This window comes from Pelophylax lessonae, assembly GCF_965119305.1.
Source record: "Pelophylax lessonae genome assembly, chromosome: 4".
Taxonomy (NCBI): Eukaryota; Metazoa; Chordata; class Amphibia; order Anura; family Ranidae; genus Pelophylax; species Pelophylax lessonae.
The window spans coordinates 614,678,650-614,822,828 of record NC_138771.1 but is presented as its reverse complement, the minus strand read 5'-3'; the positions used below and the strand labels follow the sequence as shown (position 1 = coordinate 614,822,828).

The window sequence follows — 144,179 nt, the reverse complement described above, 5'->3', positions numbered from 1 at the left end:
GAATTGTATGATTTTTTTTTTTTTTTTTGGATGAACTAGATGGACTTGTATCTTTTTTTAACCTGGCTAACTATGTAACTATGTAACTATGTGAACTGATATCTCAGTGTTGTATTGAGAAAAGCTACAGGATCTGCATCACATGGAAGAGCATTTGAATGCATCTTTAAAACTTAATTATTACAGTATTTCACAAAAGTGGATACACCCCTCACATTTTTGTAAATATTTTATTATACCCTTTCGTGTGACAACACTGAAGAAATGACACTTTGCTACAATGTAAAGTAGTGAGTGTACAGCTTGTATAACAGTGTAAATTTGCTGTCCCCTCAAAAAAACTCAACACACAGCTATTAATGTCTAAACCGCTGGCAACAAAAGTGAGTACACCCCTAAGCGAAAATGTCCAAATTAGGCCCAAAGTGTCAATATTTTGTGTGGCCACCATTATTTTCCAGCACTGCCTTAACCCTCTTGGGCATGGAGTTCACCAGAGTTTCACAAAATGCCACTGGATTCCTCTTCCACTCCTCCATCATGACATTGCAGAGCTGGTGGATGTTAGAGACCTTGCGCTCCTCCACCTTCCGTTTCAGGATGCCCCACAGATGCTCAATAGGGTTTAGGTCCGGAGACATTCTTGGCCAGTCCATCACCTTTACCCATAGCTTCTTTAGTACGGCAGTGGTCATCTCGAGGTTTGTTTGGGGTCGTTATCATGTTGGAATACTGCCCTGCGACCCAGTCTCCAAAGGGAGGGGATCATGCTCTGCTTCAGTATGTCACAGTACATGTTGGAATTCATGGTTCCCTCAATGAACTGTAGCTCCCCAGTGCCCACAGCACTCAACAACCCCAGACCATGACACTACCGCCACCATGCTTGACTGTAGGCAAGACACACTTGTCTTTGTATTCCTCATTTGGTTGCCGCCACACATGCTTGACACCATTTGAACCAAATAAGTTTATCTTGGTCTCGTCAGATCACAGGACATGGTTCCAGTAATCCAAGTCCTTAGGCTGCTTGTCTGTTTGTGTTTGTGGGCTTTCTTGTGCATCATCTTTAGAAGAGGCTTCCTTCTGGGATGACAGCCATGCAGACCAATTTGATGCAGTGTGCGGCGTATGGTCTGAGCACTGACAAGCTGACCCCTCCCACCCCTTCAACCTCTGCAGCAATGCTGGCAGCACTCATACATCTATTTCCTAAAGACAACCTCTGGATATGAGGCTGAGCACATGCACTCAACTTCTTTGGTCGACCATGGCGAGGCCTACTCTGAGTGGAACCTCTCCTGTTAAACTGCTGTATAGTCTTGGCCACCATGCTACAGCTCAGTTTTAGGGTCTTGGCAATCTTCTTATAGCCTAGGCCATTTTTATGTAGAGCAACAATTCTTTTTTTCAAATCCTCAGAGAGTTCTTTGCCATGAGGTGCCATGTTGAACTTCCAGTGACCAGTATGAGAGAGAGCAATAACACCAAATTTAACACACCTGCTCCCCATTCACATCTGAAACCTTGCAACACTAACAAGTCACATGACAGCGGGGAGGGAAAATGGCTAACTGGGCCCAATTTGGACATTTTCACTTGGGGTGTACTCACTTTGTTGCCAGTGGTTTAGACATTAATGGCTGTGTGTTGAGTTATTTTGAGGGGACAGTAAATTGACACTGTTATACAAGCTGTACACTCACTACTTTACATTGTAGCAAAGTGTCATTTCTTTAGTGTTGCAGGTGTGGGGTAGTGCTGCGCTACCTCTTGCGTGATAAATGGCGTATTTACGATTATTACCTTTGGAATATGTGTATTTATGTACTTTTTCTCTAGCTAAGATTATTTTTTTTTCTTTTTTTTTTTTGTGTAAATATTTTTTCATTGAAAATTAAATGCATACAATGCAAATGAACAACCGTACAAATACAATGATATATTGACATGGTACAGGCTTAACGAAATACAACATTACAAGCCGAACAATGCCTGGCCCATGGGTGGGGGGGGGGGGGTAGGAAAGGTACAGGGTAGGTGGGGCAGGATGGGGTAAGGATGCAATAAAAATATCAGTGACAACAGTACACTTTACGAAACATCATTAGAGCTTGTCTATTTTGTTGCCCAGAAATTCCATTGAGAATTGAAAGACTGCAATTTCAATTGGTTGACGGCGATAGCCTTTTCAAATTGATAATTTGTTTTTAGCAAAGACACCACATCTGACAAGTTCGGGGCGTCGGGTGTTCTCCATTCACGTAGAACAACCGTCCTGGCCGCAAGGAGTACATGCGTTACCCAAGGTCTAAACATGATGGGGATTTTATCTATACCCAGGTTTAGTAAAGCCAAAGCTGGAGACGGTGAAGTCAGACAGCCGGTGTGAGATGATACGTAAGAGAACACCTGGTTCCAAAAGCTGCGTAGTGAGGGGCATGACCATAGTATGTGGAGCAGAGTACCCACTTGGGAGCACTCCCTCCAGCACAGTTGTGAGTATTTCGGTGAGAAGCCCACCAATCGTAAGGGGGTGTAGTACCACCGATTCGTTATCTTGAGAGCCATTTCCCAGTGGTTGGCGCAATGGGAGTATTTGTGAATCGCTTGGAGTGCTGCCCTCCACTCAGTAAGAGAGAAGGTCGTAGTCAAGTCCTTGTCCCATCTGAACATGTGTGCAGTCTTGTGAAATGTTACATTGTCCAGTAATATATTATAGTAGGTTGACAGTTTAGGGGTATGTCCCGAAGTGTCTGTGAGTGCATCCCATATTTTCCCGTCCACTATTATTTTGCATAAGGGGTTAGACAGGAGGAAGTGCGTTACCCTAAGCACTTGGTAAAAGGAGTGATGTGGGAGAGCATACTTGCGAATGAGGTCGGGAGTCGAGAGCAACGAACCATTGTCATAGAAGGAATTAAGAGAGCCAAGGCCCCAGCTAGTCAGTAAGCGTATGGGGAGGTCAGGTATGTGTGAATGGAGAATAGAGGTAGGTAACTGGATTTCGGATAGTATGTCTCTTTCATTGAGTGAAACCGGAGAGCGACGCCACACCCTCAGCGAGGCTTTCATGGTAGGAGGTAGTGAGTGAAGGTCCCAAGCCTTCCATTTATCACTCAGAAGCAGCGCTTTAAGGTCCGAAATGGGTGCAATGTCCCTCTCCAGGTCCACCCAGATCGGGTGCTCAGTGGGGTTTAGCCAATGTCGTAGCTGAGTCAAAACAGTGGCCCAATAGTACGTCGGTATGTCCGGTATTGATGCCCCCCCAAACTGCTTCGCTAAGATTATTTTTTGAGAATTTGTAAGTATCAGCACGGTCACTTTACACACGTATTTACCAGCACTAATATGTATATTATTTAATCTGTACTTTGTACCAGCGTTTTATCCGTTAGCACTTTGGGCAATCATAGCACTAAATACTTTGTGACCAACCAGTTTTTGCACTACCCATAGCACTTTATCTTTGCACTGCCATATTTATTGATTATTTATCGACATCTCAGTTATATACCTTGTTTATCTGCATATGTATTTATGAGAAGGTCTGTATTTCATTTGTCTACATTGTCTTTCTGATCTATAGAGATATTTATCTTTGGTCACTTTTGATTTGATATACCACTTATCACGCAAGAGGTAGCGCAGCACAACCCCACACCTTCAATCTGCTTTTAGTTTAAGGATAATAAAATATCAGTGCTAGCTGCAACCTCCCTCTCTCTATTCCGCCATCCCCAGCATCCCTTTTTCCATATTAGCGCGAGATCCTTCTTTGTTTACAATTTCCTCAGTGTTGTCACATGAAAAGATATAATAAAATATTTACAAAAATGTGAGGGGTGTACGAACTGTTGTGAGATACTGTATATACAAAGGGGTAACAAAACTAGATTCAATAAGATATGGAAAGCATGGATTAAAACCTCAGGACTGGTACCCAAAGTTGAGAATATATAGAAAGTTTGTGCCTGTATTATTGTGAAAGTGAAATTTAGAAGTATGTATTTATGGGAATGATTTTGCTGTTTTGTATGGAAATTTTGTTAATGGTAAAAATAAAAATAAAAATGAACCTAGGCTAAAAGGCTGATATTCGCTGCTGGGAATGAAATAAAACATTTTACAGATGTAACCAGAACAGGAAGTGAGGGAAAATCTTCCAGTGGGGACACCTGTTTTATTGACAAGGTAAGATTAGGACAGGAAATAAGGAGAAGTTCTCCCCATGGGGACAGCAAAAAGAAAAAGGGTTTTAAACTTTTCCAGCACTATTCCTTCCAAAAAAGATTTGGTTTTGGAGATTATTTAACATGAGTGTATTTTTGTTGTATGTGTGTGAGTTTTTGAGTATTTTTTAGGCATTCGACTACAGGTTTTAGCTAGTCATCTTAGTAGGTACATGATAATGTCCTCACTCTATGTACACTCACTGGCCACTTTATTAGGTACACCTTGCTAGTACCGGGTTAGACCCACTTTTGCCTTCAGAACTGCCTTCATTCTTCATGGTATAGATTTAACAAGGTGTTGGAAACTTTCCTCAGAGATTTTGGTCCATAGTGACATGATAGCATCACGCAGTTGCTACAGATTTGTTGACTGTACATCCATGATGCGAATCCCCTGTTTCACTCCATCCCAAAGATGCTCTATTGGATTTAGATCTTGTGACTGTGGAAACCATTGGAGTACAGTGACCTCACTGGTTCAAGAAACCAGTGGTGAGATGATTTGAGCTTTCTGACATGGTGCATTATCCTGCTGGAAGGAGCCATCAGAAGATGGGTACACTGTAGTCAAAGGGATGGACATGGTCAGTAACAATACTCAGATAGTGGCATTTAAACGGTACCCAATTGGTACTAAGGGACCCAAAGTGTGCCAAGAAAATCCCCAACACCATTACACCACCACCACCATCAGCCTAAACCAGGCATGTCCAACCTGCAGCCCGGGGGCCACATGCGGCCCAGAACCGCAGGCAATGCGGCCCACTGCCCCCTGACAATTTTTTTATTTTTTTTTGCTGGGGAGGAAAGAAGTTGAGTCACGGGCATGGCCCCAGAGGCTTCCAACTAACTGTAGGCAGAGGCTGCCAATTAGGATCATCCACTAATTGTGTTAAATTAGTGCTGGGGGGGGGGCGTAGCAGCACAGGAAGGGCGCGGTGCCGTTATTTTACTTATATACCTTAACTAAAGTATATATTTTATATGCGGCCTGAGAAAATTTCTCTACACTCAATGTGGCCCAGAGAAGCCAAAAGGTTGGACACCCATGGCCTAAACCATTGATACAAGGCAGGATGGATCCATGCTTTCATGTTGTTTACACCAAACCCTGACCCTACCATCTGAATGTGGCCGCTGAAATTAAGACTCATAAGACCAGGCATTTTTTTTTCCAAACTTCTATTGTCCAATTTTGGTGAGCCTGTGCGAACTGTAGCCTCAGTTTCCTTTTCTTAGCTGTTCAATGTGTTGTGTGTTCAGAGATGGTATTCTGCATACCTTGGTTGTAACGAGTGGTTATTTTAGTTACTGTTGCCTTTCTATCATCCCAAACCAGTCTGCCCCTTCTCCTCTGACCTCTAACATCAACAAGGCATTTTCCTTCACACAACTGCCGCTCACTGGATATTTTCTTTTTTTCTGTACATTCTCTAAACCATAGAGATGATTGTGCGTGAAAATCCCAGTAGATCAGCAGTTTTTTAAATACTCAGACCAGCCCATGTGGCACCAACAACCATGCCACATTCAAAGTCACTTAAATCCCTTTTCTTCCTCATTCTGATGCTCGGTTTGAACTTCAGCAAGTCATCTTCACCACGTCTAGATGCCTAAATGTATTGAGTTGCTACCATGTAATTGGCCGATTAGCAATTTGTGTTACCAAGAATTTGAACAGGTGTATCTAATAAAGTGGCCATTGTGTATTTCCTCACTCTATACTGTATCTGTTAATGGCATCACATCAGGCACAGTAAGGAAATGCATTGTATCTTACCCACTATTGCACGACGAACACGTCTCTCTGTTCCCTTGCACAAGTACTCTAAAGAAATAAAGTATAAATGTTTATGGAGAGTTCCTAATAATTAAAAAATGCCTTTGTAATTTCTTTTTTAGCAATAGCATACATTTTAAATATAATTAGTTAGCTACTTACAAACATAAATTAGTCAATGCAGGGCAAGAGGAGGTGAAAGGAGAAAAGAAGTGTTTTATATTCAGTAACTAGCTTGCTAGGGTTAAGGCAGCTCCTCTTGCCTGGTGTTCTCGGTTGCTAGGACGCAGACGGCTCATGTTGCCTAGCATCCTAGGCTGCTGGCACAAAGGCGGCTCATGTTTCCTGATGGCCTAGTTTGCTAGGGCATGGTTGGCTTCTGGCATTTATCATCTTAGTTTTTTGGGACACAGGAGGCTCATGCCTAGTCGTAAAAATAGGCAACTACATGAAACTAAATGGCTACTTTTGCCTGGCTAGCTGTCATAAAAATGTTATTAGAAAATCACCTGATCTTTGCACAGTCCCCTTTCCAAAGTTTGATTGTAGAGCCAACCCGGCATCATAAAACACTTGTAAGCCATCAGCACCTGCCCCTGCTGTGCAGCCTGAATCTGACTTTCCTACAATGTCCCAAACCTGAAAAAGAAGTAAAAGCAACAAAAGTAAAGGAGTTGTTTTGTATTTATGAGAGAGAGATATAAATCCGCGCTTTAGGATAAATAATTCAGTCTATAAGTGGAAAAATTGGCTACTGCCTACCTCTAAACTGTTCACAGGAGTGTTCAGTAAAGGATGAAAAAAGTTGAGGAGGTAAATGGCGCTGCCAAAGATATGTATAAGGAAAGAGGAAAACCTTGTAGGTGTATATATCTATATATAGGTCAGAAATGGAAGAACCTAATGTAGGTAAGATAAATATAATATGTTGACTTTAAAACACAATATTATATGAAATGCAAAACTGTGCATATATGAACAAGAAAAAATTTATATAAATATAGATATATGCAAATGAGTGACTGTTGGGGATAAAGGGAAAGAAACCCTTTTAGGAATAAAGTGCAAGAATAAAGTGACTGAGTGTCTCAGTGAAGTATAAATAAACGAAAATCAGTGCAAATTAGCCATAAGGTGCAAATATAAAGTGCTAACGTGCCTATATATATATATATATATATATATATATATATATATATATATATATATATATATATATATATTATATATATATATATATATATATATATATATATATATATATATATATCAAAGAACCACTAGAAGGTGGATGTGGGTCACCAAGGGATTGGTATCCACACTGAGGTGACAAATAATTAAATGATAGAGTGATAATCAATAATGAGATGTAATGCGATTCCGAATCGCAAAATTGCAGAAAGTGAAGAAGAGAACAATGGGAAAAAAGTGAGGTATACAATTTCAAAAAATAAATGAGTCCAAATCACACAACAAAAAATTGTTCCAGTGCAGGGTGGTGTGTGATTATAATTCGAATGTAATAGTCCCAAATCGCATGAAGAAAAAAAGTGCTTCAGTGCAGATATTTGATAGTGCAACTTCACAGCAGGGGTGACTCATATATCTCCAGGGCTTCTTTAAGTGTGGCCGGTGTGGTGGTTCAGGGTGCTCCCCACTCTCCCAGGACCGCACTTACCAGATGTGGGAACCCCTACAGGGGTAATACGTCTGTATTACAAATGGAGTATGGCTCCAATATCCCTCAATGGTCCTCAGGCAGTTCGTGTGTTTTTTTTTGTCTTTTGCCATTGTTTTTTTCTCACCTTCTTCTGTGACATCCAAAACTTTGCATTCTGTTTATATACAGACTTCTCCACAATCTGTAGGTTCACTCGAGCCCTGTAGTTTGCTGTCATTTTCACCCTTGCGAAACTTCCAGGATTCAGTTCCTTACCACTTCTTGTATTATCGTCTGTGATCTCCAGCTGCAGTTAACAAATCAGAGGATGTTTGAATATTTACAGCCCTCCAAGACATCAACTTCAAACATCTAGACACACTTATGGGAAATGTCTTATTTTATAAAAGATAAAGTGCAAGTGTTTTTACTTTCGGGTCAATTTTATTTATTTTTTAAGATAATGGAGTCTATTTATCAGTGTTATCACTTAAGATTCATATAACTTTCACCAAAGATTTGCCCATTTTTGTAATGAAATTGTATGGAGAAAATGGATGAATCTTGGGTGAAAGTTGTGTAAATCATATGGCACTTTTCCACTGCAAGTTCCGGCTAGTACCGGCTCGGCTCTACTCGGCCCTGCTTGGCCCGGTTTGCTTTTCCACTGCTGGTACCGCATGGTATAGTGTCGGAACGGTTCGGTACGGTACGGTATAGGTTTGCTTTTCCACTAAAGTAGTACTAAAGTTAAGTGGGTGGGATAACAACGGGGTGGGTGGGATTCTCTGACCAATCAGTGGCTAGTAGTGACTTGCATGCAAAGGATTGTGGTATATGGTACCAGTTTGGTACCTGTTGGAACCACAATCGAGTAGGTGTAGTGTATTAACACAGACAAGCTGTACAGGTTGCTTCTTTATTCACTGCACATCAGCATGCAACTAACTTCAGCCACACCCAGCTCCCAGACATATACATAATTGTAACATTTTGCAGACAGCAACTTAACCCGTTGCTTACCATACTACATTCCCTCCTCTCTTTGAATAAAACATAAAATGCACAACGTATTAATAAGATTAACAAAATGCATGGATGAACAACTAAAAATTTAACCTATAAACTCCTGACTATACACATAGTCCTTAAGGTAGGCCGGTGGATTTGTTGCTCGTTTTTCTCTTGGCCATTCCGATGTGGATGGTTGTGGATTGAAGTCTGGATCACTGGCAGTATCATCACTACCCTTTGCCTGTTCGCCATCTTCCGATACTTGACCTTCTGACTCAATAAATTTCTTCACAAATGAGGAATTACGCACTTTTGTGTGTCCATCTAAATCCTCTAAAACCACTTGAGTACCTCTTTTCTCCTTTACAACATAAGGCTCAGGTTCAAAGGACGGAGCCAGTTTGTTAAACCGATCACTTTGAAGCAACACCTTATCACCCTGTTGAAGACCACTAGGTTGACAATGGCGGCGGTGGTTTGCATACTGTTCAGCCCGGATCTTCCTTTCCTCATCAATATGCCGAAAAGGTTTCTGACTTGTAGGAGGACCCCCAATGTCTGGCAATTTTGTCCTGAATTTGCGACCACAAAGAAGTTCCGCAGGACTAATGCCAGTGACAGTATGCGGAGTTGTGCGATAAGCCAAAATAAAACGCCACAGTTCCTTTTTCCAGTCTCTTCTCTCTAAATGAGCAATCCGCAAAGCTTTCAGCAAGGTTCGATTCTGGCGTTCCACTTCCCCGTTAGCCTGTGGCCAGTATGGAGTTGTACGATGATGTTCAATAGCATTTGATTTCAGATAATCCTGAAATTCCTGAGAAGTAAATTGGGCACCATTATCACTCACAATCCGTTTAGGCAACCCATGAGATGCAAAAATGCTCTCCAACCCCTCAATTACAGTTGATGATGTAGCTTTAGTGAGAACTACCACCTCTTGCCACCTTGAATAATAGTCCACAACAACTAAAAGATGGTGTCCAGATGGAATGTCGCACAGATCAATGGCTAAATCTTCCCATGGTCCCTCAGGTAGAACAGTGTGAGTTACTGGTTCTGGTTTAGGTTTGCTGCCCACCAACTGACATGCTCGACATGAAGAAACCAAACGTTCCACATCCTTGTCAATTCCTGGCCACCAGACTTTCTCACGTAATCTTTGTTTGGTGCGTACAATGCCTTGATGGCCCTCATGGGCTAAATGTAATGTACGTTTCCGTAAATCTTTAGGCATCACAATACGATTGCCACGTAGAACTAGTTGTCCTGCAATACTCAGCTCTTGTTTGATTCTGTGATAGTTTGGGTCACAATCCACCCAAACCCCTTGTCTTACACATTTTCTCAACCGAGCAATTTCCGGATCCACAGATGACAATTCTTCAACCTCCCGCGGTGTCAATGCCTGAGGCATGGCGTTAAGTAGCCACAAAACGAATGTACTCTTCTGCCAGGTTATGAACAGGTGCAGAAGACTGAGGCAATCTGGAAAGTGCATCTGCCGCATTAGTCGGTCCAGGTCTGTACCGCACTGTAAAGCGATATGGTAACAATCTGAGAACCCATCTCTCAATTCTGGCGGATGGTTTTGAGCGTGGCGAATATATCACTTCCAGAGGCTTGTGGTCTGTGATGATTTCAAAATCAAGGCCGTAGAGATAGGTGTGAAACCTTTCACATCCCCAAACAACAGCCAAAGCTTCTTTCTCGGTCTGAGAATAACGTCTCTCTACATCAGTGAGGGATCTGCTTGCATACTGAATAGGCCTGTAATCGCCTGTGCATTGTCTCTGAACCAAGATGGCGCCTAACCCCACAGGGCTAGCATCGACAATAACTTGGGTGTGTGCAGTAGGATTGAAATAAGCCAAAGTTGTGGCGCAAGTCAGCCGTCTCTTAAGTTCATCAAATGCACCTTGTTCCAAAAAGCCCCACTTCCACGGGACTGCTTTGTGAGTCAACACTCTCAAAGGTTCACTGACAGTCGCCATATCTGGAATAAACTTGGCACAGTAATTCACTAGCCCAAGAAAACTGCGTACTTCTGCAGGGTTTTCAGGATTTCTGGCATCAGACACAGCTTTAATTTTACAGTCCTCCGGACCAATGCCCCTGTCAGACAGCACATGGCCCATAAAAGTCATTTTATTCATTTGAAATGTGCATTTCTTCTCATTTAATGTTAACCCTTTCTCCTTCAAGCGATTTAGCACTGCACGGAGACGTTCGTCGTGCTCCTGTGTGTTTGTTCCCCACACAATTATATCATCAGAAATGTTATGCGTGCCTTCACAACCATGTAGCACTTGCTGAATCACATGTTGATAGGCCTCCGGTGCGGACGATACGCCAAACATCAACCTCTTGTATCTAAAAAGACCTTTATGGCTTGCAAATGTAGTGATGACTCTAGATGCTGGGGTCAATTCAATCTGATGATAACCCCATTTCAAATCCAGTTTACTGAAGACACTTGCCCCATTCATTGCATGCAGAACATCTTCAATAGTGGGAATTGGATGTCTCTCTCTCTGCACAGCTTGGTTAGCACATCTCATGTCCACACAAATCCGAATATCTGTGCCCTTTAGTACAACAACTAACGGCGATACCCACGGAGTGGGCCCTTCCACAGGTTCAATAATGTCAAGGTCTAGCAGCTCTGCCAGTTTGTGCTCAACAGGTGATCTCAGGCTATAAGGAAGTCTGCGTACTGGCTGTGCAATAGGCTTTACATGTGGATCAATGTGAAGCCCCAACTGAAAATCCTTTAATTTTCCAAACCCAGAGAAGCAATCTTTAAATTCCTCTTTCAATGCAGAAATAGCAGGAGACACCATATTCACTCTTGCACTGCCTACATCACGGCCAATCTGTAACACCCCTAGTGCCATTGCGGTTTGACGACCAAGCAGAGGTGACCCTGTGCCATCTACAACATAGAATTCGGTCTGCAATGGAGGACCAGTCTCATGTGTTTGAACAGAGGTATAAAATTTGCCTTTAAGTTGCAGTGGTGTACTGGAGCCATAAGTATAAATCTGTTTAGTGGTGTTACACAATTTAAGGTGATTTTCTCTGCCATTAAGACTGTGCCAAGAAGCCAAGTCCATAACATTGCATGTAGCTCCAGAGTCAATCAACACTGACACATCTGTATTTCCGATCTTAATGGTTAATGTCCCAGCTTGCAGAGAACACAGGGAGAATATAAATTCACAGTCAGGAGCACTCTCTTTATCCTCAGCTATAACATTTACTTGTGCAGATTGTCCTTTGGTTTTGTTATCTCTGGTTGTACTTCTACACACAGCTGCAAAATGACCTGTCTTTCCACAAGCATAGCACATTTTATTATGTACCACAGTGCAGTCCTGACTTGTGTGTCCCGCCCTGCCACATTTATTGCAGGTGATATGTAAAGTCCTCTTTGGAAAACTCTCTTTCCTACTCCAGATATTCCTATTATTATAGGTAGGTTTGGAGACTGTATTGACAGATGCAGTGTTCTTGGTTTCAATATGCAGAGCCTGGAGCTCAGACAGTTCAATGGCTCTTGCAATCTCCTGCAGACTAGTAAGTGTGAGACTAGGTTCTCTCAATAATCTCCTCCTGAGGTGCACAGATGTGCATTTCTCTATGACCTGATCTCTGATTATCTCCTCAGTTACAGTCCCAAAATCACAAGACTTTGCCAGATATTTCAGCCTAGTCACATAACTGTCTGTGGTTTCTCCCAGTTCTTGCACAGCCTGTCTAAACTTATATCTTTCATAGGGAATATTTTTCTTTGGCTCAAAGTACTCACTCAGTCTATTCATGGCTGTCTCATAGTCTGAATCTTCCCCTGTTGCTCCCAGGGTTTCAAAAATGTCCTGAACTTGAGGTCCAGCTAGATGCAGCAGCATGACTCTCTTCTGAGCAGGTGCAGTCACTCCTGTGGCTATAACATAGAGCTGAAATCCCTTCTTCCACTTGTCCCAGCGCTGTGAGAGACTAGTGTGGTCTCCAGACACATCAAACATTCCGATAGCCGGTAAATCCAGAAAGCTAGCCATCCTCGTCGCCAAAATGTAGTGTATTAACACAGACAAGCTGTACAGGTTGCTTCTTTATTCACTGCACATCAGCATGCAACTAACTTCAGCCACACCCAGCTCCCAGACATATACATAATTGTAACATTTTGCAGACAGCAACTTAACCCGTTGCTTACCATACTACAGTAGGTACTGTTTTTTCAGAGCCGTACCGTACCGTACCGTTCGGTTCCATGCAGTGGAAAAGCGCCATTACTCTATGGGGTGGATTTACTAAAACTGTACAGTGCAAAATCTGGTGCAGCTGTCCATTGTAGCCAATCAGCTTCTAACTTACGCTTGCTCAATTAACCGCTTGCCGACTGCCCACAGTAATATTACTGAGGCAGTGCGTCTCCCCTGGGTCCAGTCACGTAGTACTACGTGACTGGAGGGGAAGAGGTTTCCGGGGCGCGCAAGCAGGAGGCGGGCCGCGGGAGGAGAGGCGGCATTTGCCGCCTTCCTCCTGCGATCATCCGGTAAATGGAGAGAAGACCCACCCCTGCTTATGTAAACAAAGCAGGCGGATCTTCTGTGAGACAGTAAGGGACAGATCTGAAGTTTCAGCTAAGCTATCGGTCTGTGCCTGTCACAGAATCCCCCCACACACACAGTTAGTAAGCATACAGGCATACATTAACCCCTTTGATCACCCCCAGGGTTAACCCCTTCACTGCCAATGGCATTATTATAGTAACAGTGCATATTTTTAGCACTGATTACTGTAGTAATGTCACTGGTCCCCAAAAGTATCAAAAATGTAAGTTAGGGTTCCGATCTGTCCGCCGCAATGTTGCAGTCCCACTCAAAATCGCAGATCGCCGCCACTACTAGTAAAAAAAAAAAAAAAAAACAATAAAAATGACATAAATCTTTCCCATAGTTAGTAGACGCGATAACTTTTGTGCAAACCAATCAAAATACCCTAATTGAGATTTTTTTTTTTTACCAAAAAATGTAGCAGAAAACAAATTGGCCTAAAATGTTAAAAAATTTTGATTTTTAATTTTTTTTTCTGGGAATGTGCTATAGCAGAATGTGAAAAATATTGTTTTTTTTTTTTTTTCACAAGTGTCGCTTTTTTTTTATAGCGAAAAAAAAAAAAATCGCACAGGTGATCAAATAGCACCAAAAGAAAGCTCTATTTGTGGGAAAAAAAGAATATAAATTTTGTTTGGGTACAGCGTCGCACGATCGCACAATTGTCCATTAAATTAACACAGTACTGAATCGCAAAATAGGGCAAATCATTTCCGGGGCTAAAGTGGTTAAGCTTTGACAAAAAAACTGGAAGCTGATTGGTTAATATGCACAGCTGCACCCAGTTTTGCAGTCTCCAGTTTTAGTAAATCAATCCCTATGCACTTTTAAACTGAAGTTTTATATTTATATAATATTATAATTTATTACTTTTCTCAGATGCAGCTGCTTAATAAGGGATGATAGCATTTGCTATTTTTTTTTTTTTTTTTTTTTTAACAGGATTTAAGGAAAAACTTGAAAATATGGAAAATGAGCCTAAAAGTCCACTTGCTGGCTGAATGTGAGAATACATGCCACATTTTTAGATCTTAATATCACAGACACCCTATATAGAAAGTACATGTCATTCAAGTTCACATGAGAATTGCCACCATGATATTTAGAAAAAAGGATTATATCATATTTTTTTGTGGTTCAGAATATTAAATGAACTAAAACTTAATTCAAATGTAGTTAAAAAACTATACGTTTACATCCTCGGTTAGCTCAACCCTCACGGTTACAAAGACAAATAGGAATGAGTTTCCAAGTGCTATCCATAGTAATTATAAAAAATAAAATTTCAAAGCTTTATTGAATCTAGAATTTATTAAACTGTATCCAAAAAAAAATTTTTATATCTAAAGCCAGGGCTTTTTTTTTTTTTTTAGGTAGAACTCGCCAGTACTGCTTTCCGGCACCTCCACCAGAAGACACAGTGAGCACATTTGCCAGCAGTTAATTTTAGTAAAAACTGCAAGTGAAAATCATCAGTAGAAATAAAAAGGTATAGGCAGCGGAAGTACAGTATATGTAACAATCTACTTTTAGGCTTTGTTCACAACAGGGTGCAGAGACGTGAGTTTTTCTGCACGCGTTCTGCAAGGGCACAAAGAAAACAATTGTTCTCTATGTGCCCTGTTCACACCACAACACTGGTATCACATGTAGATTTTTTTTTCTGCACAAGAATCTGCGAAGTGTATAAAACTCACTGAAATGCGCATGAAAACTGGCGTAAACTTGTTTCTGCAACTGAAATCTGTGTGTTTTTTTCCATCAGTTTTTCCCCAATGTGAATGAGGCCTTACTGTAAACATGAGCTTGGTCTGGGCCTCATACCATCAACACAACCGTAGCACACCAAAAATGGCTTCTATTTTTGTGTGGAGGTCTCTTGTTGCTGGGTAGGTCTATTGTTGCTAGTGGGGCTCTTATGTTGCAGGGGGGCCAATTGTTGCAGGGAGGGATCTACTGTTGAGGGAGAGGTCTATTGTTGCTGACTGCTGGAAGACCTTTTGCTGCTACTGTGGGTCTATTGTTGCTGGGGGGAGGTCTATTGTTGTGTGGGGGATCTTTTATCACTGGGGTGAGATCTATCATTGCTGGGGGGAGTCGACTGTTGCTGGGGTGGGGTCTATTGTTGCTTACTGCAGGGGATCTATTTTACTAACTTATGTTGTTGACAAATTTCGTGCAAATCACTTGGTAGCACAAAATTATACTTGGTTCTGTATTCTATAAAAGGGGTGGTACTGGGAGGTGGGTAAGTGAGACCCCTGTAGCCCCTGCATCTCCTTTAGATGCAGTGCTGCAGGCATGGTACAGGAGGTTCTCCAGGAGAATCTCCTGTGCCTTGCCCACAGCACTGCATCTCCTATACTATGCCCGCAGCACTGCCTCTCCTGTACCATGCCCACAGCTCTGCATGTACCATGCCCAAAGCCCTGCATCAAGTCCACAGCCCTGCATCTCCTACACCATGCCCACAGCCCCTGCATCTCCTGCACTATGCCCGTGGCCCCTGCATCTCCTGCACCATGCCCGTGGCCCCTGCATCTCCTGCACCATGCCCGTGGCCCCTGCATCTCCTGCACCATGCGGTAGCAAAATTACAGTTATGAAGTAGCAATGAAAATAATTATATAGTTGGGGGACAAAACAACATGAGGAACAATATTAAAGGGTCGTGGCATTAGGAAGGTTGAGAACCACTGGTTTAACGCATCTGTGTCCCATTGCAGGTATTTCCTTTTACTTCCTGTCCCATAGTCAAACAGGAAGTGAGAGGAAATCCCTGAAAATTAAGGGAATTCCTTGGGGACCCCCAGGCCACCAGAACTAGTGTCCCTATTGGAAGATTTCCTCCCTATTACGTTTCTGGGGACAACCCAAAATTTGAGATTTTCTTTTACTTTCACTTTCACTGATAATGGTAAAGAGGACAAAACAAAGAGTATCGCTCACAACTGTCTCTGTCTCTCTTTCCTCCTCATTTGTCCTGATCTATATAGATGTATATAAAATGCAGTATTTATCTTTCAAAAAGTGTTTCCCTGTGCTAAACCTTTCATCCAATTTCTAAATTTTTGCATTTGTAAATTTCAAAAGCCAAAATAAAGGAATAGTTGTAGTTTAAAAAAAAAAGAACTTGTCCGTTTAAAGAGGTTGTACACCGAGAAATTTTTTTTTTCTCTTCTTTAAATCCTGAAAGAGAAACCCATAATGAGCTAGTATGCATCGCATACTAGCTCATTATGAAATACTTACCTTAGAACGAGCCCCCGCCGTGCCGTCCGCTTACCTGTATGACGGGCGACATGTATAGTCGCCCGTCTTCCGGGATCGCGGCATCCGGCCATCTGATTGGCCGGAGCCGCGGTGACGTCACTCCCGCGCACGCGCGCGGGAGCCGACGGTCACGGCACGGGGCTCTGAAGGAACGGCACGATCTGCCGTTCCTTCAGAGCGCATGCGCCAGTGACGTCACTGGCTGCATTAAAGGTAAATATCTCCTAAACGGTGCGTGTTTAGGAGATATTTACAGTACCTATAGGTAAGCCTTAATATAGGCTTACCTATAGGTACAACTTCCTGAGGAGGGTTTACTTCCTCTTTAACTAATCATTTTTAGTATAATTCTCCTTAAGGGGGCGTGCCAGAGGGTGTGTTCTATGCCTAAATAATTTTGGTAATAACTGTCCCTCGTTCCCATCTCAAAAAGTTGGGAGGTATGAAAGAGGGTGAATCACCATAATGGGGACGCAGACAGCAATAAAAACTGACAGGTGTTCTAATCCCTCTCCACACTATTCAAAACTAAAAAAAAGTTTTGCCTTTAGTTATACTTTAATATTATAGATATATCTTAACCATCTGCCATTTAATTTTTAATTGTTCCATGATACAGGGTGTCTTTTATAAGTTGAGATGTAAAGGAACATACAGACATAGAATGATAATCATCACCTTTGCTAAACACTACAGAAAAAAAAAACATTTCCAGGATGGATAGTTCATCACCATTCCTCCCAAGTGTTTGGGTTGTCTGGACATTACCATGCACACTCGTATAATTACTTGTGTTTATGTTACTGAGGTTCTATGAGTAAGACCCAGTTAACATTTGTGCGATCACAGAGATCGCATGTAATTCGGAGCGCACTGCTCCTAAATTACATGCGATCTCATGTGCGGTGCAAATTTCAGCCATACAGTTTGTATGGCTGAATTCACACCGCAATAGCACTAAAACACGCACATGATCCTTTTTTTAATCCGCAGCAGAATCAAATCGCATTGTGGTTCACACTAGTGCGATACGATTCTGTGCAAACTTGCAGATCGCACTGCGATATGCGATCTAAACTGGGGGTGTCGTTAACTTTTAATTGACCCTGCGTATTGCATATGGCAGTGTGAACTGCCAGAGGTGCAGATGCGATGCGGGAACACGCTGTATATTAGCAGCATTCCCGCATCACACAAATGTGAACCGGCACTAAGTGTACAGCAATTGGATCTTCCATCCACTGCCTTATGGCTATAGTTAATTTAGGTCCAGTTAGTACTAATCATAATATATTCCTTTATCACATTTTTTAAATGTACAGTATCTCACAAAAGTGAGTACACCCCTCACATTTTTATAAATATTTTATTATATCTTTTCTTGTGACAACACTGAAGAAATGACACTTTGCTACAATGTAAAGTAGTGAGTGTACAGCTTGTATAACAGCGTACATTTGCTGTCCCCTCAAAATAACTCAACACACAGCCATTAGGCTCCATTCACACCTGGGCGTTTTCAGCTCCAAAAACGCTCAAAAGAAACGTTTCCAAAACGCCCAACAAGTAAAACCACATTCATTTAAATGGCCCCTGTTCACATCTGAGCATTTTAACGCCTGAAGCAAAACGCCCAAAGCTCAAAAAAGTACATGAGCTTCTTTTTGGGCAGATTACAGGCGTTTTTTGTGCAGGCGTAGTCAATCTAAAAACGCCTGCACAAAAAACGCCTGTAAAACGTCTGCAAAAACGCCCATAAAAATGCCTGAAAAAACGCCTGAAACAAAAACGCCCAGGTGTGAATGGAGCCTTAATGTCTGAACCACTGGCAACAAAAGTGAGTACACCCCTAAGTGAAAATGTCCAAATTGGGCCCAGATAGCCATTTTCCCTCACCGGTGTCATGTGACTCGTTAGTGTTACAAGGTCTCAGGTGTGAATGGGGAGCAGGTGTGTGAGATTGGGTTTTATTGCTCTCAGTCTCTCATACTGGTCACTGGAAGTTCAACACGGCACCTCATGGCAAAGAATTCTCTGAGGATCTGAAAAAGACAATTGTTGCTCTACATAAACATGGCCTAGGCTATAAGAAGATTGTCAAGACTCTGAAACTGAGCTGCAGCATGGTGGCCAAGATCATACAAAGGTTTAACAGGACAGGTTCCACTCAGAACAGGCCTCGCCATGGTCAACCAAAGAAGTTGATTGATTTGCTCAGCGTCATATCCAGAGGTTGTCTTTGAGAAATGAACGTATGAGTGCTGCCACCATTGTCAGTGCTCAGATCATACGCCGCATAGTGCATCAAAATGGTCTGCATGGCTATCATCTCAGAAGGAAGCCTCTTCTAAAGATGATGCACAAGAAAGCCCACAAACAGTTTGCTGAAGACAAGAAGACTAAGGACATACTGGATTACTGGAACCATGTCCTGGGATCTGATGAGACCAAGATAAACACATTTGGTTCAGATGGTGTCAAGCGTGTGTGGCGGCAACCAGGTAAGGAGTACAAAGACAAGTGTGTCTTGACTAAAGTCAAGTATGGTGGTGGGAGTGTCATGGTCTGGGGCTGTTGAGTGCTGCCGGCACAGGGCAGTATTCCAACATGATAACGACCCCAAACACACCTCCAAGACGACTACTGCCTTGCTAAAGAAGCTGAGGGTAAAGGTGATGGACTGGCCAAGCATGTTTCCAGACCTAAATCCTATTGAACATCTGTGGGGCATCCTCAAACAAGAAGTTGGAGGAGCGCAAGGTCTCGAACATCCACCAGCTCTGTGATGTCATCATGGAGGAGTGGAAAAGGACTCCAGTGACAACCTGTGAAGCTCTGGTGAACTCCATGCCCAAGAGGGTTAAGGCAGTGCTAGAAAATAATGGTGGCCAAAGAAAATATTGACACCTTGGGCCCAAGTTGGAAATTTCCAGTTAGGGGTGTACTCATTTTTGTTGCCAGCGGTTTAGACAATAATGGCGGTGTGTTGAGTTATTTTGAGGAAGCAACAAACTTCTACTGTTATGCAAGCTGTACACTCACTACTTTACATTTTAGCAAAGTGTTATTTCTTCAATTTTGTCACATGAAAAGATATAATAAAATATTTACAAAAATGTGAGGGGTGTACTCACTTTTGTGATATACTGTATTTGTCCCACATCTTACCTTACAGGAATCCTCTACATTTATCCAAATGGAGTCAGATACAATTTCATGGCTTGAGCCGGTTTTTACTACATAGTAGGCCACAAAGCGAAAGGATGGAAGCAGCTCCCACGTTACTGGCAGAACCAAAGTCACCAGGGTCTGACTTTCCTTCCTCTCCTGTCTGCCAACTTTAAGTATCTGTCCTCTGCTTAGAACCTGAGGAAATCAAAGTTGAAGGATACAAAGTCAGGGTGGAATCTAAGTTGTATGTATACGTATAGTAAAATAAATTGTTTTGGCAATACATTCTCTTTAATTTTGAAAAAAGGCCAACAGTGGCTAAAAAAACTAAAAAGATAAGCTAAATAATAGAATGTATTTAAGGACTAGGTTCAAAAAAATTATGTGAAACATCAGCTTTTCTCAATCAGGGTTTCTCCAGGGGGTGCTGGGGGTCTCTTGAGCTGTGGTGGATTGACTTCTTGCATGTTGGTGCCTTCAGAGTCCCAGAGCCAGTGTTAGTAGTCTCTAAGGCTAACCGTAGATGGAGAAAATTTGTTTCCAGCAACAACAGACAGTATTGACAGGGGAATCCTTCCCGAGGAGCCATTGTGTTCTCCCTGTGGGTGTGCGGGGGAAGCCATCACCCCAGGTATTGCAATAATCGCATGTAAAATCCGTCAGGTTGGTTGTACCAAAGTTGATCGATGGATCAACTTGGGTACATTCAGCCTGCCCATACTGTACATGGTTTAAATCCTGGCCAGTTCCTGCCGAATTGTCCGAGATTCAAACCTATCTTTACCCGCCATCTATGGCCAGCTTTAGAGTGGCATTCTTTCCAATGACCACCAATTTAAAGTGGTAGAAAACTCTAGAGGATAAGTCAATGTGAGTCAGTGTGTCGTATAAAGTCGTCATATTTCTTCTTAGATTTTTATGTCATTTTTATATTATGTTGGTATTAGATTAATTATGTGTAATGATTTTTGGATAATGTTAGAGAAAGTAGTGTAATATTTGCATGCTGGTGGTTTGATTTTTTATTACTTTTTTCAGTCTGTGTTATTAATTCTATGTAGTATTTTATTAGGATGGTATGGTTGAATAAAAGACAGTATTAATTTAGTTTTGTGTAGTATTATTTGATGTTATTGATAATTTTATAGATGTTTTAGTTTTATTATGATTTTTGTATTGTCTTTTGTGAATGTAATTGTATTTTTGTAATTTCCCTTTGGGAATAAAAAAGTATTATGAATCTGAATCTGGTTTTGGTACAGTACATTAGTATACTGCAGAGGTTTTTATGCTTCCTTGCTTTTACTGCAAAGTGGCCTTCAAAAGACAAAGCATGCTATTTTTCAAGTGCCTGGTTAACCCCCCTCACGCTAACCATACACGATTTTCAACCCCACTGGACTGGCCTTTTTTTCGTGGGGTCGCATATTTGTGTATCTCCCAGCACAGAGACCGGGGGCTCACCAAGGGCCCCGGGCCCCATTCTAATGATCGGGACCCGGAACAGCCAATTCCATAATCAGTCTGTGAAGCCCGCCCCGTGTTTTCTGTTTTGTGAATGGATGAGAGAGATGCATTGTATCATATCAGAGATAGAAAAAAATTATAATAAATTTAAAAATAAATAAATATATATTTTTTTAAAATACCTAGATCAAGGTTTGATCTAGGTCAGTGCCAGGGTTAGTGTTTGGGTCAAGACCAGGGTTGTTATTTTTTGGACAGTACTTTTTTTTAAATTAGTATAAGTGTCAGTTAGTGTCAGTGTATTTTAGGTAGGATTAAAAAAAAGTAAAAATGTGCACTATTGTTTCTGAACTGTACAACGGGTACAAGCAACAACTAACATACACATATGTGGTATCGCTGCGATTGTCAAGAGCAGAAAAATTATATTTTGGGCTGTTCTTTTGTAATAGGTTATGGCAGTAACAAGAAATATACAGTTACATTTAAAAAAATATATATTTTTTTACTATTTTGGGCCAGTTTTCCTTTGATAATGAAAAAAAAATAAATAAAATCAGGAGATATCAATTACTATTTACCAGCAACTGAAAGCCCAATTTATCCTGAAAAAAAAAACAAGGTATAATCCACCTGGATACACAAAGTAGTTTTGATGATATGTACAGTTTTACTAATACATGGCAAAATTGCAAAATTGGGCTTAGGCATTTAGATTTGTTTTACCCTTAGGCGTAAAGGGGTTAAGATAATCTTTTGTACAATATAATAACAGTGGAGTTAATAATTATTGTTACCAGGTAGGTAAAGTGGTTGATCTGACTCTGAACTGTGGGGTTGCTGTTCCGCATAATAAAATTAATAAAGACATTCTTTCCAGCTCTCGGCAGCTCCGTCCCCGCGACGCTGAGGTGAAGGTAATTGCCAGAATCCGGTTTGTACGCCGTGGCTGTCATGCTGGCAGTGGCTTGATGTTCAGTCTTGAATGCCGGAACATCTGTTTTAGCCTAAAAACCAACAGATGTTGCACAATGAAGTAGCTGTGAGGGGAAGAGTGAAGAGCAATACAATAGAGTTGACCATTTTTATTGGTTGAGCCAGATGGACTTGTATCTTTTTTCAACCTGACTAACTATTGCCTCGTTTCCACGGAGCGGAACGGTTCGGGTTGCTACAGTTTGGAAGGGTTATAATGGTCCGGCTTATTCAGGTGAGCGTTTCCACTGCAAGTCTGGACTATTATTTGGACTGAGCTTTTCGTTTGACGTGAGCATTGACGTTTTCCTGTCCGCCAATCAGTGGAATGTATCGTGTGACGTCAGTAGCTCCACCCTAACCGTACCGTACCATTTCCTATGGCCCTACATCTGAAGGAGGACCAGGAATGGTGCGGTTTGGTTCGGTTGTATGGGCCACTTTTATAATGGAAACACTCAAAATTGCGTACCGTACCGAACCGACCCGAACCGATCCGCTCAGTGGAAACGAGGAAAATGTAACTATGACAGCTCTAAGTCTGCTGGGGATGCTGATATCACACCAAAGATGGCGGCACCTACCAGCAGAGCTATTGGATGTCTAAACAAGGGAGGATTTTACAGGTGAATGACATGCAAAAAATGCATCAATAGTTTTTGTTAAAATGATTGATCTGGTAAAAGGGTCTCTTTAAAGTGTTACTAAACCAACAACAGTAAAATCAGTCTGTATATGCAGTAAAGCATGCTTGTTATACTCACTGTGGAACCTAAGTGGTTATTCCTCTGCATTGTGTAAAAAGGCTGATTGATCCTCTCTTCTCTCATCCTCCCCTTCTTTCATAGTACCCAATCCATCTCCTGATAGAATAGAGCCTTTGGAGTCCCTCTGCACATGCTCAGTTTGGTGTGTATTGCTAAAGAGTTTTTTTTTTCTTGGCACTGTCCAGACAGAGGGTCTGGGGTACTGCAGCCTCATAGGACAGTCAGAGTATAATGAAAACTCCTCCTACAAGCTTTAACCAGACACTGATAGAAGTCACAAGACTGCTATATACTGTTGGGAAAATATATTTATCCGTTTCTATCTACTAACATTATTGCATTTCTATGTTCTGTGTACTGTGGGAGACCAGATATAGTGAATGCAGGGTCCTGGATTTAGTAACACTGTAATGTAGACAATATTGATCACCTATTACAAATATTGCCATGAGCACGTCAAGATGATTCTTTTTTTTGCTTACCATTATTTGAAGAGAGTTTATATTAGCTTCTGTATTCAGCGTCAGTTTGACAGTCCCTTTGTCTTGTGTTATTCCTCCTAATGGTCCAGGTTGGACCACCACAGGGACACCAGGAGCTGGTGAGCCATCAGGGTTTGTGACCAGAATCTACAACAGAAGAGAAGGAATTATTCATTTTTAGTTCAATCTGACAGCATTAAATAAAGGCATAATGCTGACCAGTTCAGTTTTGTAGGTTTTTTTATTCTTTATATAAAGGATAAGATTAAAGTGAATCTAAAATCAAAACGTTTTTTTTATTTGAATAGAGTAAGGAATGATTAGAACCACTATACTTTGCCTTCCTTTTTTTAATTTTGTTTTTTATTTTCTGTCCGTCCCATTGGTTCCTGTAAATAAATACAGCTGGAATTTAGAGTGTAGAGGACTGCAGGATACTGTATATTGCAGTGCACTTTGATCAGAGGTCTCCAGTCCAAACATTTTTAATTCCAGGACCACACTGTACTGTATATTTTACAAATAATCATGGGCTGAACAAATTCAGTTTTATAAATTAATTAAGTTAAATGAATGAATATATTTTACTTGGAGCTTTTTCTGTAATCAGCGCAACAGGATTCGAAACAAAAGAGAAAGAACTTTGGAAAAACAAAGCAAAGAAATTCTAAATAAATGTGGGCCAATAATTGAGTCTGCACCTTTCTCATCAGAATTCCCTTTACATCAGGGTCTCCATCAAAGTCCCCCTTACATCAGATTCCCTGTCAGAGTCTCCATTACATCAGTGTCCCCATCAACATTCTCCTTACAACAGTTTTCCCACCATAGCCCCCCTTTAATTTGTGTCCCTACAGATTCCCTCCTTACATCAGTCTCCTCAACAGAGCCCCGCTTACCTCAGTAGTGTCCCTAACAGAGTTCCCTAACATCAGTGCCCTCATCAGTGTCCCTTTTTACATTAGTGTCCTCATCAGAGTCACCCCTTATCTCAGTAGTGTCCCTATCAGAGTTCCCTAACATCAGTGCCCCCATCAGTGTCCCCTCTTTTTTTTTTTTTAATTTATATCTTTATTGGTGATTTTTTATATATACATACATTTCGAACAAACATTGTCATGTTCTGACCAAACCCCACCCCCCTTACCTCCCCCTCCCTCCTCCCCCATATTAAACCAAGAACAAACAAAAAAAAAAAAAAGATTTTATACTTTTATGCGCACATTCCCAACATTTCTACATATGAAGATGTATCTCATGCTATATTACCGTATGCCAGGAGGGGTGTGGGGACCGTCCCCCCGCAGCCTGGACCAGGAACCACCCCGGGTGACCCTCTCTTAAACTCCCTTCAAGAAGAATTGGCTTCCAAGTATTGCACCCAGGGTCTCCATCTCAACTTAACTTGATCCTCTGAATTTCCCAAAATAGCAGACAGTTCTTCCATCTTAAAAATCTCGTTGACCTTCCCACATCACAACTCGTAAGTTGGAATCACTGTCTGTTTCCAGAATATAGGTATGCATGCCCTTGCTGCATTCAAAAGACGCAGAGTCAGGGACTTCCTGTAGCTCCGCACTGAGCTTCCTGTTAAATGCAGCAAGCACAACGGAGGGTCCTCTAGAATATCCACGTTGGTTATATGTTTTATAGCCACTGCTATCTTATTCCAAAATGGCCGCACTCTTTTACATCCCCAAAAAACATGCACCATATTTCCATCCTCCAATCCACACCGCCAGCATTTTCCTGAAACCACCTCTTTTATTCTGTGTAGTAGTGATGGAACTCTATACCATCTGGTTAGAATTTTATACCCTGTTTCTTGGATCTTACTATCTAGTGACGATTGATGAACTAATCTCAGGATCTTATTTATCTGCTCTTTTGACCACACCAGTGTCCCCTCTTATATCAGTGTCCTCATCAGATTTAGCCCTTACCTCTGTAGTGTCCCTATCAGAGTTCTCGAACATCAGTGCCTCCATCAGTGTCCCCTATTACATCAGTGTCCTCATCAGAATCGCCCCTTACCTCAGTAGTGTCCCTATCAGAGTTCCTCTTACATCAGTGTTCCCATCAGAGTCCTTATTACATTAGTGTCCCCAATAAATCCCCCGCCCCCATCCCCTTACATCTATGTTCCCATCAGAATCCACCTTACTACTGTAATTTGACTTACAGAGTGTGGCTATTGCTGTGCAGCAGGGGGGTAGCTGGGGGGGGGGAGGGGGAGCATGTCTGGAAAGAGGGCATGCCAGGTCTAAATGCCAGTATGCTGGAAGACCTAACAACCAATGACACAGAGCAGATTCGGGTAGGAACTACCTGTGAGAGGCTGCAGATGTGGGGGAAGGGGGAATGAAGAAGTGGACACCATCTTATCTAAATGCTGTATACTGAGTCTGAGAAACATTGTGGGCCTAATATTATCTCCTAGAAGGCCAGATATGGTCTGCAGGCCATAGTTTGGAGACCGCTGACCTAGAGATCCCCCCTCTCCATCTGCTGTAGAAGCCAAAGTTTTCACTAGATGTCCCTGCTTGAAGCTGACTAGCAATAGCAGTAAGCATCATTTAGGTCAGGGATCCTCAAACTACGGCCCTCCAGCTGTTGCGGAACTACACATCCCATGAGGCATTGTAAGACTCTGACATTCACAGACATGACTAGGCATGATGGCAATTGTAGTTTCTGAGCAACTGGAGCGCCATAGTTTGAAGACCCCTGATTTAGGTGATGTTTATAGTAATGTCCTTGAAGTTGGCATCCTACCTTGGGTTGTGTGGCAACTGTGCCCTGCTAGTTAATAGGTTCTATAGGCCTGCGGTATATAAGGAGTTCGTCAGTCAATCAGGGAGTCAGGGAAAATAATTCTCTTGTGAAGCCAAGCCATCAAGAATCAGGATGTAATCAGAAACCATCTTACATGGGCTTCCACTTAGCGGGAAGCATGAGGACTCCTTCTATCGCGGGGATAAGACTGATTGCATTCTTCCTTTGGAGGAACGCATATTCCATAACCCACTGCTAGAGCGCAGGTCTAACTTTTCTCTATACCTCTCTTTATGGGTTATTGAGAATTGGTTAATGAGAAGGCAGAAAACATTTAAACCTAAAGCTTGCCTACAAATAGAATTTCATCTGAACATTCATACAGAAAGTCTGAAAAATCATTCATCAGAGCTTTTGATCTTGTCATCACTGAGTTAACTCATTTAATTTGAAGCACTTAAAATTTTGTCCAGATCTTCAACTTGAATGGGATCCCAGATTTATTTTTTTTGTGCCTAGAATATGCACAATACAAAATCTATGATTACCAAAATAAAACAATCAGTTAGAACTTTGTTCAAGTAAAACTTTCCATCCTGCTCCTCAAGTTTTCTTTGACCCCACTAGCCACTTGAAATTCATACGAATGGTTCAAAAATGAAAAATGTTGCCAGAAATTCTACTAGTGTATGGCTAGCTTAGCAGAAGTTTTAACCCTACACTGATCTATCTTAAACAATGAAAAAAATAATAATTCTGGTCCTTCATGGGCAACTGTTGAAAGTAGACCCCTATCATGTATTATCTTCGTATAGAGAGATACATACCATAAAGTCATAGGGCAGTCCAGGCTTGAAGTATTCAGGGGTTTTGGTAAAGATGATATTATATAGCTTATTAACTATGGGAATATTTTCCAATTCTGCCTTTACTATACTGGATCCTAAGGTGAGAGACAACATGCAAGAAACAGAATAACATATCAGCAAGTAGTAAGATTCTTAATTTTATAGACTCTGTCTAATATAACCTTATTTTCTCTCTTTTCATATTAGATTGTTAAAATTGGTAATACAACTTAATCAGAAAGTATAGTGCACAGAACATTTTTTTGGATATTATTGCAGTGGCTACCTTTAAATTAGAACTCCATTTTTGAAATCTAAAAATTAAGAGGCTTGGTATTATTAAAGTATAAAATCAGCTGCAATACTCCCTTTCAATTCAGAACTTTTCCCCATGCCCCCATGTGTTCTGGGTCAAATGACGGCCAGCATCATTCAACCCACTTGGACCCCGAGCTTCCATGGGTCCGCCCTCTGAGACTGTCAGACCTTGCAGAAAAGGTTGATAGACTCATAGGGGTCTATTTCTAAAATATTTTCTACACGTTACAGGACATGGTTAAGAAATGTAAAAAGACCTGGGAATCATGGGCTACCTTGGTTCTTTTGTACATTAATGTTTTCTCTAAATGTGAAAAATGTAGTATCTCCTTGGGTCTCGGTCCGGACCTGCTCTTCCTTCTCTTCCTTTTCTCTTCTTCTTGCTCCTCTGACTTTCCTAGTACGTTATGGTTGTGAGCATTAACATGGTTATTGCCAGATGGGTGGTCTCCTATGTTTGTACATTTATCTCTTCCGGGTATTGGGAGGAGGGTTATCTGGTGCTTTAGTGGTGGAATAAATATCCCAGAACAAACATTTAATGTGTTTATTATTTCGGTGCTACGTAATCTGGGAGTTTCCCTCCCCTTCCTCCCATTCGTTTTGCATATTTGTTTTTAATGACTAATGTACTTTTCTACTACTCTTGGTTTCTTGTTTGCATTAAAACCAATAAAAATTTTGAAAGTAAAATATTTTCTGCAGGAATGTCAGAAGCATTAATGCAAGTAGAACAAGATGCCCCATATTGTTTATAAGAGATTAATACCTGTATTATCAGCGACAACTAGTTGCCAAAATGCGGTACTGTTTTCTGAAATACCACAACGAGAAATTTATACTGCATTTTGACCACTAGATGGAGATGACGATACAGGCATTAATCTCTCAGAAAAAATATGGGATATTTTGTTCACCTTGCACAAAGGTTTCAAACATTTGTACAACAAATGCTTTATAAATAGACTCCATAGCCTTACATTGTAAGATTGAGAAGTAAAGCACAACTATGCAGCACTGCTATGTAGCACTGTAAACAATTACAATTTTAGGTAAATAAATTAAAATAAATAAAAATGTCTCCATGTACAGATATAAATATTATAATATATATATATATATATATATATATATATATATATATATATATATATATATATATATATATATAATATTATAAAAATATAATAATATATAAAAAATATATAAAATATATATATATATAGAATGTTTTTCAAACATTACTACATATTAATATACATAAAGCTGATCTCTTTGTAGGTTTTCTAAAAAGGTTGAAAGATTTCTCTTGATAGATAGGACACATGCAACTTTAGAGAAGAGCCACAGGGAATCAGTTTATCAACAAGTCAGATAACAGGATAACAGGTTCTCTTATAGCTGTCAAATCTCCAGCCTCACCTGAGTCAGTGATAACAGTGACAGTCACATACAGGGTCCACTCCATCATTTCCTGTTCATTTCTGAACACTTTCTGCAGATCTTTTCTTTCCAAAATAGCTTTACCTTCACCACTATAGATCTGATGACCAAAAGTATGAAAGAAGTTGAAGCCAAACTCCAGGCAAATATACAGTATAAAAAGCATTAATGATATAATTACCTATTATTACAAAACATAAACAGTTTATCATTATGTAGCAAGTTTTCCAGGCATTGAGCCTGATATGGGTCTGCCATTGTTACCGATGACACTCCCAGCACATTTGAGCTGTAACTCCAGGTGTGAGAACTGAGACAATGACCATTCCAGCATCTTTGCTTTGTTTTGTTTTTTTTTTGTATTTAGAGGATGGGAAAAGGGAATGAGTGGGATATTCCTCTGGCTCAACTAGGTACAATTTTGGGACTTTTCTAGAAAAGTGCCTGTTAGCGCTGTCTTGACGCCAGCCGACGCTAGCCAATGATTCCTGAAGCTTTGAATGTACTGTAATGCTGAAAAACTGTGCTGGAACCTAGACTTTAATTCAGAAGACACAGGACTGTAGAATACTTAACTTCTGACACTGCTTTGCTCAAAAGTCACTGAACAGTTCCCTCCAGCCTTACGCTAGCTTGAGGTAGCTCTTTGTAAATTCCTGTGCTGCTGCAACTCTCAACCTATACACTCCACTCTCTACACTGACTCTTCAGGGTCCTCTTACCAGGCACCCCCTTTACAACTAGCTGAGTCTTGGATCCCAGAACCTTCTCCGAAGTGGTCCCCTCTGACACTAAGTAGACCCCCAGGGGCAATCCACAGTACTCACGACCTTTGTAGGCTTTCCTGGGACTGGACCCCTCTTTCTCTCCGCTGGTTCTCGGCACACCGAATCCCCCTCAGCTCAACTCAGCACCCTCTGGATTCTCAGGCAGCACCCAGAGACATCCGCTTCCTCTGACAGGAGGAGAGACAGCCGTACTCTCCCTCCTAGGACTCTGCTTCCCACCAAAGACACTGAGCCATGCGGCCCCCTCAAGCTTATACCCACTCCCAGAATCCTCTGCGGCAGAATCTGCCTTCTGGGGTAGATACAAGCCTGAATGCATCTCTGATTGGGTTTCCTCCACTGCCCAATGAGAAGCTTCTCACAGGGCCAGTGGGGAGACTCCCCTCTCAGTAGACACACTTGGGAGTCATGACACCCTACCTGACAAAAATAAATCACGGCTCTGCTGTTAGGCAGATAAAGCCCACTATATTTTACCTAGCACCTACCTTTAGGGTGCTACAATTAAATGCAACTAGTGTACGCAGCTGAATCTGACTTGCGAGCAGCCTCTTGTAATCCTCACACAGAGTACAGAAACACTCAGACTAGGAGAAGGAGGGGAAGCAATAGGAGCCAACCAGGTGCTCTGAAAGTATAGCAGAGTACCAATTTGTTCACCATGCTCAGATGCCAGTGAAGACCCCTTTAACTCTTTTTGCCACAACTTAATGAGAGGCCACGTTTGATCAAGCAGAGGTAGCTGGGTAAGTTATCTGCAGCCAAGTGAAAGGCCCTCCACTGTTAAAACTGGTTTTGGGCAGTTGGGCCAGATCCCAATCATAAGCATCTTTGAGGGGAGCCCTTCCCACAGGCTCGGACAAATGGCTGTCATAGGTGGGAAATCAACAGACCCTCCTGCAACTGAACAGATGTCTCCGTGTGAGGGGGCCATCAGAAAACTGACAGAAAGGATAGTCAGAGTTATTTGCATTGAAGCACACACATAAATACTGCTCTGAAGGGTGATGAGTGGATGCCTGCTCACGGTGAAAGTGAATGCTACCTCTTAGAGTGCCAAAGTTGCTATCCCCATGCTGGAGCTGTCTAGTTGGGCCATCTCCAATGAGACTGAACCAACCATAAATGGTGTAAGATGGTAAAATAGAATGCTCTGCCAGGAGTCAAACAGTGGCACAGCAAAGTGGAATGAAAAAAATGTGAATAAAGAAGCTGAAGAGATAAAAACCCAAGACTTGACTGGAGGAAGGCCCAAGAGTAGGCCTCAAGTCAACCTCATCCATGTAGTGGAAGAGTATAACTTGGCAGAAACACAGAAATAGGATTTAGCGGTTGGCCCCCTAATAGAGGTGGTACAGTTAAAATAGTAGCCAAGTCCTAAAGGAAGATTGAAGCTACTACCAGAAACCAACAAAACTGCTGAATGAGCAGTCACAAAAGCAGGAGAGACTCTCATCTCAGCTGCATGCAAAACGCAATGGTGCCCAAGGCAGATGCCTCTTCTGCCTCTGTGTTGGCCTAGCCTTTTCTGCTGATGTCTCATAGACATTAAATTCAAGGGGAACTACTACATAGACTTACCAGAAAATAAAAGTTAACACTCTTACCTTAGTTCTTCTCAATGAATCTGGCAAATGTTTCCTTTCATTGTCCCTCTTCACTCCAAAAAGTACAAATGCATCACCACTTACTTGAATGCCATGTGTATAACTAAGAAAACAAAGAGAAAAATAATGTTCTACAGTTCATAAATGCTTTTTAACAAAATTGATAGAAATTACATAAATGTACTTACATTGCTTGAATTTTGATAGTATAATCTTGATCCTGGATATAGTAAAATGGTTCACGTGGCTCAATAGTGATTTCAATATCTGGCTGAACTATGCATAAAACGTACAACATGTAAAGTATATACACTAAACAATACTGTTCATAAAATATCTACAAAAAGGCATGATATTTTGTTTGGCAAACAGTCGCTCTAGTGATGGCCTAATTGATCATTTGCCTAAAAAGTAAACCATTCAAAGTAAGAAAAATATGGGGACAAGGATTTCTGACCTCCTTCTAAAAATGTTAGTTGACTGGGTGTCACATGGATTCCCTGCCTTCTGTACTTTGAGGTGCTGATCTGGAACAAGTACGTAGTTTAGGAAGCAAATCCAATAGGTCAAGCTGGCAAGCAGCATTTTCAGAAGGAGATGGCAGCAGACCATGTTGTTATTCTTTCATCATTTAGGAAGATTCCCTCCTGACAAATTATCAGTGTGAGCCTCCTAAATTGGTTGCCAGCAGCAGCAGGAGATAGAATACCCCCCTTACATTGATGATCAGTGGGAAAAACAAACAATGATCTCCTACATTGGCGATAATGGGAAAAATATAAATTACAATGGTGGTCAAAGGAAAGAAGAATGATCCTTTACACTGCAGTTAGTGGAAAGAATACCCCTTACATTTATGGTCAGTGGGTTGAAGGCTGGTTTAAAGGCTGCCATTGGTGGCAGTGGGAATAAATTCATGTTGCATTGATGGCCAGCAGGAAGGAAAATAAATATGTCATTGATGGACGGTGGAAAGAATAATGGCCTCTTACATTTGTGGTCAGTTAAAATGTTTCTAACGTTGATGATCAATAAGAAAAATACTGCTCCTTACATTGGTGTCAGTGGGAATAAGAATCCTCCTTATATTATTAGTTGAGGGGAAGAAGGACCCTTACATTGGTGGTCAGGAGAAGGAAGAATTCCCATAGCATTGGTAGCCATCATAAGAAACCATTCCCTCTACACTTATGGTCAGAAAAAAAAAAGAAAAAAAGAATGCTCTTATACTGGCGTTAGTGAGAAGAAGAATGTCCTCTTACATTGGTGGTCAGAGGTAATTAGAATGCTCCTTACATTGGTGTCAGTGGAAAGAAGAGTGTCCTAAATATTTGGTGGTCAGTGGGAAAATTAAGGCACATTATAGTTACATTAGTGTCAGTGTAAGAAAGAATATCCCTTACATTGGTGGTCAGTTGAAAGAAAAACGATCTCTTACTTTGATGTTAGTGGCAGAATATTCCTTACATTGGTGGCCAGTGAGAAGAGGAACAAACCCTTATTATGGTTTTAGTGGAAAGAGTATCCATTGGTGGTCATTAGGTAAAAGACTACCCATCACATTGATGTTGGTTGGGCATAGAATGCTCTTATATTGGTGTAATATGAAGAAAAAATGCATCTCATATTGGGGGTAAGCAGGAAAAAGCCCCCTTACATTGATGGTCAGTGAGAAGAACATTATATTGGTGCTAGTGTGAAAAAGAAAGTTCATTTAATGGGTAATCAGTGGGAACAAGAATGACCATTACATTTGTCGCTGGGAGAAGAATGTGCACTACATTGGTGAAAGTAGAAAGAACAATGTCCATTATATTGATGGTTAGTGGATACAATAATAGTTCCTTGCTTTTGTGGTCAGTTAAAAGAAGAATACTCCTTACATTGATGGTCAGTAAGTAGGAGACTGACCCTTACTTTGGTATCAGTGGGGATAAGAATGCTCCATATATTGGTATACTGTATATGGGAGAAAATGGTCTCTTACATTGGTGGTCAGCAGAAGGAAAAATTCCTATACCACTGGGGATCAAGGGGAGTGAGAATGCTCCCTTACAATGGTGGCCAGCAGAAGGAACAATGTCCCCTTTACACTGGTGGCCAGCAGAAGGAACAATGCCCTCTACATTGATGACAGGTAAGAAGAATGGTCATTACATTAGTCAGTCAGAGGGAAGAATAATGCTCCTTTCATTGGTGTCAGCGGAAAGGAGAATGCCGCATTGCGTTGTTGGTGGGTGAGAAGAAGATTGCCCCTTACATTGGTGGTCAGTAGTAAGAATATCTCCTTACACTGGTTTTAGTAATTGTCTTATTGCATAAACCAAATTATAGTTTGACATATATAATTTGTGTTATCTATTTTGTGCATATTTTCTTAGACCCAGTTATCAATGTTTCTCTCTACTTTTTACTTACCATAGTCCTTCACCTCAAAGTGCGCAGTATATTGTTGATCATAACCCTTATAGGATGCTGAAATGGTCCAAACCCCTGAACTGCAAGGTAAAATGTATAACAGTTTTATGGTTGTGGCCAAACGCACGAACATAGGGTATTTATTGGGCTTTCTGTATTTGTCAGTTCTCCACAATAAAAATCAGGGATGATACAGGCAATCCATTACACATGCACATTTTTAAATACTATAAACTTAATATACTAAACAATAATGATCTTTATTGGTAATAACAAGCAATTTTTTCAGCAGTTATCACAGAAAATAACAGTCACATGGCTAAATACAGTCATACAGGTTGAAATTATAACATAGCGAATTGAGCCTAATGTCAACTAACATTTCTCCTGATGATTTATAAACTGATCTGACTTTTTAAGAAATATATATTGTTTTTCTTCATATTTCCCTCCCTTTTATTATAGGCATAGCAAAAAAAATGTGTTCTCTTTCTCTCTCTTTCGCTCTCTCTTTGTATATACAGTATATACAGTGCCTTGGAAAAGTATTCGGCCCCCTTGAACTTTTCGACCTTTTGCCATATTTCAGGCTTCAAACATAAAGATATAAAACTGTAATTTTTTGTGAAGAATCAACAACAAGTGGGACACAATCATGAAGGGGAACAAAATTTATTGGATATTTCAAACTTTTGTAACAAATTAAAAACTGAAAAATTGGGCGTGCAAAATTATTCAGCCTCTTTACTTTCAGTGCAGCAAACTCTCTCCAGAAGTTCAGTGAGGATCTCTGAATGATCCAATGTTGACCTAAATGACTAATGATGATAAATAGAATCCACCTGTGTGTAATCAAGTCTCCGTATAAATGCACCTGCATTGTGATAGTCTCAGAGGTCAGTTTAAAGCGCAGAGAGCATCATGAAGAGCAAGGAACACACCAGGCAGGTCCGAGATACTGTTGTGGAGAAGTTTAAAGCCGGATTTGGATACAAAAGATTTCCCAAGCTTTAAACATCCCAAGGAGCACTGTGCATGTGATAATATTGAAATGGAAGGAGTATCAGACCACTGAAAATCTACGTCCCTCTAAACTTTCAGCTCATACAAGGAGAAGACTGATCAGAGATGCAAAGTCCAAACCGGGTAGACCGCTCCAGGTGAGGCTAGGATCAGGTGCCGGTCGGATCCGCAATCCAGGATAGCTTCAGACAAAAAGGAATGACCGCACTTCTGATGAATTTTCAAGGAAAGGAGTGTCTTTATTCCACATCAATCAAATGGCAGGTACAGGTACACACTGTGAATGCAGGACAATCGGTGGACGCGTTTCACGACTGGATATGTCGCTTATTCATGAATGAATAATTTTAGTTTAAAACTGTCATTTAGCATTTATTAGTGTGAGGAAAGGGATATCTAGTGTAGTTAGGGTGCTATTTTCCACTTTAGTTAGATGCAAAAATTTAGTTTCTGCAGGGAAAGTGTTAAGTGCCAGGGTGACCGTAGTGTAGTGTAGGGTGAACTGACACTGACTGCTATGGCAAGGTGACCAAATCCTTCCATATCAGGGTGACCGCTATAGAGAAAAGATAGTTTCTCTTAAGTCACATTCGGTGCACTAATATGGCTTCTCCCCGGTCAGCCTGCTTTTTGGCTGCAGGCGTTTATAGGGATTTTTTGAGGACAAGTTTGGAGTCAGGCATGACATCTAAACTTGTGTATTGGGGTATATATACACACACATGTCTGTATATATACACCTGCACATATATAGGTGTGAAAGGAGCAGAAAACACTACTTGCGCTGATGAAATAATTAACACCAATATAGTTACGCTCCTATCACACCTATATATGTGTATGTGTAAAATACATATAAGTGTGTGTGTATATATATACCCCTATACAGAAGTCCAGATGTTTTGCCTGCCTCCAAAAACATTCCCCAAAAAAAACGCCAGCGGCAAAAAAAACAAAACGCCCAGGTGTGTTTTTGCAGCTGGCGTTTTTTGGCATTTTTTGGGGTCTTTGGAGGCAGGCAAAACATCTGAACTTCTGTATAGGGGTATATATACACACACACTTTTATGTATTTTACACTTACACATATATAGGTGTGATAGGAGCGGAGCCATATTGGTGTTAATTATTTCATTAGCGCAAGTATAGTGTTCTGCTACTTTCCCACCTATATATGTGTAGGTGTGTATATATACCCCTATACAGAAGTTCAGATGTCATGCCTGCCTCCAAAGAACCCCAAAAAAATGCCCAAAAAAAACCCTGCAATAACAGGCGCAGGCGTTTTTTTGGGCATTTTTTTGGAGGCAGGCAAAACATCAGAACTTCTGTGTAGGGGTAAATATACACACATACTTATATGTATATATACCCATACACATATATAGGTGTGAAAGGAACAGAACACTATACTTGCGCTAATTAAATAAATAACACCAATATGGCTCCGCTCCTATCACACCTATATATGTGTAAGTGTAAAATACATATAAGTGTGTGTGTATTTATATACCCCTATACAGAAGTTCAGATGTTTTGCCTGCCTCCAAAGAACCCAAAAAAATGCCCAAAAAAACGCTAGCTCCAAAAGAAAAACGCCCAGGTGTGTTGTTGCAGGCATTTTTTTGGGTTTTTTTGGAGGCAGGCAAAACATCTGAACTTGTGTATAGTGGTATATATACACACATACTTGCATTTTACACTTACACATATATATAGGTGTTATAGGAGCGGAGCCATATTAGTGTTAATTATTTCATTAGCGCAAGCATATATTTCTGCTACTATCACACCTATATATGTCTAGGTGTATATATACATATAAGTATGTGTGTATATATACCCCTATACACAAGTTCAGATGTTTTGCCTGCCTCAAAAGACCCCAAAAAATGATCAAAAAAACGCCTGCTACTAAACCGGCAAGGTGTGAAAATAGCAAAGCCATATCCCTGTTCTATAAGTGACATAATACAAATGATCTTTTTTCTATGGTTCTGGACATGCTACAGAGCTGAAACTTCACCAGGTACCCCTTTTAGACCCCCCAGATACTAAATCCAAAGAATTTTTTTATTTTTTATTTTTTTTTTTTTCAATAATTGTCTCTCTATCAAAAATGACAATTTTGGGGGCGTGGCCGCAGCGAGACTGCATGGACGTCTGAGTGTGTAGCTCCGCCGGACCAGGGAGAATATCGGCATCCATCGGCGCCCTAAGGCTTCGTTTCTCAGCCAGATAGTCTCCGATCGACCACTACACACCCCAGCCTTCCTGCCTGATGGCCAGAAAGAAGAAGGAGACTGGCCACCCTAGGCAGCTCCAGCACTTTTTCATGCCCCAGGACAGGCCGCGCGGCCAAGATGGCGGCGGTGGCGGATCTCCGGCCTCGACTAGCGGGACGTCCCATTCCTCGCTCAGTCCTCCGCAGATCTCAGCACTGAAGGCGGACCAACCTCGATCACCGGCAGCATCTACCCCGATGTCCAGGAGCCCGGTCAAGAGCAAGCCCAGACTGTCGGAGGGGGCGCCGGCGGAGGTAAGCCAGGGGGATCTGTCCTCCATGGACTCCACCAGGGAGCTTCCCCCTAACTTCGACTCCTTTCCTGCTAGTGACAGACCGGTTTCTGAGACTAAGCTTAAGGACATGATGGCATCCCTGCGGGCATCTATGCACGCAGACGTCATGGAATGTGTCAGCGCATTCAAAGTGGAGGCCAGAGCCCTAGGGGGTCGCATGGACAGAGTTGAAGCTAAGATGGGGGAATTTGCAGCATCCCACAACGAGCTCATAGATGCCCATTACTCACATGAGGATGAGATCGAAAATCTCCAGGCTAAAATAGCGGATATGGAGGACCGCTCCAGGCGGAACAATGTTAAAATCAGGGGGGTCCCGGAGTCTGTGCTCCCCGGTGACCTGGATAGTTACGCACGTGCCTTTATCCTGGCGGTCCTCCCGCACACTCCTATATCTGAGTTGGTTATTGATAGGATCCACCGCCTGCCTAAGCCATCCTTTCTCCCTGCTGAGATTCCCCGGGATGTCATTATGCGGGTGCATTTCTACCATGTGAAAGACAATCTTATGTCAGTGTTCCGGAGGAAGACCCCCATCCCGGAGACATACTCCAGGATCCAATTGTTTGCGGACCTATCACAATATACATTGCAAAAGAGGAGAGCCCTGCACCCGCTGACAAAAATCCTCAGAAATCATTCCATAGTCTACAGGTGGGGGTTCCCTGTTAAACTTACAGTAACCTACAACAACAAAACCCACTATGTCTCCTCCATGCAGGAGGGCCTGGATTTGCTCCGGACATGGGGTATCCTCCCTGATCAGGACCCCGCCCCGCAGGATCCTCTGATCGCATATCTCCGCTGTCTGAGGAATGGCACACGGTCACACAAGGCAAAAAAGGGAAGAAAAAAGCCAAGGGACAGCCCACCCAGGCTGCTTCACATAATTCCTCTCCCTGAGTCTGGCCACGGAGCTCGCATACTTTTCTCCCCCCATGATTTTGTGCAGTATACCTGCTCACGAGACTTGTTCCAGTTTCTCACCCGTTAACAGAGCTACTCCAATGAGCTCTTTCGTTTTACTATTCTTTGTTTTCACCTTGTTATTTTGTTTTTCTGGTCAGCTGAAATATGCCTGGTTCTGCATACATCAACATACCCTACCTGCAGCCGGAGCCCGCAACCTTGCATGGGAGTCCCTGTCATCGCTCTTTGGATGTAGTCACCCAGGTAACGTTCTCTATTCTACTTTCCCACCATGACTGTAATTGTTACATCCCTGAACGTACATGGCCTGAATCACCCCGCCAAGCGGGCGTCAATGTGGCGTGAGGCCTTAACCCTCAAAAGTGATGTCCTCTGTATACAGGAAACCCACTTTCATCGTTCCGCAACCCCTGCACTGTCTCACAAGAGTTTCCCGCACATATTCAAGGCCTCAGCTGATTGCAAACGCAAAGGAGTCCTCATAGCCGTCAAAGACACAGTGGCCTTTTCACTGCGTACAGAAGTTCCTGACCCCAACGGTCGCTACCTTTTGCTGCAATGTGATATCAATAATGCCCCCTTTACAATTTTGTCAGCCTATGCCCCCAACTCACACCAGCTGCGGTTCTGGAGGAAAATGTTCCGCTTGCTGGACAAACATAGATATGGATCCGCGGTTGTGTGTGGGGACTTCAATATGACGGCTGACCCGTCCTTGGACATCTCCTCCTCGCCTAAACGTCGCCCTCCTGCCCTTCAATCCATGTTGCACGAGGTGGAGATGTTTGATGTCTGGAGATGTCATCACCCGGGGGAACGTGACTACTCTTTCCATTCTTCAAGATACAATATGTACTCCCGTATTGACATGATCCTGGTTGACAAACATTTGCTACAAATGACTGGGAAGTCTTCCATCCATGACATTGCCTGGTCGGACCATGCCCCTGTGTCCATAACGATACAGGAGGCTCGTTCTCCGGGTATGGCCTACATTTGGAGAGCAAATACTCAGGTCCTGGACACTCCTCAATATGCCTCCCACCTGGAGAGGCACCTTGTGGAATATTTCTCACATAATGCGGGTTCAGTTTCGGACCCAACGGTAGTATGGTGTGCCCATAAGGCCTTTATCCGTGGAATTTTTATTAAATTGTGTGCACGGCTTAAGAGGCAGAGGACGCGGCAGCTGGACCATATCTTGGCTGAGATTCGCAGATTGGAACCTATAAACAAGATCACCCCAAACCCTACTTTGTCCCTTCAATTGACCAAACTCCAATCTGACCTGCGCAGTATGTTGATAGCGCAACAGGACAAATATTTTAGGGCCCTCAAACTCTCCCACTATTCAGCGGGTAATAAGGCCGGGAAGCTACTGGCCTCTAGGCTTAAGGCTAGGCGGGTCAAGGATAGGATAGCCTATCTACTAGATCCTGAGACCAAGGCTAAAATTCTAAACCCTCAAGATATAGCAAACACGTTTGCTAGCTATTACGAATCCTTGTACAATTTGAAAGATGACGCGTCCACCCCCCAACCGACGGAACAGCTTATCTCCGACTTCTTAGCCTCTATTGACCTACCTGCGCTTTCCCTTTCCCAACTGCAAGTTTTGAACGCCCCGATAACACAGGCTGAAGTAGAACGAGCTATACAAACACTCCCTTCTGGTAAATCCCCTGGACCAGATGGTCTACCAAATCTGTACTATAAGAGATTCGCACAAATACTCAGCCCCCATCTAGCCTCGATGTATGCGGCTGCAGTGTCCTCTGCCTCTCTACCTAGGGAAATTCTTCAAGCACATGTAGTAACGCTACCCAAACCAGGGAAAGAGCCGGTATCCCCTCCCAACTTTAGACCGATATCCTTGTTAAATACTGATGCAAAGTTGTATGCCAAGGTCTTGGCTCTCAGACTTCATCCCATATTGCCTGATCTTATTGTTCTGGACCAATCCGGCTTTGTACGTGGTCGCCAGACTTCTGACGCGACTAGAAGGGTTATAGGGCTTATAGACAGGGCGGGATCTGGTCGGGTGCCTTCTCTGCTGCTCTCGTTGGATGCGGAGAAGGCATTCGACCGGGTTCACTGGACCTACATGACGGCAGTGCTACAGCGGTTTGGCTTTCATGGTCCCATTTTGAACGCAATTCTAGCGTTGTACTCTAACCCATCAGCGAAGGTTTACACCTCTAACATGTTGTCGACAGCATTTGACATAACTAACGGAACGAGGCAGGGCTGTCCACTATCCCCATCTATCTTTAATTTGCTTATTGAGCCACTGGCAGTGGCAGTTAGATCTTCCCCCCACATAAAAGGCCTTGTGACCGCCTCGGGCTCCCATGTAATTAATCTTTTTGCAGATGACGTAATCATCTTCATGACGGACCCAGAGAAGTCACTGGCCGCCACACACTCACTACTGCAGAGATTCAGTCTGATTTCTTATTACAAGGTGAACTTTACGAAGTCCCTGATCCTACCTTTGGGCCTTCCCCAGTCGCTTTGTCGTAAACTGCAACAGAAATACCCCTACACCTGGAAAAGGGACTATATACCCTATCTGGGTATCCTATTGACCCCTAAAGTGGATCAGTTGGCTATAACAAACTACCCCCCTTTGATTACCAAGATCTCGCAGGAATGCCAACGGATAGCAAAAACCGAGCTCACATGGTCTGGACGCCTTGCCTCGTTCAAAATGGTTCTCCTGCCCCAAATTCTCTACATCTTTCGGTCCTTGGTAGTCCCAGTTTCTCGTGGTATTCTAGACTCCTTGCAAAGGGCACTAAGGGGGTTGGTTTGGAAGGGGAAGAGACCTAGGAGCGCACACTCGTTCCTTATCAAGCACTGGTCGGCGGGGGGGATGGGTATGACCGACATCAGGGATTATCTCCTTGCCTCTCATTTGACCCAAATGCGCCATTGGGTGGATCCTGGATCCCATACAATTTGGAGCGCCATGGAGGCGGATGTCTGTCCTTCCCATCCTCTGCGGACGATGCTCCTGGCAGATGTATGGAACCCCATGCCACTGGAGGGACTGCCTATTTCGGTCAGGGCCTCGTTGTTGGCATGGAGAGCGTTCGTAAAGCAGGACATTCCGGCCCCCCTGAAGGCGCGGGTCCCCGTGCCGCTGGGGGTACTGGAAATGGCCATACCCCACTCGTCCTTTGGGGCATGGAGAAACAAGGGTATTAACAATGTTGACCATATCCTGTTAGGCGACAATCTCAAATCCTTTGAGGAACTGCAGAGGGAGTATAAACTCCCGGCCTCTGAACACTATAGACACATACAAGTGGCACATCTTTTCCGATCATTAACGTCCCCGCATATCCACTTGCCTTCGAGAGGTTGGTTGTTCATGTTGGGCAATCTACGCTCGGTCAAGGGCACATCCCTATTCTACAACCTGTTTCAAGCCAAAATGGATTTTAGCGCGTCCGCTCCTTTCACGAAATGGGAAGCGGATCTAGGGGAATTGTTTACAACTGCCCAGTGGAAAATAGCCTTCCGCTCCATCAAACAGTCCTCCTCCTGCACCAACCACTGGGAATTGTCCCAGAAGATCAATTTGCGTTGGTACCTTACTCCCTATAGACTGTCTAAATTTATTCCCGATCATTCGCCATTATGCTGGAGGGGATGTGGCGAGGTGGCCCACCTCCTACACGTCTTCTGGTCTTGCCGACACCTTACTAATATATGGAATGCACTCTTCTCTATGATATCGGATATCTCTGGGCTCCCTACCCCGCCCTCTCCAGCATTGGCGATCTTGAATATGGGGGTCGAGAGGTTCCCCTCCGATAGCAGCACCATAGTTACCCACATTCTATTGGCTGCTCGGAGCCTGGTGGCTCAGAAGTGGAAATCTAATATTGTGCCCCAAGTCTCAGACGTTATCGCTAGAGTCAAAACTACCTGTGAATATGAACGCCTAATTGCCCATAAGGCCGGTCGCGGTGCCAGATTCGATAAGGAGTGGTCTAAATGGTCCTCCTGGCTCAAGGGTAAAATCTAATAATGAGTAACCCCAATATTGAATACTTTGAAATTGATGTGTTGATAATTCGGCTGACCAGCTGTTGTTATGTTGTTAAGTTGTTAGTTGTTATACCTTCTATTCCAATTTCCATTACTTCTTCATTTTGGCAATACTGGAGATGGCTATTGACATGATTCCCGTCCCCTCCTAAATGTACACTATGCCCTATCTCCCCCCCCTTCATACTACCCCTACTCAGGGATTCCTTCCTTCCCCTCTTCCCTCCCCCTAACTCCCCCTCTTGTCTTCCCTCCCCCCTCCCTCCCCCCTCCCCCCCTTCTCATCTTCTTCCTCCCTGCTCCTCCCCCCCCCTACCCGTCCCCTGGTCTCGTTCCTCTCCTCTGCCCCCCCCCCCTTTCCCACTTCTACCTCCCCTACCTACTTCCTCCTTCCTTCCCCCCCCCTTCCCTCCCTCCTCCACTCCTCCTCCCTTCTTCCCCCCTCTCCTGCATCCCCCCCCCTTCCCCCCTCCCCCCATCTTTCCTCCTCCTCTGCCCGCCTCCCCTGTCCCCCCCCCTTCTTTCCCCCCCCCCTTCCTTGAAGACTATGATTGTGTCAATTGGCTCATCCCCTGCTTGCAGCGTATCAGGTCGTGAATGTACATCTGTGTATAATGATACAATTATTGTCCGTGCTACGCTACTCTGAATTCTTTGTATTTCACTTTTAAATGCTGGATGCTATTATGCTTGTATTGCCTCAATGTTTAAAATTTAATAAAAAATCTTTAATGGAAAAAAAAATGACAATTTTTAAGAACTTTTTTTTGTGTGATTAATAGTCCCTGGGGTATGACCCAGAACCCTAGGCACTTTTTAGGGGCATTTATTGGGTTTTAGGGCTTCAAAATTGTGTTTTTTGACCGAAGTTTGGGTCCCATTGATTTCAATGGGGTTCTGAAATCCGGGCCAAACTTTTGGGAAGTTCGGATGTTCTGGCCGAACCGAACTTTTGAAAAATTCAATCATCCCTACTAATGATATGCAGTGCTAATTAAATGTCACTTGGAAATGAAAATAAATAAAAATTGAAAATAAGCATAAAAAATATGCATAAAAAATTGTTATGCTATTAAAAAATAAGTGAGTGAATCACACAACAAATAGTGCGAGATTGTGCATAAAGAATAACAGTGAGGTATCTGACAGGAAATAAAGTCCAAATGCTTGAAAAAGAAGAAAGGAAATTAGTCCATATCTTGGTAGATGTGCAGGTAAAAGTGGAAACAACCTTACAATAACCCCAAGGTGGGTGACTGGCGAGGTGCGGGGTGACCCCTAGTAAAAAGACCTACTAACCAGATATACCCACCCCACACAGGGGTATAGAGCGGGTATTGGAATATAGCTGGGTATTCCTTCCTTAGGCTCCTTAGTTCCCTTCTATGTAGGGGGGAGGCATAGTGGGCAGTCACTGGGGATCCTGGGTGTCCCAAAGGGAAACAGGCTTAGTGGGGTCTTCTCCTAGTGATGTGAAATCCGGCGGTCCGTAGGTGGAGTGTGGTCACTCGGTAGTATGTACGGGTGGGAGGGTCACATAGGGCAAAGAAAGACTCGATAGTGTGATATCGTTTATACCTTTATTCAGATCAATATACAAAAGATGGGTACTCACATGTAAAAAGTCAGTTCAAAGCAAGAAAATGGCATCCTGGAATGCAATGCGTTCCACCAGGATACCGGAACCGGAAGTGATGTGACAGCGCTGTACGCGTTTCATCATCAGACATCTTCTGCAGGGTCGCATCACTCCCAGGGCTATCCCTTTTGTATACGGTGGTTACTAGCCAACGGGACCCGCCAACTCATTGTGCGGCAAGAAACGATCGGCGTTCATAGGCTAATATTATGACACAATAAGGATCCTTAATATGTTTACTAAACTTATCCAGCAATATTAGCCGTAACCATTGGTAAAATATAAGATCGGGGGAAGAAAAATTATGTGAACAAACGGAGTTATTATAGAATCCCTGTGTATTAACCACTTGCCGACCAGTCACTGGGACTGTACTGTGGCAAAGTGTCTCGATTCCGTCCAGCGACGTAGACCTATGTCGCTGGACTCCTACCCCTGTAGGCGGCGCTCGCGCACCGCCGGAGGCGCGCTCCCGCTGTTTTCAGTCACAGCGGGAGTCGGGCCAGGGGAGGAGCTGCGGCGATCGCCGCTGCTCTTCCCCGATCGTTGGGGAATCGAGTTTGGAGATCCGCCCGCTTGTGTAAACAGAGCGGGCGGATCTCCTAAGTGACAAGGAGTGACAGATTGCAGTGTTCAGCATAGCTGAACATGCGATCTGTCCCTGTGTCACTCAGTTACCTCCCCCCACACATGTTAGTAAGCACCAGGCATACATTAACCCCTCCCTCTCCAATAAAGTTAACCCCTTATCTGCCAGTGTCATTTTTACAGTAACAGTGCATATTTATAGCACTGATTACTGTAGAAATGTCACTGGTACCCCCAAAAGTGTCAAAAATGTCGGTCAGGGGTCCGATCTGTCCGCCGCAATGTCGCAGTCCCGCCAAAAAAAAAAGCAGATCGCCGCCATTACGCGTTAAAAAAAACCCACCAAAAATGACAGAAATCTTTCCCTTAGTTAGTAAACGCAATAACTTTTGCGCAAACCAATCAAAATACGCTTATTGTGATTTTTTTTACCAAACATAGGTAGCAGAAAACAAATTGGCCAAAAATTTTTAAAAAATTTGATTTTTACATTTTTGGGGGGGGGGAATTTCATATAAAAAAATGTTAAAAATATTGTTATTTTTTTAAAATAAACGCTCTTAATTTCTTTATAGCACAAAAAGTAAAAATCGCACAGGTGATCAAATACCACCAAAAGAAAGCTCTGCTTGTGGGAAAAAAAGGACGTAAATTTTGTTTGGGTACAGCGTCGCACGACCGCGCAATTGTCAGTTAAAGTCGCACAGCGCCAAATCACAAAAAGTGGCCTGAACGTAAGACAGCAAACTCCTCCGGTGGTAAAGTGGTTAATATATAATCTCCGTGCCGTAAATCACAAAAACCACCATATATACATACAGGGAGAGAAATAAGTAATTAAAAACATTAATGTTACATACAATGATTGATTTTAAACTACATATATTGTATGAAAGGGGAATGTTCTAGACGGCATTCTTAAAGGAGGAAGATCAATTCAAGATGAAACAATATTAAAATCCATTGTATTCCAGAACCTGTCGACACGGCGGAGATGCAGGCCTGTGCTGAGTCTTTTTTCTCTTCTCTATTGCTGGATCTTTTAGCAACAGATCTACTTATAGATAGAATTCACCGTCTTCCAAAGCCTTCCTTCATTCCAGCTCAGGCACCAAGAGATGTACTTCTTAGGATGCATTCTTTTCCACATAAGGAGCGCATTATGCAAAAGTCATGCAAAAGGAAATCATTTCCTGAACCTTATGATAACTTGCATAGGCGTGCACAGGGAGTGTGCCTAGGCAGACCCTAATCAATATGCGTGGTGCAGATTCCCCCTACTGCCAGGGCTACCCCCACCCCCGCGTTGCTCCCACCTGTCCCACAGTGCCGCTGGCTTCCCGCCTCTCCTCCCAGCTGCTGGAGAGCAGGGGAAGGGGCTGGTAAATATGTCATTTGCCGGCCTCTACCTTTTCTAAATGAACACAGTGAACACACTCACTATGGTATTGCATAACTGAAGCATAGTAAACTGTTTTTTACTATGCTTCAGTTTGTGAATGAATAGGAAGTTGCTCAGCACAGAGTACTTCCCATTCAATCACTGTCCAGTGCAGCTGAGGCTGCAGAAAAAGGCATGTGTGTTTGAGCTTTGGGTACACACCCTAATGCAATAGGCTGCGTACACCTATGATAACTTGCAACTGTTTGTGGATCTCTCACAGCATACTATGCAATTAAGGAGGAATCTAAATACAGTGACCAAAACCTTACACAACAATGGTGCTCCATATCAATGGAGATTTCCTAACCAAATTGCTGGTCCAATGGAAAGGATCCTCACATGTTATTACATCCCTGGAAAGGGGTCTACACCTACTCAAAACGTGGGAAATTATCCCCTGTCATTCATCAATATCCTGTCCGAAGCGTGAAAACCATAGGTTAGCCTCAGGGGGATCCCACTTGCATGACACTCAACAAGAGGATGACTGATCAATCGTTTCAGTGTTCTTATTATTAAAAACAAGGTATGCAGCGCTCAATATGGTGATCACAGAAATCAATCAGTAGTAATAGTTTTGATACTTAAACAGAAATTCCATAGGAAAAAGGAGTCCAATAAGAGGTCCAAGGTAAGGGTGATGAAAATCAGAAGAAGTAGCCTCCACCAGACACCAGTATAAGTGGCCTCTTACCGGAATGGATGATCCCCATTACAGGGATCTCTGTACGCCTTAAACAGGAACTTGTCTCCTTTCTCACTATGTAGACAGGCATGAAAACTCCTCCCACAGGAAATGCCTCTGTGAGTTACCAGTCAATCCTCTTATGGACTCATTAATAACACCAATAGAAGAAAAAACTCCTCATGGTGCAGTATGTATGAAACACAGGTAATGTTTTAATAAAGGATTATAGATACTCTAGAGAGAGTTCAGAGAAGAGCTACTAAACTAGTACATGGATTACAGGAAAAAACTTACCAGGAAAGGTTAAAGGACCTTAACATGTATAGCTTGGAAGAAAGAAGAGACAGAGGGGATATGATAGAAACCTTTAAATACATAAAGGGAATCAACTCGGTAAAGAAGGAGAGCATATTTAAAAGAAGAAATACTACCACAAGAGGACACCGTTTTAAACTAGAGGGGCAAAGGTTTAAAAGTAATATGAGGAAGTATTACTTTACTGAGAGAGTAGTGGATGCATGGAATAACCTTCCTGCAGAAGTGGTAGCTGCAAATACAGTGAAGGAGTTTAAGCATGCATGGGATAGGCATAAGGCTATCCTTCATATAAGATAGGGCCAAGGACTATTCATAGGATTCAGATATATTGGGCAGACTAGATGGGCCAAATGGTTCTTATCTGCCGACACATTCTATGTTTCTATGTTTCTATGTTTCTATAAAGGAAAGCAAATAAAACACTCACATTTAGGTAGATAAAACCAGGCATCAAGGGTCATTATCCTGAAGGGGACTTGTGAGTGGACAGTGTGGTAGCTGTAGCCAGATGATCTCCTAGTCTTCATAGCAGAGGAAAGAGAACGCTGCAAGAGTGTTTAGGAAGCAAACGTTGCCGGTCCCGCTACCAGCTACCACACTGGTTTTATCTACCTAAATGTGAGTGTTTTATTGGCTTTCCTTTATTAAAACATTACCTGTGTTTCATGCATACTGCACCATGAGGAGTTTTTTCTTCAATACCACATATTGAAGTAGGGTGTTATCTGAGTATACTTTTACAAGTGTATTTGTGTCCTGCAACAATATTGCCTCTTCTGCTGAGTTAAGTCTGGTACACACAGTGCCAAACTCACTGGCCAATTTTTTGAACAACTGGTTTGATAAACCAGCGGCCCCCCAATACCACATATTGAAGTGGGGTGTTATCTGAGTATACTTTTACAAGTGTATTTGTTTCCTGCAACAATATTGCCTTTTCTGCTGCGTTAAGTCTGGTACACACAGTGCCAAACTCACTGGCCAATTTTTTGAACAACTGGTGTGATAGACCAGTGGCCCCCCAATAGCACATATTGAAGCGGGGTGTTATTTAACAGTATACTTTTCTAAGATTGTATTTTAGTCCTGAAAAAATTTGGCCTCTTTTGCTGTGTTAACTGTGCTACACACATTGACAACAGCTACTGGCCAATTATTTGTAGAACTGGTGTGATAAACCTGTAGCCCCCCAATACTACAGATCGAAGTGGGGTGTTATCTACACAGACACATGGTCTAGCAAATATGGGCAGGGAAGGTATATCACTTTTACTGCCCACTGGGTGAACCTTCTGACGGCTGTTAAGCATGCAACCCGTGGCACCCGTGTAGATTTAGTTGTACCGCCATGGATTGCAAGCAGGCCTGCCTCTTCTTCTCCTCCTCCTCCCTCCTCCTCCTCTTCCACTGCTACCGTCTCTTCTCCTGCGCCGCCCAAGATCCCCAGAACCTATTCCACATGCCAGGTGAGACGTTGCCATGCTGTGCTGTGTCTGTTGTGCCTGGAAGCCAAGAGCCACACTGGTCCTGCACTACTTTCAGCTTTGCGTTCACAGGCAGATCAGTGGTTGACACCGCTGAATTTGTCAGTTGGTAGAGTGGTGTGCGACAACGGTGCCAATCTGCTGAGTGCACTAAAACAGGGCAAAATAACACACGTGCCATGCATGGCACACGTCCTGAACATGGTGGTGCAGCGATTCTTTGCCAAATACCCTGGGGTCCAGGATGTCTTGCGGCAGGCCAGGAAAATCTCGGGCCATTTCCAAAGATCTTACACAGCCATGGCTCGCCTTGCTGAGATTCAGCGGCAACAAGACCCGCCCATCAGGCGTCTTATTTGTGACTGCCCGACGCGATGGAACTCAACGTTGCATATGCTCGATAGGCTGCTCCAGCAGAAACGTGCAGTTAATGACTACCTGTTCGAACTCGGAGGCAGGACAGATTCTGGGGAGCTTGGGTTTTTTTCACTTCGCCAGTGGCTGCTCATGTGGGACGCATGCAGACTTCTGTGGCCATTCAATGAGATCACCAAACTGGTCAGTCACGGCCAGGGCGCCATAAGTGACATCATACCTTACGCCTTCTTTCTGGAGCGTGCATTGCATCGTGTCATTGATCAAGCCGTCGAGGAGCAGGAGCAGGAAGATCAGGAAGTCACAATGTTGAATGAATTCCCAGGGGGTGCTACTCTATCTGAGACAAATTAACAGCAGGAGTCTGAAGAGGGGGGGGTGAGGAGGAGCAAGAAGAGCATGCTTTAAACCTTTATGGGATCCCTTGTGTTATCCGTGGATGGGGGGAGGAGAACGAGGACGAAATTATCCTGGATGATGAGCTGGAAGCAGGCCACTATACCGCTTCCAGTTTAGTGGATATGGGGGCCTACATGCTGCAGTGATTTAAGGGGGACCCCGTATAAAAAATACTCCCCCCCCCCTGTTATGACATTATCCATGTGCTGGGACTATTTGTGCACAGCTAGTACGTCTTTTGTGGCTGCAAATATGACATAAAGGTTTTTAAAGTTCGTCTCACATTAAAGTCAATGGGGCCCGGTTCGCGGACTTTTGAGAAAATTTGCTGCTGGCGTTCGCAAACCGCCCCGGCCGATGTTCGTCCATCACTACTGGCCACGTGTAACCACACCAGCCCAGGACCTCCACATCCAGCATCTTCACCTCCAAGATCATCTGAGACCAGCAACCTGGACAGCTTCTGCAACAATCGGATTGCATAACTAAAGAATTTCTGCACAAGCTGTCAGAAACCATCTCAGGGAAGCTCATCTGCATGCTCGTCGACCTCATTGGGGTCTTGACCTGACTGCAGTTCATCATCGTAACCGACTTGAGTGGGCAAATGCTCACATTCAATGGCATCTGGCACTTTGGAGAGGTGTTCTCTTCATGGATGAATCGTAGTTTTCACTGTACAGGGAAGATGGCAGACAGCATGTATGGCGTTACGTGGGTGAGCGGTTTGCTGATGTCAACATTGTGGATTGAGTGGCCCATGGTAGTGGTGGGGTTATGGTATGGGCAGGAGTTTGTTATGGACAATGAATGAACACAGGTGCATTTTATTGGTGGCATTTTGAATGCACAGAGATACTGTGACAAGATCCTGGGGCCCATTGTTGAGCCATTCATCCACGACCATCACCTCATGTTGCAGCTTGATAATGCACAGCCTCATGTTGCAAGAATCTGTACACAATTCCTGGAAGCTGAAATCCTCCTAGTTCTTGCATGGCCAGCATACTCACCGGACATGTCACCTGTTGAGCATGTTTGGCATGCTCTGAATCGGCGTATACGACAAAGTGCTTCAGGTCCTGCCAATATCCAGCAACTTCGCACAGCCATTGACGAGGAATGGACCAACATTCCACAGGCCACAATCAACAACCTGATCAACTCTATGCAAAGGAAATGTGTTGCACTGCGTGAGGCAAATGTTGGTCACACCAGATACTGACTGATTTTCGGACCCCCCAATACAGTAAAACTGCACATATTAGAGTGGCCTTTTTTTGTGACCAGCCTAAGGCACATCTGTGCAATAATTATGCTGTCTAATCTTTTTGTTCAGTGTATATATATGTCTGGTAAAGTGTATAAAAATAATATAAGGTACATAGCTCCACAGTTTCCTCAATATTCATTTTAAAGTGAAACTAGCAAGTCACTACATTCAACCTAACTAAGATATATAATTCTACCACTGTTTTGGAAAAAGATAAGGAAATTGCCTAATATATAGCATACATGCGTAACAGGTGTAAAAAGGAATGAGATCTGGTACCACAGCAGCAATATACTGTACATAAAACATCACTTTTAATTTAGCACAACAAATCTATTATAAATTAAAAACAAAATGTTAAAATAGAAATACTTAGACCCCGGCAGATATTAGCAGAAGTCTATAAAATAGTTAAAATCTTTAAACTTATAAAGTATAGAATATTCATACCATAATAACTAAGCCTAACACCTGTATGAAATGGCTACAATACAGAAATGGTAAAATGCTGGCAAAAACATCAAACATGTATTCCAGAAAGAAGCACGTTATAGATATCAGATTCATGCACAATAGATTGTCCATTAGGTATTGTAAATGCATGCATATGATGTTTGTAGCCAGTTATATCCTGAGATGTGTGGTTTTGTGTATAAAATGTGTAAAGCAAGAAATTGCAAATAGGTAATGTTTAGATAAATTCCAACTAGATATATTCAGTGCAGAGAACTGATACTGTCCCACACAAACAACGTGACTAAGATTGAATAGATGTCAAAAATCTATAACCATTACGTGCTAGGTGATCCCAAACCAACCCTAATACCCACCAATAAATAGACCACCCCAAAATGTGCAGTCCAAATTGCCATTGCATCCTTTAATTAAGCTATAAGAAGAATATCACAACATTCCTTTAAAAAAGAAACAGTCCAAAGGTTGCTGATCCTTGAAGACACTAAACACACCTCCAATATTGTATTTGTGGAGCTACCTAATTATAATAGGCCCCCAGCCACAAAACACAGGCTCAGAGACAATATCCCAACACTCTGCAGAGACCTTCAAGCCCCAAATTCCCATTTGCCCTACCGTTACCAGAATCGTAGACTAGCTCTGATTTTTTTACTGCCTTCAAAGTTCAGAACAACTAGCTGCTTTTGATGACCAATATTACAGCCATTCTAATAACAGGGAGGGTGGATGTGAAGTTCCATCTCTGTTCTTTACCACCAACTGGATCAGCTCTCCACCCTTTCCTGAAATTTCAGTCTCTCCCGGACCAATATAGACATAAATCAGGTAAGTAAATGCAACACTCAGGGAAAATATTAACTCCTAAAAATTGTCTCCCCTATTCACATAGTCATGAATGCCCCTTGCCTATTTTTTTTTTTTATACGCTCCATGCTTCCCAATCAAGTCACAGCTGCATATAATGAAATATGACATAGCTACTCCTCTACAAAAAAAATGGTCATTCAGGTGAGTAGGAGATGGAGAAAGGAAAGAAGGGAGCAATTCATTCAACATCTGTTTGCTACGACATGTTGAAGCTGAGTAAGATTAAGATCTCCACTGGTATTCAAAACTTCCAGGAGTACCAATCTTATGGTTCTCCACCTCGCACTGTAGTCCCACCCACTGGTCCCTTCATTACTATGGCAGGAAGGATCACATCACACAGCAGGGGATCAGGTATCGAGCGCTAAGCACTTTATTAGGAGAATATAGTCACTGGGTTTCTGTCTGACACTTACCTTGCAAGTGGTAGTTGAAAGCTTTCGCTGACATCTCCTCGGGATGAGGCTTTATTTCTCTTCACAATCACAATATCAGCACCCTTTAAAGAAAATAAGATCCAAATTAGGAAAGAATCAAATGATTAACCCTCCTCTTGTGTTAGGGTCAAAACTGACCCGTTTTCAGGTTTTGAATGTCTATAAGTATCACATAAATTTGTTTATTGCATCAAGATTTTTTTACTTTGTCAGGAACCTCTATTTAAACAATGTAATAGAAAAATAATCCTTTTCACTAAATTATAAAATACTGTGGTGAAAATTAAGACGTTCATGGTGTTAGGGTCAATTCTGACCCAGTTATAATATAGGATTTTAGGACACTAATAAGTGCCAAAACTGAAATCATAAACACTCTCTCTGCTTAGTAACAGTGACAGCCAATCCCCTCTCAACCCTGTGAGCTGTAGTTAGGGAGGGGCCTATATCTTTTCCTGCTTGTCTGCTTCTCTAAATAAAGTGAAGAAACATAGGACAAATTCATTTCAGAGTTGCTGACTTTATTTTACCATTTTTTAAATTTGACAATGAGAGGTATGCTATCAAAAGAAAGGTCTAGGGGTCACACCAAAAATATTAAAACCAATCTTTTCAAGGATAAAGAAGCCTAACAAGGTAACCAAGAGGTAAGAAACAAATTTGATGATAAATAATTATTCAGAGAGTATTTTATGGCTGATTTAAAACACGGGTCAAAACTGACCCTAACATCATGGATAGTAACGGAATTCTAACATAAGAGGAGGGTTAACCTGTGTTTTGCCCATGCAGAGCAAAGTAATATATTGCCTTTGTTCCCTGCTCCCTTCTTCCACCTTGGAGCACCCTAACTTCATGTATTTCTTTAAAAAACGATCTGGGTACATATCTGTTTTTCTACCTTCAGCAACTCTGAACACTTGGTGTACCGACAAGGCTCTGTTCTTGGGAGTAAGACCACAAGTATCTTCATAATGTGTTCCTGGGTGAAGGACTTATTGTGCACCACTATTGAAGCGAGAGCTGCTTTTTTTTTTTAACATTTTAACATTTTTTATTTTTAGAATTTTTTTTATAAAGCTTGAGTTGTGGTTTAATGCCCAGACCATAACTGCTTATACTTATCTACAGTGTGGATCAAAAGTTTGGGCACCCCAGGTAAAAATTTGTATTAATGTGCATAAAGAAGCCAAGGAAAGATGGAAAAATCCCCAAAAGGCATCAAGTTACAGATTAAACATTCTAATAATATGTCAACAAAAGATAGATTTTATTTCCATCATTTACACTTTCAAAATAACAGAAAATAAAAAAATGGCGTCTAGGCACCCTGCAGAGTTAACCTCCCTGGCGGTGATCCCGAGCGTGACTCGGGGTTAATTTTTTCTATCAGGAGCGGTAACCCCGAGTCACGCTCGGGGTAGTATTGCAGAGTGCCAGCGGAGCCCCCTTAGCTCCCCGAGTAATGCACTTACCTGGGCGGGAATTTTGAAAAGTAAAAATAAATAAAAGAGGTGATACAATGTAATCTGAGAGGATTACACTGTATCACCACAGATTACCTCAGATCTGACAGTACAGTGCCCCTTCTGACATTATACTTGTGATTTGTGCCCAAAAATATTATGGCATCAAAAAAGCGCAGTGACAGCGGCAGCGACAGCGACCCGGAGGTGCTCGCGGAAGTGAGTGATATGAGTCATGGGGTGATTTGTCGTCTGACACTGACACGGATCTGGCAAGTCACAACGGCGATGACCCTGCACCTGACCTGAGCGATGTGCGCACTTGGTGCGCTATTGATTGCGATGCGGACCAGGTAGCGCCCACAAGATTCCCGTTCACCGGATCACCTGGGATGAAGGTAGATGTCGAGCGTGACAACCCTCTGGCATACCTGCAATTATTCCTCACTAAGGAGGTAATTGAAATAATTGTCACGGAGACAAATTGCTACCAAGAGCAGCAATCCGCTATGCTGCATGCCAGGTTTTCCAGAAGCAGAAAGTGGGAACCGGTGACGAAAGAGGACATGTGGCTGTTTCTGGGACTCCTCTTTCTTCAGGGGTTGGTGGAGAAACCGTTCCAGAAATGGTACTGGACCACCAACAGGTTACTGGCCACTCCGTTTTTTGGCACTGTGATGTCTGAGTATCGCTTCTCCCTGATTATGAAGTATTTCCACTTCACAAACAATGAGGAGTTTGATGAGGCCATGCATCCTGCGCCCAAACTGAAAAAAATCTGGGAGGGATAGCAAATTATTGTGGCCAATTTCCAGCGGACCTACGTGCCAGAAAGGGACGTCAGCGTGGATGAGAGTTTGATGGCCTACAAGGGACGCCTAAGCTGGATTCAGTACATTGCATCCAAAAGAGCACGGTTTGGCATCAAATCATATATGCTCTGCGAGTCATCCACGGGGTACATATGGAATTCGGTAATTTACCCTGGGAAAGGCACTAAATTCAACCCCAGGTACAGCGGCTATGGGATGGCCACATCATCCGTCCTTACACTTCTGGAGCCATTGCTGAACCAGGGATATTGTGTGACCACGGACAACTTCTATACGTCCCCGGAACTATATGATGTTTTGCTACAAAATAGAACAGACACATATGGAACCGTTAGGCCTAACCGACGAGACATGCCATCTTTGTTTGCCAAAAAAAAACTAAAAACCGGAAAACGGCAAAAAAAATATTATAAAAAAATATTTAGACATCTTCTGGAACAATGCCTATGGAACGCTTACATCCTGCACAAAGCCAACAGTGACAAGCCTCTTGCTCATTCCGAGTTTGTCTGGAAGGTGGCTGAGCAGATTTTTGTAAAGCACCAGACACCATCAGGAGTTGTAAATAGACCTGGACGTCGCGCTGTTGACGTGGTCAACCCAAAACGTCTGACCGGCCGTCACTTTGCAGACTATATCCCGCCAACTGCAAAAAAGGCAGCACCGACCAGGATGTGTGTAGTTTGCTGCTCAAAACGCGATAGCAATGGAAAGAAAGTCCGAAAGGAAACCAGGTTCCATTGTCCTGATTGTGACGTCGGACTTTGTGTAGTTCCTTGTTTCAAAATTTATCACACGCAGGATGTGTATTGAATTTTCTTTCTTTGACAAATTTCCTTATTTACTACATTATTGAATAAAATTACATTATTTATGAGATTATAATTCATGATTTTGTGTTTCAAAGTTTATCACATCTGGGATGTCTACTAGAGTCTTGTTTTGGTCTGGTTTAAGTCAGTAATTACTAAGAATTGTAGGCCTATAATACATGACACCAAATTTCCATGCAAAAAATTGTACCACTTTGGGTATAAACTTCCAGACATAATCATACCCCCAGGGAGGTTAATATCTTGTACTGCCCCCTTTGGCAAGTATCACAGCTTGTAAACGCTTTTTGTAGCCAGCCAAGAGTCTTTCAATTCTTGTTTGAGGTATCTTTGCCCATTCTTCCTTACAAAAGTCTTCCAGTTCTTTGAGATTTCTGGGCTGTCTGTCACGCACTGCTCTTTTAAGGTCTATCCATATATTTTCAATAATGTTGAAGTCAGGAGATTTTGAAGGCCATGGCAAAACCTTCAGTTTATGCCTCCTTGATGTAATCCCCTAAGGATTTTGAGGTGTGTTTAGGATCATTATCCATTTGTAGAAGCCATCATCTCTTTACCTTTAGCTTTTTCACAGATGGCATCAAGTTACCATCCAAAATTTGCTGAAATTTTATTGAATTCATTTTTCTTTCTACTCGTGAGATGTTCCCTGTGCCACTGGCTGCAATACAACACCAAAGCATGAGTGATCCACCCCCATGCTTAACAGTTGGACAGAGTTTCTTTTCATTAAATTCTGTGCCCCTTCTTCTCCAAACGTACCTTTGCTCATTTCGGCCAAAAAGTTCAATTTTAACCTCATCGGTCCACAGAACTTGTTTCCAAAATGCATCAGGCTTGTCTATATGTTCATTTGCAAAGTTCAAACGCTGATTTTTGTGGTGAGGACGTAGAAGAGGCTTCCTGCTGATGACTCTTCCATGAAGACCATATTTGTACAAGTATCTCTTTATAGTGGAATAGTGTACCACAACTCCAGTGTCTGCCAGATCTTTCTGGAGGGATCGTGCAGTCAAACGTGGGTTTTGAATTGTTTTTCTCACAATCCTGCGAGCTGTTCTGTCTGATATTTTCCTTTGTCTTCCAGATCTTGCTTTAACTTCCACTGTTCTTGATGACTGCCATTTCTTAATTACATTCCGAACAAAGGATATTGACATCTGAAAACGCTTTGCTATCTTCTTATAGCCTTCTTTAGCTTTGTGAGAGTCAACTATTTTTAGTTTCAGTTATCTAGACAACTGCTTAGAAGATCCCATGGGGCTGATTGTTGGGGCAAGGTCAGATGAGTCTGGGCATTTAAAAACTTTGAGATTGACATCGCCTGGTCTTCCCAGACGATGATTGAGAACAATCCATGACACTGGCAGGTCTCAGGCTTGCAAAGGGGGCAGTGCATGCTATAAATTCTGCAAACGTTTGCAGACACTATTTTTTTGTTTTCTGTAATTTTGAAAGTGTCAATGATGGAAATAAAATTTAACTTTTGTTGACATATTATAAGAATGTCTAATCTGTAATTTGATGCTTTTTGGAGATTTGTCCATCTTTCCTTGGCTTCTTTATGCACATTAATACAAATTTTTACCTGGGGTGCCCAAACTTTCGATCCCCACTGTACCCTTCACTCCCTCAACTTTCCGTTCATCTGCAGAATCTAAGCGATGTGCCTGGTACTTCTGGGTATGAGGAGCATGTGACTTCTAGAGTTGGGCAAACACTCTAACTTGCGGGGTGCTTGATGGGATGTTCCCCCACTGAGTGCCCCACAATGCACTGTGCATTCTAGGGCCCTAATTGGATGAAGCAATGCACCTGACTGCTGGTCAGGTGCAAGGCCTTGCCCAGTCAAAGCACAGAGCACTGTCAGAGTCCTGATTGGACAAATTCATGACAACTTTGCTCAGTCATGGCTCAGTGCTCATAGTCCCACCCCACACTATAAAAGGTTTTTGCAGTGTGTTGTTGGAGTGGAGATAGATAGAGCAGGGCTCAGTTTGCTACTAGCAAGTTAATGTGTTAACTTATTGTGACTCTGAGTGTATAGTGTATCAGTAGATTTTTGTTGAAGCGTTAGAGATTTTTCCCATTTTTCTTGGGTCCCTCTTCTGTGATCCTGGCCCCTCCCTCCTCTTCAGTGCCCTTACAGCAAGCAGCTTGCTATGGGGGCACCTAAGCTGAGTCACAGCTCCCTGTGTCTATTTAGACACGGAGCCCTGACCCAGCACTGATCCCTCTCTCCCCTAATTGACTAGCTGACTTTAACTGACAGCAGCGGCAGCCAATGGCGCGGCTGCTGTGTCATGGCGCGGCTGCTGTGTCTCAGCCAATCAGGATGGAGAATCTCGAATGAATGAGATACTCTTGGACATCTCTGGACAGAGAGAGACCTCAGGTAAGGGTTAGGGGGGCTGGGGGGTGCTGCTGCACACAGAAGGCTTTTTTATCTCAATGCATAGAATGCAATAAGAAAAAAAAACCTTCTACCTTTACAACTACTTTTAAACAGGGCCAGTGCAGGATTGGCTGGGATTAGGATGCCAGTTATTTCTGATATTATCTGAAACATTTTTCTCCATAAGCTACAATTGTTTTTGCAAGGCCATAGAATATGCGTGATATTGCCTGAGGTGCCACATCCACACCAACACAGTGAGGAGGATGTGGTGAACATTTTGGCCAATCTATATGGGATGAGATAACACCTGAGTGAGACTTTTAAGGCTATTTCCCAATGGTTCACACAGTGTGTGTGATTGAGTGTGAGTAACGAATATCCTGGGTCCATTGGTAATCAGAGAAGGAAGTTTGGTGATCTAATTTTCCATTAGAGCATTAGCTTTGTTTTGCTAAATTTAGTTTTTTTCTTGTAAAATGTTGTAAAAGAGGGATGTTACTTTGGTAGATTTAGCGGGGTTTGAGAAGTATTGCCATATTTTGGGATGTATGTTAATAGTAGGTGGTAGAAAGGCAGTTATAAAATGGTAAATACGGTATAGTGTGAAGAAGGTGGAGCGTGGAAGTCCATATTTAGCGATAAGGGTCTCTGGTGAGCCTGGATGATTTCCCAAAAGGAGATCTTCCAGAGAGTGGATACTAAAGTTTTTCCAGTTTTCCAGTTTGATGTCTGGAATGAGATGTTCTAGTGTTGCAAGAGATGCTTTTTTGGTGGAGTAATTAGTAGATTGATAGGGGGAGTTAAAGTGATTGTAAAGTCTTGTTTTTTTTTTCTATAAAAATAACAAACATGTTATACTTACCTGCTCTGTTGCAGTGAATTTGCACAAAGCAGCCCGGATCCTCCTCTTCTTGGGTCCCTCTTCTGTGCTCCTTGCCCCTCCCTCCTGTTGAGTGCCCCCACACCAAGCAGCTTGCTATAGGGGCACCCAAGCCAAGCTGCAGCTCCGTGTGTCCATTCAGATACAGTGCTGCGGTTAAGCCCAGCCCCCTCTCTCTCCTGAGTGGCTAACTGACTTTGATTGACAACAGTGGGAGCCATTGCTGTGTCTCAGCTAATCAGGAGGGAGAGTCCCAGACAGTCATGGCACTCATGGACATCGCTGGACAGAGATGCAGCTCTGGTAAATATTAGGGGTGCTGAGGGGGGTTGCTGCACACAGAAGGTTTTTTATCTTAATGCATAAAATGCATTAAGTTAGAAAACCTTCTGACTTAGCAACCCCTTTAACGATCATTCTCCAAGCTTGGATAGATGCTCTAGTGGTAGGTAGGCATGCAAATAAATCTAATGCTTTCCATGTGTCAGCATATAGTAAGGAGCAGAGATCAGGAGTCTTGCTGACCCCTTTTTCTATATTAACCATAATGGTTCTGCAGAAATATTGAACCAATGTTTCAGATGGTCTAGGTGAACTGCTGTGAAATAGTCTCGTAAATCTGTACAACAAGAGTCGCGCTAGCTTAGCTTAGCGCGACTCTTGTTGTACATATTGCTTTTACATTCCAGGTGTTTTGAGTTCGCTGCTTTTTAAAGGCGTGAGTTCAATTTTATTACAGTCTCGTAAATCTATCATTCCCATTCCTTCCACTGTTCTGTGTTTTTTCAGGGATATATGGGAGATGGGAGCAACGAGCCCACATCCCTTTCCAGATAAAGCTTCTCAATGGTTTTCATGTATGAGTGTTTTAAAAGGACATGGAGGGGCCAGAATGTATACAGGATTTGGTGGAGAATCTGAATTTTATAAGCTGCTAACCTGACCACCCATTACATCTCTACTTGTGCCAGCTTTTTCAATTCTGCCTCAACCTTGGATATAGAAGGCTTGTAGTTAACTTCTTCTAGGGAAGCGTAATAAGGGGTGACTATTATACCCAGGTATGAAATACTTGCCTCTACCCATGTGTACAGCAAGTCCTCTTTTAATGTGGATACGACAGGTTTAGGAATGTTTAGATCCAGTATTAGAGACTGAGTGATTTACCTTGTAGTATGATAGCCCACTAAATTCTGTTAATATTTTGTGAACTTATGGGAGTGAGGTTTGGGGGTTTGTCAACATGAGGATAATGTCATCAGCAAATAGGTTGATAATATGAAGTCTTTCCATAAAGAGGAACCCTGTTATCAAGGGGTGGGATCGGATCCTCCCGCCAGTGGTTCAAGCATCAGATTGAAGATCAACGGGGAGAGTGGGCATCCCTGTCTCGTACCATTGGATATGACAAATGGTTTAGATAATACACTTGCTGCATACACCTGGGCCAAAGGGGTGGAGTATAGCGCCAAGATAGCGGATAGAATAATCTCCTGAAAACCAAACTTATGAAGTACATTTGACATATAGCCCCAGTGGACACAGTTTAACGCCTTCTCTGCATCAATGGAGAGCAGCAGGTAAAGTGTTCGGCTACATTCAGCAAACTGCACAACAATAAGTAAACGTCATCAGATGTTTGTCTACCAGGAATGAACCCCACTTGATCTGGTTGTATTAAGGAAGGTAATACTCTTTGCGTTAAGCAGCGAGATTGTCCGGCAAATTTCCAACCAATCAGGGTTCTTCCCTGGTTTGGGAATGGTAACGATACTAGCTCTCAACATCTCCGGTGGGAAAGTTGTTCCATTTGCTGCAGCATTAAATAGCTTGACTAGGTAAGGGCTTAGGAGGGAAGATCAAATATGGTAATAATAATTTATAAACCCATCAGGGACAGGGGATTTCCCACACGGCATTGATTAAATTACCTTTTGTATTTCTAAATCCGAGAAAGGACAATTTAGATTCTCAATATCAGAGGAACTCGGGGAAGGAAGCTTGAGTTTGTGTAAAAAGGAGGCTATGTGTTGGGGGTTGGACAATTTCAGTTTGGTGAAGGGGTGAAAGAGGAAGGGAATTTTAGATTTGATTCTGCGGGATTTCAGGCGGGAGGCTAAAAACGTCCCCACCTTATTATGCAAGTAAAAAAAATAAAAAATTTAAGTTGGCAGAGCAAATGCTCATGCTTTTCTTGTAAGAGGGAGCGGAGTTCCAAACGAAGCTTGGAAAGAGTAGATGCTTTACTTGAGGCAGGCTTTTATGCAATTTAAGTTTTGCAGATTAGTCAATAGACCTTGCAATTTTGGACTCAGGCACCTAGCTGGATTAGCATTCCACATGTGCTTTGTGCGAGTTCCATAAGGAAAAAATATTAGTGTTGGGAGTGTCATTAACAAGGAAGTAAGAAGTAATCATGGAGAAGTTAAATGAGCACAGCGTTCATTGCTTGTTCTTTAATAATTATGTAAGAAATGCCTTTGTGTGGTTTAACGTGCTAATGTCATAATGAGAAAAATAGGAGTTAGTAGCCTTTCAGTGCCTTGGGAGAGTCAGGATGAGAAAAAGCTTAAAAAAATTATGGTGTAGATTGGTAGACATGAGCATCGCGTTAGATGCAATAAGTGAAGAATTAGTGAAAATGGATAAAAAAAGAAAAGAAAAAACCCCCAGAAAAGTAAAAAAACAAACAAACCAGTGCAGCTCAACTGCAGTATGTGGGGAAAGAACTTGCTGGTGAGCATACAAAGAACACTTACTTCTCTGGGGGCATACCGCCTGAATGATACTGATGGGCCTTAGGTGGTCTAACCCAGCGCCAATTGTTTCTTCTTGTTGCACTTGTCCGAGCTCTGAGTCTACTCCCTGGAGGACTTAGAGGAGAAGCGAGAGGAGTTTGTGTCGGCTGGGTTTACTGGGATCATTTTCTATTCTTTCAGTAGATGAAGCCCTTTGCTGAGTGTGTTCACAGTTGAAGTGGAACCGTCATGGGTAATCTTGACGTGGCAGAATATTTCCATTGGTATCCAATATCATGGTTCCTCAAAGCTTTGGTATTGGATAGCAGATTTTTGCACCTTTGCAGAGTGTGAGCAGAAAGGTCAGATAATACTTGAATGGACGCGGCTCTCTCAGGAAGGTGGTCTCTCTTGCGGAACGCCGTTAGGACAGATTCTTTCACCCTAAAATAGGGCATCCGCAGAAGGACATCTCTAGGTACTTCTTGAGGGAGGAATAAGAGTTTGAGGATCCTGTGAATCTAATCGATTGTAAGATCTGCTGGAGATAGTGATGGTGCTGTGGCTTAAAAGAGATCTCGTACAAATGGTTGTACAGATTCTGCAATACCTCTGAGTTTTAGGCTGTTGAGTCTGGAGTGTTCCTCCAAGTTCTCCACTTTTGATTTCAACCAAGCAATGTCCTCTGAGTGAGATGTGTGCGCATCCACCATATTATAGGATTTTTATTGAGTTATAAAGTACAAAACAAGTCATACAGTGAAACAGGATGAACATGAACTTTGCATCACAAAATAAACAGGATAAACAAAGTATGCACATGGCAGTGCCCAACTCTATAGCCAAGATAGAGGAAAATGAAAAAATTTGTACTCAAGTGAGTGTAGTTATAAATTATTTGAATGCTATCAATACCATATAGAAACATATCTATCAAATGCGTTGGTCCGTGTAGTGGATGTTGTCACTATAATCCATCTTGGATCAGGAGTAGAATCTACTAGCTTGAGGTCGGGGGGGGGGGGGGGGGTTAGTTCATGAGTTCATGAACAGGGCTCATTGGAGTCTGTAGTGTTGACATAGTTGTGTGAGAGGGAGAAAATGAGGGGACGGGATCGAGACTACCAACAGCTTGGTGTCCAGGACCCGTTCCCATCCATATGGTGGCATAGTGGTATATTGAAATTATAGTTGGGGGGGGCTAGGGGGGGAGAGGGGGGAAAGGAAGGAGAGTGAGGGGAAGGAAAGAAGGGCGGGAGAGCCCTCCCAGTCTCCGTCCCACCAAGGAATATAAAGGGAGGTATCCAGATAAAGAGAAGTAATATAAATGATACATCATATTCAGTATGGTTACGGCAACAAGGTGAGTTCAGGAGGATAGGGGAGGTTACCTCTCACACTCATCCCTTGTTTAGGGGTGAGGGGAACCATGGATAACTACCAATTAGAGCATACGGGCCCTCCCTCCTCCCTACTTATGTGTAGTGTGGTTTTGAAGGGATATAGGAGTATAGGTGAGGGGATCTTATGTCAGAATTTGCTGGTCTTCGGCAATGGGAATGTTTTGAGAGTGTGGTCTGTTCGTCAGTGATGCGTATGTCGCGGATGTAGTGAAAGAGATCCAAGGATCCCAGATGCGAGCGTGCTATAGAGATCAATTCCTCCAGTTTCGCTATTTTATCAGTTTTCTGTATCCAGTCTAGGATAGTAGGTGGAGTATGAGATTTCCATCGTACCGGGATGCATGTATTAGCCACATTGATTAGGTGTGGAATCAGTGTCTTGCGATATCGATAGGGTGAGATGTGTGTATAATGGAGTAAGTACTGTGCTGGGGAAAAGTTTATGGGCATGTCAAGGATTTTCGAGATTATGTCGTGAACTTGTTTCCAGAATGGTTGGATTCGGGAACAGGACCAGAATAGATGAAGGAGCGTACTGGGTTCTTTGTGGCATCTCCAGCATTCTATGGGAGAGTCAGGGAAGAATTTGTTCAGTATTTTTGGGGTTCTATACCAACAGGTCAACAACTTGTAGCAGTTTTCTTGTATTGAGACGTTAAGGGAACTTTTGTGTGTGATGAAGCAAATATTCTCCCAATTGTGGTCATTGAGGGATAGGTTAAGGTCCGATTCCCATGCAGAGAGGGCTTTATTTGAGGTTAGTGGGGATTTTTGGAATAGCAGATTGTATGTGGTGGAAATCAGGGGGCGTTGGGGGGACGTACTCATGCAGAGACGTTCAAAGGGTGTCAGGTCTCTAGAGAGTGCACCTGTATGATTTAGAATGGATAAGAAGTGACATATCTGAAAGTATACCTAGCAGGGAATAGGAAAGGAATTAGTGTCTGTCCTGAGATGGGTGCGGTCAACTAGGGTACCATCTTTATAGAAATTATATGCCCATATCGGTTTACCTCCTCAGTAATCTAAAAGAAAGGCTGGCAACGTGCCTGGTTCAAAAGCAAGGTTAAGTCTTATGGGGGTCAGAGGGCCTGGGCTGGAAGAAAGAGTGGAGTGTTTGCATACTTCCTTAAAGCAAGATAGGGTGGCGCTGATCAGCGGGTGCCTTTTTAGGGAATGGGGGATGTGAACCGGGTCTATCCAGGGGAGTGTATGGATGGACGCTAGGTCGAAGGAGTTTTCCAGATTGACCCACTCCTTGCTCTTTTTGTGGAGGAACCAATCTAGTATTCTCGTGAGGTGGCATGACCAATAATATTTTTTGAGGTCAGGTAGGCCGATGCCTCCAGCATTTTTAGGTTTGGTCAATAGATCAAATGAGAGTCTAGGATGTTTCTGATTCCATAGAAACCTTATACAGGGGGATTTGAAGGACTGAAAGAAGGAGGGAGGAATTTTAATCGGGATCGTTTGAAGTAGGTACAAGAGACGGGGAAGGGTATTCATTTTGATTATGCTCGTCCAAACCATGAAAAGTGTGGTTTGTTCCATTTTTCATGTCATCTGCAATGGCTTTCAGCACGGGTGGGAAATTTTTGGAAAAGAGCTTCGATAGGTCGGTTGGGAGATGGATGCCTAAGTACTTTATAGAATCAGTTTTCCATTGAAGTGGGAAGTTGTTTTTACACTGGTTTACCAATCCAGGGAGCAGGGATATGTTAAGGGCATGTGATTTAGAGAAGTTAATTTTAAAATTAGATATGCATTGGAAGAGTTTAAATTCCTGTAGAATCGTAGTCGGTATAGAAAGAAGAGGTTCACTAAGAAAAAGTAAGATATCGTCTGCGAATGACGCTATTTTGTAAGTGCGAGATCCAGTATAGACTCCCTGGATATCAGGAATATTTGCAAGAGAACGCAGACATGGTTCCAAAGTAAGGATAAATAATATAAGGGACAAAGGGCAGCCCTGCCTCGTCCCATTACTGATAGAAAAGGCGTCTGACAGGTAACCATTAACCCTAACACGAGCTGTCGGGGTGGAATACAGGGACATGATGAAGTTAAACATTCTGTCTTGGAATCCTAGGTGACGTAAGACTCTTGCCATGTATGTCCAGTCTAACCTGTCAAACGCCTTTTTCGGCATCCAGGGAAAGCATAAAACCTTTTACGTTTTTGGGAGGTTATCCAATGGTGGATATTGATTGCTTTAAGTGTATTGTCCCAAGCCTCATGTCCTGGGACAAAGCCTACTTGATCTTTACTGATTATGTTAGGGATAAGGGGAAGAAGTCTGTTTGTGAGAATCTTGGCAAATAATTTTATATCGACATTCAGCAAGGATATAGGTCTATAATTCACAACTGAGGTGATGTCCTTACCCTCTTTGGAGATGACAGTAATTTAGGCCTCTAGTAATCTGTGGGGTCGGAGTGGGGGAGCCGACTTGATTTTTACTGATTATGTTAGGGATAAGGGGAAGAAGTTTGTTTGTGAGAATCTTGGCAAATAATTTTATATCGACATTCAGCAAGGATATAGGTCTATAATTCACAACTGAGGTGATGTCCTTACCCTGTTTGGGGATGACAGTAATTTGGGCCTCTAGTAATCTGTGGGGTCGGAGTGGGGGAGCCGACATAGAGTTGAAGGTGTTTAGCAGTGAGATTGAGAGAAGATCCATGAAGGTCCTATAATATGGGGCAGTGAACCCGTCAGGATCGGGGCTTTTGCCAGCTTTGAGTTGCTTGATGGCAGCCAGGAGTTCGTCTTGGGTTATGGGGTTTTCTAGATTAAGTGTTTGAGCAATTGGGATAGGCGCAGGGCAATGTTGTTGTAGGATATTGCGCATGAGAGAATTTTTATTAGTCTCCGAGGAAGTAGGAGTAAGGCTGTACAGTTTAGAATAATATTTCTCGAATTGTGTAGTGATATCAGGGGTGTTGGCATAGATGTTGCCTTGACTGTCTTTGATAGTGTGAATGGAGAGGGCGGCCCTTTTCACTTGGAGAGCTCTCGCTAAGTATTTGCTGCTCTTATTTCCGAATTCGTAAAATAATTTCTGCTGTAGAATAAATTTAAGTTTGGTTTTGATATGCAATTCGTCCAGGAGGAGCTGTCTATGGTGTATAAGTTCTTGGTGGGTGTTTTGTGCTTGTGTGCGTTTATGTGTTGATTCAAGGTCTTTAATTTTTTGAACAAGAACCTGAGTTCTGCCTTGGTGGATTTTTCTCTTGAACAATTTGAGAGAGATTAGTTTGCCTCTCAGGACACATTTGTGTGTTTCCCATAGATTGAAGGGCGAGGTTTCTGACGTGTCGTTAATGGAGAAAAACTCAGATATCTCGTTGCTGATATTTTGAATGTCTGATTCCAAAGTCAGGAGCGAGGAATCTAGTCTCCAGAATTTGGAATAGGAGTTGACCGACAGAAGATACAGCGTTAGAGAAACCGGGTGGTTGTCGGAGAGTACCATTGTCTCATTTGTTGCTTTTTTAAAAAGGGGGAGATCTTTTTGGGAGAGAAACAGATAATCAAGTCTAGAGTACCTGTTATGGCGGGAAGAGAAGAAAGTATAATCCTTAGTTAAGGGGAATAAAGTTTGCAATGTAACGGAGCTCCAATACCCAGCCTAGGTATCTCCGCTATATAATCCTTGAAGCTGAGGAAGCACTAAAACATCCAAGGCAAAATCCCCCCCAGTAACTGGATGACACACAGTTCTGGGAGTCAAACTAGACTAAGTTTGTTTATTGAAAACACAAGGGATCTACAATCTAGGAAAACCCCTCCCTCTTCGAGCCATCCCACACACAAAGCTGAACATCCCATAATAACCTTACTCACAGGAACAATAGAACAATGGAATGCAGGTATTTAACAACAACAAACCCCCACCCATCTCCTGAGGGACACTGCTCCCTCACTCTTTCAACACAAACCACACTCTTAGTGTCCATTCCGCTACACTGCTTCCCCTTAACCACAAGATGGCATACACAGTCTGATCCATAACGGATCGGCTTGGGGATGTCCGGGGAGTACTCACAGATCATTTTTTCAGTTCAGTTTGACGCGATAACCCGTCAGCTTTGCCATTCTGTTGTCCATACAAGTAGGGCTGAAGCTTCTTTTCCCTGGGCAGAAGCTTTCTGCTCAAGTAGGTTACGGGTTGTTTTCTGCCATCTTCTCTAACCTGGCTCAATACTGCTCCCAATCCAAACATTAAAGTGTCTGGATCTCAGAAGGCCAGTAGGTCTCTGTGATGTGGGCCTGGGATCTGGACTGGCAGGAACGCTGAGGTCAACTGGCCTAGGTCGTTCCCCAGTAAGATGTCGGTGGGGAGCTCCCATATAAACCCCACATGAATCAGACCTGACCCGTCACCCCAATTCAATGGACCCTCACAGTGGGTAGCCGGTGTACTGCTCCCCCTGCCATCCGTACCACTACTGAGCCTCCGGTTCGGGCGGCATCTGGGACCAGGTGTTGCTTGACCAAGGTGAGAGTGGCTCCCGTGTCTCGGAGACCTTGCGCGGGCTTTTCATTTAACTGGACGGATTGTAGATGGTGTTGTCTGTTCTCCGTAGTGGCTTGCACCAAATTAGCTTCGTGAAGGGTACCCAATTGCTCCTCGGTGGGTTTGAACCTGGGTACGACTGGGGAAACCTCTGCTGCATAGTAGGGGACCGTTGTCCGAAGGGGGTGACCCTGGTCGGATCCCTGCAGCTTGGTTCCTTCTCTGGGTACAGTTTCGTTGATAGTGCCCAAACTGCTTGCACCTGTGGCACTGTACCCCACTGTGGGACGGGTATCTGGGTGTCTGGTGTTTGGAGGAGATTCGCCCCCTCTGTGGTAGTGGGGGTCCTGTTCGAATCCATGAATCACATTTCAGTTTTTTACAGCAAGACCAATTCTTGCTTTCATCAAGAGTACCTTTATAGGGTTACAGTGGGAAGGCATCACCAGCACCCAAAGACCCATTTTTCTGCAAATGTTTGACCAGGACATCAAATTTAAATTTTTTTACAGCATGCTAATTCATGCCTTCATCAAGAGTACCTCTATAGGGTTACAGTGTGAAGGCACCACCAACACCCAAAGACCAATTTTCCCGCACCTGTTTCTTCTGTCCAAAGTCTACGAAAGAGACACCAAACCTTATCTAAAAAAAAGTGTTAATCTTGGCATGAGTGTACTACAATTTAGCTTCTTAAATTTCATTTTTTTGTGTTTAGAAATGTCAGTTTTGCTGCAGCAGGTTCTAAGAAAGCGGCGGAGCAGAGCGAGAGAAAGGCTTACTGGTGGAGAGTGAAGTAGCTGACAAGCCCTACACGAGACAGTTGAGCAGGAGCAGAGCGGCACAACTAATATAAAACACTGACTGATTGACTGACTGTGACAAGCTGACTATGGCAAGCTGACTGTGTAGTGGATATGCTGGCTGAAGAGGGGGTAATGTGAGTACTGTTGAGTAACTGAGTACTGTTGAGTAACTGAGTACTGCTGTTTACTGTTAAGTAACTAAATACTGCTGAGTACTGTTGAGTAACTGAGCATTGCTGAGTACCGTTGAGCAACTGAGTACTGTTGCTTAACTGAGTACTGCTGAGTACTGTTGAGTAACTGAGTACTGCTGAGTACTGTTGAGTAACTGAGTACTGCTGAGTACTGTTGAGCAACTGAGTATGGTTGAGTAACCGAGTACTGCTGTGTACTGTTGAGTAACTGACTACTGTTGAGTAATGAGTACTGTTGAGTGACTGAGAGTAACTGAGTACTGTTGATTAACTGAGTACTGTTGAGTGACTGAGAGTAACTGAGTACTGCTGAGGAACTGAGTACTGCTGAGTGACTGAGAGTAACTGAGTACTGCTGAGTGGCTGAGAGTAACTGAGTACCGAGGAGTGACTGTGTACTGCTGAGGGACTGAGAATAACAGGTTACTACTGAGTGACTGAGAGTGACTGCACTGCTGATGAGTAACTGGGAGTGACTGAGTTCTACTGAGTGACTGAGAACTGCTGATTGACTGGGAGTAACTAAATATTGCTAAAAGACTGGGAGTAACTGAGTACTGCTGAAGTGACCAGGAGTAACTGAATACCGCTGAAGTGACTGGGAGTAACTGAATACCGCTGAGTGACTGTGAGTAACTGAGTGAGTGGGAGTAACTGAGTACTGCTGAGTGAGTGGGAGTAACTGAGTATTGCTGAGTGACTGGAAGTAACTAAATTACTGGGTGCTGGGAAATTAGAGTCAGGAAGCAAGGTAACAATTAATTGGACAGAGTAAGATGCCCGGCAGGTGTGGAGATTTGACTCGGTGCTCATCTTGTGGCATGTATGCGTTCCTCGATCATCCGATCGAGGGCGAATACTGCTGCACAAAATGTAAGCACGTTGCTTCTTTGGAAACCAAGGTCCTGAATCTAGGGAAGAAGCTGCCAACACTGAGGAGAATCTCCATACTAAAAGAGAGTTGGGAACATACATGACAGGTGGTGGCGGGGGCCAGCACAGAGGCGGGTTTGGGATACAGGGGTGCAGGCACCAGAGCAGAGTAGTTGCATGACAGTTAGAAAGGGTAGAGGGGAAAGTGTCAGGGAGGCCTGGTCCTTGGCTGGAACATCCCAATAAGTATGCCCTGTTGCGTGATGTTGGAGAAACCAGTCAGACAACAGTAGATGTAGTAGACGACGAGAACAGCTATGGCATGCAATGCCAAGCTGCTGCAAGCAAAGCCAACAGAATACTGGCATGTATTAAAAAGGGGATTCACTTCAGAGATAAAATGAAAATTCTCCCACTCTACAAGACTCTGGTCTGGCTGCATCTTGAATATGCCATCCAGTTTTCGGCACCAGTCCTCAGAAAGGATATCTTGAAACTGGAGAGAGTCCAGAGAAGGGCAACAATGCTAATAAAGGGACTGGAGTACTTCAGGTAGAGAGAGAAGACTACAAGCTTTGAACTTATTCTCTCTGGAGAGGGGACACTTGAGAGGGGATATGATATCAATGTACAAATACCCTACTGGCGACCCTAGCACAGGGAACAGATCTTTCAGCAAAAGGGAATTCAAAAAGACACACAACTATTCACTAAAATTAGAAGCGGTTTAACCTTAACCACTTGCAGACCGCCCGCCGTAATATTACTGCAGCAGGGCAGCTTGGCTGTGCTCAGTCACGTAGTACTACGTGATTGAGAGCATGTGGTTTTTGCGGTGTGCGTGACTAAACACAGCGGGAGACGGGCCGCTGCCCTCCCGCAATCGCCGGAGAAACCGAGAGAAGACCCGCCTGCTTATGTAAACAAAGCAGGCGGATCTTCTCTCAGACAGGCAGGGAAAAGTCAGCAGTTTCAGCTAAGCTGAAACTGCAATCTCTCTGTGCCTGTCACAGAACCCCCCCCCCCCCCCACACACACACACACACACACACACACACACAGTGAGTAAGCACGCAAGCATACATTGAACTCCTTTGATCACCCCGAGTATTAACCCCTTCCCTGCCAGTGTAATTTATACAGTAACAGTGCATATTATTTAGCACTGATTACTGTATTAGTGCCACTGGTCCCCAAAAAGTGTCAAAAAAGTCAATTAGGGGTCCGATCTGTTCACCGCAATGTCGCAGTCCCACTAAAAATCGCTGATCGTTGCCATTACTAATAAAAATAAATAAATAAATAAAAAGTCCAAAAATCTATCCCGTAGTTTGTAAACGCTATAACTTTTGTGCAAACCAAAATAAAATATGCTTTTTGGGATTTTTTTTTACCAATAATATGTAGCAGAATACAAATTGGCTGAAACTGATAAAAAAAAATTAAATTTTTAAAACATTTTTATTGGGAATGTTTTATAGCAGAAAGTAAAAAAATATGGTGTTTTTTTTCAAAATTGTTGCTCTTTTTTTGTTTATAGTGAAAAATCTAAAAACCGCAGAGGTGATCAAATACCACCAAAAGAAAGCTCCATTTGTGGGAAAAAAAAGAGTAACGGAACAGGGCACCCCTGACCGGGGGGTACCTTCGTTGACAGATGCTCCTAGTGCTTCCCGAGGGACTCCAAGTACTCCACCAGACACCGTAAGCACTTCAGACTCCACGAACCGCCGCAGCTTGGTTAGGGTCTTGGCATCTCCTAACCACCCTGGACCTACGACAAGGCTCCAGGTTCCTGTGGGTGAACCTCTCTTTCCCCAGAGAGTGCAGCAGAACAAGTCTCTTCATAAGAGACAGAACTCTAGATTGAGGTTGAATGAACTCAGCACAACTTTAATTGAACAAGACTTATATACAGTTTTCACCCACAAAGTTACCACCCAGATGGACCCTGTTGAAGACTGAACATAATATTCACCATCCAATAGGAACAGAGGTTTACACTCTCATACAGTGTACAAAATATACAATGTGGGACAATCCCCCCTCCCCCTTAGCATCCAATCCACATTCCTATACGTTTCTATTAAGGCAGACAGACAGAACAATGGGAGGTCATTAACACGTAACAATGCAAAAGGACAATCCACATCCCCTCCCAATACACAACAAAAGGAATACCTGTCTGACATTGAAAGCTATGTAATTGTAGTGTTCTGGTACCTCTGGTACCCTTGTTCCATATTTCTCCTTTGCTAATTGCGTCCCATCTTGTGTAACAAGAGACGCATATACCTTTAAGACCGGATGACATCATTGCCGAGCGCCGCTATGAGCGGCTATTTCAATCGCTGGCTTTCTCTCACTCATCGCTCGTTCAAACCACATGTTTACCGCACCTTCTCCTGTGAAGTCGGAGCTGCTGACATTTCCTTTGCTGAACTGACGCCGGAACCTCGCCGCTGATCCGTATCTCGCTACGGGATCACCTCTCTATCTATGGACATTGTTACTACTAACCTATCTAAGTGATAAGTACCCCACAGGGGATTCCTTACTAACCAATCTCCTACTGTCATCTACTGCAATTACCCGGACTATCTATCTATCTATTCCATACCATCTGCATAGACTGTTAGCTCTTGGGACTACCTTCAACTATCCTTGCACTAGGTTACTCTGTCTAAGTATACTCCATCTGTGTCCTCTTACCATCTGCACTATACTAGACATCAGAACCTATCTGCTTTACCATCACCTGCAACTCTCCAAATATTACTCCTAGTAATCACCATACAACCTGTCTCTCATCTATACATTCTCATATGTTCTATCCCTCCACTAAAACATCTGATTGAGTATATGTATATTGCATAACAGGCTGTACACCGTGATGAAGTCCTGAGAGTTGGATAGGTTTATTCAACAGTATCTCTACAAGGCTACTGAGTGTGATAATTCTGCAGCTGAAAATCCATCCATTAACAAAAACGCATGAACGTTACAGATTGAACGAGCCTTAAAAAAAATATGGATTCAGCAGAATTACCCACTCATGTACTACAATTAAAACAGCAAGTAGATGCATTGATCCTTGCGCTTACAGAGGTACAAAACGAAAATCAGACCTTGAGACAGCAGGTTGGCTGTCTCACACAGCTTTCTGCTACTCAGCCCCGTGAGCCTAAGATAAACCCTCCTCTAGTGTTTTCTGGTGATCGGAGCAAATTTCGTGAATTTAAAAACGCATGTCGTTTACTTTTTTTGTTAAAACCTTTAACCTACACCACTGACCAAATTAAAGTTTGTACCATCATCTCCTATTTAACGGGTGAACCCCGGGCCTGGGCAGACGCTCTCTTTGAAAAGGATGATCCACTCCTTAATTCTTACCCTCTATTCCTAGCACAACTCGCTAGTTTATATGAAGACCCCAATAAGCAGAGTACCGCTGATACCCAGTTACGGGCCTTGAAACAAGGAAGGAGACCCGTTGAAGATTTCGTGGCAAATTTTAAAAGATGGTCCCCTGATTCAGGGTGGAATGACACATCTTTGAGAACGCAGTTTAGACTCGGCCTATCTGAGGCCGTTAAAGACGAGCTCGCCCGAGCGGATTTACCTGGCGCTCTGGAGGGACTGATACAGACCAGTATCAATATTGACAGACGACTACGAGAAAGAGAGGCTGAGAAGATGGGCTCACCATTTTCCAGTCCTTCTCGGATGTTGCCTGCTGACCCTACTCCTATGGAGGTAGGAATGATACGCCCACCTCTGACCCTTTCTGAACGTGCCAGAAGGAAGACCGAACATCTCTGCATGTACTGCGCATGCCCGAATCATTTGATAAGCGGCTGTACCCTTGTCCGCAGAAAAGAGGGTGAGTGTTCAAATGTCTTGCTAGGCGGACTCACAACTTCCTTTTCTAATCCTTATCTTTTTGTTCATTTAACAATGCAGTGGGACCAAATTAGGATCACCACCAAGGCTATGATCGACACAGGATCTTGTGGAAACTACATTGACATTTGTTTTGTCTCCCTTAATAAAATACCTATTGTTTCAAAACCCAAACCTGTCTCCGTTAGTTTTATTAACGGTACCCCCCTATCCTCTGGTCCTATCACCAGTCAGACACAGGCACTCCTTGTAACTGCTGACGAGTCTCATGTGGAGACCACCACCTTTGATGTGTTAACATCACCACATTTCCCAATCATTTTGGGACTTCCCTGGTTACACATACATCAACCAATCATCAATTGGAAAACAAGAACGCTAGCGTTCTCTTCTCACTATTGTGAAACGACGTGTAATCTCCCCACATATGATAGGATCCTGTCTGTAGTGCCGGATGACATTATACCCAAGTGTTATCAGGACTTATCAGAGGTTTTCCTTGAAAAAAACGCTCAAATGCTGCCTCCTCATAGGGACTATGATTGTTGTATCGATCTACTCCCTAATAGCAAGTTGCCCTTCGGACATGTTTATCCTCTCTCACAGGATGAACTCTCTCATCTTAAGGAGTATCTGGATGAGAACTTGGCAAAAGGATTCATCCGACCTTCTACTTCCTCCACTGCTGCTGGACTCTTCTTTGTCCGCAATAAGGATTCTAGCCTTAGGCCTATCATTGATTTCAGACAATTAAATGCCATTACAATAAAGGATCGTTATCCTTTACCTCTTATTCCTGAACTTATCGAACAGGTGCGTGGAGCTTCTCTCTTTTCAAAATTGGACCTAAAAGGTGCATACAATTTAATTTGAATCCGTAAAGGGGATGAATGGAAGACGGCATTCAGAACCAGATACGGACTGTTTGAGTACCTTGTAATGCAATTTGGGCTATGTAATGCTCCCGCAGCCTTCCAACGGTTTATAAATGAGATATTCAGAGACTTGCTTGACGTTTGTGTTGTAGTATATTTGGACGATATACTTATCTATTCTCATTCCTTACCTGAGCACATAAAACATGTGAGACTTGTGTTGTCAAGACTGCTTGCACATAACTTATATGTTAAATCAAAAAAATGTTTGTTTCATAAAGAGGAAGTACTATTCCTAGGATATATTATATCAAAAAATGGAATCAAGATGGACATGAGCAAAATATCCTGCATTCTAGATTGGCCTGTGCCAACCACTCGCAAAGCATTGCAAAGGTTCCTAGGATTCTCTAACTACTATAGGAAATTCATTAAGAACTTCTCTGCGATTGTGAAACCTCTCACACAACTCACAAGCACGAAGAAACCATTTAATTGGTCAAAAGAAGCAGATGGAGCATTCTGTCTGCTGAAATCAAGCTTCACTACTGCCCCTATACTATGCCATCCAGACCCATCCCTTCAATACATCTTGGAGGTAGATGCGTCAAATATGGCAGTAGGAACAGTTCTCTCACAACGACCAACAAACACCTCACCTCTTCACCCAGTTGCTTTCTTCTCAAAGTCATTAAGCAGCCCCGAGGTGAACTACCCAGTAGGAGAGAAGGAGTTATTAGCCATAAAACTGGCATTAGAGAATTGGCGACATCTACTTGAGGGCACTCAATTGCCAATCCTGATATATACTGATCACAAAAACCTTCAATACCTTCAGACTAATAGAACTCTTTCCCACCGGCAGGTTCGGTGGTCGTTATTCTTTCTGAGGTTTAATTTTTTAGTGACTTATACGCCCGCAGACAAAAATAAAAAAGCGGATGCACTTTCACGACTAGCCGAGAAGGATTCTACCGAGGTTCCCTCAGTTCCTATAATACCACTTGAACGTATTATCAGTGTCATTCGCTCCCTGAAGGAAGAGATTTTGCACAGCATAGGACTGGACTCACCTCCACCACAACTAACTACTGACGCAGAAGGCTTCCTCTATTACAACGATAAATTATACATACTCCCTACTATGCGAACCAAGATCTTGGAATTGTCGCATGATGTACCTATGGCAGGACATATGGGTATGACTAAAACTTTAAATCTACTTACTAGGCAGTTTTTGTGGCCAGACATTAAGACAACCGTAAAAAAGTTCGTTTTATCTTGTGATATCTGTGCAAGGTCTAAAATCGACAACACAAAACCATCGGGGTTACTTTGTAGTTTACCGATACCCCAGGTTCCGTGGGAAGTGGTATCCTTAGACTTCATAGTGGAACTACCACCTTCCAAAAGGATTCAACACCATCTTGGTATCAGTGGACCATCTGACCAAGATGGCACATTTTACTCCTATCCGAAGACTACCTTCGTCCAAACAAACAGCGGAATTACTTGTGAAACATGTCTTTAAGTTACATGGTATTCCAAAAACACTGCTGTCTGACCGTGGTTCACAATTCATCTCAAAGTTTTGGCTAGCTCTATGTCAGATACTACGAATAGAGCGTAAACTTACTTCTCCATACCACCCTCAGACCAACGGACAGACAGAGAGAGTTAACCAGTGCATTGAACAGTATCTACGTTGCTATACTTCGTATCTACAGGACGATTGGGCAGATCTCCTCCCGCTGGCGGAATTCGCCTATAACAACGCGACTCATAGCACTACTAAACAAAGTCCATTTTACCTAAATTACGGGTTTCATCCCACACTCCTTCCACCACGTATCTTGCCATCAAGTAATCCAGTGGCATCTGATTATCTTGCCCAGATAAAGGATTCTCTGGGATTACTCAACAATACCATATCACATGCTCATAGCCAACAAAAGAGGTACTACGACCTCCGTAGGAAACCCTCTCCCCAATATGCCATTGGGGATCTTGTTTGGCTTTCTACAAAAAATCTGAGATTAAAAATCCCTAGTAAAAAACTTGGACCTCTATTTCTGGGACCTTTCCCAATAGAGAAGCTTATTGGAAAAGCTGCAGTACAACTCACATTACCAGCAGACCTCAAGATACATCCTATCTTCCATGTGTCTCTACTGAAGCCCCATGTTCCTAACCAAGGAATAAGGCCTACTATCTCACCTCCACCTCCTGTACAAGTGGAAGGTGGAGAAGAATTTGAGATAAAAGAAATTTTGGATTCCCGTTTCAATAGAAGAAGACTCCAGTATCTTGTACGATGGAAAAACTATGGGCCCCAAGATGACACCTGGCTGGATACCTCCGATATACATGCCCCTAGACTGATTCGCAATTTCCACTCGAAATATCCAGAAAAACCAGTTCTAGAGGCCTTCCGGAGCTGGCCTTAAGGGGGGGGTACTGTAATGTTCTGGTACCTCTGGTACCCTTGTTCCATATTTCTCCTTTGCTAATTGCGTCCCATCTTGTGTAACAAGAGACGCATATACCTTTAAGACCGGATGACATCATTGCCGAGCGCCGCTATGAGCGGCTATTTCAATCGCCGGCTTTCTCTCACTCATCGCTCGTTCAAACCACATGTTCACCGCACCTTCTCCTGTGAAGTCGGAGCTGCTGACATTTCCTTTGCTGAACTGACGCCGGAACCTCGCCGCTGATCCGTATCTCGCTACGGGATCACCTCTCTATCTATGGACATTGTTACTACTAACCTATCTAAGTGATAAGTACCCCACAGGGGATTCCTTACTAACCAATCTCCTACTGTCATCTACTGCAATTACCCGGACTATCTATCTATCTATTCCATACCATCTGCATAGACTGTTAGCTCTTGGGACTACCTTCAACTATCCTTGCACTAGGTTACTCTGTCTAAGTATACTCCATCTGTGTCCTCTTACCATCTGCACTATACTAGACATCAGAACCTATCTGCTTTACCATCACCTGCAACTCTCCTAATATTACTCCTAGTAATCACCATACAACCTGTCTCTCATCTATACATTCTCATATGTTCTATCCCTCCACTAAAACATCTGATTGAGTATATGTATATTGCATAACAGGCTGTACACCGTGATGAAGTCCTGAGAGTTGGATAGGTTTATTCAACAGTATCTCTACAAGGCTACGGAGTGTGATAATTCTGCAGCTGAAAATCCATCCATTAACAAAAACGCATGAACGTTACAGTAATATACCCAGCATTTAGGAATTACAGATTTCATGGCAAATGGGAATAAATCTTAATATTCCTATATGGAAATATTGCTGGCAAATATGAAGCAATCCAAACCATTACTTATCTGTCTTTAAATTCCAGTGACGGTGAATACTGTCACAAAAAGGACATCAATTATATTTAACCTCACTATGTAACTATTTACACGGTACAGATGCGCCATTTACAGGCAGACTAAAGGGACCCCCCAGGCACTATATTTAAAATAATTTTTCATATTTGTTGTTTCACCTTAAGCGTCATTAAAATCACTGCTCCTTATTAGGGTTGAGCGGACACCTAGATGTCCGTGTTCGACGGGTTCGGCCGAACTTTAAAAAAAAGTCCGGGTCCGTGTCCCGGACTTTTACCGAACTTTTCCCGGACACCGAACCCCATTGAAGTCAATGGGGACCCGAACTTTAAGGCACTAAAATGGCTCTAAAACACCAATGGAAAGGGCTAGAGTGCTGCAAATGGCAGCAAAACGTAGTTAAGAGCATGGCAAGTGCTCTGCAAACAAATGTGGATAGGGAAATAACTTAAAACAACAAAAAAAAACAGAAAAATAAAACCATGTTCTTCATCTCTGAAGGACGAGGCCCATATGGAGTAGGAGGGAGGTTGAGGTGGTGGTGGATGTGGCGGTGTCATAGGCGTGCACACAGGGTGTGCCGGGTGTACCTGGGCACACCCTAATCACCTAGGGCACATAGCATTATCGTTCTGTTTGCCAGTGAGGAGATGGGAAAGATCTCCCTCGGACCTGCTCTGCTCTATTTCTCTTTGCCAGCAGGGAGAGTAATGTATCGGGGCCATGTACATGTAGGCAAACATATGCATGTGTATTTCAACTTTGGGGTGCACACCCTAATGCAATAGGCTGCGCACATCTATGGGCGGTGTAGGTGGAAGCGGCGGTGGAGGAGGACCAGGGCCGGATTAAGAGCATCATGGTCTTGGTGCTGAGGATTTTGAAGGGCCTTAAGGGCCATGCCTTGGCATGCACCCAGAGGAGGAAGGGTGCAGCCATGCATGCCTAATTCAACATGGGATGCTGTCTCTGAAGCCCATAAACACATCCATGCATCGGCAACTGTCCCTCCTTGTCAGGCCTTCGCGCTGTGTGGGGAGGTTCTGAGGGTGCTGCCTGGGGAAGCGAGCATAGAAGCCAGACTTCTGTGTTTACAAGTGACAGAAGAGCGGTCACAGTGAATATGGCCAACCCGGGGCCTATATAAAAGGTAGGGGCCTGGAGCTGCAGCTCCAATAGCCCCTACGTTAATCTGGCCCTGAGGAGGAGGAAGAGGTAGCCAACACTGCTTCTTTTCACAAATTTTAAATGAGGGTACACCCCAAAAGAGTGAGAAAGAGCAAAAATGGAACAATGGGTGGGTAAGGTCGGTATCCATTGCTATTCTGCACAAGGTACAGAAAAGTCCCGTGGGATCCATGCCTGGTTCATTTTAATGAACGTGAGCTTGTCCACATTGTCTCTGGACAGGCGGCTGCGCTTGTCTGTTATAACGCCCCCAGCCGTGCTAAATACCAGTTCAGATAATACACTGGCTGCAGGGCACGCCAGCACCTCCAAGGTGTAAAGGGCAAGCTCAGGCCATGTGCCCAATTTGGAGACCCAGAAGTTGAAGGGGGCAGACCCCTCATTCACTACATGTAGGTGTGTGCACACATACTGCTCCACCATGTTGGTAAAATGCTGCCTCCTGCTAAGACGTTCCATCTGAGCTGCTGGTGCTGCTGTTTGTTGTGGCGTGCTGACAAAGCTTTTCCACATTTCGGTCGTGCTAACCCTGCCTTCTGAGGTTCTGGCGGTGCCCTGGTTGCGTTGGCGACCTCCTCCTCCTCCTCCTCCTCTGCCTTGTGCTTCCACTGTGGCCCCGCTGTCAGATGGGAATGCCAGCAGCATCGCATCTACCAGCATGCGCTTGTACTCGCGCATCTTGCGATCGCGCTCCAGTGAGTGAATTAAGGATGGTACGTTGTCCTTGTAACGGGGATCCAGCAGCGTGGCCACCCAGTAATCAGCACAAGTTAGAATGTGGGCAACTCGGCGGTCGTTGTGGAGACACTGCAGCATGTAATCGCTCATGTGTGCCAGGCTGCCCAGAGGCGACGAAAGGATGTCCTCTGTGGGAGGTGTATCGTCCGTGTCCTCTGTATCCCCCCAGCCACGCACCAGTGATGGCCATGAGCTGGCCTGGGTGCCACCCTGCTGTGAACATGGTTCCATCTCCTCCTCCAGCTCCTCCTCCAGCTCCTCCTCCTCCTCATCCTCCAGAACTCTGCCCCTGCTGGACAATTGTGTCCCTGGCATTTGTGTGTGCAGGAACCCACCCTCTGAGCCCCTTGCGAATGACTGCCCTGAAAGCCTTTGAAATGTTACCTCTTCATCCTCCTCCTCCTCCTCCTCATCCTGTGCCACATCCTCTTCCATCATCGCCCAAATTGTTTTTTCAAGGAGGCATAGAAGTGGGATAGTTAAGCTGAGAACGGCGTCATTGCCACTGGCCATGTTGGTGGAGTACTCAAAACAGCGCAACAAGGCACACAGGTCTCGCATGGAGGCCCAGTTATTGGTGGTGAAGTGGTGCTGTTCCGCAGAGCGACTCACGCGTGCGTGCTGCAGCTGAAACTCCACTATGGCCTGCTGCTGCTCGCACAGTCTTTGCAGCATGTGCAAGGTGGAGTTCCACCTTGTGGGCACGTCACATATGAGGCGGTGAGCGGGAAGGCCGAAGTTACGCTGCAGCGCTGCCAGGCGAGCAGCAGCAGGGTGAGAACGCCGAAAGTGCGCACAGACGGCCCGCACTTTCTGCAGCAGCTCTGACATATCGGGGTAGTTTTTAAGGAACCTCTGCACCACCAAATTCAGCACATGCGCCAGGCAAGGGATGTGCGTCAAACCGGCTAGGCCCAGAGCTGCTATGAGATTTCGCCCGTTATCGCACACCACCAGGCCGGGCTTGAGGCTCGCTGGCAGCAACCACTCATTTGTCTGCTGTTCCATGCTCCTCCACAACTCCTGCGCGGTGTGTGGTTTGTCCCCCAAACAGGCAAGTTGTAAAACTGCCTGCTGTCGTTTAGCCCTGGCCGTGCTGAAGTTGGTGGTGAAGGTATTACGCTGTCCGGATGAGGAGGCGGTAGAGGATGAGGTAGCGGAGTAGGATGAGTTAGGAACAGGAGGCAAACTGAAGCGCCCTGCAATCCTCAGTGGTGGAAGGACATGCGCCAAATTGCTATCCGCCTCAGGCCCATCCGCCACTGCATTTACCCAGTGTGCCGTTAGGGAGATATAACGCCCCTGACCGTGCTTACTGGTCCACTTATCGGTAGTTAGGTGGACCTTGGCACCGATGGCGTTGCGCAGTGCACACCTGATTTTTTCCCCCACTTGGTTGTGCAGGGAAGGGATGGCTTGCCTGGAAAAGTAGTGGCGGCTGGGCACGACGTACTGTGGGACAGCCACCGACATAAGCTTTTTAAAACTGGGCGTCTCCACCAGACGGAATGACAGCATTTCAAAGGCCAATAATTGTGAAATGCTGGCATTCAGGGCCAGGGATCGCGGGTGGGTAGGGGGGTACTTCCTCTTCCTCTCAAGTGTTTGGGAGATGGAAAGCTGAACACTTCCACGGGACATTGTGGAGATGGTTGTTGGTGACCCAGGTGGTGGTGTTGCTGACAGATCGTCTGTTTGCGGGGTGGCAGGTGCCGGTATGACTACAGAGGTGGCTGGAGCGGCCGAGACTGCAGCAGAAGAGGAAGCAGGATGAGCCAGACGTTTCTTGGTTTTGAAGGTGTGTACTCCACTGCAGCTCATGCTTTGCACTTAGATGCCTGATCATGCAGGTTGTGCTCAGGTTGAGAAGGTTTATGCCTCGCTTCAGGCTCTGATTGCACAGGGTGCAAACCACTCGTGTCCTGTCATCAGCACAATTTCTAAAGAAGTTCCACGCTAGAGAACTCTTTTGAGCTGACTTTGGTGCGCTCGTTCCCTTGCTGCGTTGGGCAGTAGCAGGCGTAGTGTCTAGGGCACGGCCGCTCCGCTTCTGCACCCTGCTCCCTCTTCTGCTGTGCTGGTGGCTCTGTGCGACCACCGCCTCTTCCTCCAAACTACTCAGGTCACCTGCATGACCTTCATTCCATGTGGGGACGAGGACCTCATCGTCCTCCACATCATCTTCCACCCAGTCTTCACCCCTGCCCTCCCTGTCGGTCTCCACAATGCTGAACGCCGCAGCAGTTGGCACCTGCGTTTCGTCATCATCGGAGACGTGCTGTGATGGTCCTTCCATGTACTCATCTTGAGAAATAAGTGGTTGGGCATTGCTGCACTCAATCTCTTCCACTTCTGGGGCAGGGCTAGGTGGATGGCCCTGGGAAACCCTGCTGACAGAGTCCTCAAAAAGAATAAGAGACTGCTGTATGGCTTGGGGCTCAGACTGCTTGACTGATTTGCAAGGGGGTGAGGTGAAAGACGGTTGGACATTGGCTGCAGGTGCCAACTCTGACCTTTCTGCAGTAGACTGGGTGGGAGACAATGTGAAGGAACTGGAGGCACTGTCAGCAGCAAACCAATCTACTATCGCCTCTACGTGTTCTGGCCTCATCACTTCTAGAGGCGTATGATGCCCTACCAAATACTGATGCACGTTCTGTCGCCTACTCACACTTGAGGAAGGTGTTTCACTTGTGCGTGTAGCTGGCACAGATCGACCACGTCCTCTCCTTGCAACAGGAGCTCTAGCAGCAGCACCACGACCCAGGCCACGGCCCCTATTTGACGCTCTCCTCATATTTCTGAAATTTAAGATCTTGCCCTAGAAAGGTCTTTATTGAATAGCAGAACAAAAGAACAACAGTATCGCACGGGTGTATCTCACAGTCAAATATGCAAACTATGCCGCAATTTAATGTTTTTTACACCAAAAGGGTGTGTATTGAATAGCGGAATAGGATAAAAAACTGTGTATCTCACTCGTACAAACACAGACTAGGCCCGATTAAATTTTTTCCTACCCTAAAGGGAGGATGAGGAAGAGGAGTATGGAACAGGCAGCACCCTAAAATCTTCAGAAGTATGAGATGAACCTCAAAAACTTGGAAAGGTGGATCTCACACGTACCGACACAGACTATTCCGCAATTTAATTGATCCCCAAAGGTTTTTATTGAATAGCGGAATAGGAAATATGATCAAAAGAAGTTTATGTATCTCACACGTACAGAAGCACACTAGGCCCCAATTACTATTGTTTGTACACCTAAAAGGATGGATGAGGAGGAGGAGGAGTATGGAACAGGCAGCACCCTCAAAGCTTCAGAAGTATGAGATGAACCCCAAAAACTTGGAAAGGTGGATCTCACACGTACCGACACAGACTATCCCGCAATTTAATTGATCCCCAAAGATTTTTATTGAATAGCGGAATAGGAAATATGATCAAAAAAAGTGTATGTATCTCACACGTACAGAAGCACACTAGGCCCCAATTACGATTGTTTGTACACCTAAAAGGATGGATGAGGAGGAGGAGGAGTATGGAACAGGCAGCACCCTCAAAGCTTCAGAAGTATGAGATGAACCCCAAAAACTTGGAAAGGTGGATCTCACACGTACCGACACAGACTATCCCGCAATTTAATTGATCCCCAAAGGTTTTTATTGAATAGCGGAATAGGAAATATGATCAAAAAAAGTGTATGTATCTCACACGTACAGAAGCACACTAGGCCCCAATTACTATTGTTTGTACACCTAAAAGGATGGATGAGGAGGAGGAGGAGTATGGAACAGGCAGCACCCTCAAAGCTTCAGAAGTATGAGATGAACCCCAAAAACTTGGAAAGGTGGATCTCACACGTACCGACACAGACTATTCCGCAATTTAATTGATCCCCAAAGGTTTTTATTGAATAGCGGAATAGGAAATATGATCAAAAAAAGGGTATGTATCTCACACGTACAGAAGCACACTAGGCCCCAATTACTATTGTTTGTACACCTAAAAGGATGGATGAGGAGGAGGAGGAGTATGGAACAGGCAGCACCCTCAAAGCTTCAGAAGTATGAGATGAACCCCAAAAACTTGGAAAGGTGGATCTCACACGTACCGACACAGACTATCCCGCAATTTAATTGATCCCCAAAGGTTTTTATTGAATAGCGGAATAGGAAATATGATCAAAAAAAGTGTATGTATCTCACACGTACAGAAGCACACTAGGCCCCAATTACTATTGTTTGTACACCTAAAAGGATGGATGAGGAGGAGGAGGAGTATGGAACAGGCAGCACCCTCAAAGCTTCAGAAGTATGAGATGAACCCCAAAAACTTGGAAAGGTGGATCTCACACGTACCGACACAGACTATCCCGCAATTTAATTGATCCCCAAAGGTTTTTATTGAATAGCGGAATAGGAAATATGATCAAAAAAAGTGTATGTATCTCACACGTACAGAAGCACACTAGGCCCCAATTACTATTGTTTGTACACCTAAAAGGATGGATGAGGAGGAGGAGGAGTATGGAACAGGCAGCACCCTCAAAGCTTCAGAAGTATGAGATGAACCCCAAAAACTTGGAAAGGTGGATCTCACACGTACCGACACAGACTATCCCGCAATTTAATTGATCCCCAAAGGTTTTTATTGAATAGCGGAATAGGAAATATGATCAAAAAAAGTGTATGTATCTCACACGTACAGAAGCACACTAGGCCCCAATTACTATTGTTTGTACACCTAAAAGGATGGATGAGGAGGAGGAGGAGTATGGAACAGGCAGCACCCTCAAAGCTTCAGAAGTATGAGATGAACCCCAAAAACTTGGAAAGGTGGATCTCACACGTACCGACACAGACTATCCCGCAATTTAATTGATCCCCAAAGGTTTTTATTGAATAGCGGAATAGGAAATATGATCAAAAAAAGTGTATTCATCTCACACGTACAGAAGCACACTAGGCCCCAATTACTATTGTTTGTACACCTAAAAGGATGGATGAGGAGGAGGAGGAGTATGGAACAGGCAGCACCCTCAAATCTTCAGAAGTATGAGATGAACCTCAAAAACTTGGAAAGGTGGATCTCACACGTACCGACACAGACTATCCCGCAATTTAATTGATCCCCAAAGGTTTTTATTGAATAGCGGAATAGGAAATATGATCAAAAAAAGTGTATGTATCTCACACGTACAGAAGCACACTAGGCCCCAATTACTATTGTTTGTACACCTAAAAGGATGGATGAGGATGAGGAGGAGTATGGAACAGGCAGCACCCTCAAAGCTTCAGAAGTATGAGATGAACCCCAAAAACTTGGAAAGGTGGATCTCACACGTACCGACACAGACTATCCCGCAATTTAATTGATCCCCAAAGGTTTTTATTGAATAGCGGAATAGGAAATATGATCAAAAAAAGTGTATGTATCTCACACGTACAGAAGCACACTAGGCCCCAATTACTATTGTTTGTACACCTAAAAGGATGGATGAGGAGGAGGAGGAGTATGGAACAGGCAGCACCCTCAAAGCTTCAGAAGTATGAGATGAACCCCAAAAACTTGGAAAGGTGGATCTCACACGTACCGACACAGACTATTCCGCAATTTAATTGATCCCCAAAGGTTTTTATTGAATAGCGGAATAGGAAATATGATCAAAAAAAGTGTATGTATCTCACACGTACAGAAGCACACTAGGCCCCAATTACTATTGTTTGTACACCTAAAAGGATGGATGAGGAGGAGGAGGAGTATGGAACAGGCAGCACCCTCAAAGCTTCAGAAGTATGAGATGAACCCCAAAAACTTGGAAAGGTGGATCTCACACGTACCGACACAGACTATCCCGCAATTTAATTGATCCCCAAAGGTTTTTATTGAATAGCGGAATAGGAAATATGATCAAAAAAAGTGTATGTATCTCACACGTACAGAAGCACACTAGGCCCCAATTACTATTGTTTGTACACCTAAAAGGATGGATGAGGAGGAGGAGGAGGAGTATGGAACAGGCAGCACCCTCAAAGCTTCAGAAATATGAGATGAATCCCAAAAACTTGGAAAGGTAGATCACACACGTACCGACACAGACTATCCCGCAATTTAATTGATACCCAAAGGTTTTTATTGAATAGCGGAATAGGAAATATGATCAAAAAAAGTGTATTTATCTCACACGTACAGAAGCACACTAGGCCCCAATTACTATTGTTTGTACACCTAAAAGGATGGATGAGGAGGAGTATGGAACAGGCAGCACCCTCAAAGCTTCAGAAGTATGAGATGAACCCCAAAAACTTGGAAAGGTGGATCTCACACGTACCGACACAGACTATCCCGCAATTTAATTGATCCCCAAAGGTTTTTATTGAATAGCGGAATAGGAAATATGATCAAAAAAAGTGTATGTATCTCACACGTACAGAAGCACACTAGGCCCCAATTACTATTGTTTGTACACCTAAAAGGATGGATGAGGAGGAGGAGGAGTATGGAACAGGCAGCACCCTCAAATCTTCAGAAGTATGAGATGAACCTCAAAAACTTGGAAAGGTGGATCTCACACGTACCGACACAGACTATCCCGCAATTTAATTGATCCCCAAAGGTTTTTATTGAATAGCGGAATAGGAAATATGATCAAAAAAAGTGTATGTATCTCACACGTACAGAAGCACACTAGGCCCCAATTACTATTGTTTGTACACCTAAAAGGATGGATGAGGAGGAGGAGGAGTATGGAACAGGCAGCACCCTCAAAGCTTCAGAAGTATGAGATGAACCCCAAAAACTTGGAAAGGTGGATCTCACACGTACCGACACAGACTATCCCGCAATTTAATTGATCCCCAAAGGTTTTTATTGAATAGCGGAATAGGAAATATGATCAAAAAAAGTGTATGTATCTCACACGTACAGAAGCACACTAGGCCCCAATTACTATTGTTTGTACACCTAAAAGGATGGATGAGGAGGAGGAGGAGTATGGAACAGACAGCACCCTCAAAGCTTCAGAAGTATGAGATGAACCCCAAAAACTTGGAAAGGTGGATCTCACACGTACCGACACAGACTATTCCGCAATTTAATTGATCCCCAAAGGTTTTTATTGAATAGCGGAATAGGAAATATGATCAAAAAAAGTGTATGTATCTCACACGTACAGAAGCACACTAGGCCCCAATTACTATTGTTTGTACACCTAAAAGGATGGATGAGGAGAAGGAGGAGTATGGAACAGGCAGCACCCTCAAAGCTGCAGAAGTATGAGATGAACCCCAAAAACTTGGAAAGGTGGATCTCAAACGTACCGACACAGACTATTCCGCAATTTAATTGATCCCCAAAGGTTTTTATTGAATAGCGGAATAGGAAATATGATCAAAAAAAGTGTATGTATCTCAAACGTACACCACCACACTAGGCCCCAATTACTATTGTTTGTACACCTAAAAGGATGGATGAGGAGGAGTATGGAACAGGCAGCACCCTCAAAGCTTCAGAAGTATGAGATGAATCCCAAAAACTTGGAAAGGTGGATCTCACACGTACCGACACAGACTATCCCGCAATTTAATTGATCCCCAAAGGTTTTTATTGAATAGCGGAATAGGAAATATGATCAAAAAAAGTGTATTTATCTCACACGTACAGAAGCACACTAGGCCCCAATTACTATTGTTTGTACACCTAAAAGGATGGATGAGGAGGAGTATGGAACAGGCAGCACCCTCAAAGCTTCAGAAGTATGAGACGAACCTCAAAAACTTGGAAAGGTGGATCTCACACATACCGACACAGACTATCCCGCAATTTAATTGATCCCCAAAGGTTTTATTGAATAGCGGAATAGGAAATATGATCCAAAAAACTGTATGTATCTCACACGTACAGAAGCACACTAGGCCCCAATTACTATTGTTTGTACACCTAAAAGGATGGATGAGGAGGAGGAGGAGTATGGAACAGGCAGCACCCTCAAAGCTTCAGAAGTATGAGATGAACCCCAAAAACTTGGAAAGGTGGATCTCACACGTACCGACACAGACTATCCCGCAATTTAATTGATCCCCAAAGGTTTTTATTGAATAGCGGAATAGGAAATATGATCAAAAAAAGTGTATGTATCTCACACGTACAGAAGCACACTAGGCCCCAATTACTATTGTTTGTACACCTAAAAGGATGGATGAGGAGGAGGAGGAGGAGGAGGAGTATGGAACAGGCAGCACCCTCAAATCTTCAGAAGTATGAGATGAACCTCAAAAACTTGGAAAGGTGGATCTCACACGTACCGACACAGACTATCCCGCAATTTAATTGATCCCCAAAGGTTTTTATTGAATAGCGGAATAGGAAATATGATCAAAAAAAGTGTATGTATCTCAAACGTACACCACCACACTAGGCCCCAATTACTATTGTTTGTACACCTAAAAGGATGGATGAGGAGGAGGAGGAGTATGGAACAGGCAGCACCCTCAAAGCTTCAGAAGTATGAGATGAACCCCAAAAACTTGGAAAGGTGGATCTCACACGTACCGACACAGACTATTCCGCAATTTAATTGATCCCCAAAGGTTTTTATTGAATAGCGGAATAGGAAATATGATCAAAAAAAGTGTATGTATCTCACACGTACAGAAGCACACTAGGCCCCAATTACTATTGTTTGTACACCTAAAAGGATGGATGAGGAGGAGGAGGAGTATGGAACAGGCAGCACCCTCAAAGCTTCAGAAGTATGAGATGAACCCCAAAAACTTGGAAAGGTGGATCTCACACGTACCGACACAGACTATCCCGCAATTTAATTGATCCCCAAAGGTTTTTATTGAATAGCGGAATAGGAAATATGATCAAAAAAAGTGTATGTATCTCACACGTACAGAAGCACACTAGGCCCCAATTACTATTGTTTGTACACCTAAAAGGATGGATGAGGAGGAGGAGGAGTATGGAACAGGCAGCACTCTCAAAGCTTCAGAAGTATGAGATGAACCCCAAAAACTTGGAAAGGTGGATCTCACACGTACCGACACAGACTATCCCGCAATTTAATTGATCCCCAAAGGTTTTTATTGAATAGCGGAATAGGAAATATGATCAAAAAAAGTGTATGTATCTCACACGTACAGAAGCACACTAGGCCCCAATTACTATTGTTTGTACACCTAAAAGGATGGATGAGGAGGAGGAGGAGTATGGAACAGGCAGCACCCTCAAATCTTCAGAAGTATGAGATGAACCTCAAAAACTTGGAAAGGTGGATCTCACACGTACCGACACAGACTATCCCGCAATTTAATTGATCCCCAAAGGTTTTTATTGAATAGCGGAATAGGAAATATGATCAAAAAAAGTGTATGTATCTCACACGTACAGAAGCACACTAGGCCCCAATTACTATTGTTTGTACACCTAAAAGGATGGATGAGGAGGAGGAGGAGTATGGAACAGGCAGCACCCTCAAAGCTTCAGAAGTATGAGATGAACCCCAAAAACTTGGAAAGGTGGATCTCACACGTACCGACACAGACTATCCCGCAATTTAATTGATCCCCAAAGGTTTTTATTGAATAGCGGAATAGGAAATATGATCAAAAAAAGTGTATGTATCTCACACGTACAGAAGCACACTAGGCCCCAATTACTATTGTTTGTACACCTAAAAGGATGGATGAGGAGGAGGAGGAGTATGGAACAGGCAGCACCCTCAAAGCTTCAGAAGTATGAGATGAACCCCAAAAACTTGGAAAGGTGGATCTCACACGTACCGACACAGACAATCCCGCAATTTAATTGATCCCCAAAGGTTTTTATTGAATAGCGGAATAGGAAATATGATCAAAAAAAGTGTATGTATCTCACACGTACAGAAGCACACTAGGCCCCAATTACTATTGTTTGTACACCTAAAAGGATGGATGAGGAGGAGGAGGAGGAGTATGGAACAGGCAGCACCCTCAAAGCTTCAGAAGTATGAGATGAACCCCAAAAACTTGGAAAGGTGGATCTCACACGTACCGACACAGACTATCCCGCAATTTAATTGATCCCCAAAGGTTTTTATTGAATAGCGGAATAGGAAATATGATCAAAAAAAGTGTATGTATCTCACACGTACAGAAGCACACTAGGCCCCAATTACTATTGTTTGTACACCTAAAAGGATGGATGAGGAGGAGGAGGAGTATGGAACAGGCAGCACTCTCAAAGCTTCAGAAGTATGAGATGAACCCCAAAAACTTGGAAAGGTGGATCTCACACGTACCGACACAGACTATTCCGCAATTTAATTGATCCCCAAAGGTTTTTATTGAATACCGGAATAGGAAATATGATCAAAAAAAGTGTATGTATCTCACACGTACAGAAGCACACTAGGCCCCAATTACTATTGTTTGTACACCTAAAAGGATGGATGAGGAGGAGGAGGAGTATGGAACAGGCAGCACCCTCAAAGCTTCAGAAGTATGAGATGAACCCCAAAAACTTGGAAAGGTGGATCTCACACGTACCGACACAGACTATCCCGCAATTTAATTGATCCCCAAAGGTTTTTATTGAATAGCGGAATAGGAAATATGATCAAAAAAAGTGTATGTATCTCACACGTACAGAAGCACACTAGGCCCCAATTACTATTGTTTGTACACCTAAAAGGATGGATGAGGAGGAGGAGGAGTATGGAACAGGCAGCACTCTCAAAGCTTCAGAAGTATGAGATGAACCCCAAAAACTTGGAAAGGTGGATCTCACACGTACCGACACAGACTATCCCGCAATTTAATTGATCCCCAAAGGTTTTTATTGAATAGCGGAATAGGAAATATGATCAAAAAAAGTGTATGTATCTCACACGTACAGAAGCACACTAGGCCCCAATTACTATTGTTTGTACACCTAAAAGGATGGATGAGGAGGAGGAGGAGTATGGAACAGGCAGCACCCTCAAAGCTGCAGAAGTATGAGATGAACCCCAAAAACTTGGAAAGGTGGATCTCACACGTACCGACACAGACTATTCCGCAATTTAATTGATCCCCAAAGGTTTTTATTGAATAGCGGAATAGGAAATATGATCAAAAAAAGTGTATGTATCTCAAACGTACACCACCACACTAGGCCCCAATTACTATTGTTTGTACACCTAAAAGGATGGATGAGGAGGAGGAGGAGTATGGAACAGGCAGCACCCTCAAAGCTTCAGAAGTATGAGATGAACCCCAAAAACTTGGAAAGGTGGATCTCACACGTACCGACACAGACTATTCCGCAATTTAATTGATCCCCAAAGGTTTTTATTGAATAGCGGAATAGGAAATATGATCAAAAAAAGTGTATGTATCTCACACGTACAGAAGCACACTAGGCCCCAATTACTATTGTTTGTACACCTAAAAGGATGGATGAGGAGGAGGAGGAGTATGGAACAGGCAGCACCCTCAAAGCTTCAGAAGTATGAGATGAACCCCAAAAACTTGGAAAGGTGGATCTCACACGTACCGACACAGACTATCCCGCAATTTAATTGATCCCCAAAGGTTTTTATTGAATAGCGTAATAGGAAATATGATCAAAAAAAGTGTATGTATCTCACACGTACAGAAGCACACTAGGCCCCAATTACTATTGTTTGTACACCTAAAAGGATGGATGAGGAGGAGGAGGAGTATGGAACAGGCAGCACTCTCAAAGCTTCAGAAGTATGAGATGAACCCCAAAAACTTGGAAAGGTGGATCTCACACGTACCGACACAGACTATCCCGCAATTTAATTGATCCCCAAAGGTTTTTATTGAATAGCGGAATAGGAAATATGATCAAAAAAAGTGTATGTATCTCACACGTACAGAAGCACACTAGGCCCCAATTACTATTGTTTGTACACCTAAAAGGATGGATGAGGAGGAGGTGGAGTATGGAACAGGCAGCACCCTCAAATCTTCAGAAGTATGAGATGAACCTCAAAAACTTGGAAAGGTGGATCTCACACGTACCGACACAGACTATCCCGCAATTTAATTGATCCCCAAAGGTTTTTATTGAATAGCGGAATAGGAAATATGATCAAAAAAAGTGTATGTATCTCACACGTACAGAAGCACACTAGGCCCCAATTACTATTGTTTGTACACCTAAAAGGATGGATGAGGAGGAGGAGGAGTATGGAACAGGCAGCACCCTCAAAGCTTCAGAAGTATGAGATGAACCCCAAAAACTTGGAAAGGTGGATCTCACACGTACCGACACAGACTATCCCGCAATTTAATTGATCCCCAAAGGTTTTTATTGAATAGCGGAATAGGAAATATGATCAAAAAAAGTGTATGTATCTCACACGTACAGAAGCACACTAGGCCCCAATTACTATTGTTTGTACACCTAAAAGGATGGATGAGGAGGAGGAGGAGGAGGAGGAGGAGTATGGAACAGGCAGCACCCTCAAAGCTTCAGAAGTATGAGATGAACCCCAAAAACTTGGAAAGGTGGATCTCACACGTACCGACACAGACTATTCCGCAATTTAATTGATCCCCAAAGGTTTTTATTGAATAGCGGAATAGGAAATATGATCAAAAAAAGTGTATGTATCTCACACGTACAGAAGCACACTAGGCCCCAATTACTATTGTTTGTACACCTAAAAGGATGGATGAGGAGGAGGAGGAGTATGGAACAGGCAGCACCCTCAAAGCTTCAGAAGTATGAGATGAACCCCAAAAACTTGGAAAGGTGGATCTCACACGTACCGACACAGACTATTCCGCAATTTAATTGATCCCCAAAGGTTTTTATTGAATAGCGGAATAGGAAATATGATCAAAAAAGTGTATGTATCTCACACGTACAGAAGCACACTAGGCCCCAATTACTATTGTTTGTACACCTAAAAGGATGGATGAGGAGGAGGAGGAGTATGGAACAGGCAGCACCCTCAAAGCTTCAGAAGTATGAGATGAACCCCAAAAACTTGGAAAGGTGGATCTCACACGTACCGACACAGACTATTCCGCAATTTAATTGATCCCCAAAGGTTTTTATTGAATAGTGGAATAGGAAATATGATCAAAAAAAGTGTATGTCTCTCACACGTACAGAAGCACACTAGGCCCCAATTACTATTGTTTGTACACCTAAAAGGATGGATGAGGAGGAGGAGGAGTATGGAACAGGCAGCACCCTCAAAGCTTCAGAAGTATGAGATGAACCCCTAAAACTTGGAAAGGTGGATCTCACACGTACCAACACAGACTATTCCGCAATTTAATTGATCCCCAAAGGTTTTTATTGAATAGCGGAATAGGAAATATGATCAAAAAAAGTGTATGTATCTCACACGTACAGAAGCACACTAGGCCCCAATTACTATTGTTTGTACACCTAAAAGGATGGATGAGGAGGAGGAGGAGTATGGAACAGGCAGCACCCTCAAAGCTTCAGAAGTATGAGATGAACCCCAAAAACTTGGAAAGGTGGATCTGACACGTACCGACACAGACTATCCCGCAATTTAATTGATCCCCAAAGGTTTTTATTGAATAGCGGAATAGGAAATATGATCAAAAAAAGTGTATGTATCTCACACGCACAGAAGCACACTAGGCCCCAATTACTATTGTTTGTACACCTAAAAGGATGGATGAGGAGGAGGAGGAGTATGGAACAGGCAGCACCCTCAAAGCTTCAGAAGTATGAGATGAACCCCAAAAACTTGGAAAGGTGGATCTCACACGTACCGACACAGACTATTCCGCAATTTAATTGATCCCCAAAGGTTTTTATTGAATAGCGGAATAGGAAATATGATCAAAAAAAGTGTATGTATCTCACACGTACAGAAGCACACTAGGCCCCAATTACTATTGTTTGTACACCTAAAAGGATGGATGAGGAGGAGGAGGAGTATGGAACAGGCAGCACCCTCAAAGCTTCAGAAGTATGAGATGAACCCCAAAAACTTGGAAAGGTGGATCTCACACGTACCGACACAGACTATTCCGCAATTTAATTGATCCCCAAAGGTTTTTATTGAATAGCGGAATAGGAAATATGATCAAAAAAAAGTGTATGTTTTTCACACGTACAGAAGCACACTAGGCCCCAATTACTATTGTTTGTACCCCTAAAAGGAAGGATGAGGAGGAGGAGGATGAAACAGGCAGCAGCCTCAAATCTTCAGAAGTATGAGATTGTGTTCACTGTACCCCACAAAGATTGTGTTCACTGCACCCCAAAAGGATTGTCTTCACTGTACCCCACAAAGATTGTGTTTACTGTACCCCACAAAGATTGTGTTCACTGCACCCCAAAAGGATTGTCTTCACTGCACCCCACAAAGATTGTGTTCACTGTACCCCACAAAGATTTTGTTCACTGCACCCCACAAGGATTGTCTTCACTGCACCCCACAAGGATTGTCTTCACTGCACCCCACAAAGATTGTGTTCACTGTACCCCACAAAGATTGTGTTCACTGCACCCCAAAAGGATTGTCTTCACTGCACCCCACAAAGATTGTGTTCACTGTACCCCACAAAGATTGTGTTCACTGTACCCCACAAAGATTTTGTTCACTGTACCCCACAAGGATTGTCTTCACTGCACCCCACAAGGATTGTCTTCACTGCACCCCACAAAGATTGTGTTCACTGTACCCCACAAAGATTGTGTTCACTGCACCCCAAAAGGATTGTCTTCACTGCACCCCACAAAGATTGTGTTCACTGTACCCCACAAAGATTGTGTTCACTGTACCCCCCAAAGGTTTTGTTCACTGCACCCCACAAGGATTGTCTTCACTGCACCCCACAAAGATTGTGTTCACTGTACCCCACAAAGATTGTGTTCACTGTACCCCACAAAGATTTTGTTCACTGCACCCCACAAAGATTGTGTTCACTGCACCCCAAAAGGATTGTCTTCACTGCACCCCACAAAGATTGTGTTCACTGTACCCCACAAAGATTGTGTTCACTGCACCCCAAAAGGATTGTCTTCACTGCACCCCACAAATATTGTGTTCACTGTACCCCACAAAGATTGTGTTCACTGTACCCCCCAAAGATTTTGTTCACTGCACCCCACAAGGATTGTCTTCACTTCACCCCACAAGGATTGTCTTCACTGCACCCCACAAAGATTGTGTTCACTGTACACCCACAAAGATTGTGTTCACTGCACCCCAAAAGGATTGTCTTCACTGCACCACACAAAGATTGTGTTCACTGTACCCCACAAAGATTTTGTTCACTGCACCCCACAAAGATTGTGTTCACTGCACCCCAAAAGGATTGTCTTCACTGCACCCCACAAAGATTGTGTTCACTGTACCCCACAAAGATTGTGTTCACTGCACCCCAAAAGGATTGTGTTCACTGCACCCCACAAAGATTGTGTTCACTGCACCCCACAAGGATTGTCTTCACTGCACCCCACAAGGATTGTCTTCACTGCACCCCACAAAGATTGTGTTCACTGTACCCCACAAAGATTGTGTTCACTGCACCCCAAAAGGATTGTCTTCACTGCACCCCACAAAGATTGTGTTCACTGCACCCCACAAAGATTGTGTTCACTGTACCCCCCAAAGATTTTGTTCACTGCATCCCACAAGGATTGTCTTCACTGCACCCCACAAGGATTGTCTTCACTGCACCCCACAAAAATTGTGTTCACTGTACCCCACAAAGATTTTGTTCACTGTACCCCACAAAGATTGTGTTCACTGTACCCCACAAAGATTTTGTTCACTGCACCCCACAAAGATTGTCTTCACTGCACCCCACAAAGATTGTGTTCACTGTACCCCAAAAGGATTGTCTTCACTGCACCCCACAAAGATTGTGTTCACTGTACCCCACAAAAATTGTGTTCACTGTACCCCACAAAAATTGTGTTCACTGTACCCCCCAAAGATTTTGTTCACTGCACCCCACAAGGATTGTCTTCACTGCACCCCACAAGGATTGTCTTCACTGCACCCCACAAAGATTGTGTTCACTGTACCCCACAAAGATTGTGTTCACCGTACCCCCCAAAGATTTTGTTCACTGCACCCCACAAGGATTGTCTTCACTGCACCCCACAATGATTGTCTTCACTGCACCCCACAAAGATTGTGTTCACTGTACCCCCCAAAGATTTTGTTCACTGCACCCCACAAGGATTGTCTTCACTGCACCCCACAAAGATTTTGTTCACTGTACCCCACAAAGATTGTGTTCACTGTACCCCACAAAGATTGTGTTCACTGTACCCCCCAAAGATTGTGTTCACTGCACCCCACAAGGATTGTCTTCACTGCACCCCACAAAGATTGTGTTCACTGCACCCCACAAAGATTTTGTTCACTGTACCCCACAAAGATTGTGTTCACTGTACCCCCCAAAGATTTTGTTCACTGCACCCCACAAGGATTGTCTTCACTGCACCCCACAAGGATTGTGTTCACTGTACCCCACAAAGATTTTGTTCACTGTACCCCACAAAGATTGTGTTTACTGTACCCCACAAAGATTGTGTTCACTGCACCCCAAAAGGATTGTCTTCACTGCACCCCACAAAGATTGTGTTCACTGTACCCCACAAAGATTTTGTTCACTGCACCCCACAAGGATTGTCTTCACTGCACCCCACAAGGATTGTCTTCACTGCACCCCACAAAGATTGTGTTCACTGTACCCCACAAAGATTGTGTTCACTGCACCCCAAAAGGATTGTGTTCACTGTACCCCACAAAGATTGTGTTCACTGTACCCCACAAAGATTGTGTTCACTGTACCCCACAAGGATTGTCTTCACTGCACCCCACAAGGATTGTCTTCACTGCACCCCACAAAGATTGTGTTCACTGTACCCCACAAAGATTGTGTTCACTGCACCCCAAAAGGATTGTCTTCACTGCACCCCACAAAGATTGTGTTCACTGTACCCCACAAAGATTGTGTTCACTGTACCCCCCAAAGGTTTTGTTCACTGCACCCCACAAGGATTGTCTTCACTGCACCCCACAAAGATTGTGTTCACTGTACCCCACAAAGATTGTGTTCACTGTACCCCACAAAGATTTTGTTCACTGCACCCCACAAAGATTGTGTTCACTGCACCCCAAAAGGATTGTCTTCACTGCACCCCACAAAGATTGTGTTCACTGTACCCCACAAAGATTGTGTTCACTGCACCCCAAAAGGATTGTCTTCACTGCACCCCACAAATATTGTGTTCACTGTACCCCACAAAGATTGTGTTCACTGTACCCCCCAAAGATTTTGTTCACTGCACCCCACAAGGATTGTCTTCACTTCACCCCACAAGGATTGTCTTCACTGCACCCCACAAAGATTGTGTTCACTGTACCCCACAAAGATTGTGTTCACTGCACCCCAAAAGGATTGTCTTCACTGCACCACACAAAGATTGTGTTCACTGTACCCCACAAAGATTGTGTTTACTGTACCCCACAAAGATTTTGTTCACTGCACCCCACAAAGATTGTGTTCACTGCACCCCAAAAGGATTGTCTTCACTGCACCCCACAAAGATTGTGTTCACTGTACCCCACAAAGATTGTGTTCACTGCACCCCAAAAGGATTGTCTTCACTGCACCCCACAAAGATTGTGTTCACTGTACCCCACAAAGATTGTGTTCACTGTACCCCCCAAAGATTTTGTTCACTGCACCCCACAAGGATTGTCTTCACTGCACCCCACAAGGATTGTCTTCACTGCACCCCACAAAGATTGTGTTCACTGTACCCCACAAAGATTGTGTTCACTGCACCCCAAAAGGATTGTCTTCACTGCACCCCACAAAGATTGTGTTCACTGTACCCCACAAAGATTGTGTTCACTGTACCCCCCAAAGATTTTGTTCACTGCATCCCACAAGGATTGTCTTCACTGCACCCCACAAGGATTGTCTTCACTGCACCCCACAAAAATTGTGTTCACTGTACCCCACAAAGATTTTGTTCACTGTACCCCACAAAGATTTTGTTCACTGCACCCCACAAAGATTTTGTTCACTGCACCCCACAAAGATTGTGTTCACTGCACCCCACAAAGATTGTGTTCACTGCACCCCACAAAGATTGTGTTCACTGTACCCCAAAAGGATTGTCTTCACTGCACCCCACAAAGATTGTGTTCACTGTACCCCACAAAAATTGTGTTCACTGTACCCCAAAAGGATTGTCTTCACTGCACCCCACAAAGATTGTGTTCACTGTACCCCACAAAGATTGTGTTCACTGTACCCCCCAAAGATTTTGTTCACTGCATCCCACAAGGATTGTCTTCACTGCACCCCACAAGGATTGTCTTCACTGCACCCCACAAAAATTGTGTTCACTGTACCCCACAAAGATTTTGTTCACTGTACCCCACAAAGATTTTGTTCACTGCACCCCACAAAGATTGTGTTCACTGCACCCCACAAAGATTGTGTTCACTGTACCCCAAAAGGATTGTCTTCACTGCACCCCACAAAGATTGTGTTCACTGTACCCCACAAAAATTGTGTTCACTGTACCCCCCAAAGATTTTGTTCACTGCACCCCACAAGGATTGTCTTCACTGCACCCCACAAGGATTGTCTTCACTGCACTCCACAAAGATTGTGTTCACTGTACCCCACAAAGATTGTGTTCACTGTACCCCACAAAGATTGTGTTCACCGTACCCCCCAAGGATTGTCTTCACTGCACCCCACAATGATTGTCTTCACTGCACCCCACAAAGATTGTGTTCACTGTACCCCCCAAAGATTTTGTTCACTGCACCCCACAAGGATTGTCTTCACTGCACCCCACAAGGATTGTCTTCACTGCACCCCACAAAGATTTTGTTCACTGTACCCCACAAAGATTTTGTTCACTGTACCCCACAAAGATTGTGTTCACTGTACCCCACAAAGATTTTGTTCACTGCACCCCACAAAGATTGTGTTCACTGCACCCCAAAAAGATTGTGTTCACTGCAGCCCACACACAGAAAAATGGATGTGGATCACTGACACCTGCCTATCTCCTATCCCACACCACACAGCAATATCGATTGTAGTTTGTAGAACACACTTTCCCTAAAATTCAGCAGCAGCCTCTCCCTAACAGGATTGAGAAGAGATCGTAGATCGGGACTAAGTGCAGACCCCACCCCACACAGCAATATTGATTGTAGTTTGTAGAACACACTGACCCTATAATTCAGCAGCAGCCTCTCCCTAACAGGATTGAGAAGAGATCGTAGATCAGGATTAAGTGCAGACCCCACCCCACACAGCAATATCGATTGTAGTTTGTAGAACACACTGACCCTATAATTCAGCAGACTCTATCCCTAAAATGCCTACAACTCGCCCTGCCTAAACACTCCGACCTGACCCTAAATTCTATCCGGACACCAATTTGTTTTTCCTGCCTGTCTTTCCCTAATCAGCAGCCAGCACGTTGATGTGTGCTCTGTCCCTGAGCTAAGCAGCAGAATGACGCCGCTGCGGCTGCCTCGAACTTATAAAGACTTGGTCACATGCTTCAGACGGCCAATCACAGCTACTCATACATTTGCAGGCATGGCTGGGATAGCTTAAGGCACACCAGTTAAATGATTGTTGATTGGCTGTTGAAAGCCCGCCATGAAAAGAGCGCCAAAACATGCAAAACCCGGAAATAAAACGACCGAACACGGATTTTTTACCCGAACATACAGTAAAGTGTCCGTGTCCGTGTTCGGGTAACAAAAATCCAATTATTCAGTACGAACACGAATAATACAGTCCGTGTTCGCTCAACACTACTCCTTATAAAAAGATCTTTTTATTACCCCTTTTTTACCCTTTTTATGGCCAATAACTTGCATATAAGCCTTCAAAATGGGGACTTTTGATTTTTCAAGTTTGGGTCTCATAGACAAGACACTGTGTTGCTCCAGGACAAAAAAACTCTGTTCAAAGTTCAGCCTCAGAGAGAAAATTCAGGTGCACGCCCTGGTTGCAACAGAAGCATATGGAAGAAATGGATTGGATGGCGGCACTCCAAAAAATTAGTCCTTTATTGAAGAAAACAAAAATACAAAAATACATGAAGGATAAACATACCATAGCGGAGATAATGGCACTGGCAGCTAACGTGTTTCACACCCAAGCTGGTGCTTAGTCATAGCTGAAAAAATGGGCAAATGTGCAGGTATAATACATCAGTGAATTCCTCTAGAGACCATTCTAACTAGGCTCACCCGCACATGTCCAATTAGGCAAAATTTGACTACACAAATGAACTATTAGCAACAGGAAATGGCCATAGACCATAAGCAGTAAAGGCCATATTCCTGAAACAGAAACAGATAGAAAGAAAATAAAACATAAATCAATAAAATGCCAAAAAAGCTACTTTGTGACACCAAAATCTCATCAATAAAATAAAATAAAATAAGTCACACAACACATGTTTATAAATATAGACACATATAAACCATCATCAACACAAAGGGATACCTTCAGATAGGGGAACAAAAAGATACACAACTGTCGGTCCCATTTTGGAATATATACATATGTCCTAAATCAAACTAGCATTGTAGTGTGACCAATGACGACAATCGGCATACAAATATATCAAGTCAAATACAGCAATATTACAGAGTGCTAACAGCATCAAGTATAATAAACATATATACTGGAACGGAAAAAATGGGAGAGTGGAGAGAACGCACGCAAACGAAAAAACAAGGAAACAAGTGTAGCTCCCTCTTATATAGGTGCTAGAGAGTGAATATAGTTTGTGGCTCTGTCTACCTATCAGAGGAGCAGCAGGTAAATTCTATATTCTCTCTGCTTAAAGCGGAGTTCCACCCTGGTTTTTTTTTTTTTTATAATACCCCCGGGACAGTCAGGGCTAGTGCATTCCACAATGGCTAGCCTCTGATCTGTCCCGGGTTGCACTTACCTGTTAGGACAAATACTTACCTTGCAAACGTCTTGTCCAGCGCTGCCATCTCAGCTGTGGGCAGCTTGAAGCCAGCGAGATCCCCTTCGGCGTCTTCTTCCGCCTTCTTTGGTCCCACGATGCTCTGCGCCGGCCCCGACGTCACTTCCGGGTCACGCGCGTCATCCCTCTACAGCTTCTGGGCATGCCCAGAAGCTGTTTAGAAGGGGATGACGTGCGCGACCCGGAACTGACGTCGGGGCCGGTGCAGGCGCAATGATTCCTGGGAGCTATGACGTTCAGCTCCCAGGAATCATTGCAGAGCCAGGAAGTGACGGCGGGCCGCGGCCGAGGAAGGAGGAAGAAGGAAGTAAGGTGAGTATTTTTTCTTCGCTGCGAGGTAAGTAAAAAAAAAAAAAAATATGCGATTATCCATTTCTTTTTCAGGTGACCCGGAGCGAGAAGATGGAGGTAAGTATAAAAATAGGGTGGAACTCCACTTTAACAGAGAACAGGAGTTAGGTCTGCTCAATGTGCCCAGTGTGTGATTCATATGGTCTGAGGGAGTGTTCCCACTGTACCCAATAGGGAGGCACATTGGACAGTGAAGGAAACCTGGCCTTTTAGGACACAGGTTTTGATACTGCCCCAGGGATTGGCACAGACTGCGCTCTCATTGCGTTGTAGGGTATGGTATATAAAGCTAGGGGCACATTGGCTCAAGGTCTTTGGCTGGAAGCAGAGTCCCGGAAGGAGGGTGGCGGCTGCCTCCTCTTCTGATGTAGTTGGTGCGTGGTCGCAGGCAGTCGGCCTGGTGAGCCAGAGGTGTGGAGCTGAACCCAAAGGTCCAGGAGAGCTGACTAGAGGAGTTGAGGCACTGGAGAATCTGGAAAGCAGTATCGTGAGTACAGGGGATCATGTCTAAGGGCCTGACCAAGAAGGGGGCCACTCCGGAGTAGTGTAGTAAGGGGATGGGTGTCAGCTGGTACAGAGAAAGGGGGTACTTGGTGTGTGCCCTGAGTATAATTACCAAAAGGAACATTTACCTCAGATTCATCTAGTAGCAGGATGAAGCTGCGGCCCTGCCTCATTCTCAGTCAGAAGTCCTCAGCATTCTGAATAGTTCAATTGTTGGAGTATCCCACTCGTCCCTTCTCCTATCCCAACATTAAATAAAACCACAAAAACAACAACCCCTAAATTGTTCATTGACTGAGCCAAGACAGTAAAGTGTTAAGATTCTGCATGCAGTTGCTATAGGTAACCCAGGGGGAATCCAAAAGTGTTAAAAAAACAACAGCTCTTAAGGGGGCAGAGCTACACAAGAAAAATAAGAGCATGAAAAAATGAAAATGAAAAAGAAAAAATGTGAAAATGAAAAAAAAAACGAGAAAAATTAGAAAAACGAGAAAAACAAGAAAAACAAGAAAATCAAGAAAATCTAGTAAATGAGCAGAATAAAGAGAAACAAGAGGAAGGGGAGAAGAATGGGAGACAAAAAAAGGAGAGCAATCACTCATAAAAATGTGTAACATCCCATTCAAAATTAAGTCCAAGAGGCTTTCTAGTGTTAAGAATAAAAATCCAAAACACTTCCTTTTTACATAACATCATGCATTTATCCCCACCTATCTTGGGGATGGGGAGCACTACTTTCTATAATCCCTGTATGTGCAAACCACTGACATCTTGGTTATGACACTCATTTCAGTGTTTAGCGACGTTAGTGGGGGGATTTTTGTGTATATCATACAAGTGATCGCGAAGGCGATCCCTTAACCTATGTGTTGTGTGACCCACGTATTGGATGGAACATAATTCACATGTAATAACATAAATTAGATACCTAGTATTACAATTAATGAATGTACGGATTTTATGTACCTTATTAGTTGCAGTGGCTTGAACTAACTCCCCTCTCTTGATGGGTAAACAACAAGGGCAGGTGTTCACACCACACTGGGAGGATCCTTTAAATTGTAACCAATGGGCACCATGTTGTTTGCTCGTGTATAGACTAGGAGACAGAGTTCTGCCTAAAGTTGGGGCCCTACGAGAAACTGTCTTGATACCTTTAGATAATTTCTGGGTATAGATAGAATCATTGTATAAAACTGGAAGATATTTTCTAACATTGTTCTCAATTTTGCTGTATTCAACACTAAAGGAGATGGAAAATGTGGGAATATCGTGGGATTTTTTATCAAAGTGACCCTTACTCATGTTCCTCTTATCCTTAAACAAGTTGTCCCTTGTTGTATTATTGGCAACATGAATTGCCCGATTCAATAAATAATGCGGGTAACCCCTATCTTTAACCACTTCCCAACCACCCGCTGCCTTTTTACTGCACCCGATGTGTGTCAGGCGGCTCCGATTGCCGCCTGACACCCGTGATCGCTCCCCGCTGAGAGAGAAGAGCGGTCGGCTGTTGTAAACACAGCTGACCGTTCTTCTCCCTGGAATGATCATAGAGCTCATGTGATCCTTCTATAGAGGGTCACATGTCTCTATGGTCATTTCAGAAGCCACGCCGACCCCCCAGTTAGAATCACTCCCCTAGGCTCACATTTAACCCCTTTATCACCCACAGGGTTAACCCCTTCCCTCCCTGCCAGTGTCGTTATTACAGTAACAGTGCATATTTTTAGGACTGATTACTGTAGTAATGTCACTGGTACCCCCCAAAAGTGTCAAAAATGTCAGTTAGGGGGGGCGATCTGTCCGCCGCAATGTCGCAGTCCCACAAAAGAAATCACAGATTTCTAGTAAAAAAAATAAAAAAAAATAAAAATGACATAAATCTTTCCCGTAGTTAGTAGACACGATAACTTTTGCGCAAACCAATCAAAATACGCTTATTGTGATTTTTTTACCAAAAATATGTAGCAGAAAACCTTAAATGTTAAAAAATTTTGATTTTTACATTTTTTTGGGGAATGTCATAAAGCAGAAATATATATATTTTTTTTTCAAAATTGTCGCTCTTTTTTTGTTTATAGCCAAGTGTATTTTACACTTACACATATATAGGTGTTATAGGAGTGGAGCCATATTAGTGTAAATGATTTCATTAGCGCAAGCATATCTAAGTGTAAAATACAAGTGTATTTTACACTTACACATATATAGGTGTTATAGGAGCGGAGCCATATTAGTGTAAATGATTTCATTAGCGCAAGCATATATTTCTGCTACTATCACACCTATATATGTCTAGGTGTATATATACATATAAGTATGTGTGTATATATACCCGTATACACAAGTTCAGATGTTTGCCTGCCTCCAAATACCCCAAAAAAATGCCTGCAACAACACACCTGGGCGTTTTTTTTTTTTGACGCTAGCGTTTTTTTGGGCATTTTCTTGGGTTCTTTGGAGGCAGGCAAAACATCTGAACTTGTGTATAGTGGTATATATACACACATACTTATATGTATTTTACACATATATAGGTGTGATAGGAGCGTAACTATATCGGTGTTAATTATTTCATTAGCGCAAGTAGTGTTTTCTGCTCCTTTCACACCTATATATGTGCAGGTGTATATATACATACATGGGTGTGTATATATTCCCTCCTATACTCATGTTCAGATGGCATGCCTGACTCCAAACATGTGCTCAAAAAATCCCTATAGACCCCTGCAGCCAAAAAGCAAGCTGACAGGGGCGAAGCCATATTACTGCAGCAAAAGTGACTTCCGAGAAACTAGCTTTTCTCTATAGCGGTCACCCTGATATGGAAGGGTTTGGTCACCCTGCCATAGCAGTCAGTGTCAGTTCACCCTACACTACATTATGGTCACCCTGATATGGAATGGTTTGGTCACCCTGCCATAGCAGTCAGTTCACCCTACACTACATTACGGTCACCCTGACACTTCACACTTTCCCTACAGAAACTAAATTTTTGCATCTAACTAAAGTGAAAAAGAGCACCCTAACTACACTAGATATCCCTTTCCTCACACTAATAAATGCAAAATTACACTTTTAAAGTAAAATTAACATAACTGCTTCCACTCTCTTCCATGTCCCTGTATAACAATGCTAGGAATTTGGCGGGGGCTATCTTATATGCTGGGGGGCGTATTCACTAATGGACCCCCTAGTCACTCCAATCACATTCTTAGCATTCTCCTGCCCCCTCAATTGGCTTTTGCTAATGGTTCTGGTCCAATCACAGGCTTTTAAACCCATTTACTGGCCCATTGCATTTTGGTCGGTTCTGGTTGCCGAATTCCGAACTTTTTCAGCAAAAAAATCATCCCTAGTAGGTAATACATATACTGTAGGGTATATTAAGAGATAGATGAGGAAATCCTCCAAACTGACGCGTTTCAGGTGGATAAGCCTTTCTTCAGGGGTCTGGAGATGGAGAACATTGATTTCCAAATGAATATCCAGGTGCAACAAGAGAGTCGCAGCAGGTAAGATCAAGAAAGCTGATGGAGAGTCTGCTGTGGAAGATGTTGTCAGTGGACCGAGATATGCTGCCAGGTGGTGTCCTCCTCTCAAGGGGCTTCAGCGAGGATGCCAATAGAGTAAGCCACAGTGGCGTCTCTTGTAGGGTATGCCAGATGGTTACCAGGGGATATTGGAAAGAAGGCTCAAAGGTAGATACTCTACGTTTCCAAAAGGAAGAGGGTTCTCTTTATATTGTTGTAGGTGGGTCAGCAGTTCAATGAATGTTCATCCAGAGAGGGAAATGGGAAAGGTCAGATGTCCCCCTAAGGGGATTAGGGATAGGACAGCCCCAATGCCGGTACTGGGTAGGGGAGCCAGGAGGTATCCAATTATTGGCCCAGGTGCTGGATCTTGATGCAGGTGACAGGAAGTCCAGGTCTGCAGTACAGGTGCTGGGTCTAGAACGTATGTAGTAGGTTCGCCAATGTCCTGATCCAGATATGGTCTGTAACAGCAGCTGAACTGTTACGTTATTCAACCTCAACTACTATGTAAACCAAAAGAAAGCTCTATTTGTGGGAAAAAAAGGACATCAAATTTATTTGGGTACAGCGTCGCACGACTGCGCAATTGTCCGTTAAAATAACGCAGTGCCGAATCGCAAAATAGGCCCTGGCCATTAGGGGGAAAATCCTTCCGGTCTTAAAGTGGTTAAACCTTCTCTTCATGTTCAACACTTCCAACTAAAAGTCTGAGTCATCACTATATATACGTTTAAGTCTAAGAAACTGTCCAACCGGTATGCCTCTGATAGTATGTTTGGGATGTCCAGAATCCGCTCTCAACAGGACATTACCGGATGACTGCTTCCTGTAAAGTTTGGGGATGACCCCGTCATTATCACCCTATGTCCAAAAAAGCAACCTATTGGTGGTCCATAAGCCCCGTAAAATGTAGATTCAAATTGTTATTATTGAAATATAAGAGCTAATCATCCAAAGTTCCCACGTCTTTAGTACAAATAAAGAGTAAATCGTCAATGTAGCAATGAAAGCTTGATGTATGGATGATAGGGACAACCAGCCCCAAAAATGTGGGACCTCTCCCACCAACCCATATATAGGTTGGTCAAGGAGGGCGAAAACTTTGCCCTTATAGAGGCCCCACACTTCTGGAGGTAGTAGTCCTAAACGAACATAAAGAAATTATGTCAATAAATATTCCAATCTGAGCAAGATGAATTCTTGATGAATAAGAGAAAAGTCAGAAAAATGTTTCAAAAAGTACGATACGGCTTGAATAGCAAGGTCATGGGAAATAGAGGAATACAGGCTGGTTACATCCCAAGTAATCCAGACATAATCAACATTTCATCTAGTGTCTTGAATCTCAGTCAACAATTGTTTAGTGTCCCTGAGATAGCCAGGCATGCTCAGTACAAGGGGCTGCAGTTGATGATCAATCCATTGACCCAACCATTCATTAAGGGACCCAATCCCAGCCACTATAGATCTCCCCAGCAGTGGGTTCAGTCCCTTATGAACCTTGGGTAAATTATGGAAAAAGGGCATAATGGGGGCCTCAGGGATAAACATGTCCCTTTCTTCTGGGGTAAAGATACTAGCAGACACCGCTCTACTGAATAAGAGAAGTAGATCTTGCTTAAAGCTGCATGTAGGGCCCTTAGTCTTGAATAAGTATCGTGATATGAGAGTTGACGTAAAGCCTCATTTTTTTATACATCAGAATCAAGGACCACTACAGATCCCCCCTTATCAGCATTTCTGATCACAACATTACTAGAGATGTATAGAACTGTTCGCCGGCGAACAGTTCCCGGCGAACTTCGCATGTTCGCGTTCGCCACTGCGGGCGAACATATGCGATGTTCGGTCCGCCCCCCATAATACATCATTGAGGCAAACTTTGACCCTGAACCTCACAGTCAGCAGACACATTTCCAGCCAATCAGCATACCTCCCTCCCACACCCTCCCACCTCCTATAAATAAGCAAGGGCAGCATCCATCTTAGATCATTCTGAAGCAGTGTGTGTAGTGAGAGTAGGGAGAGAGCTGCTGCTGCTGCTGCTGCTGTTAAGCTAGGGACAGTTAGTCAGTGTTCCTGGTCTTGCAGTGTTCTTGGTCCACTACTGCTGTAAGGACAGCACCCCAAAAAGCCCTTCTAAGGGCTGGTATTTGTGTATTTTTTTATATATATATATATATATATATATATATATATATATATATATATATATAGCGTCCCCAAAAGCCCTTTTAAGGGCTGGTAATTGAGTTGTTTCTTCTTATATATATATATATATATATATCTATCTAGTGTCCCCAAAAGCCCTTTTAAGGGCTGGTAATTGAGGTTTTTTTTTTTTTATTTATATATATACATATATATATATATTTAGCGTCCCCAAAAGCCCTTTTAAGGGCTGGTAACTGGTAATAGAGTTTTTCCTATATATATATATATATATATATATTGTAAGGGATTAGCTCGGTGGTAGGCGTATGGGTGACCCCTTTGGGGTGCGTTTTCACAGAGAGATAGCCGAGCAGAGGTTGAAAACAAGACTGATTTATTCATGCAATTTACTTAACACAATTGCAAGCATCAAAACAGCCAAAATAAAATAAAAGACAAAATAAATCCTTGCCTCTGTGGGCGGCTACCTTCTCACGCTGGAACCTACCTAAGAAGTCTTCCCAACCTACTGTTGGGCCGACACTGCTGATCCTACAGCAGACACTCAAATGTCCATTTGTTTGCTTTTCACACAGCACAAACATTGTCCATTGAACATGTCCCTTTGTTTTCTTTCACACAGCACATGTTCATTTATAACAGGATCCTTTACTCTTCAGATTCTTCACATTGAACACAGTTCATTTAACAGGTCCCTTTACTCTTCACACTCTTCACATGGAACACTTTGTCTTCTCACCTTTGAGACGTCTTCACTCGTGGTTACCCTCCTTAGCTTCACATCGCTGTAGGGGGTCTTCTCCCATGCTCACCAGCTTGTCGGGAGGCACACATCCGACTGTCCCCCTCTCCCAGCCCACACGGCGACAGGAGGCAGCAGTCCTTCTCCCATGCCCACACGGCGTCGGGAGGTACACGTATGTCTGCCTTCCTCTCCCAGCCCACACGGCGACAGGAGGCAGCACTCAATAGATTTTCTCTGGACAAATTATAGAGGCCTTGATCTCCTCATTCTGAACAGCTGAATGGTTTTCAACTTCCTGCTGGCTCTTTTTGCAGCCAACACCCTATAGTATCAGTGAACTTTTCAAAGCAGGTGGGAATGTGTCTCCTCTCAGTGACTACATTCCCAGATTTACCTGACTTCCTGTCACATACCCCCCCCTCTTGTTTCAACCCTAGGGTTGGGACACATATTTCCAGGCACGCATGTGTCAGGCACTGCTGACTCACTGATAAGCCTCCTATTATCCTCAAGCTTCCGGATGAAACTGTTTCTGTCATCTTCAGTGACAGATTTCTCATAAATGCCACACAGTTTGTCTCTCATCTCATATACACATTCTTCAACTGCATTTTTGGCATAATTTTGCTCCTTCTCGTTTCTGTCATCTTCATTGACAGCTTTCTCATAAATGTCAGACAGCTTGTCCCTCATAACCGTCTGTCCAATCCACCATGGAGGACCGTGATCCATAGGCAACTCAATTGGGCTAGTCTTAATGTCTTCAACATTCTTAAGACGCCTCTCTCTGCAATCCATAAATGTTTTCCACAAAACTTTGAGAACCTTTGCTTCACTAAGCTTTGTTCCAAGTAGGGACTCTTGACATCCCTCTGTGACTTGAGTTGCCTCTCCATACAGCTGTACACAATCATTGACTTTTTGTTGTAAAAGGGAATGATCTTCCTTCTTGAGCTTTGCTTGCTCTAAGATGCTGTGCAGAGGATTTTCCAATTGAGACAACAGGCTGTCACACATTTCTTCAAAGTGACCCCTGTTCCTTTTCCCAGAGATATCAATATCATTCAAACATTTCATATTCATAGGCAGATCTGAAGCATTTGCACTCATCAACTTCTTAAACTTTTCGCCCTCCTGAGCGAGTCGCAGTAAAGGCCTACTATTTGATTTGATATTCAGTTTATATTTCTTGCCAAACTTTTCACAGAAGTAGCCAACCAGAACATCATCAACTTTCCTTCCACCAACATAGGGGTTAAAGGCAACAACACAGTTGAACCCAGCGATCTGGGTGGTATCCATTATAGACCTCCTCCCTGCATCAGTGAAGAAGCATGGAACTGCAACACATTCTTTTACAGGTTTCTTCAATGCACTTTCTGCTGAACTATTTGACCGCTCAAGGTCACCTAGTTCCTTTTCTCTATCTGAATTCCACATGGAATGTATCTCAAGATCACGATCAAATTTCTGCCACCTGTCTTTCACCAGTTCCATTTTGGAAATATTCCCTGAAAGGCACTTGAACTTAATTTGCTTCACGTTTTCATCAACAGCCTTAGTTTTCTCCACTAGGTGGCGTTTGCTTTTTTCTCCCAGATTTATATCACTTGCTTTAGTTTTCTCCGCTTTAGTTTTCTCCACTAGGTTTTCAGCCTGAACTGAGAAAACATCACATTTCTTACACAGCTCCTTTGTTTGCTGAAGTTTTTGAAGGAACGGTTTATTCCACAGGGGTGATTCAAGCCACATGTCATCACATTTCTGAGGCTCACTCAGGACAGACCCCAAAACACTGATCCTTTTAAAAACTGCATCAGGCACACTATCCCCTCTTTGGGACAGATCCTCTGTTGCCTGGAATTCCTCTTCCAGTTCCTGCAACGGAATCTTCATCTCTTCTACTTGCTGTTCTAAGGCTCGCTTAGACTTTTCTAGCTCCTGAACTCTTTTCACAACATCATCCTTGGAGCGGACCAAATCTTCCATTTCTGTACACAGCTGTTGGTTAACTCTTTCTAGTTCAGCCTTACACTCTAGAGCTTCCTCCAAGGAGCGAGCCAAGAACAGGGCTTTGCTCTCGTTATCACGCACCTCCGTTTCTTCACGTGCGCGTTCTTCTGCATATTTTGCAGACACAGTCTTCTCTTCACCAAGCATCTGATCAAACTTCTTTTTCACATCTTCAACACACTGTAATGAACCAACGCTTTCTTCCATGCGTTTTTTCATATCCGCTATCTGAGCTTGCAATGTTGCGACTTGCTCTGATAGGTTTTTCTTTTCTTCCGCCTCCTCTTTTAATTGTTCCAGGAAGCCATTTTTCTCATCTTCCATTTGTTTGAGCTTTGTGCTAAAACTCAGCCTTTGACACCTCTCTTCCTGTAAGAGTTCCTGCGTGTCTTGCAGCTGCGATTCCAAGATAGAAAAATCTTCCGCAATTTCTCTAGATTTGCTGTCTGCTTGAGAAAGCTGATTTGTAACATTGTCCAACTCAACCTGCAGTCGGTTTGCCTTCTCTGACAGCTTAGCACACAATCGGTCACCTTCTGACACCTTGACTTGCGATTCCAGAAGCTGTGCCTCTACTTTTTCCCTCTTATGTTCACAATCTCCTTTTCCCTGCATAAGAGCCTTCACCTCATTGGCTAGTTTCTGGGAATGAGGCTGTAATTCTGCCACACAGGCTTCTTTCTCCTTTAACTGCTGCTGGAAACGTTGGGCTTCACCTTTCCAACTTTCACAGTCTGCACGTAATTCATCTACCACATTGCTCAAAGTGGTGAGCTCATACACAGTACTCAGTAATTTAGCCTCTCTTTCACTTTTCTCGTTGTCGCTGAGAGACAATGTCGTTTTCAGAGCGACATTCTGTTCCTGCGACTCCTGCAGGTCTATTTTTGTAACTTCCAAACACTGAAGACTTTTTTCCAGCTGATTACGCAACTCCAACATTTCACACATACTTTGCTTCTGCAAAGTCTGAATTTCAATTTCCTTTTCCATGAGGATGGTATCTTTCTCCTTTATAGTGTCTTGACATTTTTGCAACTCGACCAAAAGAAGAGCAGTGGATTCTTCCCACTGTAACACATGAGACTTGAGTAGTTCATTCATTTCCTGCAAGTTTCTATGCTCCATTTTAAGCAATTCCAAGGCTTGTTCCTTTTCTTCCATTTTCCGTTGCAAGGCATCCAACTCAGCCCTGCACACATACTCGGTTTCCTCCAAACCGATGGCCTCCATTGGCTGCTGGCGTCTCTGTTTCCAGCCTGCCATGCTCTCTTGATGAGCCTTTTGTTGAGCTGCAAAGCTCCGTTGTTTCAGCATCTCCCCCATTTTGGGTTTACTTTTCATCTGAGCACACTGCGTCTCCATAGCAGTTTCATCAGTGTTGCTAGGGACAACAACCTTCCTCTTTAGTAGACTCTCTTTAGGCATGGATGGGGCTGGTTCAGACGGTAACATCCCCTCCATCCATAGAATCCGGTCTCTCATTTCATCTATCTTTGCATTCTTCAGGCGTTTTGAACGCCCCATCTTCAATAACTCCACAAACAAATTTTTCACAGTCCAGCAAAAAATTTTCAGACCACTGTCTCTTTAACACATGTAGTTTTTCTCTCTCTTGCAAGATCTCTTTTCCTGCACACACAGTTTGTGCAGTCACTTGCACCAGACACAACAAAGTTCATCAAATAATTTTGAGACCGCTGTCTCTTTAAAACACTTTTTTTTTTTTTTGTCAGGATCTTCTCTCCTGCACACATAGATTGTGCAATCTCATGCACCAGATAAAGTTCATCAAACATTTGCACTTCCTTGCAGGGATCTCTGCTTATGCCCACTGCATACCTCCACCATATGTAAGGGATTAGCTCGGTGGTAGGCGTATGGGTGACCCCTTTGGGGTGCGTTTTCACAGAGAGATAGCCGAGCAGAGGTTGAAAACAAGACTGATTTATTCATGCAATTTACTTAACACAATTGCAAGCATCAAAACAGCCAAAATAAAATAAAAGACAAAATAAATCCTTGCCTCTGTGGGCGGCTACCTTCTCACGCTGGAACCTACCTAAGAAGTCTTCCCAACCTACTGTTGGGCCGACACTGCTGATCCTACAGCAGACACTCAAATGTCCATTTGTTTGCTTTTCACACAGCACAAACATTGTCCATTGAACATGTCCCTTTGTTTTCTTTCACACAGCACATGTTCATTTATAACAGGATCCTTTACTCTTCAGATTCTTCACATTGAACACAGTTCATTTAACAGGTCCCTTTACTCTTCACACTCTTCACATGGAACACTTTGTCTTCTCACCTTTGAGACGTCTTCACTCGTGGTTACCCTCCTTAGCTTCACATCACTGTAGGGGGTCTTCTCCCATGCTCACCAGCTTGTCGGGAGGCACACATCCGACTGTCCCCCTCTCCCAGCCCACACGGCGACAGGAGGCAGCAGTCCTTCTCCCATGCCCACACGGCGTCGGGAGGTACACGTATGTCTGCCTTCCTCTCCCAGCCCACACGGCGACAGGAGGCAGCACTCAATAGATTTTCTCTGGACAAATTATAGAGGCCTTGATCTCCTCATTCTGAACAGCTGAATGGTTTTCAACTTCCTGCTGGCTCTTTTTGCAGCCAACACCCTATAGTATCAGTGAACTTTTCAAAGCAGGTGGGAATGTGTCTCCTCTCAGTGACTACATTCCCAGATTTACCTGACTTCCTGTCACAATATATATATATATATATATATATATATATATATATATATATATATATCTATTGTACACTGCAGTTGCCTGCCCGCTGTGTGTGAGAGGCCAAAGACCTACCACAGACTGTACTGTGTGCACACCACACTCATTTCGGGTGGCACAGGCACAGTACCTGGCATTTTAAAAAATATTTTTTTTTTTCCTCTGTCATAATTGCAGTGAGTGCTGTGTCAGGTCCACAGAGTGCACTGTACCCACTGCAGTGCACTGCCCACCACTGATATATATACGGTGGCACAGCATCTTGTTGCAATAAATTGAAAAAAAAAAATATTTTTTATTATTGCAGTTGCCTAGGCTGCCAGTGACTGTCAGGTCCACAGAGTGTACTGTGCCCACTGCAGTGCCACTGTGTGCCCACCCACCACTGATATATAAGGTGGCACAGCAGCTTGCAAAGTAAAAAAAAATATATATTTTTTTTAAATTGCAGTTGCCTGGGTGCCAGTGACTGCTGTCAGGTCCACAGAGAGTGTACTGTGCCACTGCCCACCCACCACTGATATATAAGGTGGCACAGCAGCTTGCAAAGTAAAAAAAAAATATATTTTTTTAAATTGCAGTTGCCTGGGTGCCAGTGACTGCTGTCAGGTCCACAGAGAGTGTACTGTGCCACTGCCCACCCACCACTGATATATAAGGTGGCACAGCAGCTTGCAAAGTAAAAAAAAATATATATTTTTTTAAATTGCAGTTGCCTGGGTGCCAGTGACTGCTGTCAGGTCCACAGAGAGTGTACTGTGCCACTGCCCACCCACCACTGATATATAAGGTGGCACAGCAGCTTGCAAAGTAAAAAAATATATATATATTTTTTAAATTGCAGTTGCCTGGGTGCCAGTGACTGCTGTCAGGTCCACAGAGAGTGTACTGTGCCACTGCCCACCCACCACTGATATATAAGGTGGCACAGCAGCTTGCAAAGTAAAAAAAAAAATATATATATTTTTTAAATTGCAGTTGCCTGGGTGCCAGTGACTGCTGTCAGGTCCACAGAGAGTGTACTGTGCCACTGCCCACCCACCACTGATATATAAGGTGGCACAGCAGCTTGCACTCATAGTACAACAGTAACAACACATTAAAAAAAATGACAGGCAGAGGCAGGCCACCCCGCAAGGGCCGTCGTGGTCGTGGTGCTGTGATTTCCTTAGGCCCTAGAATAATGCCCAGTGTTCAGAGGCCACCACAGACCCTGAACTCAAAAAATTCTGAGGCCATAGTTGACTGGCTTACACAGGACACCCAATCAACTACAGCTTCCGCTCGGAACCTTAATGTACCATCCTCCTCCAGCTCAGCTTCGGGCACCTCTCAATTTACCACTCGCCAGCCCGCCGGCACCACCACCAACACTAGCACCACAGCCGCTTCACTTGATCCATCAGAGGAGTTATTTTCACATCAGTTGGAAGAAATAAGTGATGCGCAACTATTAGTGCCAGAGGATGTAGATAACGGGGATATGTCTCAGTCAGGCAGCATTATACACATGGACGTACATTGTGATGATGATGATGATGATGATGTTGTACCTGCTGCTGCTGCCTTTGCTGAGTTGTCAAGTGAAGCGGCTGATGATGACGATGTGTCTGTGGATGTCACCTGGGTGCCTGCTCGAAGAGCAGAAGAAGAGGGGGAAAGTTCAGATGGGGAGACAGAGAGGAGGAGGAGACGAGTTGGAAGCAGGGGGAGGAGGTCATCGCAAGGAGCTAGTGGCGCAGTCAGACAGCATGTAGATTCGGCACCCGGGGTCAGCCAGACAGCACGCCAATCAACGCAAGCTGTTGCCACCACCAGAATGCCGTCCTTGCAAAGCTCAGCAGTGTGGCATTTTTTTTGTGTGTCTGCCTCTGATATCAGCGATGCCATTTGAAACCTTTGCCAAAAGAAACTGAGTCGTGGGAAGTCCAACACCCACCTAGGTACAACTGCTTTGCGAAGGCACATGATCTCACATCACAAACGCTTATGGGATCAACACATGAGTAAAAGCAGCACACAAACTGAAAGCCACCATCCTCCTCCTGGTCCAGCATCTTCAGCCACGTCAACCACTGCTGTCCTCCATGCCCCCTATCAACAACCCGCCCCTCCGCCTCTCACCTTCAGCAGTTCCTGCTCGTCACCTGCCCACAGTCAGGTGTCTGTGAAGGAAATGTTTGAGCGTAAGAAGCCAATCTCACAGAGTCACCCCCTTGCCCGGCGTCTGGCTTGTCGGAACTCTTAGCCCGCCAGCTTTTACCATACAAGCTGGTGGAGTCTGAGGCCTTCAAAAAATTTGTCGCTATTGGGACACCGCAGTGGAAGGTACCCGGCCGAAATTATTTTTCACAAAAGGCAATCCCCAACCTGTACTCTATTGTGGAAAAGGAAATCATGTCCCGTCTGGCACACAGTGTTGGGGCAAGGGTCCATCTGACCACTGATAGCTGGTCTGCAAAGCACGGTCAGGGCAGGTATATAACTTACACTGCGCATTGGGTAAACCTGCTGGCGGCTGCCAAGCATGGAATGCGTGGCTCTGCTGCAGAGGAGTTGGTGACACCGCCACGACTTGCAGGCAGGCCTGCTGCCACCTCCTCTACTCCTCCTACTCCATCCTCTTTGCTAACCTCCTCGGCTGAGTCCTCTTCTGCTATTGCGTCTTGCTCCACACCAACTGCACCCCCCCAGCTCCCCAGGGGCTATTCCACATGCCGGATACGACAGTGTCACGCTGTCTTGGGGTTGACTTGCCTGAAAGCAGAGAGTCACACCGGACCAGCACTACTGTCCGCCCTGAACGCACAGGTAGATCAGTGGCTGACCCCGCACCAACTGGAGATCGGCAAAGTGGTGTGTGACAACGGCAGCAATTTGTTGGCGGCATTGAATTTGGGCAAGTTGACACATGTGCCGTGCATGGCATATGTGTTGAATCTAATTGTGCAACGTTTTGTGCAGAAGTACCCAGGCTTACAGGACGTCCTCAAGCAGGCCAGGAAGGTGTGTGGCCATTTCAGGCGTTCCTACACGGCCATGGCGCACTTTGCAGATATTCAGCGGCGAAACAACATGCCAGTGAGGCGCTTGATTTGCGACAGCCCGACACGTTGGAATTCAACACTGCTAATGTTCGACCGCCTGCTCCAACAAGAAAAAGCGGTCAACGAGTATTTGTATGACCGGGGTGCTAGGACAGCCTCTGCGGAGCTGGGTATTTTTTTGCCACGTTACTGGACGCTCATGCGCAATGCCTGTAGGCTCATGCGTCCTTTTGAGGAGGTGACAAACCTAGTGAGTCGCACCGAAGGCACCATCAGCGACATCATCCCATATGTTTTTTTCCTGGAGCGTGCCCTGCGAAGAGTGCTGGATCAGGCCGTAGATGAGCGTGAAGAGGAAGAGGAAGAGTTGTGGTCACCATCACCACCACCAGAAACAGCCTTACCATCGATTGCTGGACCTGCGGCAACACTGGAAGAGGAGTGTGAGGAAGAGGAGTCAGAGGAGGAATGTGGCTTTGAGGAGGAGGAACACCAACCACAGCAGGCATCCCAGGGTGCTCGTTGTCACCTATCTGGTACCCGTGGTGTTGTACGTGGCTGGGGGGAAGAACACACCTTCAATGACATCAGTGAGGACGAGGAATTGGACATGAGTAGCTCGGCATCCAACCTTGTGCAAATGGGGTCTTTCATGCTGTCATGCCTGTTGAAGGACCCTCGTATAAAAAGGCTGAAGGAGAACGACCTGTACTGGGTGGCCACACTACTAGACCCCCGGTATAAGCAGAAAGTCTGTGATATGTTACCCAATTACCGGCAGTCGCAAAGGATGCAGCAGCTACAAAATAAGTTAAAAAGTATGCTTTACACAGCATATAAGGGTGATGTCACAGCACAACGGGAATCCAACAGGGGAAGAGGTGAAAGTAATCCTCCTCCTACCACCACAACCACGCCGGCAAGGACAGGACGCTTTACAGACGTCTTGTTGATGGAGGACATGCGGAGCTTTTTTAGTCCTATGCATCGCCACAGCCCTTCGGGGTCCACCCTCAGAGAACGACTCGACCGACAGGTAGCAGACTACCTTGCCTTAACTGCAGATATCGACACTCTGAGGAGCGATGAACCCCTTGACTACTGGGTGTGCAGGCTTGACCTGTGGCCTGAGCTATCCCAATTTGCCATTGAACTTCTGGCCTGCCCCGCTTCAAGTGTGCTGTCAGAAAGGACCTTCAGCGCAGCAGGAGGTATTGTCACTGAGAAGAGAAGTCGCCTAGGTCAAAAAAGTCTTGATTACCTCACGTTTATTAAGATGAATGAGGCATGGATCCCGAAGGGACTGACAGTGGGGGATGCATTTGACTAAAAAAGGCCTGGTGATGACTGAGATGCCTTGGCCTAAAAATGGTCCACACGCTGCTGTATATAATCATTCTCTGCATGCCGGATGACTTACGTGACGTCTCCGCCACCAACTACGGTTCAAGCCGCAATTTTTTAGTGCACTTTCTGCCTTAAAACCTCAATTTTTCAGGCCGCTGCTACAGCAGTGGCTGCAACAATACCTGCTTTTTCATGCATGTGTACATGCCTAATTTTTCTGGCCTCTGGTGCTACACTGTGGCTGCAAAAAAACAAAAAACAAAAAAAAAAGGCACATACATGTGTCAATTCACCTTCGTGATCGTTACCTTGTCGTGGTGAAGGGGCTTGCGTATCACAATGAAGCGATCACCTCTAGGATTGTGTTGGCACACCCCAGATGATAAGGTCGTTGCTTCATTGTGAACAGACCAAAAGCGATCCGCAGGATAATTTTTCATAGAAAAAACATTAATTTTCTTTCATCCTTTCTGCGGAGCTGGGTATTTTTTGGCCGCGTTAATGAATGCTCATGAACAATGGCTGTAGGCTCATGCGTCCTTTTGCGGAGGTGACAACCCTGGTGGTCAGTCGAACCCAAGGCAACATCATCGACCTCATCCCATATGCGTTTTTTCTGGAGCGTGCCCTGCGAAGAGTACTGGATCAGGCTGTAGATGAGCATGAAGAGGAAGAGTTGTGGTCCCCATCACCACCAGAAGCAGCCTTGTCGTTGTCAATTGCTGGACCTGTGGCAACGCAGAGAGAGGAGTCTGAAGAAGAGAAGTCAGAGGAGGATGTTGGCTTTGAGGAGGTGGAATACCAGCCACAGCAGGCGTCCCAGGGGGCTTGTTGTCACCTTTCGGGGACCCTTGGTGTTGTACGTGGCTGGGTGGAGGAAGAGACCTTCAATGATGTCAGTGAGGACAAGGAACGGGACATGGCTAGCTGGTATCCAACCTTGTGCAAATGGGGAGTTTGCGGTTGTGCAAATGGACTGACTGACTGTTAAACGGGGAGTTTGGTCTGTCAGAGTTTGGTCTGTCACTGTGAAGCGGACGACGGGCGTAACCCTTACACTACTTGACCGATAAAACATCATACCTGATCGTATTCACACACTGGATGTTTTAGTGCTGGTTTACACTGCCGCTACCACTAAAGTAGCGTCGCTTCCAGTGCGACTTTGGCGCGACTTAGCGCGACTTTGGCGCGACCTCATCGCGAGGCGACTTTTTATTTGGCCAATCACAATATCATGTTTTGTGACCGTCACCTAATTTCCTTTTCCTGTTTTTTGTTTTACATATTTCCCCATGTGTGCAGTGTTGTCTGTGTCATAGCTCAACTGATAGGCATGTTTGCCTTGGCATATCATATTTCAGCTTGCCAGAAAGAAAAAAAGACAGCTGGAAAGACACTGCATTCGTTTTCTACTAAAAATTATAAGAAAAATGCTGTTTTTTTGGGGTTCTGGACATACTACAGAGCTGAAACTTGACAGGTACACTTTTTAGACCCCCCAGACACTAAATACAAAAAATGACATGCCTGCCTAAAAAAATGCCCGATAAATGCCTGCAAGAAAAAAAGCCAGCCGCAGAGAAGCCATATTCCTGAAAATATAATAAAGATGCTGTTTTTTAGGGGTTCTGGACATGCTACAGAGCTGAAACTTGACAGGTACACTTTTTAGACCCCCCAGACACTAAATACAAAAAATGACATGCCTGCCTAAAAAAATGCCCGCTAAATGCCTGCAAGAGAAAAAGCCAGCCGCAGAGAAGCCGTATTCCTGAAAATATAAGAAAAATGCTGTTTTTTAGGGGTTCTGGACATGCTACAGAGCTGAAACTTGACAGGTACACTTTTTAGACCCCCCAGATGCTAAATCCAAAGAAATGTTTTATTTTTTTTTTTTTTTAATTTTTCCAATAATTGGCTCTCTATCAAAAAATTATAATTTTTAAGAACTTTTTTTTGCGTGATCCCTCTCCGGCATGCCTCAGTCCAGGTGTTAGTCCCCTTGAAACAACTTTTCCATCACTATTGTGGCCAGAAAGAGTCCCTGTGTGTTTTAAAATTCGCCTGCCTATTGAAGTCTATGGCGGTTCGCCCGGTTCGCCGGTTCGCGAACATTTGCCGATGTTCACGTTCGCCGTTCGTGAACGGCGAATTTTAGGTTCGTGACATCACTAAACATTACTAGCCTTACTTAGATTTTCAAGAGCTCTAGTCTCAAGAATAGTCAGATTGTTAGATATCGTACCCTCTGAACACTTCCTAGCAAGGAGAGTATTTTTGTTTTCTTCAGTAAAGGACTCATTTTTTGGAGTGCCGCCATCCAAGTCCATTTCTTCCATATTGGGTCTCATAGAGTTCTGGTGAAAACCGAACCTGGGGTGTTCAGCCCATCTCTACTCTTTCCTCCAAGCTGCAGTTGCTTAGTAATTAGCCAATCAGGAACCCAGCGCTGTCATGGGTGTCAGAAGAGAGTATTTAACTCTGTGTAAGTTGCAAATCACTTGAATTAAACTTTATTGATGTGCTGACAGCGAGGTAGTTATTAACACAAATGAAATCATAAGCCTCACCTGGTAGTAGTAGATGATAATTTCTTTGGGCTGAGACTTCAGATTGTAATTCACAGTGTAAATCCGGGCAAGAACTGGAAATGGAAAGTGTATAATGTAAAAAAGAAAAGTGTGAATTAAATCAATCAAAATTCATCAAAACAGCAACCGAACAGCCATTTTAGTCTAATTTTCTAATAAACTTAAATGCTTTATAGCTCTAGGTTAATGATGCATTTTGTTAATCAGCACCAGGGACGGTACTTACATGAATAATGAGTGCTGGTGGCTGCTCTGTTTGAAATATTTAGCCCTTCAGCCCCCATCTGGTATGGATTTTTAAGGGGAACCCCACACCAAAAAAAAAAAAAAAACTGTGTGGGGTCCTCCCTAAATCCATACCAGAAACTTACCTGAGCATGCAGCCTGGCAGGTCAGGAAGAGCGGAAGGTGAGCAAGCGCCCCCCCCCCCCCCTTCCTGAACCATAACCAGGCCACATGCCCTCAACCAGTGTTAATTTTGGCAGCAAATTTTAATTTAGTTTTAGTCTTAGTCTTAGGACTAAAATGGCATTTTAGTTTTAGTCCCATTTTAGTCTTCTGCAAGTGTTTTAGTTTTAGTCGTATTTAGTCGACTAAAACTCCAGTACATTTTAGTCGACTAAAACGTCCTACATTTTAGTAGACTAAAACGTCCTACATTTTAGTCGACTAAAACTCATTTTAGTCATCTATAATCGAATGGGTGTAGTTCAATTGTAATTTGTAATGCATTGTTTAAGCATTTCTCTACAATTTCCAAACTCATTATATACTACTGCTGGTCATGGAGTGAAAAATCAAATATGTTATTATTTATGGTATTAAGCTTTGAGCATGCACTAGCACAGCACTACACCAGTGTTAATTTTGGCAGCAAATTTCAATTTAGTTTTAGTTATAGTCTTTTGACTAAAATGCCATTTTAGTTTTAGTCGTATTTTAGTCTTAAGACTAAAATGCCATTTTAGTTTTAGTCGTATTTTAGTCATCTGAATTGTTTTAGTTTTAGTCGTAATTTAGTTGACTAAAATTGTGTTAATTTAGTTGACGAAAATGTTTTAGTCAGTTTTAGTCGACAAAATTAACACTGCCCTCAACATTGGGGGTGCTTTGGGGCAGGGGGAAAGTCATTTCCATATCATATCCCTTTAGCATACTTGCCAACTGTCCCTCTTTTCCTGGGACAGTCCCTGCAAATAGAAGCCTGTCCCAGGTAATTTACATTGTCCCCGGAAGTGCCTGTTAATCGGGCTGCCCATAAATGTTACACAGAAGTAGTGCAGCTGAATGGGAGAATTATTCCAAATCTGCTACTGTGGTCTTAAGTTTTAAATTCCCTTTTCTAATCTCCTGTAATTCTCTCTATATTGAGTAGACCCTATAATCTGATAAGTAGGCGAGATTAATTATGCAGAGTGGGGGGGAGCTTCTGGGAAGTGGGTGTGGTAACTGATAGCTGTGCTGCAAAGTGTCCCTGGAAATTTTTTTTAAATGTTGGAAACTATGCTTTAGCATTTACATATCAAGAATAATATTCAATTTTACCTGTAGACCCTGGAGTGTAAACAGTTTTGTCTGTCTGTATGAAAATGTATCCAGCTTCTGGTGACATTAAGACAGTTTTGCGCAGGTAACACTGTGTGGACTTCACTGTCACGGTGACAAAGTGCTTTTTTTGTAGAATTCTTGTGTAACGTGCGAATGAAGGCATCTACAATATACACAAATGTATAAAACAATTTAAGATTTGTATATATCAAATCAGTTCACTGTGATTGACAACATTTGCAGACACAAAATAATTGAATATACTTTGCATTTGGTCTACTAATTCTTATCCAGATACTTACTGGGTTTCTACACTTTAAAGGACCACCATCATGAAAAATATTGAATTCTGATATACTGTGGCCAAACGTGTGTAGACACCTGTCCATCCATCACACCTATATAAGCTTGTTGGACATCCCATTCCTAAACCATTGGAATTACTATGTAGCAAAGCCTTTTAATGAGCTGCATGATGGAGACTTTTCTGCTATTCGTATACAAGGAGTTGAGAGAGTAAATGCTCAAAGTAGAGGAGAAAATGCTTTCTATATTCTGATAACTATGGTTATAAAAAGCTGATAATCATGTCTGCAGGGCAGTCTTAATAGCCTCATGGGCCCCTAGGCAAAGTAATGCACTGGGGCCCCTACCAGATAGACAGCAACCTGCGGCGCGATAATGCTTTGTACACACAATCAGATAATCAGGCGACTTATCGTTCACATTTTGTTTCATGATACTAGTATCGAATTCAACAGTGCGTACTAAATGTATGAATTTTTTTGTACGCTTCTGGAAAAGCTTCCTGGTTGCGTAGCTATGTATCGGATAGTGCAAAACCAAAACAATGACAGCCAGGCTTTTTCTGGGTTATTTTCATGTTTCTGATCATGCATGGTCTTTGTCTATCCATTTTTAGCAAACGCATACTGTACTGTCGTCCGCTAAGCTATCAAACGACAAAAGTTTTCGTGTTGGTCCCTTCAGGTTTTGTTGGAAGAAATGTCGTCATCGGCTGTCAAAAGCTGTGTACTAATTATTAGATTATCGTGCGATCAATTTGAAAGCGATTTAAATTGAATGATTATCTGACCGTGTGTACGATGCATTAGGCAAAAGGTGTGTGTGGCAGGGGAAGGGGGGAGGTTAAATTTTACTGTCATGAACAGAAATGCAGAAAGGGGGATGATGGGTTCAAATTTCAATACCATGACCACCATTGCAGGTGGTGGTGGGGGGTTAACTGCCACTGTCACTGACCACTAATGTGGGGGGGGGGGGGTCAGTGGCAATAAAAGTTAACCCCCCCACCCCCATCTGCATTGGTGGCCATAGCAGGTAATGTTAACCCCCCTTCCCCCACTCATTACATAGTTACATAGTTACATAGTAGGTGAGGTTGAATAAAGACAATAGTCCATCCAGCTCAACCTGTGTAGGTGTGTGTAGCTGTAATCATCTCACATAGCCCTGAATGTTCTGATCCTTGAGATGTAAAGCCCCGTACACACGTACCGATTGTCGGCCGTAAATATTCGGCCGCCGACCGATCGGCCGATTGTAGGCTTGTTAGTATGATGCTTCCGACAACCGACAGCACATTTTCGGCCGAACAGAATCTGTCGGGCAGACTTTAAAATATTTGTTGGCCGTCACCAGAGCGGCCGATTGTTCGCCAGTCAGTACAGATTTCGGCCGACAGACAACAGATTAGCAAGACTGGGCATGCTCGGAAAAGAAAAAAGACAAGGAAAGTTAACCATCACATGACATCACTTCTGCAGTCGGCTGTTGTTGGCCGACAAAATTCGTGTGCAGTCTTTTGCAGTTTTCAACAGACACGACAGCCCTGGACAAAAGACGGCCGATCGTTTGGCCGACGATCAGTATGTGTGTACGGGGCTTAAGTCTAAGAGTCTTTTGAAAGCCACCATTCTTCCCGCAAAAACCACCTCTTGTGGTAGAGAATTCCACAATCTTGTAGCCCTAACCGTAAAGAACCCCCCACGTTGCCTGAGGTTAAAACGCTTCTCCTCTAATCGCATTGTATGCCCTCGAGCCCTCATGCAATCCCTTCGACTGAATAGCTGTTTTTCTAAGCTGAGATCCCCATTGAGATATTTATAAATTGCTATCATGTCCCCTCTCATTAAAAAGGTTGTAACCCTAAAAAAAGAAAAAAAAAGAAAAAAAGGATTCTGTTACTTTAAAGCATGTTAAACCACTTTGTGCTTGTGTGGGGTAATTTGTCCCTTTGTGTGCTGTCAAAAATCTGATTGATCCTGCCAGTTCCTGTGTCACCCTATGTAAACTGAACATGGTAATCATGGCTGCTAATCCATGATGCAAACCATGCTCAGTTTGCGTGACTATGACATCCCACTGCTCTCCTCCCTTGCCCTGCTTGTCTGGGACACACTCTGTACTAAGGAGGAAGAGTATGAAACCTGGATGGGACAGTCCATTGGAAAGCCCTGGAAGGATGGGAATTTCCAGTTTTTTATTTGTTAAAAAAGTTTGAAATATCCAATAAATTTCGTTCCACTTCATGATTGTGTCCCACTTGTTGTTGATTCTTCACAAAAAAATACAGTTTTATATCTTTATGTTTGAAACCTGAAATGTGGCAAAAGGTCGCAAAGTTCAAGGGGGCCGAATACTTTCGCAAGGCACTGTATATGTATGTATATATCTCTCTATGTACTCCAAGCTTGATGGGATTAAAGGATGTTGGGAATCGCGACCCAAAATGATGACCAATTCCTCTGTATAGTCCGCAAGCCAGGGCTTGTGTCGCCATCCGTGCCCCAAGCCGCATCGCACTTGCTTGGAACGCACGCCCGGCTCTTACACCCGGAAGTGCGGGCGGTTCTTTGTCCCATCACTCAACACATCACTTCTGGGTGCACTGCAGCGTCACTTTCAGTTCTATCTGAGGCTGCCTCATGCCGAGAGTGGCAGCCCCAGAGACCAATGAGCATCTCGGAGCGTCTCAGGCGGCCACCCAAACTCACCCTAGCCTGACAGACACACAAGGAAAAGGGATGGTAACATGATCCACTAAGTCCCCGCAGTCCTAGACCAAAGAGGACTCAGTGTACCATGTAGTGTACTGCAGTCTCATGGAAACAGAGGATAAAAGAAGAGGGGAGAGACAGAAAAAAAAAAAAGGGGGCCCATATTGTAATAAAGAGTCATGCTGAGTCCCCACTCTAGGTTTTACACATTCATTCCTCCTTCCTGTATTGGTCCAATCTTGTACTTATACTACACTTACCTCCATTCACTTTTGAGCTAGAGTACAGTGATAGATCTAAATATAGATGCATCCAAAGGATTGTCCTCCACAGCCCACATATATGTGCAGGGGGATGTGCTCCCACCTATTCCCCACTACACACACACGGTCGCACCTAAGAATGCCTGCATCCATAGCTAGGGGGGCAAGTCTGCTTTGGGGGCTCTTTTCTCAAAGTGGTGCTATTTTATATAAGTGGGAGCACTTCGGACTTCTGCACCTCAGCGATTGCACAAAGCGATTGAACAAAGGAAAACTGATTTAAACACCACACAGACTACAGGTGACCTTATTTGACCCTTCAGCTCTCTCTCCTTGTAACATACACTCTCTACCACTTCTTCTGACAGCCCTGTCCTCTATCCTTAAACTCTCTCTCCATCACCCCTCTTCTCCACCATACACCTTATATATATATATATATATATATATATATATATCTATATATATATATCACCCTCACTTCTGTCCTCTCCTTATTATTGCACATACCATCTCCTGCTATTTTTAAATCCGCATGCACACAAAATCTCAAGGACGCGGGCATGTCCCTTCATATAAATCACACTCTCATATTACTACCCTCACCTTTCTGCTTCTCCTAACCTCTGGAGACATATCCCCAAACCCTGGGCCTCCATCTTTTACCCATACTCAACACACCCATTACCCTGCACCCTCTGGCCACAGCCGCAATCAGCACAATTTAGTTCACATCTCTCTTCTTCCCATGACCAGACTCCCTTTCTCTTGCGCCCTTTGGAATGCCCGCTCTGTCTGTAATAAACTCACCTCTCTCCATGACCTTTTTATCGCTAACTAATTTAATCTACTTGCCATCACCGAAACCTGGCTTCACGAATCCAACACCACGTCTTCTGCTGCCCTATCCCAAGGTGGTCTTCTCTGGACTCACTCCCCCAGACCCAGTGGACGAAAAGGAGGGGGTGTTGGGATCCTTCTAGCCCCACATAGCACCTTTCAGGTACTTCACCCACCTCCCTATCTTCACTCTCCTCATTTGAGGTACACTGCATTCGTCTTTTCTCCCCTGTTTCTCTAAGGATAGCTGTGATCTACCGCCCCCCTCGACCAGTATCGACCTTTCTTGACGACTTCTCTGCCTGGCAACATCCCATTAATACTAACAATCCTGCCACTTCCAAACTTCTCTGTCTAACCTCCTCCTTTGACCTGAAGCAATGGATACATGCTTCTACTCACTCTGAAGGCAATACCCTTGACCTGGTTTTCTCCCACCTATGCACTCCGCCTAACCTTTCAAACAATCCTTTCCCTCTCTCTGATCACTACCTCTAGCTACCTTACAGTTACCCGCAGAAACCTACGCCATCTCAACCCTTCTCTTCTCTACTCTGCTACCGACCACCTCTATGACACAATTGCACCCCTTTCCTGCACCAACCTAGCCACTTCTGTCTACAACACTTCACTTTTAGCCTCCCTAGACACACTGGCCCCTCTCACTACACATCGAATCAGGCCCCAACCCCTTCAACCTTGGCAAACAGATAACACTAGAAGTCTGAAAAAGTATAGCTGTGCTCTTGAGCGCCTGTGGCGAAAGACTAGGTCTCAGATAGATTTCCACCAATATAAATCTGCCCTCCATAAATACAATTCCAGTCTCTACACCGCCAAGCAGACCTATTTTATCCGTCCTCCACTACCTCCTCCCACTGACTCAATCACTGCCCAGGAAATTGCCAACCACTTTAATCAGAAGATCGATACAATTCGTGAGGAAATCATTGCTGTTCAGATACCTTCCATGCCTCACGCTTCATGCCCACAGGTGCAATCTCTACTTTACTCATTCAACCCCACTACTATAGATGAGGTTGCTAAACTACTTGCTAACGTCCACTTAACCACCTGCCCTCTGGATCCTGTTCCCTCGCAAATGCTACGTTCACCCTCTGGCCCTATTTTACGCTCTCTAACCCACATCTTCAATCTCTCCCTCTCTTCTGGCATCTTCCCCAACTTTCTAAAACATGCACTAGTCAGCCTCATACTTAAAAAGCCCTCACTGGACCCAACCGATCCTAACAACCTATGCCCTATTTCCCTGCTCCCCTTTTTATCCAAACTCATTGAACGTCTGGTCTACAACCGACTGTGCGACCACCTTGCCGAGAATAGCCTCCTTGATCCCCTTCAGTCTGGATTTCGGCCTCAACACTCCACTGAAACTGCTCTCCTAAAACTGACAAACGATCTACTAACTGCCAAAACCAATGGACACTACTCTGTACTCCTACTCCTGGACCTTTCTGCTGCCTTTGATACGGTTGACCATCCCCTCCTCCTCAAAAAACTCTACGCCTTTGTTCTCTGTGACTGTACTCTTCACTGGTTTTCTTCCTACTTATCAAACCACACCTTTAGCGTTACTTACAATTCTACTTCCTCCTCTCCTCTTCCTTTTTCTGTTGGGGTCCCCCAAGGCTCTGTTCTCAGACCCCTCCTATTTTCAATCTACACGTCCTCTCTAGGTCCAATACCATCTCTATGCTGATGATACTCAAATCTATTTATCCACCCTTCAGCTCTCTCCCTCAGTCTCCTCACATATCACTAATCTACTATCTGATATATCAGTCTGGATGTCACACCATTACCTCAAACTCAATCCGTCCAAAACCGAGCTTATAATCTTTCCTCCACCACGTGCCCTTTCCCCTGATCTCTTTGTCAATATCGATGGCATTACTATCAGCCCATCCCCGCATACCAAGGTCCTAGGTGTTGTTCTGGACTCTGAACTCTCTTTTAAGCCCCACATCCAATCATTGTCCAAATCTTGCCGCCTCAACCTCCGCAACATCTCCAAAATACGCCCCTTTCTAACCAAAGACAGAACAAAGCTCCTAGTTCACTTCCTGGTCATCTCGCGCCTCGACTACTGCAATTCCCTTCTCATTGGCTTACCTCTACACAGGCTATCCCCCCTTCACTCCATCATGAATGCTGCCGCCAGGCTCATCCAACTCACCAATCGCTTAGCGTCCGCTGCTCCTCTCTGTCAAGCCCTCCACTGGCTTCCGCTCACTCAACAAATTAAATTCAAAATACTAACAACATCTTACAAAGCCATCCACAAATAAACATATCCAGGTGTTAGAATGGCCAAGTTAAAGTCCAGACCTAAATCCAATCGAGAATCTGTGGAAAGAACTGAAAACTGCTGTTCACAAATGCTCTCCGTCCAACCTCACTGAGCTCGAGCTGTTTTGCAAGGAGGAATGGGCAAAAATTTCAGTCTCTCGATGTGCAAAACTGATAGAGACATACCCCAAGCAACTTACAGCTGTAATCGCAGCAAAAGGTGGCGCTAAAAAGTATTAACTTAAGGGGGCTGAATAATTTTGCACGCCCAATTTTTCAGTTTTTTATTTGTTAAAAAAGTTTGAAATATCTAATAAATTTCGTTCCACTTCATGATTGTGTCCCACTTGTTGTTGTTTCTTCACAAAAAAAATACAGTTTTATATCTTTATGTTTGAAGCCTGAAATGTGGCAAAAGGTTGCACAGTTCAAGGGGGCCGAATACTTTCGCAAGGCACTGTATATGTATGTATATATCTCTCTATGTACTCCAAGCTTGATGGGATTAAAGGATGTTGGGAATCGCGACCCAAAATGATGACCAATTCCTCTGTATAGTCCGCAAGCCAGGGCTTGTGTCACCATCCGTGCCCCAAGCCGCATCGCACTTGCTTGGAACGCACGCCCGGCTCTTACACCCGGAAGTGCGGGCGGTTCTTTGTCCCATCACTCAACACATCACTTCTGGGTGCACTGTAGCGTCACTTTCAGTTCTATCTGAGGCTGCCTCATGCCGAGAGTGGCAGCCCCAGAGACCAATGAGCATCTCGGAGCGTCTCAGGCGGCCACCCAAACTCACCCTAGCCTGACAGACACACAAGGAAAAGGGATGGTAACATGATCCACTAAGTCCCCGCAGTCCTAGACCAAAGAGGACTCAGTGTACCATGTAGTGTACTGCAGTCTCATGGAAACAGAGGATAAAAGAAGAGGGGAGAGACAGAAAAAAAAAAAGGGGGCCCATATTGTAATAAAGAGTCATGCTGAGTCCCCACTCTAGGTTTTACACATTCATTCCTCCTTCCTGTATTGGTCCAATCTTGTACTTATACTACACTTACCTCCATTCACTTTTGAGCTAGAGTACAGTGATAGATCTAAATATAGATGCATCCAAAGGATTGTCCTCCACAGCCCACATATATTTGCAGGGGGATGTGCTCCCACCTATACCCCACTACACACACACGGTCGCACCTAAGAATGCAGTCGCACATATGCCTGCATCCATAGCTAGGGGGGCACGTCTGCTTTGGGGGCTCTTTTCTCAAAGTGGTGCTATTTTATATAAGTGGGAGCACTTCGGACTTCTGCACTTCAGCGACTGCACAAAGCGATTGAACAAAGGAAAGCTGATTTAAACACCACACAGACTACAGGTGACCTTATTTGACTCTGGCCCTATTCTACACTCTCTAAACCACATCTTCAATCTCTCCCTCTTTTCTGGCATCTTCCCCAACTTTCTAAAACATGCACTAGTCAGCCTCATACTTAAAAAGCCCTCACTGGACCCAACCGATCCTAACAACCTATGCCCTATTTCCCTGCTCCCCTTTTTATCCAAATTCATTGAATGTCTGGTCTACAACCGACTGTGCGACCACCTTGCCGAGAATAGCCTCCTTGATCCCCTTCAGTCTGGATTTCGGCCTCAACACTCCACTGAAACTGCTCTCCTAAAACTGACAAACGATCTACTAACTGCCAAAACCAATGGACACTACTCTGTACTCCTACTCCTGGACCTTTCTGCTGCCTTTGATATGGTTGACCATCCCCTCCTCTTCAAAAAACTCTACGCCTTTGGTCTCTGTGACTGTACTATTCACTGGTTTTCTTCCTACTTATCAAACCACACCTTTAGTGTTACTTACAATTCTACTTCCTCCTCTCCTCTTCCTTTTTCTGTTGGGGTCCCCCAAGGCTCTGTTCTCAGACCCCTCCTATTTTCAATCTACACGTCCTCTCTAGGTCAGCTGATGATCCAATACCATCTCTACTCTGATGATACTCAAATCTATTTATCCACCCCTCAGCTCTCTCCGTCAGTCTCCTCACGTATCACTAATCTACTATCTGATATATATATACTATCTGGATGTCACGCCATTACCTCAAACTCAATCCGTCCAAAACCGAGCTTATAATCTTTCCTCCACCACGTGCCCTTTCCCCTGATCTCTTTTTCAATATCGATGGCATTACTATCAGCCCATCCCCGCCTTCCAAGGTCCTAGGTGTTGTTCTGGACTCTGAACTCTCTTTTAAGCCCCACATCCAATCATTGTCCAAATCTTGCCGCCTCAACCTCCGCAACATCTCCAAAATACGCCCCTTTCTAACCAAAGACACAACAAAGCTCCTAGTTCACTCCCTGGTCATCTCGCGCCTCGACTACTGCAATTCCCTTCTCATTGGCTTACCTCTACATAGGCTATACCCCCTTCAATCCATCATGAATGCTGCCGCCAGGCTCATCCACCTCACCAATCGCTCAGCGTCCGCTGCTCCTCTCTGTCAAGCCCTCCACTGGCTTCCGCTCACTCAACGAATTAAATTCAAAATACTAACAACATCTTACAAAGTCATCCACAGCTTAGCCCCCAGCTACATCACTAGCCTAGTCTCAAAACACCAACCGAATCGCTCTCTTCGTTCCTCTCAAAACCTCCTGCTCTCTAGCTCCCTCATCACCTCCTCCCATGCTCGCCTCCAGGACTTTACCAGAGCCTCACCAATCCTATGGAACTCCTTACCCTTATCTGTCCGATTATCTCCTACTCTATTAGCTTTTAGACGATCTCTGAAAAGCCTCCTCTTCAGAGAAGCCTATCCTACCCACACCTGACAACTGTACCTCCATTTTCTCCATCAGCTAATCCCCCACAGCTATTACCTTTTGTTTCACTTGACCCCCCTTCTAGATTGTAAACTCAATGAGCAGGGCCCTCTAAATCCTCCTGTATTGAATTGTATTGTAACTGTATTGTTTTCCCTCATATTGTAAAGCGCTGCGCAAACTGTCGGCGCTATATAAATCCTGTATAATAATAATAATAATCCATGGTGATACCACAGGGTGTGATGGAATCTTAAAAATGCCTATGTTCCGTACTTCTTCGCCTCTACACTGTGTCTACTGTGGGCACAGAGGGTTTAGAATATTGGATGGTGAGCGGTGACAATATGTTAGGCAGTCTAGTAGTCTCATGGAATCTACCATGCGACCACTTTAGGAAGGACCACACAAGATGCCATGGGACAAGTTCCCATAACCCTGATGTGACACCGTCACATCACAGAGTTGAGCTCAATCTCCTCATTTAACCCCTTGGGTTATGCGACCCCAGGGTTAAAATCCAGTATGCCTCTAGTACAAAGCCTTTGATATTCTTTGCCACTGTCTATAATGTTACTTATGGCTTCTATCCCTCAGACCTTCTATACAGCTATTATGTACATCCAAAAGGTGTTGGTGAACTGAATATTTCTCTTTTTGGTAAGTAATACTGCTTTTATGTTCCCCTATCCTGACCCTTAGGGGCGTATAGTGCAGCCCACATAAAGTAGCCCACAAGGGCACAGCAGGACATAGACCACGTGGGTGGTGCCACAATTAATAAATTGTTTGATCTTATGCACTTTATCATCCGTGGCGGTCACTTCCTTTTTTCAGTGACACATGAAAGCACAAGTGCCACAGTTACTCACCCCACATCTATAACTTCCCTTCTGATCGAAAAAAGGGAGCGAAGTGTTCCTTAACCCATCCCTCCTTACTTTTCTCTCCCTGCTAGGGGCCACCATGCTCAAAATGTTCATAGGTTTTCTAAAGATGAGATTAGGATGGGAGGGTAAATGGTCTTTCAAGGCAGGGTTTTGTTTCAATATTTTCCAGTTCTTATTCATAACTCTTAGGATCATGGAGGCTTTGTTGTTGTATCTTGTGCAGAATCTAATTTGCATTTCCCCACCTTCACCCTGGATGACTTTTTACTTTTTTGTACTTAAAGTCAGTGCTGTATTCTGGCCCAGGCCAACAAGGCCCAGGCCTAGGGCGGCACTTTGCAGGGGGGCAGCAAAAAAAATATTTCATTATACAAATAAGTGAAATAATCCTATAATTACAATCAGTGGCAGCAAACACAAGTCCAAATATCTTAAAAGAGTAATCTTACTAATTCCGTGACATAAGGCTGTACTAATGGGCACTGATAAGGCTGCACTGGTGGCCACTGATGGGGTTGCACTGGTGGTGACCACTGATGAGGCCACACTGATATGCTGCACTGATGGGCAGTAAAGAGGTGGCACTGATAAGGCTGCACTGATGAGGCTGAACTTATGGGAACTGATGAAGCTACACTGATGGGCACTGATAGACTGTGGTTATGGTCTGTGGTTTACAGATGACAGGGTGGGTCATAAACAGGAAGGGGTGTGGCGTTTACATAAATGGGTGGGTCATATTTAAATTAGGGGGTGCACAAGTTTAGTCAGGCCTAGGGCAGCACAAAACCTAAATACACCACTGCTTAAAGTGGCTTCCTCATACAAGGACCAATATTTGTGGTAGGCTTCCTCTATATGGCCCTCCTCATATCCCTTTTCCTAAAACTTTTTCTTAAGGATCGCGCCCTGTTCTTTATAGTTAATTCTGCGGGTACAGGTGCGCCTTAACCTAAAAAACTGGCCACAGGGCACATTCCTTATCCATCTGGGATGATAGTGGGTATGTGCATGAAGATAAGAATTCCCTGCACTGGGTTTAAAGTGGGTCCTTGAATATATGTGATCACTTACATCCATGCGTAACTCCAGGTCAAGAAAGACCAGACAAGTGTCATCTACCATGAGAGTGAAAGTGATCCCGTAGGGATTATTGGAGCAATAGGTCAAAAAGCCTCCCAATTCCTCATCTGACCAATCCCAGATGATCAGGATATCATCAATATGTGCATATAGGACCAGGTTTGCTCCAAAGGGATTTTTGGCCCAGATGTCTAACATATGGCCAGAATCCTTAACATATGAGGGCAGCGTGGTGGCCAGGTCTTGCAAAAAGTGATCAATATAACAGCCCAAGTTGCTAGTTAAACTATCAATCCCAGTGAAAATAGGCCTACCCCGAGGACTCACAGGGTCCTTATGGATTTTGGATATGTGATAGAAATTAGGTACCAGCGGGTGCTTGCTAAATAAGAATAGGTATTCGTTCTTTGTTAATACCAATTCTTCTAGGGCCTTATCTAAAAAGTCTTTGAGTTCCTCCGTATATTTATTAGTAGGGTCACAAGGTAGTCTTTCATAAGTGACAGTGTTACCTTTTAATCTCTCTGCCTCCCTAATACACATATCCCTATCTTGAATAACCAAGCTGTCACCCTTGTCTGGCTGCCTAATGATAACTTTGGTTCTATTCTTCAGGCTGGACAAGGGACCCATGATGTTGCTTTCCTGCTGCAATCCATACCTATATTTCTTACTATGGCACAAGGCTTTGAATTCCTCAAGGACCATCTTATAAAAGGTTGAGATAAAATTGCCTTTTGTCCAGTGTGGATAAAAAGTGGACCTTGGTTTAAGGGCCGTATGTACCATCCCAGCCTCCAATATCGGATAGTGGGAATCCACCCCCCTCCTCTACTATCCCCCCCCCCCATCATATAATTCTTTGAAAACTTCCAACACTATGCTGTCCAGGGGCCTTGGGGAGGGAGGGGGAGATGCCACAGCCTCTCCTCGATCTCTATCGTTATTCCTTATCATATAATAGCATTTAACGGTAATATTCCTCACAAATCTATTTAAATATACAAAGAGTTTGAACAGATTAGGAGGATTTTCAGGGGCAAAATTGAGACCCTTTCTCAATAAGTCCAGTTCTGTCTCCAGGAAAACTGAATGTGAGAGGTTAATAAATGCTGCTGCAAGACTTATCCACCTTACCAACCATTCAGTGTCCCCCACCCCTCTCTGCCAATCCCTTCAATGGCTTCCAACTCACCCAACAAATAAAATTCAAAGTGCTAACAATAGTTTACAATGCCATCCACAACTCTGCCCCCACCTAATCTCAAAATATCAACCAAGCCGCTCTCTTTGGTCCTCCCAAGACCTCCTGCTCTCTAGCTCCCTTGTCACCTCTTCCCATGCTCGCCTCCAGGATTTCTCCAGAGCTTCTCCCATTCTTTGGAACTCTCTACCCCAATGTGTCCGACTGAACCCTAATCTATCCATCTTTAGACGATCCCTGAAAACCCTTCTCTTTAAAGAAGCCTATCCGGCTAATAACTAATACACTGTTTCACTTTCTTCATCAGCTCATCTCCCACAGCTATTACCTTTTGTATCAATTGACCCTCCCTTTTAGATTGTAAGCTCTAACGAGCAGGGCCCTCTGATTCCTCTTGTTCCAAATTGTATTGTAACTGTAATGTCTGCCTTCATTTTGTTAAACAAACTGCTGGCGCTATATAAATCCTGTATAATAATAATAAATCTTAATTGTGGAGTGTGTGGTTACCTCCTTCTCCCTCTTTTTGTGTTTCTTGCCTCCCCTTCTCCTCCATCTTTTTGGCTTCCCCTTTTCTTTGTAGTTTAGAGTGCACTTTTTAGGAGAGGGGTTTTCCTTACTGTGGGTTCGGGGCTTCCCGCAGCTTCTCTCACAAAAAAAGGCATTGGGGCTAGGAAGGCAGATGCAGCGATAGAGTCTAGAAGAACCTTAGCCGGGTGTGTGCGTTCCAAGCAAGTGCTATGTGGCTTTGGGCGTGGATGCCGACACAAGCCCTGGCCTGCGGAGTACATAGAGGAATTGGTCATAGTTTTGGGTCGCGATCCCCAACATCCTTTAATCCCATCAAGGTTGAAGTTTATAGGGAGATATTTACATACATATAGATCCATGTATTGCTGTTCTGAATTCTGGTCTTTGTTTGCTGGTTTAAAGCCAAAGTGAAGGCCTAGCATAATCCTAGTCACTGTATGTGTTGGCTCTGTTAATGATTCATAACATTTATCTTTTTATTCTTGCTTTTAGTTGCTAGCATCATTTTACCTTTGTTATTATTGCCATCATTATTTGCAATTGGTGTATGGCTGGTTTGTAAACACAGGGGTAGCAGTTTGCACTGTGTGGTCTCACACTTTTGGGGATGTTATAGACCATCAGTAAACAAACTCCATCCCAGCTATCTACACCCTTGACCTTTGTCCATTATGGAATGGAGCTAAGTAATGAGGGCAGTATAGACTGGCTATATAACACCTTGTGAATTTATGGTGAGTCAGTAGTACTTTTGGCTCTGAAGAAGAGGGTTCTCCCTCGAAATGTGTCAGCCAGGCATATGCGGACACCATCACGTCATCCAACATCCTAGGAGTATCCTAGCAGTCTAGGAGATGATTGGTTCAATTTCCTTACATGTGTACTATTATCATACGTTTTTGAGTACAATGTATGCTATTTTGGATTTTATTACATTCTTTGAGTTGTAATGCACGAGGTTGGTGCGCCTTTCTCTTGTTGTTTTTAAGTATATTTGGATACCCTTGGTCCTGAGGGGGCAGCAAGACCATAGGTGGTGATAACAAAGACCACACAAGACCACTCACTTTCCCACATACCATTTGAGATCAGCAAAGATACTGTTTTGGATTATCTGTATTAAAATACACCTGTCCACATGTCCAATCAGTTAATCAGATTCCAATCTCTCCACCATGGCCAAGACCAAAGAACCTTCCAAGGTTGAATAGAAAAGGTGAATGCACCAAGTTGCTGTGTCTTACTCTGTGGAAGGTGACCTGCTGCCTCTTTTATACTGTTATGTGTGTACACAAATGAACAAAATGAAATTTAAATAAAGTGGGCGCTGGGGCTAGTGTATAAAAATGATAATCACGTGTCGATCAATAATAAATTACCAACAATTTTAAAACCATCATTCAAATAATTGTGAATAGTGCTCATATAAGACCAGTATAAAAATATATTCTAAAGTGTGCCCAATCGGTAGAAAATATTGTGCTAAAGTGGTCTTTAAATAATAAGTGATTTTACATTTATGTGAGTAATGCAATACATATAGGTGCAACAATTAGTGCATTGATATATTGTATTTAGTGCAAGTGTTCTGTGAACACAATATCATATAAGTCCGTGCAGTGAATTCAAAGGAGAATGCTCAATCCTGGTGTTCCACCTCGTGATCTTGTGAGCTAAATAGTGATATTATATATGCTCACCAGATATGAGTGGGTCACACAGACCCCACACGCTTACCTCAGCCAGAGCATTGAAAATGGGTCATGGATGGGTATTCCAGCATGAAAATGACCCAAAACACATGGCCAAGGCAACAAAGGAGTGGCTCAAGAAGAAGCACATTTATGTCCTGGAGTGGCCCAGCCAGTCTTCAGACCTTAATCCCATAGAAAATATGTGGAGGGAACTAAAGGTTTAAGTTACCAAACATCAACCTTGAAACCTTAATGACTTGGAGAGGATCTGCAATGAGGAATGGGAAAAAAATCCCTCCTGAGATGTGTACAAGAAACATCTGACCTCTGTGATTGCCAACAAGGGTTTTGCCACTAAGTACTAAGTCATGTTTTGCAAAGGAGTTAAATACTTTTTTTCACTCATTAAAATGCAAATCAATTTATAATTTTTTTGCAATGCATTTTTCTGGATTTTTTTGTTGTTTTTCTGTCTCTCACTGTTCAAATAAACCTACCATTAAAAATGTAGACAGATAATTTCTTTGTCAGTGGGCAAACATACAAAATCAGCAGGGGTTCAAATATTTTTTTCCCCTCACTGTAAGAACATTACGTGTTTGAACAAGATGCTTTATCAGACTATGATAAAGAAATGATTAGAACTTGCAGTGGTAGATCAGGACAGATCTTCCAGGGCACACTGCCTTCTGCCTCCATCTGGATCCAACTAAAAACTTTAGAAAGAAGAACATCTTTAAGGCATCCTGAAGCTAGCAGCCGAGACCCAGAAATCAGTTACTCATGCAGGTTCTAGACATAGCCAGACCAGGTGACTTACCTTGATTTTCATTATTCCCAGGAACTGATTGCTAGCATTTACTGAGACCTTGTCAACAACACGTCCAAACCGGCCCACAGGAAAGTCTTCTACAATCACATCAGCATCAAATGCAGAATTGAGTCCATCAATTACAATGGTTTCCACAAAGTCCATGTGAAGCACACTGGGTGTGATTAGGATGCATCTGTCAATGCAAAGCACAGTCCTTTACATGTTTCTACAAGAGGTACAGGCCACCCAAAAATTATATTTCTGTTAGGGATTCCAGCTACACATCTCTACTTCTGCTGTTATTATGGGATCTTCCAACAGCTGGATTATATAGATTTTACTTTATAGAATGTAGCATAAGAACTGGAATTTTCTCTTTTGCTTTCAGAATCGTTGTTGGTGGTTGCAGCTGGAAATTCTTATGCAGAGATATTAACACTGGACTCATTATAATAAATGGAAACCAGTTTGCTGTTACTCTCCACGCACAACTGAAATATGTTATGGGCAGACATTGCCCTTAACCACTTTACCACCGGAGGATTTTGCTGTCTTACGTCCAGGCCTTTTTTTGCGATTCGGGGCGCTGTGCGACTTTAACTGACAATTGCGCGGTCGTGCGATGCTGTACCCAAACAAAATTTACGCCCTTTTTTTCCCATAAACAGAGCTTTCTTTTGGTGGTATTTTATCACCTGTGCGATTTTTTGATCATGCGCTATAAACAAAAAAAGAGCATTTATTTTGAAAAAATTATATTTTTAACATTTTTTTATATGAAATTCCCCCCCCAAAAAAATGTAAAAATCTAATTTTTTTAAGATTTTTGGCCTATTTGTTTTCTGCTACCTATGTTTGGTAAAAAAAATCACGATAAGCGTATTTTGATTGGTTTGCGCAAAAGTTATTGCGTTTACTAACTAAGGGAAAGATTTCTGTCATTTTTGGTGGTTTTTTTTAACGAGTAATGGCGGCGATCTGCGATTTTTTTTGCGGGACTGCGATATTGCGGCGGACAGATCGGACCCTTGACTGACATTTTTGACACTTTTGGGGGTACCAGTGACATTACTGCAGTAATCAGTGCTATATATATGCACGGTTACTGTAAAAATGACACTGGCAGGGAAGGGGTTAATTTTATTGGAGAGGGAGGGGTTAATGTATGCCTTGTGCTTACTGACGTGTGGGGGGGGGGAGGTGACTGAGTGACACAGGGACAGATCGGATGTTCAGCTATGCTGAACACTCCGATCTGTCCCTGCCTGTCACTTAGGAGATCCGCCCGCTCTGTTTACACAAGCGGGCGGATCTCCTCACTCGATTCCCCGACGATCGGGGAAGAGCAGCGGCGATCCGCTCCTCCCCTGGCCCGACTCCCGCTGTGGGGGAGGAGTCCAGCGACGCAGTAGCAGCAATGTGAGCGGTGGGAAAGTGGTTAAAGCTGATATAAAAACACCCCATAATTCATGTGTGTATTCCTTTAGAAATAAATAGATTTTTTGCATACAACCAGGTACATCACTGTGTCTGTAGGAGCCGCCCATCCGCAGTACAATGCAAGCGGGTGGTCCTAAAGCGCTCAAAGAAATCGGTTGCAAAAATTGAGATTTACATACAAGTGGATAAGTCATAGAAGTGCCCCCCTCAAGGTTTCAGTGAGAGACAGTATCATAAAGGACAAAACTAATGCTATGATATTTATTTGGATGACCCATGGTGCTCTGGGAATCATTGGTCATACATACACTACACACACTGTATAAATAAATATATATACAGTATCTCACAAAAGTGAGTACACCCCTCACATTTTTGTAAATATTTTATTCTAACTTTTCCTGTGACAACACTGAAGAAATTACACTTTGCTACGATGTAAAGTAGTGAGTGTACAGCTTGTATAACAGTGTAAATTTGCTGTCCCCACAAAATAACTCAACACACAGCCATTAATGTCTAAACCGCTCGCAACAAAAGTGAGTACACCCCTAAGTGAAAACATCTAAATTGGGCCCAATTAGCCATTTTCCCTCCCCGGTGTCATGTGACTCATTAGTATTACAAGGTGTCAGGTGTGAATGGGGAGCAGGTGTGTTAAATTTGGTGTTATTGCTCTCAGTCTCTCATACTGGTCACTGGAAGTTCAACATGGCACCTCATGGCAAAGAACTCTCTGAGGATCTAAAAAAAAGAATTGTTGCTCTACATAAAGATGGCCTAGGCTATAAGAAGATTGCCAAGACCCTGAGACTAAGCTGCAGCATGGTGGCCAAGATCATGCAGTGGTTTAACAGGACAGGTTCCACTCAGAACAGGCCTTGCACAGAAGTTGAGTGCACATGCTCTGCATTATATCCAGAGGTTGTCTTTAGGAAATAGACGTATGAGTGCTGCCAGCATTGCTGCAGAGGTTGAAGGGGTGGGAGGTCAGCCTGTCAGTGCTCAGACCCTACGCCACACACTGCATCAAATTGGTCAGCATAGCTGTCTTCCCAGAAGGAAGCCTCTTCTAAAGATGATGCTCAAGAAAGCCTGCAAACAGTTTGCTGCAGACAAGCAAACTAAGGACATGGATTACTGGAACCATCTCCTGTGGTCTGATGAGACCAAGATAAACTTATTTGGTTCAGATGGTGTCAAGTGTGTGTGGAGGCAACCAGATGAAAAGTACAAAGACAAGTGTGTCTTGCCTACAGTCAAGCATGGTGGTGGGAGCGCCATGCTCTGGGGCTGCATGAGTGCTGCCGACACTGGGGCGCTACAGTTAATTGAGGGAACCATGAATGCCAAGATGTACTGTGACATACTGAAGCAGAGCATGATCCCTCCCTTCAGAGACTGGGCCGCAGGGCAGTACTCCAGTATTCCTCCAAGATGACCGCTGCCTTGCTTAAGAAGCTGAGGGTAAAGGGGATGGACTGGCCAAGCATGTCTCCAGACCTAAACCCTATTAAAGTGGAGTTCCACCCTAGAAAATATTTTTAACTAAAAATACCCCCAGGACAGTCAGGGCTAGTGCATTTAAGCAACGATAGCCTCTGAACTGTCCCCTGTTTCACTTAACTGTAAGAAGAAATATTTACCTCGAAAATGTCATGTCTGCCATCTCAGGTGTGGGCAGCTGAAGCCGGAGCGTCCCTCTTCGTGTCCTCTTTGGTGACATCGGAGTCCCAGAATGCCCTGTTTGTCACTTCCGGGGCAGGCGCCCAGAAGCTGTTCAGCAGGGAATGATGCGCCTGCACCCAAAGTGACGAGTGACACCGGTGCAGGCGCATTGACTCCTGGGATTGATGAAGCTCATATCCCAGGAATCAATGCAAGGAGGAAGTGACGTCGGGGGCTGCGGCCGCAGAGGGAGGAAGAGAAAGGAAGGTAAGTATATTTTCATTAAAAACAAGGTAAGAGAAACAAAAAAAAAAAATTAATTATCCAATTCTTTTTCAGGTTTTTTTTAAGCTAGCGGACGGTGCAAAGTTTATTTTTAGGGTGGAACTCCGCTTTAAGCATCTGCGGGGGACAGCAAATTTACACTGTTATACAAGCTGTACACTAACCACTTTACATTGTAGCAAAGTGTCATTTCTTCAGTGTTGTCACATGAAAAGAAATAATAAAATATTTACAAAAATCTGAGCGGTGCGCTCACTTTTGTGAGATACTGTCTATATATATATATATATATATATATATATATATATATATATATATATATATATACTTACACACACACACACTATATTGTCATGAGTATTGGGACGCCTGCCTTTACATGCACATGAACTTTAATGGAATCCCAGTTTTAGTCCGTAGGGTTCAATATTGAGTTGCCCCCCCCTTGCTGCTATAACAGCTTCAACTCTTCTGGGAAGGCTGTCCACAAGGTTTAGGAGTGTGTCTATGGGAATATTTGACCATTCCTCCAGAAATGCATTTGTGAGGTCAGGCACTGATGTTTGATGAAAAGTCAAGCTCAACCCCTGAAAAACAACAAAATGACTTGGACCAGTGCACAAAGCAAGGTCCATAGAGACATGGATGAGTGGGTCTGGGGTGGAGGAACTGGACTGGCCTGCACAAAGTCCTGACCTCAACCTGATAGAAGACTTTTGAGATCAATTAGAGAGTAGACTGTGAGCCAGGCCTTCTCATCCAACATCAGTGGATCAGTGCCTGACCTCACAAATGCGATTCTGGAAGAATGGTCAAACATAAGCTCTCTGCTTATCTATCTCTAAGCTCCCTCCCCGACACAAATGTTCATCTGCTGTTATCTCCTGTGTCGGATATCTTGTCAGAAGTTATGCTAATAACAGAGGAACGGAGCAGAAGAGCAAAATAACCCTTAGAGCTTTGGAGAGAGTGAAGTAGACTCTACAAATATATGTGCCTAGGTCAAATTTCATGAATGGGGTTTACAACCACTTTAAGGCAAGCATCTAATTATGCAGACATAAAGTATACTGGAGCTACTGTGCCTTCTAAAGGATTAATAATAAAAAAATAAGATACAATTAACTAAAATAAAAACAGCTCTCATCTTTAGAACTCTAAACCTGCAGTTGAACCAAAGATTATGAATCAAGTCAAATCAAGGAAAAATCTTACACCAGCGGAGGCAATGTGATGGTTTGGACAATGTTCTGCTGGGAAACCCTGGGTCCTGCTATTCGAGAAAATAAAAGAATTAACTGCAAACCCACTCAAATTTCCTTTTCATGCAGCATTTCCATGGCCTGCTGTGTCCTGCATCTTCTGTGAATAACTATTTACTATTTTGTGTCTCCAAAATCATGTAAGCAAACTTTTAACATTTACATTTGGCAACTATGATCTACATACTGTGCGCCTATGATGAAAATCTACTATAACATACTATCCACTAAAAATTCCATTAATTGCTATACTTACGGGTCTTGGGCATAGGATGCCGTGAGCCAGCAGAGCAGCGTAAGACAGAGAAGCTGATGGCCCATGATGCCACCATAAATATGACTTGCCTCTTTCATGTAGAACTAAGTCCTGTTAACTGAACTCCAGTCTCAGTAATCCTCTTAATCAGTAACAAAAGAACAAATGGGGTTATTATTGCCAGGAAGCAAATATCGGACTTTACTGTATGTTGCAATAAGCCATTATTTGTGTTTGTCTATGTAGCACTGCCCCCGTAGGAACTGCTGAGTATGGAACTATCTTGGGTCTCCATCTGATTATCCTGTTGCCAGATATTGGGTATTCTCACACACTGCCAGGTGCAAACTGATCAATCTAGGGCATTTGTTTTGTTGTTTTATTTGGAGAACTTGGATAGGAGAAGGGATTAGTGGGATACTCCAAATTCAACTATGTACAGATGAGGACAACTCTCACTTGGCCTCACTTAGTGGAACTGAATAGCAGATGTTCTGCTGAACCACACAGCACTTGCATGGAAGAATAAGTTCTTTGCTTGTGTTAGCAGCAGACTCAATAAACTCTGTATCTTCAGGACACTAGCCAGTATCCCCTTTAGCTTACACCCAGCCCGCTGATTTTCTAGCACCCAGAGGGGGATTTTAACAGTAACAGTTTCTAGGAACCTTGCGGGATGTCTGTACTCACAGGGTCCTGTCTGCAGGTCACCTTCCTTGATGGTATCAGATGAGATCCATGGACATCCTCCCTCAGTCAGCCCTAAAAAGAGTCCTTGGGTTTCAGCATCTCTGTTTCTGGTCCTCAGGTTGACCACCTGAGGCCACATGGCAGCCTGTGCTGGGGAGAGACAGCAGCACCTTTCCCACCTGGACTCCACTCTCCAGCCAAATACCCAGAGCCACATGTGCACTTCAGATAAAAGTCACCCAGCATGCCAGGGCTGTACAGATATCCCACGCTCTCATCTGCATGGTTTCCTTCCACTGTCCAATAAACTGTACTACTATTGAATCAGTGTGAAACATTAAGCCAGGATGAGCAGCATCAGAGCACACTATGCAGGTCCTATATCCGAATTACAGCTCTCTGTTGAGCAGACAGCTTCTAGATTTACCTGGCTGTCTCCTTGTTAAGCAGAGAAACCAAAAACTATGTACACCTACCTAGCACCTACCTAGGAGGATGTTACATCTATAACAAAGAAACAGTGGCAAAAACACCATATGACCATATAACAAATGTGGATAATATCATGGTTGGCATAAATGGTAAGGGGACTGTGCATATTGGTACCCCTTTGGGTTATCATTACATTAACCCTTTGCAATGGCTGTGGTACTATCACGTACCTGGTAGCAGAGCCTGAAATGATGGAGGAAGGCCTCTCTTACACCTCTGACTCGGGGCACCTGGTAGTGTGAACAGAAGGTGCAGGAGTGCAGAGTGGTGTGAGTGCCTGAAGGTCTTGCCAGAAGCAGAGCAGGTATCTGCACCAGAAAGGAGACTTCAGCGCAGCAGACAGGCTGGTAGGCGGCTCGAAGATGGCAGACTGAAGCAGGCTGGTACTGGCGACAGCAGTAGGTGAGGCATGCACTGGTAGCAGACTGTAGAACAGCAGGCCCAGCAGAATGTGTCAGGGAGCAGGGTCAGGCAAGCCGGGTCAAATACTAGCAGGACAGATCAGGTACAGAGGAGCAGGCACTGGAGTGTTCGGGATACAACCGGGTCAGGAGCCAATCAGTGCAATAAATTCCAATAGAGCAGACAGAAGTGGAGGTCAAGGATAAGCCAGGGTCGGTGCAGACAGAGTTCAGAGAGTTGTCAGACAAGTCGGGTCAGCAACTGGAATCAGGATACAGGATAACAGGAACACAGCCAGATGCAGGACATGCTGAAAGACAAAGCATGTGCGCGATGGAGCGTGTGTGCGCACGAGTTCATGCATGCGCATATGTATTAGCCAGTGCACAATTCTTGCAAGCATGAAAAGGAACATGTGTATTATCCAGTGCCCAATTCTTGCAAGCATGAAAAGGAACATGTTTTAGCCTGTGCGCAAAAGGCCTTTCCTTACAATATATACAGTATATGGGAAGGGGGTCAGTCCCATAGAGTGCCAGACCGCATGAGAAGTCTTCTTTATACCGGAGAGTCCAGGGTCAGATATCTGCATATTAGACAGCCTTACCATAGCCTAGTGAGAAAAGGCTTTAAGGCTCTAGTGTGCAACCTGGGGGCTGCATGTCCTTTGACATTTTTTGTTCGGCCATCAATGCCCCTGCAGATATTTATTTGTGTGTCCCTATTGTCTTTTTATAGCAGTTATTTCTATCAGTCTCGAATAATATGTGTCCAGTCTATGACTGTCTCCTGAAACATGTCCCTAGTCTCCAGCAACTCCTATAGCATGTTTACCGCCTCTGGTAGTCTCCTGTATCATGTCTTCAGTCTCTGACCATCTCTTGTGTTATGTCCTTAGTCACTGATCATCATTTGTATCATGTCCATAGTTTCTGATGATCTCTTGTATGATGTCCATAGTTTCTGACCATCTCTTGAATCATGTTAATAGTCTCTGACCATCTTTTCTATTATGTCTACAGTCTCTGACCATCTCTTCTATCATGACCATAGTCTTTGACTATATCTTTTTGTGTGTCTGCTATCAAAATTGTATGTGTGTCCCTTTGGTGATGTTTGGGGCTGTAAGTGGGGCCGCCCATATCTAGAAGGTTGACCACCACTGCTTTAAGGAGTGGTACACAGCCACCCCAATATCATGTTGCTGACTGGGTTTGTACTCCTAGAACCAGAATTTAGCAGAAGAGGAAGCCAGGTTACCCTGCTCTTTCAGTTCTAGGTGTACTGACACAGAGTGGGTGAACTGTCTCTGTTAGACTCTGA

At 43.6% G+C, this 144,179-nt stretch overlaps 2 protein-coding genes across 2 annotated transcripts in view; both read right to left on the bottom strand.

Moving 5' to 3' along the window:
- The window catches only part of LOC309552834 (A.superbus venom factor 1-like), a gene marked incomplete at its 5' end in the record, with an annotated part of 218,648 nt that extends 156,566 nt beyond the window's left edge, over positions 1-62,082 (bottom strand). The window contains 14 exons of the mRNA XM_082253743.1: positions 6,016-6,063; positions 6,525-6,654; positions 7,821-7,982; positions 19,750-19,947; positions 22,017-22,226; positions 23,444-23,590; positions 27,046-27,161; positions 28,807-28,927; positions 31,223-31,325; positions 31,411-31,498; positions 33,641-33,720; positions 52,201-52,283; positions 61,744-61,853; positions 61,980-62,082. Of these exons, the coding sequence (XP_082109869.1) occupies positions 6,016-6,063; positions 6,525-6,654; positions 7,821-7,982; positions 19,750-19,947; positions 22,017-22,226; positions 23,444-23,590; positions 27,046-27,161; positions 28,807-28,927; positions 31,223-31,325; positions 31,411-31,498; positions 33,641-33,720; positions 52,201-52,283; positions 61,744-61,853; positions 61,980-62,082 (1,699 nt within the window). The remainder of the gene's footprint in view (positions 1-6,015; positions 6,064-6,524; positions 6,655-7,820; positions 7,983-19,749; positions 19,948-22,016; positions 22,227-23,443; positions 23,591-27,045; positions 27,162-28,806; positions 28,928-31,222; positions 31,326-31,410; positions 31,499-33,640; positions 33,721-52,200; positions 52,284-61,743; positions 61,854-61,979) is intronic.
- Positions 62,083-99,544: 37,462 nt separating this feature from the next.
- On the bottom strand, positions 99,545-141,430 carry LOC309552833 (complement C3-like; the record flags this gene model as incomplete). Its single annotated transcript, XM_082253742.1, has 5 exons — positions 141,273-141,430; positions 136,368-136,554; positions 120,868-121,033; positions 119,302-119,375; positions 99,545-99,592 (listed from the first exon to the last, which is right to left on the bottom strand). The coding sequence occupies exons 1-5, from the start codon at positions 141,368-141,370 to the stop codon at positions 99,545-99,547; spliced, it is 573 nt and encodes a 190-aa protein (XP_082109868.1). The 5' UTR covers positions 141,371-141,430.
- Between the last annotated feature and the right edge of the window lie 2,749 nt (positions 141,431-144,179).